We start from the raw sequence: 108,668 nt of genomic DNA on the forward strand, positions 1-108,668 counted from the left end.
GTTGGGGGAAGCTTGCCTTCTGATGGTCTCAGGCTGCTGTCCATTGCGGAATCTCCCCTCAGGGTGGTCTTCATGTGGTGGGACAGATTCTGCAGAAAGACCCCAGCACTAATGGATGAATCGGGTCCCAGGCCTCTTCATTACCTACATCATCATTAGCATTTCATAAGAGGCCATATGCCAGTTTGTGAATACAATTGTGGGGAAAAAACAAGACAACGTAAGTTAATAAAAAACCTCTCCATTTATTTGAATGGCTTTTAAGAAGCAGAAGCACATGTGGTAAAATAAAGTATAGGACATGCATGAGAAGTGACAGGGACCCACACTGGCAAGCACTCAGCACCCTTTATCATGTGACCAGGTAAATGCTACAAAGAGCCAGACAGGTCTGGATCGATAGGGTGTGCTACTAGCAGGCCAAAGAGGGCAAAGCTGGGAGAAGTACAAGCAGTCTTATCCCCAGACAAGGGGAGTCACAAAGATGAAGAAACACATGCTCTAACCAATTATGGAGGCACTTAGGTTTATCATAACAAGCAACCCAGAGAGGTTGGGTGATGAGGAAGACTGAGGCAGCAAATGCTATCAAAGCAAAGGGCTTCTGACAGGTAGATACAAGCACATTATGCATACAGGTTTCATTTTTCACCGTGTTCTATATTGCTCTTAAGTAGAAACCAGAAGTTAAGTGTATGTGCGCTATTACGTTAATAAAGAAGTTTGTAGGCCGAATGTGGTGGCTCACGCCTGTAATCCCAGCACTTTGGGAGGCAGAGGCTGGCGGATCACCTGAGGTCAGGAGTTCGAGACCAGCCTGGCCAATATGGTGAAATCCCATCTCTACTAAAAATACAAAAAGTTAGCTGGGCATGGTGGCGAGCACCTGTAATCCCAGCTACTCAGGAAGCTGAGGCAGGAGAATTGCTTGACCCCAGGAGGCGGAGGTTGCAGTGAGCCAAGATTGTGCCACTGTGCTCCAGACTGAGTGACAGAGCGAGACTCCATCTCAAAAAAAAAAAAAAAAGAAGTTTGCACATATGCAGTTTTGAACACACAAAGGCTGAGCTAGGTCATCTCTCAGGTCTCTTAAAGATCCAACACTGAGAATCTGAGTGTAATATCCTCAGACTCTCAGTGACTTGGGTCTTAAAAACCCAAGTCTCTGGGCCTGGGCCAGCGGATGCAAACTAGAGATTTGAGGGCCGGATCTCGGCTACAGAATATGTTTTATTTGGCCGGGATGGTGTTTTCTAAATTCAAAATAGTTGCCAACATTTAAAAGTCCAGATTCCCAGCTTCTCTTCAAAAGTGGGGTGGACTATCCGGCAACCTCAGGCCACATTCCCAGGTGGCAGCAACTGTGGCAGACCACAGTGTTCTCCATTCTCAATGAAGACCTGGCTTAATCCTCTCCACTCATTTATGTTTCCTGCCTCGCCCCTGTAGGCATTGGGGTTTGTGACCCTGGCCCCGGCATCCAGTCTAGGGTGACCTCAGTGATTTTCTTGGTTGGCTTCTTGGTGGCAGTTAGCTACAAGACTAGCCTTGAGGCCTTTACCCTAATTCCGTGGCAGATGGCCATGAAGGCATATATACACCCACAGGCCAGGAGTGTGGGAGTCAGTGACCCCAGTCTTCGCAGCTTTGGTTTGCCTTACAGAGGCTTTCACTTTGCAAAGATGAGTAACTGAAAAGTTCCCAGCCACATTTCACTTTTATAAATGGAATTCCAAAGGCCTCTAGGGGATGGCCCATCAGGGAGATACTTCCCAATTAAGGTCAATGGTAAGTTACTTCTGGGCCACATTAGAACACTCAAGCAGAGGCAGGAATCTTTGTCTAGGTTGGGCAGGGCTGGTGCGGGGGAAGGAAGGCAACTTTCCTAACCATGGCTATGAGATGACCAGGGCATGTGTATACAGTTGGCAGGTTATGCAGATGTCTAAGAGGTACCACCCATGTCACAGTACCAATGGCGCCCTCTAGATTTTTGCAGTGCACAATCGGCCCAACTGGACACGTTGGCCTTGGCACTATTAGGGGGAGGGAAGAAACAAATGGAGATGATGAGGCAGGTATAGTCAAAAGGGTTGTCCTTACACAGATTCTACCACTTCCTTCCCAAGGCTCAGGAGTAGGGGTAGGAGGCAGAGGGTTAGGAGCCCAGACTTTCTTGGCCAGAGGTTGGGGGCTGGTCTCGGTGGCCCCCAAGCTGCACATATGCAAATGCCCATGTTATGATGGAAATGGGTACAACTATCCTAGGGCTGGCCATCAGTGTGTGGGTCCCAGGACACTCAGTTAACAGAGATAACCATCTGTACACATAGTGAGTACACACACACACACACAGAGTCATTGCCTGAGATATCTGACCCATTACACACACCCACCTAAATACATGTACGTGTACGATTTTTATCCTGTTGCACAAACTTATATGTGTGCATCCATACACACAATCACAGTAATTGCTGGCAAGAGCAATCGGCTCGTCACTCGGGCATGTTTAGCAAACATTTCCAGAGCACCTGAAGTCCTTTTTGGCTGGCTAGAGCTAACCGTGGGGAGACTCCAGCGCAGCACTAAGTCAGAAGGAGAGAAAAGTAAATCAGTGGGTACAATCACTTGACTACTGCCAGCAGCTGCGTGCCGGCCTGCAGTGCCACCTACTGGCAGAAAGGAGGTGGTTTTGTGTTTTGCTTTAAGACTAGATAAAACCGCGGCCGGGCGCGGTGGCTCAAGCCTGTAATCCCAGCACTTTGGGAGGCCGAGGCGGGCGGATCACGAGGTCAGGAGATCGAGACCATCCTGGCTAACATGGTGAAACCCCGTCTCTACTAAAAATACAAAAAATTAGCCGGGCGTGTTGGCGGGCGCCTGTAGTCCCAGCTACTTGGGAGGCTGAGGCAAGAGAATGGCGTGAACCCGGGAGGCGGAGCTTGCAGTGAGCCAAGATCGCGCCACTGCACTCCAGCCTGGGGGACAGAGCGAGACTCCGTCTCAAAAAATAAAATAAAATAAAATAAAATAAAGACTAGATAAAACCCATGATCCGGGAAGCCGCCAGCCACACGATGCTATTCATCCACCTCCTTGTGTTCTACCTGAGTCAGGTGAGACTCTGATATCCTCAGAGTTGCGTCATATCCTCAGAGGATGAACATTCCGGGCCTCGCATGCCTCCTGGATAGCAAAACCCAACGCCAATAGGGATGGCAAAATAGGTTTCATCTTTCACACCAGCTCCAGCCCACTGGTAGTGGCTGCCTGGAATGCTGGGTAGAGAAAGATTCTGAGACCCAGTCTGGGCTTGGTGGAGAAGAGTATCACGATGGCATAGCGACAACAATGATGGCTATAGATGGGGCGTCTTCCATACTGTCTGTTCTTGCAGTGGATCCTGGAAGCCTGGTAAATCTCTAAATTTGCAGAGTCCTAGAATTCTCCTGATCCACGATTCCATTATGAGGGGTATTTGTGTTTATTGCTCACATGCCTTCATGCCACAAGAAACCGCCATTCCAGCTGTTACAGGAGTTTTCTCTCTCACTTGATCAGTAACTTCTGAGCCGGCTAAAGTCCTCACGGGACCCTCTTCACGACAGACTTGTTCTTGCTTTCACAGAAAGTACATGGATGACCTTGTTGGCTCGGAGCTGCTGAAATCAACACTGGGCACTTCAGTCTATCCAAAACTCATGTTTAGCTAATGCCCATCCACCTACTAGGCTCACCATTGCCTAAGAGGCGCCATGAGGAAATGAGTCGGGAATACAAAGCCATGCTGGACAGCCAGCTGGGCTCATCCCCAGCCAAGGGCCCTGCTCCTGCCCTCTCACTCATCAGCTTGGGAGAGCACACTCAAGTCAAATCAGTGCATCAACAAAACCGCAAATTACCATGAGCCATGGGTCGCTTGAAAATAGTCAAAACTTGGAATCTTCAGATGGGCATGGAGCCCCATGTCCCTTCCCTTTGGCAGTGGAGCCAACCTCCGCCCACAGATGCATAGGTGGATGTGACCTGGCTCATCCCACTGAGGCATCAGCCAGGCTGTCTGCCTTAGCCCAGGGGTCCGCACATTTTTCTGTAAAGGGCCAGATAATAAATATTTTTGGCTTGCAGCCTCTGTTGCAAAAATTCAACTCTGCTGTTGCAGTGTGAAATCAGCCATAAACATATGTAAACAAATGGGCATGGCTGTGTTCCAATCAAAGTTTCTTTTATCTTTTTTTTTTTTTCTTTGAGACAGAGTCTCACCCTGTTGCCAGGCTGGAGTGCAGTGGAGTGATCTCGGTTCACTGCAACCTCCGCCTCCCAGGTTCAAGCGATCCTCCTGCCTCAGCCTCCCGAGTAGCTGGGACTACAGGTGTGCACCACCACGCCCAGCTGATTTTTGTATTTTTAGTAGAGACGGGGTTTCATCATGTTGGGCAGGATGGTCTCGATCTCCTGATCTTGTGATCCACCCGCTTTGGCCTCCCAAAGTGCTGGGATTACAGGTATGAGCCACCGTGCCTGGCCCCAGTCAAAGTTTCTTTACAAAAACAGGTGATGGGTCAGATTTGGCCCGTGGGCCCAGAGTTTGCCAAACTCTGCATTAGCCCAAAACAGGGGTCTTCACAGAACTTGGGATTGTTTGGAAGTGCTTCCGGGGGTTCACAAATGTTTGGCTCTAATTTAAATTATTTGTAGCTGTTTAGGAAGCTATAATAAAAGCACCCACTCAAATGTATTCCAGCATTTCACCATGCAGGAAATCAACATGTCAACCGTCGGATAAGTAAACTCCTTTAGTGAAGACCTCAGAATGGAGCTTTTCTGGCTATCTCCATGCATATGTATGAGCAGTATGACAAAATGGTTGAAAACCTGGGTCCTAGAATCAGATGGACATGAGTTTGAGTCCCAGCACTGCCACTTACTAGCTCTATGGCTTTGGGCAAGTTACTTTACCTCCCTAAACCAGCATGGCCAGGACACCACAAAACAGAGTGGACACCACAAAACAGAGTAGACACCGGCCATAGTGCCGCTGCAGCCTCCTAGAGGCTGCATTGTGGGAAAATGGAGCGCTCACAGTGGAAAGGTCAGCTGAGGCCACGAAGAGACATTCAGAGGACTCAGCGCAGCATTATTTACCAACTGCTATGGAGGTATTTCAAGATTTTAGTCATCAGTTTGGCTGTACTGGTGCACACCAATTGAGTGTCATTATAATGCCAAATCCATCTTGGCTTTGAACTTCTTGCTAGTTTCTATTTTTTTCTGGCACATTCTGATATATCCCCACTACTCTGATTGGGCTCTCAGATAGGAGAGGGGGATGTTTTGCAACTGGCTGAGCAGTCTCAGTGCTTAGTAACAGGGCTTCCATTTTTCTGCTAAGCAGCAGTCCCATTGGCTCTGGGATTTTGCTGGCAGGCATCTCCTGGAACCAGTGTTCTGCAGGGCTTGTTGGGGAAGTTGTGCTCTCAGCTAAAGGGGTCCAGTGTTACAGAAGCCGTGGCTGCTCCGCCTCAGTACTGCATTCCCTGGTTAGGCCTGGGACTTTGGTGTTCACCTGGCTTTTTAATTTCCTGGTGAACAACACTCAATGTTCCTCATCCCTGGGCACCTCCTCACCTCTAAGACAATCAGAAGGCCCATGTAACTGCTGCCTAAGACTGCCCCTCAGATTTCTGGCTTTTTATTCCAGTGACTGAAAGCTTTTTTCCAGGCCTGAGATGCTCATTTGTGATTTCAATAATAGAATTTAGACTCTTAGTGTTTCTCCATTGCCCAGGGCTGTCTGTGTCTATTAATGATGGCTCCAGTGAAATCCATGGCTTTTACTGCACCTTATCTTTCTGCTTCCAGCATCATATTTTCCTGCTTCCTGAGAGACATGGAATCATCAGTGGTGTTCATCACCAGGCCCTGGGGGCAAGACCATACAGGTCCCAGAATCCCTGCAGTTTATCTTAATTAGGTGACAGCTGGTGTCATCCCCAGTGCACAGGTCCACCCCGGTTAGGCAGCCTGTTGCCACGCTGTGAGCCTGGACTGTGCCCGGCCTTGTAGGCTTCTTGCAGTCACTGGTTCTGTGAGCCTTGGAGGCTCTTCCACGGGGGTGATTCTGACCCCTGGGAGTGAGAAGGAGAGGGACTTTCTGTGGTTCAGCCAAGAATAAAGGAGACTCAGGGGCTGAGCTCCCTCCTTCACTTCTTTTTTGTTTCCTTGAGGTTGTTCTTGGCCCTCACAGTACCTCTGTCTAGGCTTGGAGCTCTGGAAGTAGAGACACAACCCGGGTCTTCCGCCCCAAGGCCTCCTCTGTTAGCCAGAAGGATCCTGGCTGTGCAGTGGAAATGACCTTGTGCAAAGACATTATCACATGCCCTTCTAGGGGCAATAATGCCAGTGTCCCCTGATAAAGCAGTCACTGTGGGTGTCTGTCCCAGTCACTCCACACAGCCATACCCTTCCTCCCTGGGACCAGCCTCATGGAGACCTCTGACAATGACAGCAAAAGCCCAGCCCAGCCTTTCTCTTCTGGCCCAAATCGTTGCTCATTTTGAGAACCACCTGTGCCTTCTCACTTTGTTCTCCTTCCTGAAATACCTTTCTGCATCTCTTACCCTGCCCCACACTGCACAGAACCTGTGCCCATTCAGACCCTGAGCTGAGTCCCCAGAAGGACAAAGATCAAAAACCCCAGGGTGCTCTCCTCCCCTATTTCCTGCCACCACACCTCCAGGCTTCTGCCCCTCTCATGATACTTGTGGTTTTCTTTACAAAGCGCTTGCTCATGACTAGGATTCCTCCTAGAAGCCTGGCAATCAGCCCACACACAGATGTCTGCTCACGCCTTCTGTCTTCCTAGGGACCAGCCATTGGTGCTTCCACCCTCCCTCCGGAGAGAGCCAGGGATGCTCAGCACAGGAGGAGGCTGACTCATCAAGCAGTGAGAGTTCTCCTCTAAAAGTGGTGAAGAAGGGGCCGCAGGGACTCCTGCAAATGTGGAGGATCCGCTGATGCATTTCATGGGGAGGTCATCTCATCCTGGAAGCCCTTGCTCAGCATCCACTGATGGAGAGCTCATTACCTCCAAAGGCAGCCTCTGACTGGCCTTCCACTCACAATGCCATAGCTGGAGAATTTTGCTAGTGCACATTTCAGCTCCTTCGTCTCCAAGCGTCACTGTCTCAGTACCTTCTGTCTCACACCAGACCTCCTGACACTTCCCACTTCACCCCAGGCAGCACCTCACCCTGGGGCTCAGCCTGGACAACCACCTACCTCAGCCACTGCACTTTCTTCCCCTAGAATTGGGGCCACAACAGTAGACACCCATGCTCTGTCCCGTTCCCCACCAGCAGAGCTGCTCAACAGGATGCAATAACTGGGGGATTGAGGGTGGTGGAAGTGAGGGTCTTGGCAGGCAAGAGCAACTGAACTTTGGCTCAAAGCAAGAGCAAAGGAAACACTGAGCAGGCAACTACTAATGCTCCTCCCCAGGAAGAGCCTGCAGTGCCCCCTGCTGGCTGGAGGAGAGTCTGTATGCATGTCCAATTCACTCCCCTTGCTTCCTGGGCTGAGCCCTGATGACCATTCACGTTAGAGAATCACAGGAGCAGATAGGTCATCTTGTCCAGTGGTTTCAAAATGTGTAAAATTATAGATAGAGTTGCTGGGGGCGATTCTGCATTTTGTTCATTTGACAAAGGCCTCTGAGCTGAGGGGACACATGGGGGCTGAAATCCAGCCTCTATCCTGCTAAACTGTGTACCCCAGCATGGGACTGGGTCAGGCCAGAGGAAGGGATGTCTTTTTGTTCTTCATTCACCTAGACAGTGTTCTTTTGTAATTTGCACAAAGGTGCCATACATACCAGCAGCAGCACTGACACAGAATGCTTCCTTCTAAGAGGGCGATCTTAAAGAACCAAGCTTCTTTGGCTAAAAACGAGCTTGAAAACCGCCCAAAAGGTGGGGAAACTGGGGCCCATGAAGGGGAGGGATTACTCAAAGTCATGCAGTTAATACCAGGACAGAGCTTAGAAGCCAGATCCACTCTCTCCCATAGCAGTGTTCTTTACACCACATTGAGCTAGTTTTCATCCTAAGTCACTTTTGAGAAATCCTGGCTTCTCTGACCCTCCCTCTCTCAGACCCATTAACTTCCCCCCTGAAATCCAGCTACTCTGCACAGTCCTACTGTCCTACTCAGGATCATGGCACAGAATTTGCCCCAAAGGAGAGATGTTGAGAATGCCAGTCCCGTCTGCATAATTTCCTACAAGTACATCACTCATAGGGATGCGGGCAGACAGGCAGAAGGACAGAACAGTGAGAAACTAGAGGGATCTACCAGAGGAGGTGTCGAAGTATGTCAGGGAGCCTGGAGCGATGTGGATCAGTAAAGCTGGTGGTTCAGCTACTGTGCAGATGGGGCCTGCTTTGCAGGTGCAGCCCGCCGGGGTGTCTGTGCCACGCCATAAGGCACATGGGCAGCCACAGTGCCCATCTCCTGAGCCCCAGCCACATGGAACATCTGGTCATCAAAGAAGATGTGTGGGCGGATCTTCTCGAGGAGGGGGCCCTTGGGCGCTCCAGCGAGGAACAAGGCTTCATCTGTCTCCAGGCCCCAGCTGCGCAGGGTCTTGAGAGCCCGGGCCCCGGAACTGGCTGCACTGCGTGCTGTCACCAAGTAGGTACGAATTGGGCACTCCAGCCGCAGGCCTTTGGAGTAGAACTTCTTCTGCAACCTACCCAGTGCCTCTAGAAAGCCCTTTAAGGGGCCCTATGAGAAGGCAAGGGGAACATTGTTAGCTCTACCACCTCCTAAATATTTGTCCCCTCCTCTCCCTAAAGCACTAGTGTCTTGTTTGGTGCGGAAAACTTCAGGATCCCTAAATCTTTCAGTTAGTTCTGCTTATGCCTGCTTAGGCTACTGTGTGCACCAGTGGGGCTCTAGTCAGGGGATCTGTGTTATTGTATATTGATGCTGGGTCAGGATAACTATCAGGGCAACTGTTGATATGTATCATCCATCCATATGCCCATCAAGGTATACAGATGTCTGTCCTGAAGGTCTGTAAGTGTAGCCTTCGATGCCCATCAACAGGGGGGATATTAAAACTATATAGTAACTATGGCATGGGCACCCTCCAATCAGAATGGACTCCAGCTATAAACAGCTGGAGAAGGTGGATCAATGTATAACTGTTGAGTATCAACCGTGCCCATCTGGCACCCAGGTGGCTCAGGGTGTCATCCTCAAGCTCTCTAGGGTCAGGGGAAGAATTTATTCTCTACAGTACCAGAACAATGAAGCTTCCTGAGGATGTGAGAATAAAAAAACAGACGACGATGAAGAGAACTGCTTATTTCCAAAGCAGCTAAAAATAAACAAAAGTGGGCTCCTCGTCTTGGAGACCTCTCTCTTGCTAGGTAAACTGGAATAAGCGTGGTCTCCTGGGCCTCTGCTTACCACTTAGTAGGAAAACTCTCCTGCTCTGGATTCCCAAGGATTTCATAGGCAACTCGCAAGAACAGACGTGAACTGAATATTTAGGAGCCACAACTGAAGCCTGCTGAGCTCTTGGAGAGAGGGGCTCTGAGATTGTTGAGCACCCAGGTTTTTGTTAAAAGCTCAAATAAGAGCTCCCAGCAGAGCTGGAGAATCCCAACAGCCCCAACTCCAGGGAATTTCCACCAAGCTCTAGGGTATATTCTGTTCTGAGAGACACTGAGCAGTTTGAGGGTGAGTGAGGGTCCCTGTGCCCCCAGCCAAGGGATGGATGGCAGGAGATGTCCCAAAGCAAGTGGTCTGCCCCAGATGCCACACTCAGCTGGATCTCCCTGCCCCAATGAGGCGCCCTAGTCCAGCAATTCCTTTCCTCCTGTTTCCAGTGAGGGGAAACAGGCTTCTTAAGAGGGTGGGCGTGCTCTCAGAGGGGTGGGGGATCTCAGGGAGGAAGTGAGGGTTCCAGAGAGAGGATGGGAGCTTCAGAGAGACAGGATGAGGCCTTCAGAGCAGGGCAGGGACTTCAGAGAAGAGGTAGGGACGTAGAGAATGAGGACGTCAGGGAGGGAAAGGAGACCTCAGAAATGGGGATTTGGACTGCGGAGTGGGTATGGGCTTAGAGAGAGGCTAGGTAGAGAATGGAGGCTTCAAAGGAGTATTGGGATTTCAGTGAGGGGATGTGGGCTCAACAAAGCAGATGGAAGCTCATTGATGGGGGGCCAGTGGTCAAGTGAGAGGGTCGAGGGGACCAAGCTGGAATCTGGGCTGAGCTTGGGGTTTGTTTGCTTCCGGGCTGGGAGTGCAGGCCAAGGGCAGGTCTGGGGAGCTGCCTTGTTCCTCTCAGAGGTTCTGGGTCTATGGGGAGCACCTGAGCCAGAGGTTTGTTCTCGTGGGCCTTCTCATGCTCGAAGAATCGGTCCAGCCCGTGGGCCTTGACGATGCGCTCCGACTCGTCCGAGAAGAGCACAGCGTCCCCATCGAAGGCCACGCGCAGCTGACTCTGGGACACAACCACATCCCTGCTGGGGCTGAAGATGGTGGCAGCTGCGATCCCTAGGCAGAGAGAGGCAAGCATTGTCTGCCTTCAGGCTGGGCAGTACGGCTGGAGTGGGCTATCTTAGGCTATCCTTGCCCCACCTGCCTCATACAGGACTCAGGGCAAGGCTGATGAAAACTAATATTTAAAACATGTAAAAACTGGTAGTGCATGGAACCTGGCCAAGAAGAGGGCAGTAGCAGTGGCTCTGAAGCAGATCTCTAGGGCCCTTGCCTTGCCAGGTTACCCTGTTGGTTATTGCTTTGTAGAAAAGTCTGGGAGGAGTCCCGGGGGGCAGGACGGCACTCAGGATTCAGGGCAGGAACTATTTACCAATGAGGGTGAAGGAATTTCAATACTTTAACACCTAGTAAGATCATGCTGCTGTGGACCAGCCAAACATGAGTCCCATCGGCCACTGCCTTCCTGCCAGGGGTGCCTCACAGCCCCTGATGTAGGCCTACAGTGGGGCTGGGAAGGGGCCCCAACTCTCACTTGGCCTCAGTCACTCTCTCACCATTGCTTCTAGCAAGTCACTCACCTTCTCTGGACCACTGTAAAATTAAGGGCCTCTCAGCTCTGGGGCTGAGACCACCGGCTGCAATCGGGTGAGTTGAGTACGTGCACCCTCAGTCTACAGCCACAATGACACCAAGGTATGCCCTGCTGGTGGCTGTTCAGGGTTCCAAAAAACAACCTAGGTGGCCCTGGGAGACAGCACAAGTGATGGCTAGTTGTGTGCACAGACTCTGCAACCCTGGGCTCCTCCAGGGATCCAAGGATGCCTCTCAGGGGTTCAGGCTCCAGGCTAGAGCTGCACTAGATGGCAGAGAGCCAGTGCTGGGAGGCTGGAGACCTGGGCAGCTGGCCGAGCTCATTCCCTAGTCTCCATCTCTTCAAAGACCACTTCAGCCCAACTCTTTGAGAACTGAGGATCACAGAGGCTGGGATTAGGTGAGCTTTGGGAGGAGTGAGCAGTGCTACCCGCACACAACTTCACTGGCCTGAGGATGCTGCAAGCAGGGCCAGTGCCAGGCTTCAAGCCAGGCACCTTCTCAGCTCTGCCAGCACTGGAATCAAGACGACCCAGAACCACCCCTACCCTCAGCAGGGCCTCCCTGTGGACCATTCTCCTGCTCCCTAGCCTGAGGTCAAGTTACAAACACACAGAGGCACACCTACATGCCAGTGCCAAGGCCCCAACCAGAGGGTGTGACATCTGTCTAGGGAAATAGCTCCTGGTTCCTGGTTAAAGAAAGCCTCTAGGGGCTCCCACGCAGCTCAGGAGAGTGAGTTATCAGGGGGAGAGAGGCCAGGCTTCCAGGCAGGGACAACATGAAAGACGAAGAGAAAAGTGAATATATTGTTGGTTGATAGAGAAACTTGCCACTAGTGTTCAGCCTAAGGAACCCTCTCAGGCACCTGGCCAGTCCTTGCTCCTGGGCCTGTTTTATCTCACGTGCAATAGGATACGCACCTCGTTGGGAGGACTGAGACTATGGATACTACCCAAAACTGCCCCTCGAAAGACACACATAGAGGGACATTGTCTTTGTCAGTACTCGCATCTGAGTCTCCTAAACTCCCCTAAGCACTGGCCAGTCCAGCTGCTGGAGATGCTGGCCATTCCCCAGACCCCACCACTCAGGCTTTCAGGCTGGACTAGATATGAATCCTCCTTCCCATTGGCCCAGGGCAGGGCAGAGGCTGCCTATGGTCCTACAGGAATCAGAACTCCTTCTGACTTGGAGGAATCATAGAAGAAAGTAGCTTTCTGGGCTGTAGAGAGGGTTTCCGTGGAAACAGAAGGCTGGGTGATGCTGAGAAGCAAAAGCATCCATGACACAGTAGGGCCAGAGGTAGGAAGATGGAATGGGTAGGGCCTTGCTTTCAGAATTTATAGGACAGATTATAAGAATTAAGGAAAGCATTAGTCAGCCTTGCCTTCTAGTTACCATGGCAACTCCCAGCACCTGCTCGGAACTTTAGGACCAGGCCTCCCGCCTCAGGGACCTCTTTGCTGCACTCCCCATATTCTCCCTCCTCACTTAGACTTACCCTCATCAATGGCTTCTCGCACTTTTTCCGCGTCGGCTGACAAGTAGAGGTTGGTGTGATAGGCCTTGAGGTAGCAGATCGGGCTGTTCCCACCTGTCATGCAGAACCTCTCGATGAACAGGTCTGGGAAGGAGGTAGAGGACCCAGGTGAGGCCAGGGTCAACCCTGGGCTTCAGGGCAGTCTCTCTGTGCCCTGTGGACGCCATCCTAGTTCTGGGTGTGGTAGGGCAGCACAGCATGTCTCTGTGGAATTTTCGGCCAGTGTTCCCCTCTGAGCCCCTCCATCCTTCATGAAATGAGGACGATCACATCTCTAGAGCAATTGCCCAGCTCACAGGGACATCCTCTTTTCAAGGATCACAGTGCTACATGCCTGTATGACCCCGCCTCCTGGCCATAGCTGATTGGATAAGAGCAGACACCTGACCCAAGCTGGGCCAATCTGATTACCTAGGTTGTCAACCGCTGGTCCCCATGACTGCAAAGGTTGTAAAGTATTTGTTGGTTGATAAACGGCTGCTGCTCTGAGCCCATTAAGTTACCCGTCACTCTCGCAGCCCCTTACCCAGGACCTCTGTCCTCTCCAGCGTCCACAGCAGAAGGCGGTAATGCCTGGTATGGCAGGGGTCCTTCAGGGCCCTGCTTCAGCACTATAGGGAGAGTCTGTCCTGATTACGCAGTGTGTATGTCACACAGGTGGTTAAATATTTTTACTATCAACCCTGCTCCCAAGAATTTGAAATTAGGATTTAAAAATGCCAACTAGACTCTCTTGGTTGCTAAAAACCAGGCCTGGTAAACCCATAAATATAGGTGTACTCTTTTTCTTTTTCTTTCTTTTTTTTTGAGACAGAGTCTCGCTCTGTCGCCCAGTGGCACGATCTCGGCTCACTGCAAGCTCCGCCTCCCGGGTTCACGTCATTCTCCTGCCTCCGCCTCCAGAGTAGCTGGGACCACAGGCCCCACCACCACGCCCAGCTAATTTTTTTTGTATTTTTAGTAGAGACGCGGTTTCATCGTGTTAGCCATCCGATCTCCTGACCTCGTGATCCCCCGCCTCGGCCTCCCAAAGTGCTGGGATCACAGGCGTGAGCCACCGTGCCCGGCCAGGTGTATTATTTTTCTGTCTCTCTCTCTCCCCAAAGTGGATTTCTCTTTCTCCTCCTCTCCTCTCCTCTCCCCTCCCCTCCCCTCCCCTCCCCTCCCCTCTCCTTTCCTTTCCATCTCACTCTGTCACCAGGCTGGAGTGCAGTGGGGTGATCTCAGTTCATTGCAACCTCTGCCTCCTGGGTTCAAGTGATTCTCATACCTCAGCCTCCCGAGTAGCTGGGATTACAGGTGTGCACCACCACGACAGGATAATTTTTGTATTTTTAGTAGAGACAGGGTTTTACAATGTTAGGCTGGTTTTGAACTCCTGACCTCAAGTGTTCCACCCGTCCTGGCCTCCCAAATTGCTGGGATTACAGGAGTGAGCCACCGCACCTGGCCCGCTTTTCTTGAGTACGGTTTTTATTTAGGAAAAGCAGAGAAATCCAATTTCAGGGGAGAGAGGAAAAAAAAAAAGAGCAAACTTGCTAGAGAAGCACAAATAAAGGTTCATGTGGCCTGAAGAAAAGAAGAGCTGGGAGAGATTTCTAGTACTTGGATTCAGGCCTTTGTAGGCCCAATTTTATTTCCTGCCCTCTGAAAGACACCCCTGTAACCTAATAAGAAATTCTCTTGGGCTTAAGCTAGCTCTGGAGGGTCTATTATTTTTAACCTTGAGTTTAGAATAAGACACAAAGCCCTTTCACTCTGACAGCTGCACCTGATTCTCCCAGCAGCCTTGTGAGGCCTGTTAGCCCCATCACAGTTAGAGAAACTGAGGCAGGGAGGCAGTAACTGTCCCACCTAATCACACTGAGAGTGGGGTGTGCTGGAGCTGGCTTGGACTGGCTTGCAAAAGCCCACAGTTAAACATTCAGAAATGTTGTGAGCCATTTGTGTTGTTCAACCACTGATAGCTTGAAACCAGTCCTGGTGGAAATATTTACACCCTGAAAACTAGCAACACTACAAGTCAGGGTTTTGTTTGTTTGTTTAAAGAGCGAATTTACCAGCACACAATGGGCTTGGGGTTCTGGTCAGTACAACTCCATCCTGCAGAGGTGTGGCCCCATCCCTGGGGGGTCTGGTAGGGGTGTCCCAGGGCAAACCCCCCATCCTCATGCTCGTGCTCACCATAGTGGTTGATACTGTTGATGAGGCGGACACCCACTTGAGCATGGTTGTTTGTCATGAGGACGATGTCGAAGACATCCTCACTATCGGGATACAGCTCCCGCAGCCGCCTGTTCACGGCCTCCAGAGCCTGGAAAGGAGAGGGCACCCCCCAGCTTAGACCCCCAAGGATTGATACCTGAAGTTGGTGGCCGAGGATCCAGTGAGAGGAGGTGAGGAGCCATGCTTGGGATGAGATAAGTGCGCATGAGCTACCTTCTCCTAATGCAAGTTGCTTACCGCTCAGGGGTACCTCGCTAGAGAGAGTCGGGGCTGAAATCCAGCCCGCATTCCACTCACCAAGCTGGTTACCAGGCGTGGGGCTGCATTCGTCCAGAGGGTGGACAAATTTGCTTCCCAAAAGGCTGTCACCTAGCCAAGCTGTGCACCTGTGTGGTTACATCTGCCCAGAGGGGCCCTTTTTCCTTACTCAAATACCCATGGGAGTGCCGTTTTCTAATCCCCACAAAGGCGCTGTATGAGCTAGCAGTGGAACTGCTCCCTCACCTTCACGAAAGGGAAGGCTGGCCCGGGACTGAAGGGCTCGTTCTCATGTTCCAGCTGGTAGCGCACGTACTCCTCCACGCCCTGCTCCGTATAGATCCGCTGCTCCTCGTCCATGCGAAACAAGGCTCGGGAGGACACAGCAATGGTGACTGCATTCTGAGGCTTGGGCTGCAGAGGTATGGGAGAAGGGGTCGTCACTCAGATGACTGCCCCTGAGGCAGGCTCACATGTGTGAGTCTCCCTGGGTAGTGAGGACATGGAGAAGACCCAGACCCAGTCTCTACCTAAAGAGGCCCAGCCTTGAGCAGATGTGGACTTAGGTCAGGACCCCATCTATGACGGACCCAGATGGGGGTTGAGAGAGGTGCTGGCTCCCTTGCTGGAAGCACAATCTGATGGGGGGAGGGCCATGCCCTTGGGAGTTTGCAATCTAGTCAGGCATCTGGACACAAGAAAAAAATGAAGCCAATATATGTGGCCAAAGTATGACTGATGCTGGAGATTATCTCAGATGGTTTCCATTGTAAAATAAGAGCTGCATGCCCTTAGGAAGAAATGATGCCCATAAATGTGACAATTTATATAAAAAATGTATCTCCAGCCCAGATCTGTCTCCTGAGCTCCAGATTCACACATCCATCTAACTGCCCCAGTTGACTAACAGCCTCTCAAACTTAACATTCCCAAGGCTGAATTCCCATCACCTTCTCCCCTCCCAAACCTGATCCCTTCTCCATGTAACTCATAGCAAGGCTTAGAACCACTATCCATTCATTACTGAAGCAGAAGCTGGGAAGTCAGCCTCAACTCCCTTCCTCATCAATCGATCACCAAAATGAGTCAACTCTACTAGTATCCACCCACTTCTTTCGTTCAGGCCATCATCATCTGTCACCTTCTCTAATTTGTCATTCATGCTGCTGTCAGGGGATTTTTCTAAAGTTCAGATCTGATCACAGCCCCCCCTCTTTAGTGGTGCACACTATTCTCAGAATATGGCTGGCAGCCTCTAGTGTGGAAATAGAAAGCCCTTCACAACAGACCCCTACTTCTCTTTCCATTCCCCTCTTCCCATCCCCCAGCTTTGCCCCATCTGACCTTTCTCACATCAGGGCATACTTTCCCCCTCTTTTTTTTTTTTTTTTTTTTTTTTTTTTCTGAGATGGAGTTTCACTCTTGTTGCCCAGGCTGGAGTGCAGTGGCGTGATCTTGGCTCACTGCAACCTCCGCCTCTCAGGTTCGAGCGATTGTCCTGCCTCAGCCTCCCAAGTAGCTGGGACTACAGGCACCCACGACCCCAGACAGCAGCTGGACCTTTATAGTCCCTAGGGAGGATCAGAATATGAGTGCCCAAGGGATCTACAGACACCTAGAGAATCCCACCACATCTCTGTGTCCTGAGAAGTCCTGGGGTCATGATTCCCACTTTACAAATTAAAAATGAGGGGCTCAAATTGAGGTCAAGGCTCATAAATGCACCTTGCATTCTCGCCTCTCCTGATCACCCGTGGGTCATGTACTCAACCCCATTGCATCTTCCTGGGGTCAGTCCTGGGCTCCAATCAGTTGACAACATTGAGTGGTTACCATCTGAGAGACACTGTGGTGGACATGGCAGGAAACAACACAAGTGTGATCCCTGTCCCCATGGAGCTCATGATCCACCCCCAAGACAGGCCAATGCCATCTTTTAAAAGAGCACTGTCCAATGGAACTTTCTATGATAATGGAAATATTCCATAATCTGTGCTGCCCCTGTGACTATGGAACAATTTGAAATGTGACTAATGAGACTGAGAAGCTGAATTTTAGATTTTATTTCATTTAAATGAACTTAAACAGCTATATGTGGCTAGTGGTTAATGCAGCTTTAGAACCTTACAATGGGAGTGGAAGACAAAAGAGTTCCCCAAGGTCATGTGGTAGACCTCAGTTTGCATTTGACTTTGAACCCCAACCAAGATGATGTATTGGGCCAGCAAGGTCTGTGTAAGGCAGTGGCAGGACAGGTACTTCTTCTTGGAGGTTCAACCCAAATACCTTTCTTAGTTGCTGACTACCACCATATGTGTGTCCTCAGGGTGGGGTCGGTGGTGGAGTGGGGAGACCCACTCTCATAAACCCTGGAAGGCCAGAGGCCTTTCGAACAGGAGCTGAGCTTGCTCCACCCACTGGGCTTACTGCCCCAGGGATAGGGCCATCACCCCTCTAAGGACAGAGAGTCAGCTGCCCTCCCAGCCCCATTAGGCAGGTTCCCAAGCCTGCCACTCCAGCCCTGGCAGCCAGCCAAGGTCTCACTTCTCACTTTCTGTCCCACAGTCCCTGCCAGACTGCCAAGTCCTGGGCTCCCTCTGGCTGAGCCACCCAAACAGACCCCAATCCATCCTGCCCCTGGTTGTTGCAAGAAAAACGTCCTGGTTGCATTGGCCCCAAGAGTCCTCTGCTTGTCTCTTTTCCAGATAGGGAAACAGGCCCAGAAAGGGGCAGAGTATTACCCTAGGTCAAGGCAGAGCAAGATGAGATCTCAAGTCTCCGGCCTCTACCCTGGCCTCTGTCCACACTGCAGTCCCCTTGCTATCCCCCTCCTCAACACTTCCCAGAAGATTCTGTCCCTTGCTACTTCCGCCTTCCCTGGAAACATCTCCCCATCTTTCACTTTCCAGATTTGGGAGAAATGATCAGGGCGTGCTCACAAACTGAGGTTTCTAATGGCAGGTCTCTGTTTCCCGTCAGAATGGGGGTCCCAAGGGCAGGACTCTGCATCCACACTTAGACTGCTGTGACACAGTACAAGTGAGGTGGAGTCTAACATCCCAGAGGCCATGGCTGTGTAAGAAATATGGATCCCAGCTGGGACTGATGAATGACCTGTCCAGGCTCCAGGTGGAGCTGAAGGAGCAGGTGAAATGGGCTGGCCAGAGATAGGGACAAGTTGTGGACGTAGAGACCCTCCTGGGCCTGGCCGCAGAGGTGGCCATGTGTTGGCAGGGGCATCTAGGAACAGTTCCTCCAGAGAGCAGAAAGAAGCCCTGATCTCAGACTGGGAATTGGGTCAGAGTGACTCAAGGGCTCAGTCTGGGAGCTCAGAGCTCCAGGAAACCAGGGTCCTGGCAGCTCTCTCTGCCTTCCAGGGTCAGGCTGATGGCTCCGGCTAGGGGATGGGAATGGAAGAATAACAGAGGGCAGCCCACTCCCACCTGGACTGCCTGAGGAGCTCCCATGTAGGCTAACGTAATTCTGCCTGTTGGGTCCAAGATAGAAACATAGGCAAAAAGCTGTTATTCCTAATAGGACTTAGAGAGGGAAGGGCTGCTGAAGGAGAGAGGGACAGGAGAGTTCTGGATTGAAGAAGTGCTCTGACCTCATGAGGTGAGGGCCTCCAACAGGCCTTCAGGCGTTAAATATTTTACTCAGGCCCCTGGGAATGAGAATTAGCCCAGGCCAGGCCATGATGGGGCCCATGAGGCCTAGAGCCCCCAAAATAGCCTGTGGGAAGAGGGGTTTCTGCAGGAAGGAATAGGAGCTGGGAAGCCTCCAGGCTTCTTGCCTCCCAGAGAACCATGAGAGTCAGGGGCTGACCCAGGGGTCATGACTGACAACTGGGCCTGAGCTCTCTGGTTCCTTGGTGCCTGGGGAGGAAATGGATTTTGAGCACTGATGCTTTCACTACTCCGGTCCCCAGTCTCCATCCCTTCTTCTGCATCACACAGGCCACAGCATTGACATTCATCCAGCTTCCTCTTCAGAGAGGCACCAGCCTTCTCACTGGTGGGTTTGCTGCCGGACCCACCCTTTCCAATCCATCCCAGAGTGATCTTTCTAAAATAAAAATGGGACCCAGTTAATCCCCTGATGAAAAATCCTGTAATAGCTCTATAATGGTATTCATATGTTTTTTTAAATGTAGGTTGACTTTTTATTTAAATGAATTCAAATAAACTTTGAATTCAATATGTAAGCCAGATATTACCATATATCTCATACCATATGGTAACAGATATAACATATATAATTGGTGTATATTTATTTTACAGATTCAAATGCATTACATTTATTTATTTATTATAAAGTCAATCAATGAAAACAACACAGTTGTTTGCATGACAACAAATTTGAAACTAGAGGTTAGAATGCCAGTGCAGACTTAAGCTTCAGCATCCGGCCAAGTTGTTGCTGTGTTTGTATTTGTACAGTATTGAGAAAGTCCTGATTCAGACCAATAAGTGGCTGGAAATGCTAAAAGGTTTTTTGTTTTGTTTTGTTTTAAACTACAGGCCTTGCAATCTCAAGATGCTCTTTGATGAAACAGATCACAGGGAAAGCCTTATTCTGAGGTTTGCTTTAAAAAAAAATCTGCAGCACAAGCTAGTGGCCTTCAGGCTGCTAAAATGTCCACCTAATACATTAGAGTGAGTTGGGTTTTATTACACATTTTTAATTGTTTAAAACATAGTCTGAAGAAGAAAGAAAATAAATTGGATTCACATGTGTGCAGACTCCCTGAAACATGGGGCTTGGGGAAGCTAGTTTGGAAATCCCTGACCCCCTTGAGTAAGGTCCAGACTCCTTAACATGATCCCCAAGGCCCTCTGTGGGCTCTTCCACATCCCTCCAGCTCTTCTTCCAACAATCCTGCATTCTTCATTCAGTACTTATTCAGGAACACAGTCCTGAGCTTCAGAGACATCTGCATGACTTTTGCCTGTCCTGTTTCCCTCTCTCTGGGAAACTCCACCTACTCAGGCTTTAAGATCAGGATAAGTGCCACTTCTACAAAGCTTTCCCCTGTGTGATGTCACTACTCCACTCCCCGCCAACTGCCCCAGGCTCTCATCTCCGGAGCCCCCATCAGTGTGCAGTGAGCTCCTGGGGCAGGGACTCAGTTAATTCTTCAATCCCCACTGTTGAGCAGAGCTTGGAGGTGCTAAGTGAATGATTGCCGATAGGGTGGACCTCTTGGGGAAGGGTTCTCAGAGGGAAGCAGCAAGTTGCTTTAAGATCAAGCTGGAGCCCTTCGGAGGACCGCTGTGGGCCAACCTCTATTCTCAGTTCTCTCCTCAAGCTCTGAGATCTGGGAAGCTGGAGAAAGCAAGGCCCAGGGGCAGACCAGGGCATCATCAACTTGTTTGATGGGGGAGAGGAGAGAGCTCCTCTGTGTGAGGCCCCAGACGGTTGACACCACCACAGGGTCGTGGGGATGTTAATGCCCACTGCAAGGGGAGCAGAACCCGAGCTGGTGGGCAGAGTCCAGCGCTGGGAGCCTGCAGCCAGGGGCGCCGATCGCCCCCCCGCGCAGAGTGTGGATCCCAGTGCCTGGAGAGAGCAGCTCCCTTTCCTTAGGACTCGGGGAGCGCACTGCCCCCAGCCCAGGGCCCAGGACCCACAGCCAGACCCCAAACGCAGAGTCTCAGGTCCGGAGCCCGATGCCCAGATGGCGGAGACCGGAGCGCACAGCCAGGAACCGGGTTCCCGAGTCTGGTTACCCGCGCCTGGGGCACTTCTGCAAGCGCTGCTGACCCGCTTCGCCAACAAGTGCAATCCGCGCTCCCCGGCGGCCCCAGTGGGGAGGGGCTGGGGCTGCGGGCCTCTAGCTGGGCCCTGATGACAGCATGGGGGAGGGGGATCCTGGCGTGGAACCCGAGTCCCGGTAAAAAATACACCAGAGCAGAGCTCCCAAAATAAACCCCAGCCCGCGCCAGCTGCCGGGCGCATTCTGGGGTTGAGGAGCTGCGTTCCCTCCCAGAGGGGCGCCACCGGTCCCTTCCCAAGAGACTTATGACCCCTCCTCCGGGGTAACCCTTCCCCCGTCCCCCGCATACCCGTGCATTGCTTTTACCGATTTGGGTTTCTTCTTGGGCGCGAGGTTGTCGTAGAAAATCTTGGCTTCCTCCCAGACCGGGGCCGCAGCGGTCTCAGCTCCTGGCCCGGGCTCGCGGGGCTCCTGGGGCTCCCGGGGCTCCCCAGGTTCCATGCTCCGTCTCTGACCTGGCCCGGCCAGAGCAGGCGGCGGCGTAGACGCGGAGCTGGCTGGGGCTGGGCTGCAGGAGGCAGGCGAGTCCCGGCGAGGGAAGGGGGCGGGCAGCGGCGGGGAGGCTGTGCGTGTGAGCTGGGCTCCCCGCCCGCCGGGCGGAGGGAGGTCACACTCGCCCTCTCGGTCGCCCGTGTGTCGCTGCCGTTGCTGCTGCTACTGCTGTACGGTATGAGGGATAGCTGGGCTCTCCTTCCCCGACCGACCCACGCCCGAGGCCGGTTGGGTAGTGAGGGGGGCTCTCTGGGTTTGTGGGCTGCAGCGGATTGGGGATTGCGAAATTGATGTTCTTCGCAGGCGCCGAAGGGCGCGGAGACAGGAGAGGCCTGACAACTTTTTTTTTTTCCCCAGGATAGTGATCCCCAAAGGAGAAAATGAAAAGCTAGCCGCCCCCCTCCCAAAAGCTAGCCGTCCATCTTTCCTTTAGGAGCCAGGACGCTGGGATCCTGGCGATGTCCCCTTCCCTACGAAGCCAGTCCATCCGGCAGACGGGCAGGAGGTGATGCATGGATAGCTCCAACTACTAGCAGAAGCCTGCTCCCAGCGGGAGCTCAGTGAAGGGCCCAACCCGGCAGCTCGTCCACACCGTGTAGGAGGGGTCCTTGAAGTCCATGTCGAGACCAGGCTCCCCTTGGCCTGGGGTGGGGACCCAGGCCAGAGAGACTCCCAGGGACTCTGAATCCGAATTCTTGCTGGCCCTTTGGTGGTCAGCAGGGGGCGCGCATTCCTAGGCCGCACCTGCCCAGCTTGGGGAGATTCGTTATAGGCCATGAAGGGGCTGGATAGAGGGAGGGCAGAAGAGGGTCCTCGGAACTACCATCCTGGAATTCCAGGGTGTTGTCCCTCTTGATGCAGAGCTCTGTACTAGTCTCAGGGTGCAGACACAAATGTCACCCATCCCAAGGCACAGGCCACGAAGCAGACTCTCAGAGGTGTGCATGGGTGGGTGGGAGAAGCAGGAGAAAACACTGGCTTAGCTAGGAGGGCCTCTGACTGGGGAGGTCAGGGGGCTACAGAATGGAGTGATCCCCTCAGCCTCCACCAGGTCCTGGAAGGAACAAACCAACCCTCGTGTGGGAGGAAGGGAAAAATCATAATAAAATGTTAGGATTGGGGAAGTGTGTTTAGACTTACTTCTAGGCTTAGAAGATTGTTTCCAGAGATGGCCCAAAAACCTCTTCCATCCTGCCTGTCCTTTGGCAATGGGACTTTGACACTCCTCCTGTTCAGAGGTGGAGTCCAGTCTGAGCTGGCCCTGTGACTTGCTTTGACCAATTGAACGGAGTAGAAGTGGTGCTGTGTGGTTTCCAAGCTTACGTCTTAAGAGGCCTTGCAGATTCCATTTTTGCCGTCTTGGGAGCCGGCTACTATGTGAAGAAGTCTGGACTATCCTGCTGGAAAGGCCACATAGTGAGACAGAGAGGACCTGGAGGATAAGAAGCTAGCGACAGCCTAGGTGACTATAGGCACAATTGGCCGACATGTGAATGAGGCCATCCTGGCTGTCCCAGCCCCAGCTCAGCTCCCAGTGGAGTGCAGCTATGTGGGTGACGCCAGCCAACACAACATGAAGCAGTAAAACCTTCCAGCTGAGCCCAGCCAACTCACAGAATCATCAAAAATAATAAATTGTTGTTTCAGGCACCAAGTTTTGGAGCAGCTCGTTACACTGCAATAAATAATTGAAACTCTAGGAATGAGGTCAATTATTCTCAGGTGCCTCAGGGAGGAGAACAATGAAGCCACTCAGAAAGAATGTATAGAGTGGTTACTTGGATGGAGGTGAGCACTTCACACAAAAGTGAGCCACCCCCATGCTGTCCAGTGGCCTTTAATATGTGTGATTGGCTTGAAAAGATGGCCTGGGCCAAGCAGATTTCTCTTTCTCAGGAATTTGGAATTGGGAAACGGGCTGTGCATTCAACCATTGGAATAGAAGCTGAGGATGCTATGAAATACAATTGGCTCCCAAGAGACCTGGGTGAGGCAGTTACATGCAATGTTATGCTCAGCGCAGGTGGAAACTCTCTGAGCAGAATGAGCTGAGCAGCAGATCAAGATGGGAAAGGATATGCAGAGAGCAGCATATGAGAGAAACCATGCTGCCCTGAGATGGAGCCGCCTCTGGTCCTGACAGCTTCCCAAGTTCTAGCTAAGGCCTGGCTCTGGTGCCCATCTCTACACTTTCATGAGATTCTCCACATTGTTTCAACAAATGCCCCCCAAAGGAAATTTGGTGGCTAGTGGTTTTGCTTGAGTAAACCACGTTTCCCCGCCTCTCTTTCTAATAAAAAGCCCTGCCTCACTGGTTCTCTGGTCAAGAAGTAGGCATGTAACTGAGACCTGACCAATGGCAGAGCCCTGTGTCCCTGGACACAGGGATGAGCATGACACCCCAGCTGAGACACTCTTCACTCTTATTTAGGGCTGCTGGGAGATTTGGCTCTTTTTCTCTGAGGTTGTTAATTTAGGGCAATGTGAGCTGGGAACCCATTTGGCAGGTGAAAGAATATGGAAGAAGCACATCTGGAAGAACAATGGTGCCACAGAGAGCGAAGCAGAAGGAGGGAGGGAGAGAGGATGCAACTCAGTTTTTGGACCCAGCCATGCCTGAACTTCCCAATTACATGAGCCAATAAGCTTCCCTTTTTGCTTAAGCTTGTGTGAGTTGGATTTTGTTCACTTGCAACCAAAAGTCCCAACTAATCCACTCCCCTTTACTCACCCTGCCGTGAGTAGGCACTGTTCCTTGCCATCAAGGAATCCTGCCCAGACTCCTGGTTCAGTCCCTTTGAGAACTTTCCTCGGGCCGGGCGCGGTGGCTCATGCCTGTAATCCCAGCACTTTGGGAGGCTGAGGTGGGTGGATCACGAGGTCAGGAGTTCAAGACCACCCTGACCAACATGGTGAAACCCCATCTCTACTAAAAATACAAAAATTAAAACTGGGTGTGGTGGGGTGCGCTTGTAATCCCAGCTACTCAGGAGGCTGAGGCAGGAGAATCACTTGAATCCAGGAGGCAGAGGTTGCAGTGAGCTGACATCATGCCACTGTGTGCCAGCCTGGGTGACAGAGTGAGACTCTGTCTTAAAAAAAAAAAAAGGAACTTTCTCCAGATCCTTCTTTGGAAGGATTAGAGAACTTGATCCTCAACTGTTCTTTCCACCCTTCCAGGCTTCTGGCCATGCTCCCTGGCTTGCCTGTCACTCGCTAATAGCTGGCTGGGTGCAGGGCTTCCCTGGCTCAGGGTTTTTGGACTCCAGCCAGGACTTGGACTCCAGGTCCAGCACTTCTTCAGACGAATAAGCTGGGAACAGACCCCGTAGGGCATGACTCCAGGAGCCCCACACCTGGCTGCTCCCTTGGAGAGCCCTGCTCCAGCATGCCTGGCCCTGTTGGCTAATGTTTAGTAAGACCCAGGGCAGATGCCACCTCCTCCATGAAGCCATGGCTGCCCTTTGCTCTTTACCTATTCCTCACCTCTCCCCAATCAGGTAAGACGCTTCCTCCTCTGAAGCTCAGAGCTCATGGGTTTTTTGTTTTTGTTTTTGTTTTTTGTTGAGACGGAGTCTCTCACTGTCACCTAGGCTGGAGTGCAGTGGCATGATCTCGGCTCACTGCAAGCTCTGCCTCCCGGGTTCACGCCATTCTCCTGCCTCAGCCTCCCGAGTAGCTGGGACTACAGGCGCCCGCCACCACGCCCAGCTAATTTTTTTGTATTTTTAGTAGAGATGGGGTTTCACCGTGTTAGCCAAGATGGTCTCGATCTCCTGACTTCATGATCCACCTGCCTCAGCCTCCCAAAGTGCTGGGATTACAGGCATGAGCCACCGCGCCCGGCCGGTTTTTTTTAAATCTCTTTTCACATTCTCACTTGGATTCACTCCCGTGACTGAGAAGGCACAACAAGCAGTGGCCTTGATGTTAGGAGACCTGAGATCAAGTCCCAGCTTTACCATTTTCTGGGCCTTTGCTTCCTTGTCTTAAAAAAAAAAAAAAAATGGCATGGCCGGGCACGGCGGCTCATGCCTGTAATCCCAGCACTTTGGGAGACCGAGGCGGGTGCATCACCTCAGGTCAGCAGTTCGCAACCAGCCTGACCAACATGGAAAAACCCCATCGCTACTAAAAATACAAAATTAGCCAGGCATGGTGGCGCATGCCTGTAATCCCAGCTACTTGGGAGGCTGAGACAGGAGAATCGCTTGAACCCGGGAGGCGGAGGTTGTGGTGAGCCGAGATCATGCCATTGCACTCCAGCCTGGGCAACAAGAGTGAACCTCCGTCTCAAAAAAAAAAGAAAAACAAAAATAAAAAAAGGAGACTTAAATGTGCGCTTGGCTCAGCCAACAGCAGAACACATGGGAAGTGTTTGTTGACTGTGAGGGACTATGTACATGTGAAGGGCCAATTGGAGAGTTGGGAGGGCTTCATAGAGGAGGAGATAATTGAGACAGGGGAATGGGTGACCCAGGGAGGAGCAATGGCTTGTGCACAACACAAAAGCATAAGAGACCCCTTAGGAAATGGGGGCCATTCAGGATGGCTTAGTGCAGGGTGCAGGATGAAAAGTGAGAGGAAGAAGAAACCTTCTGAGGTTGGCTGGTGCCAGATCATGCAGGACCTGGAGGGATATTGAAGGAGCAAATCATACAGAGGGCCAAGGGGAGCCTTTGAAGAGCTGACATGGTTAGATTTGTACTTTAGGAAGATCACTGTGGCTTCTTAGTGGCAGCTAGATGGGGCAGAGGGCAAGGCTGAAAGTAGAAGGTGGACTAATTTGGCTGGGTTATAGATTATGAGGGCCTGAGTGGGTAGTTTTTGGGAGAAGGCAACCCAGGACCTGTGTGCCCAAAGTAGACAGGGGACAGGACTTCCCATCCCCAGCGTGGCCTCAGCTGGGAATAGCAGCCCCAAGTTCTCAGGCTTCTGAGTCACCTCCTTAGTTAGGTTCATGGTTGCCCCGAGGCCAGGTCAGCCTCCTTCCTCTGTCCTAATTGCTTCCTGCCAAGGGAGCTGGCCTCCTCCAAGCGTCCTTGAGGCAACCCTTATAGAAGCAATTGAGCATTTCAGGAGAAGGCAGGCAGCTCCAGCCACCACTGCCCCCAACTCTCTGCAAGGAACAGTGCTTCTTGGGCTGTCAGGGGACATTCTGAGAGGAACACTTCACCACCAACTCCCACCCCAACCCTCGACCATATTTCAGGTCAATGACCCGTGACCAGCAGGAGAGGCAGGAGCTGAAATGCAGCCTGTGCTCCTCTTGCAAAGCTGTGCACCCTAATATGACAGGGCTGTATTCACCTGGAGGAAGGGAGATATTTTCCTAATTAGCCCAAAGGCGCTATCCACTGCCCAGCTGCATACTTATGGGGCTGCTTCCACTCAGAGGGGTGCCTTTTCCTAAGTCATACAAAGGGCGCCATATGGACTAATTGTAACCCTGGCTCCTGGCCTTTCTTTCCGCTGGCCACTGTCCTCTCATTTGGGCTCTTATGAGGCCTTTCACTGGGCAGAGGGGGAGACTAAGTCCCAATGTCTGCTGCCATTAGCTTCCTTCTGAGGGAATTGCTCACGGGTCCCACATATCAGTGTCCAGTCTGGCTACAGTTGGTTGGACCAAGGGAGGACACCTGACCTAAGGGATCCCGCCAAAAGCTAAGCCAAACCAATCAGATCCCTTTGCTTGTGAATTGGAACTAAGAGGCACAGAAGGGAGTTGTCAGTCACCGGTGAGTCTTGATACCGAGTTGGAGATTCAGCCACTGTGTGCAACAAAACCAAAGAACTCTGAAGAGAAGCCCAGGAAAAGAGCATGGAGGCAAATACTGCCCAGGGGACGACAGCCTGCAAGACCCAGAGATGGTGAGGAAGAGGCCCAGTTGCCAGTTCCAGTTCTCTTGAGGTTCAGCCTGTTTTTTTTGTTTTTTTGGTTTTTTTTGTTTGTTTGTTTGAGATGGAGTCTCACTCTGTCACCAGGCTGGAGTGCAGTGGCACGATCTCGGCTCACTGCAACCTCCGCTGCTCATTGCAACCTCCATCTCCTGGGTTCAAGCGATTCTCCTGCCTCAGCCTCCCGAGTAGCTGGGACTACAGGCGAGCGCCACCACGCCCAGCTAATTTTTGTATTTTTAGTATGTTGGCCAGGATGGTCTCGATCTCGACCTTGAGATCTGCCTGCCTTGGCCTCCCAAAGTACTGGGATTACAGGTGTGAGCCACCACACCCGGCCTGAGGTTCAGCCATTCTTGATTTTCCATCTTCAGAGTCCCTTATAATCTGCTCCCCCATTTCTTTGAACTAGCTCAAGTGAGTCTCACGCCATGTCCCCAGAGTCCTTGCTAGAACAAGGACCTTGGCCCTTCACTGAGTGAGCCTCTCCAGGCCTCTTCTGACTCTTTCTCCCCACCCCAATCTTGTCCCAGCTTAGGGAAGAGCAGGAGCCCTCAGCACAGTTGCACCTTTTATTCACTGTCAGTGGGGAAAGAAACACACCACACAGCACAGGGTTGAGTAGTGAGGGCAGTCACTGAGTGCACAGCCAGAAGCAGCACATCTGGAGGGGATAGGGGGCCACACTGGAACTGGCCTCCTTCCCCTGCCACCCAGACCCCCCTTTCCCCAAGCCTCCTCTCTACTGCTGCTTAGAAGGCCCTGGGCCTGACTGGCCTCCACCAAGCAGGAAGGGCTATACACCCTGGCAGGCCCAATCCTGCCCCCACACTCTGACAAAGGTGAAAAGAAAACCTCAAAAATTCCAGAAAGAAAATCCCATATTTTCCGAGACTTTTTAATTCCAAGGTTTGAATTATTTCTTTTTTCAAGAATGATGAATAAAACATGTAAGAAATTCTTGACCCTACAGTGATCTCTAAAGTCAGCTCAAAGCCTCACCCAGGGTGGATCTTCAGGAAATATTTGTTGCTTCAATACATTTTTGTGTAAAAAATATTTACAGTGTCAGCTTACTACCCTGCCTAGAGACCCCAGCTTCTTCTCTTCTTCTCTTTCTTTTCTTTCCCCCATCCCAGGCCATTCCTTCTCTCTCTGCAGCAAGGCAAATTTCTACTTCTAGAGACTCTGTCATTGTCAGGAAAGGATTTAGTGCCTTTACTTATGAACTAACTTTTTCTGAACTTTTGATATAAAGGTAAGTTAAATAATCCTGACTACAGCTGAAAGGACTAAAGTGGCCATCTGAAGTAGCCTTTGCTGGCAATTTTTAGAGATAAGAAATAAGATGCTCATCGATTAGCCCAAAAGGCTGAATGAGGGTGGAGTATGTGAGAAGGCAGATTCTGGGGCCTTGCAATTCACAGAGTTGTTGCAAGAAGATTGGAATTTCAAAGGAGAGTTTGGATATATCAATGTTTTGATTGTCTGTATATTTTTGCGTCTGTGCAAGTCATACATAAATCCCTGCTAGCCTTGTGCTTTGTGGCAAGTATCTCTCAGCTGCTGCAGGGACAGGAGACCTGTGTCTCTTCTCAAGGCAGGGCCCGTGCTCTACCACAGTGCTCCTGAGCACACAGTCCCCGGGACACCCAGGAGTATGTGGGAGCAAGTCCTGGCCCACCTGTGGCTCCTTCCATCAGCGAGATGGTGGTCCCAGTTCCTGGCCTGGCATTGTGTGTTCACACTGCTGGGCTGTCTGAGAATATTGGGCCTGACCAGCAAAAATCACCCATGGGTATGTGTGTCCAGAAGCCTGGAGTAATCAAATATACCTTCATGGGTAGGACTTGCCCACAAGCTTGGAAAAAACAAAAACAATTCTCTTAGTGAAGATGATGATGGGCAAAGACAATGCAGGATGCTTCGAGGATTCTGAGTCAGAGGCCTCCCAGGACAGCACTGAGCTGTTAGCACAGCTGCCAGAGGCAGAACACAGAGTGCTTGAAAATGTAGGGACTTCAACCAAGCTCCTGTTTTTTTTGGAAGACCACAATCTCAGAAACTTTTTAGCAGGAAGCCTATAAAGGGTGAAGATCAATGTAGCTTGCACTGCTGTCAACCTCTGCACAGCTCAGTCACAGAAATGGACAGGGAAGAGACTCTGACAAGAAGAAATCCTCTTAGAGCCTTGGGTTCAAGTCTTAGCACTGTGTCACCTCCTGACTATGTGATCTTGCACAAGGGACGCTTCCTCTCTGAATCTCAGCTTCCAAGTCTAGAGAAAAGAAATGAAAATCCTCACCTCCATGGGCTGTGAGTATAGAATGAGATGGGGCACATGGCAAGCCTTTGAAAGCCATGAAATTCTGTGTGGTTGCGAATTAGGCTAGATTCAACGTTTGCAGGGAAGGAACCTCACTTAGTGAAAAGCTCTTCACCAGAAGATTTAGGTCCCAGCTAAGCCAGGCTGGTGAGCATCTGTGCGTCTCTGATGCTGACTGACCGCAAAAGACACACCTAATAGCCAGCTTCTGGGAGCAATGCAACATCCCTGAGGCATTGCTGGATAAACAACTGCTAGTTCCTGCCTGAGGATGTGAACTCCCCAGCCTCACCATATGGCTGGTCATGAGCAAGAGGATAGCAGTAAGGTGGCAACCCAGTGGCCTTGCTACCTCCAAGGGCCCAGTAGAGCTTGGGACCAAGCTGTATTGATCAGCATCCCCCAGAGTTTTCACCTGCAGAGAAGCAGGACAGGTGGGCACTCAGGAGTGAGAAGCATGCTGCATCTCTTTCCTGCAGATGCAATTCCCCTGCCCCGGGCTCAACAATCATTTCCTACTCCCACCCTGGGCTGACAGCACCTGTGTACTAGACTGTTTTCACCGGCAGTTCAAGAGGAAGTCAACTGTCACTGCACGTCAAAGCTAATTTCTGATCACAAGTACAGGAGAAAGTCAAGTGAAAGACCTGATGAAGAAGCAAGATTAATTTTTCTGGCAGTCAAAGCATGCAGCTATATAGCTCATGGATCCAAAATTGGAAAGCAGGCATTGGAAAGCAGAACCAGTACACTTGGAAGATGATGAACTACCTGGCAGATCTAAGATTTGGGGTTAGAAAAAGCCTTTCGAACAGAGCATACCTGGCACATTTTTAGGCATTTGGTCCATAAATTATGTCTGGGTGCCTAAACAGTGGCCAGATGAGCCTTTTCTTCTAGCTCTTTCTGATTCTGTGGCAGTGAAGGAACAAGTCCAGTTCTGAAACTAAACCAAATCCAGAAACGAACTACCAAGATACGGAATATACACTTGTCTCGCTCTTTACAAACGTTTTTTCCTGTCTCTGAAGTCAGCACCCAATCCGAGTAAGTATGTAACAGAAAGTTGCTTATTGAATTGAAAAAGGTAATAAAAAGGAAGAGCTGAAGCAGCAAAAACTGCTGAGAGTGGCAGCTCAGGACTTAGTCTTAAAAAGTGTTATCTGGTAAATTTCATGGTCTTTTCTCCCTTTTTTCTCAGGTTTTTTCCCCTTGAAAATTAATATTTTCTCTATTCATTTAATCATTTTATAAGAAACCAAGTAATATAGAGTATATTTTAACCTCTTGAAATAATAAAATGACTGTAGCTCCTTTAAAGGGTACTAAAAAAATAAGTATTACATAAATTTCATTTTTCTTAAAACTTTCACTCACGTGGCTCTTAAACTTCCAAATGCTGTTCATTTCGTCCTTCTGCAGCTTTGTGTGGAGCTGAGCTGGAAGATGAAATAGCTCCTCCCAGACTAACCAGCCTTCCAGCACCCTCTGCTTAACTGAGACCCTGACGGCTGGAAGTTTACCTCACAACCCTATGAGCTTCCAGAGGGCACAAGATGTGTCTTGTAAATGACTATATCCTTAGCACCGAACAGGTGCTCAATAATCATTAGCTGAAGAAAGGACTGAATGAACGCTCCAAAGGCTGGGGCTGGAAGGGCCAGGTAGAGTAGAAGGGACGGGGAAGAGACCACCTTTATGGGATCTGGAGCCTCAGGGATGGACAGACCCAATTTGGCCCTGTGACAGGCCTGTGGGACCACATCCTATAAAGCATAATCCCAGGATCAAGAGAATTTAGAACCAGAACCCCAGGCCCCCAACTCCTCAACCTCACCTCCTGGGGCAAAAGCCAACTCATCTATGCCCAATGGACATTGGTTCTGTGCCAAGTGGGAGGTGGGGCTAGAAGACAGGATACTGGAGGACCTGTCTCTTTTGCAGGGTGAGGTGGTCCCTCAAAGATCTTGATGGAGGGGAGGAAGGGCTTGGGCAGAGGACTGGGTGGGCCAGAGAGGGGGACTGGAGCGTCCCTCCTCCTGGGAGGCCAGCTAGAGAGGTCATCAGGTTGGGAGGTGGCCATGCCCCTTCTGGCCAGGGACCCTGCCCCTCACCAGCTTCTACTTCTGCATGTCACACTGCAGCAGCAACACAATGGATGGGTCACTCTTGGCTGCCTCTTTGAACTCCTCCAATGTAATCTGGTCGTCCTTATCCTGGTCCATCTTCTTGAAGATCTTGTCCACACGCTGCTGGGGCGTGAGCCCGTCCTGGTTCATGCGCATCATGATCACGGTGCCCACCATCTTGTAGATTGCCTGGTGAGGGAAGGAGGAGGGAGGTGTGAACACCCACAAGGGGCCCTGAGAAGGAGGGAGGTGTGAACACCCACAAGGGGCCCCGAGAAGCAGCGGGTGAAGGAAAGGGATCTGGCAGGGAGAACATTGGGGGTTGGTGAGGATACTGGAAGGTATATGTGGTCATTAAGACTGGATATTTAATGAGCAACTTTTTTTTTTTTTTTTTTTTTTTGAGACAGAGTTTCGATCTTGTTGCCCAGGCTGGAGTGCAATGGCGAGATCTCGGCTCACTGCAACCTCTGCCTCCCGGGTTCAAGTGATTTTCCTGCCTCAGCCTCCCAAGTAGCTGGGATTACAGGCATGCACCAACACATCCTGCTAATTTTTGTATTTTTAGTAGAGACGAGGTTTCACCATGTTGACTGGGTTGGTCTCGAACTCATTACCTCAGGTAATCCACCAGCTTCAGCCTCCCAAAGTGCTAGGATTACAGGCGTGAGCCACCGCGCCTAGCCCGCAACTCATTTTTTAGTTAGACTAAATAATATCTATGTGGATGAAACATGCCAGAAGCCCAACTCCGTGGAAGTTTCCTAACTAGGAGACCTTACTGATGGGGCTCCTGGCTCCCCGTATGACCACCTTCCTATCACTCTCTCCCTCTCATGGCTCTCCCACCACCGGGCCTCGTGGCCCCTCCTTGAACTCTGCAGAGAAAGGCTGACCTGCCTTAATTGCCCCTCAGCACGGAACGCTCTCCCCCAGGCATCTAGCAGTAAAGGCCTCACCCCATTCAGGCTGCTGCTAACTTTCCACCTTACATAAACTCACTTCTCCATCACGCGCTCTTCCCGCACTTTGCTTAGTGTATCTTCCTCATAGCACCTACGGCCTGACCCCGCATGTCTTCGTTCATTTATTTTTTAAAAAATTTCTCACTAGAAGGAATGCCCCATGAAAGCAGGAACTGGCAGGCGCTCAATCCCTGCCTGTTGACAGAATGAGTTGAAAACATCAGCTATGAGGTCAGACTCCCCGGATTGGAATCAGGAACCGCCACCGGCGGCCGTTTCCTCCTCTGCTAAATGGGGTTTGGGACAGTAACCACCACCCCCCGTCGAGTGTCGGGTAAAGCATTTAGCCCGGGCCTGTAGCGGGGTGGTAGGAGGCGGGATCGCAGGCTGGGGAGCAGCGGGGAGGCCCCGAAGCCCGAGAGCAGCGCGGAGGCAGGGGCGGGGGCGGCGAAGCGCTGGCCTCGCGAACAGCAGCGCCAGCGCGGCCCCGCACCTCGATGATCTCCAGCATCTCCAGGCGCGTGATGCGCCCGTCGCCGTCCAGGTCGTACATCTCAAAAGCCCAGTTGAGCTTCTGCTCGAAGCTGCCGCGGGAGGTGACCGACAGGGCGCAGATGAACTCCCGGAAGTCGATGGTGCCGTCGCCGTTCTTGTCGAAGGTGCGGAAAGCGTGCTGCGCGAACTTGGAGGCGTCGCCGTAGGGGAAGAACTGAGGGGGGTGCGGCGGGTTGGGGCGCAGCGACAGCCCCGCCCAGCCCGCCCCCATCTCAGGGAACCTCCCCTGCACCCCGGGTGCCTCGCCTCCCCTCCCACCCCGGGTGCCTCGCCTCCTCCAACCCAGGTGCCTCACCTCACCCCCCACCCTGGGCGCCTCGCCCCCCTCCCACCCTGGGTGCCTCGCCTCCGCTCATCCCAGGGTGCCCTGCCTCCCTCACCCCCGGTGCCTCGCCTCCCCCAACCCGGGTACTTGCCTCCCCGACCCCAGGTGCCGGCCGCCCACCTTAATGTAGAGCTGCTGGAACTCCTCCAGGTTGAGGATGCCGCTGGGGCAGTCCTTCAGGAAGCCCTTGTACCACTGCTTCAGCTCCTGCTCGCTGAACTCAGTGTTCTGAACAAGGTCCTCCAGCACCTCGGGGGCCAGCTTGCTGTTGGTCTTCCCCATGGCGGGGCCTGTGGGACAGAGGGCTTCCTCCGACTGGGTCCAGGGAAAGGCCCTGCCGCAGCCACAGCTGCCGCCTCCCCTGCCACACACAGGGTGGGGTTGCAGGTTCCTTCCCCTCATGACACTCCCCCATAATGGGGCCTCCTCTCCCCTCACAACACCTGCATTCAGGTAGGTTTCTTCTCCTGGCCCCGGGGGTCTCCCGCCTTCCAGGTCTCAGCTCTCCTCCTCACTGACCGTGCAGCACTCCACAGTCTTCGTCCTCTCCCCTCCTGCTCACACCTTCCATGGCTCCCATGCCCACAGACTAAGGCCTTGACTCCTCTCCTTGCCATTTAGGGCTTTCTGAAGTCAGCCCCCACCTTCCTTGGCAGGCTTCTGTCCTGAGAAGGGACCCAAGGTAGGTTCCTTGTGTGTCCCCCTGGCACGGTCTCCCAATTTCTTCCTCAAGGCTTTCTTGGGCCACCCCAGAAGGGAGCTTCTCTCCCTCTTTCCTCTGTGCAAATAGAAATCCTCTACTGACATTTGGCTTCTCATTAATCCATTCATTCCCTGAGCATTTATTGAGACTGACTGTGTGCTAGGCCCTGTGCCAGTGATGGAGATGAAGCAGACATGAGCCAACCTTCAATAACTTGTAACTGGGTCAAAGAGGCAGATGGTTGGTTACAAAGGGCCTCCAACCCATGCCAAGAAATTTGGAGGGAACAGACGCTCCTGAGATTTTTTAAAACAAGGGCTGGGAAGATTGCATTCATTCCACAATATTTACAGAATGCTTATGATATACCCAGTCTTGAACGAGTCACTGGGGACCCAAGAAAAGGTATGTGTTTTAGAATTTTTCCAGGCCGGGCACTGTAGTTCATGCCTGTAATCCCAGTACTTTGGGAGGCCGAGATGAGAGGACAGCTTGAGGCCAGGAGTTTGAGACCAGCCTAGGCAATACAGTGAGACCTAGTCTCTACAAAAAATTAAAAAATTTGGCCGGGCGCGGTGGCTCACGCCTGTAATCCCAGCACTTTGGAAGGCCTAGGCGGGTGGATCATGAAGTCAGGAGATCGAGACCATCCTGGCTAACATGGTGAAACCCTGTCTCTACTAAAAATACGAAAAAATTAGCTGGGCGTGGTGGCGGGCGCCTGTTGTCCCAGCTACTTGGGAGGCTGAGGCAGGAGAATGGCATGAACCCGGGAGGCAGAGCATGCAGTGAGCCAAGATCGCGCCACTGCACTCCAACCTGGGTGACAGAGCGAGACTCCACCTCAAAAAAAAAAAAAAAATTGGCCGGGCGCAGTGGCTTGTGCCTATAATCCAAGAACTTTGGGAGGCTGAGGCGGGAGGATCATGAGGTCAGGAGATCAAGACCGTCCTGGCTAACACAGTAAAACCCCGTCTGTACTAAAAATACAAAAAATTAGCCGGGCGTGGTGGCGGGCACCAGTAGTCCCAGCTACTTGGGAGGCTGAGGCAGGAGAATGGCGTCAACCCCAGAGGCGGAGCTTGCAGTGAGCCGAGATCGCGCCACTGCACTCCAGCCTGGGCGACAGAGCAAGACTCCATCTCAAAAAAAAAAAAAAAATTCACTGAGTGTGGTGGTGCATGCCTGTAGTCCCAGCTACAAGGGAGGCTGAGATGGGAGGATCACTTGAGCCTGGGAGGCAGGGCTTGCAGTGAGCTGAGATGGCACCACTGTACTACAGCCTGGGGGATAAAGAAAGGCCCTGTCTCAAAAAAGAAAAAAAAGAAGTTTTCCTTTGGCCACAGCATGCAAGATGACCTTTGGAGGGGGCAGGTAGGTAGAGCAGGGAGGGGCCTGCTACACAGTTCAAGTGAGAGACAATGCTGCCAGAGTGAGGGCTGTGGAGAGATGTGGATGGGCTGGGACGTTAAGAAGGGCACTGGCAGGACTTTGCAATTGATTGGATGTGGGAGTAAGAGGGACAGAGGAGTTGAGGCAGAGGCTCAGATTTGAGCCCGAGTGGATAGAAGTGTTGTTGCTGAGAAGCAGGTTTGGGAAGGATCAAGAGTTATTCCCCAGTGGGAATGTGAGCCCGTAAGTGGGCTGTGCCAGGGGAAGTGTTTGAAGAGGTACAGGCCCTCCTCAGGAAGTGTGGCCAGGCCTTGAAGGCAGAGTGGACCCTCCTCTCTGACCTCCCTGGGAGGAATGTCCATGCAGAGTCTGGGTTTCCTGGCACATGGCTTGGGAGGTGCCTCTGACCTGCCTAAAGTCTCTTTGGAAGAGGGTCAGGCTCCCACCCCAGGGTAGCCTGTCCTCAAGATACTCTGGAAAAGGAAGCCCTTGGGCTGGCAGAAGGAATTCCACTCCCATAGCCCGATGTCTGCCAGTGGGCTTCTAATTCTTATAGCTGGGAAAACACCAAACAGCAAATCTGAGGTTGGTGCATTCCTTCCCACTCCCCTTTGCTGGGCTGACCTCAAGCTAGTTACAGATCCTCTCTGGGCCTCAGATTCCTCCACTGGGCCATAAGGAAGACCAAGGAGCAGTGTAGGTAGCAACATCCTTCCCCACTCCCAGAGGATGAGGAACTGTGTGCCCTCAGGAAAAGCCAGGGAGGGGGACCATGCCATCTTCAGGAACCTGAGGCTGGGTGGGAAATGGCTACAATGAGGCCAGAGCAAGGATGCCTCTGGAACACCCATAGGCAAAAGGAGGCAGCCCTCACCCTTCTCCTAAATCCAAAGGACTCTCAAGGCTCAGGGTACAGTCAAGGAAGCTGGAGAAGTCAGGCAGAGGTGTCTGATGGGGGGAGGCAGAGCCTCTCCTGCTGTCTTCCGTAGGATGTGCCTGAGAGTCAGCATGAGGGGCTGGGTCTGTGTGTGGGAGCATGTCAATGTCTGAGGCTGCAAATCTGTCAGAGTGCACACGTCTCTCTGTGTGTGTCACAGTGTCTGTGTGGCTCTCACCTTATACCCCTTTTCTCCTCCCTGCTCTGTGCTGCCTTCTCCACAATTCTCTGTCTCCTAGGGTCCTTCCTTTTCCCTGCTCTTATTGGGTCTCAGACCCAGACTATGCCTCCTCCCTTATTTCTCCTCATGCCCTCTAGACCATCAGAAGGTCAAAGCTGAGCCTGGGCAAGATAATGAAACCCTGTTTCTACATAAAATTTAAAAATTAGCCAGACATGGTGGCATGTGCCTGTAGTCCCAGCTGCTCAGAGGCTGAGGTGGGAGGATCACTTGAGCCCAGGAGGTTGAGGCTGCAGTGAGCCGTGATTGAGCCACTGCACTCGAGCCTGGGCAGCAGAGCAAGACCCTGTCTCAAAAAAAAAAAAATAAGTAAATAAAAAATTAAGAAAAGAAGGTCAAAACTGGCAGTGCCCTTTAAGATCATCCCCTTATTTCAGTGAAAATGGAAATTGAGAGATAGGAGAAAACTGGCTCAGGGTTACACAGCAGGTCAGTGGGAGGACCCAGATGAGCACTCAGGCTGAATCCGTGCTACCTGCCTGGGCCACCGTCTCCAAATCATGGCTACTCTTGTTCAGCACAGACCTTCTCCACCCACATCTGCCCTCTGGGAAAATCAGAGCTCTGATCTCCCTTTGGGCCGCAGTGGAAACATCTGGGGCCACAGTCTCTGACACCTAGGAGATAGTCACCCCTAGGGGTGTCCACCGGCACCTCTGAGCCAGCAAGTCTACAGCCAGACTCGCTCCCAACCAGAGATGGTCAGACTGTCTCTGTTGCCCCTTCCTTCTCTCCCTCATCCCGGGGGTGTGAGGAACACAATCTTAGTTACCTTCATTTTTTCCCTTCCCTTTGCCCTAGGTCCTGTTGTCTCTTATTTTGAAATGCTCTTGGTACCTTCATTATGTCCATAGCCAGGGACACAGCCGAGGGGGCTGAAATCAAGCTATGCTCATGCCCATGGGGCTTCCCTGCCTGGCAGGAAGTGCCTTTATTTTGATTCCTCTGTTAGGAGGAAATGGCTTTTTCCCCCCGAAAGGTACAATATAGGCTAGAAGTAGTCATGCCCATGGGCCCCCTGAAACTCCAGAATCCTCTAGAATCTGGTCTCAAAGTGCCCACCTGTGTCGCCTCAGCTCTCATTGCTCACCTCACCACCGCATACTCCTCTCAAGCCAGCCTTCTCACAGCCAGACACGCCTCACCTCTTTGCTAAGCTATTTTCCTCTCGCCTAATATCCTTTCTTCTCTCCTGGACTATAATCAGTCTTCAGGGCCTGGTTGAAGCCTGCTTCCTTATGATCAGCCTTTTCCAGTCTGGACAGTGGAGAGTCAGCAGCCCAGGCTCAGCACTTTGGGCATGAGTCAGTCCCCCACAGGCATGTAGGCTTCAGAGCCCTCTGACCCTCACCTGGTGCTGTAGAATTCCAGGATGCAGTCTGATTTGAGACAGGTCTTTGCATTAAACCCCTGCCTGAGTCAGAAAAAAAAATCCTCCAGACCTTTTTGCTCAATGGCAAGGAGTTGATCCCCTCCAATATGCCCCAGTCCACTTTTGAGCAGGTTGAAGGGTGAGAAAAGTTTATTTTTCCCATGCGGAAAATAAAAGTGCTTTTCCCTATGCACTCACTTCTCCCAGTGAGTGCTTAGTCCTCACTGGGTCTGGGACCCATAAGAGCAGGGGTTTTTCTATCTTATAGCTCCCCTACCCTGGTTCCCACCCTGCCTTCTGTGCCTGCACAGAACTGCCCTGTGGAGACGTAGTGGCAATGCCTAGGACACAGTGATGTTCAATGAATGTCTCTTGGTGGATTACATAAGAGGAGCAGAACCCCCTTCTTCCTCCCTGGATCTATGTCAGGCTGTTTTGTTTATCTGTGTTCTCCTGCTATCACACCCACTTCAGAGACAATGGAACCCAGACCTAGGGAAAGGAAGGGTTCACCCCAGGTCAACTATAGCCCATCAGCAGCAAAGTGAAGGCCAGAACCCAGCTGGGGACATGCTCTGCTGGAGCTGTGGCCCTGCTGAACATGGGCAGCTCCTCTGCTTACCTCTTGAGGGCTGTCCTCCAGCTATGAAGGAGCTGGGACTGCCCCATGCACAAAACCATTGTCCCAGTGTGCCCAGAGGTTCCTTCAAGAGGGCTAAGGGCTGTGGGCTTTGAATGGAGAGGTGGCTGAGGCTTTGAATGGGAGGGACTGAAGGAGGCAATAATCCCACACCCTCACCCAGCTTCAGAGGAGCTGGTGCTGAGGCGGTTGCCACGGTGACAATAGCTCCCTGGTCAGGAGATTTTCTCTCTTTCCTCTCCTCCCTTTGCTCTTCCCCAAGCAGCAGCAATAGCAGCAGCAACCAGGTCTTTTCCCTCTCCTTCTTAATGAGAGGCAGGGGATGACAAACAAAGAGTAAGCCCTGCTGGCCACCTACAGTTTGGAGCTGTCCATGTCAGGATGGGCTAGTGGTCGAGGAGGCACTCCTAATAGAAGGGGCCTAGAGAGTGTGTGGGAGGAGGTAGCCTGTACCTAGGCCTGGGTAAGAAGGAATGTGTCTTCAGTGAGTTCTAAACCAACCCCGCCCCCCCTCAGGCCTCCTCTCTTTAATGTCCTCTTGGTTCAGGATCCTGTTTTTCCATCATCAGCCATAGAACCAGAGTGTCTTAGTGCCGGAAGGCTGTTCAAGTTCATCTCACCCAGTCTACCCTCTCTCTTATACCCCTCCCCATTTTCATGAAGGATCAGAGAGGGGGGTGACTTCGCCAAAGTCAAACTTTGGCTGTGCAAGATTTGAACCCAGCTCATCTGCCCTCCAGGTACAGTTCACTTTAGGGCCAGGAGCAATACAGCCCACATGGCACTTTGGCAGGGTCCCCACGGAGCAGCAGGAAGATGGGAGAGAGGGAGCAAATAGTCATACAAATTAGGAAGACATTTGACAGGCAGAATGAGAGGACTTGGTGCCTGGCTGTGAGGGAGGAGGGAGGAGGTATGGAGGTAGGGGCCTTGGCAGCAACAGCACTGACAGGGTATGGGTGGTCTGCTGGGGGTGGTGTCCTTGGTTTGTCCACCTGCCAGGATGAGAGATGCCAAATATGGGGCCTCTGCCTAGCACTGGGGGCCACTGGGGAGGGCTGTCGAGACTGTCTGTGAGGAGAAAAACTGGGGAAGGGGGATTGTCCCCCCCTCAGGTATGCTGTGGGCGCTGTCAGCTTGAGGGGTGGGAAGTGGGGACAGTGTCTGGGGACAACGAGGAGGGAGCGCTCTGTGGAGGGGGAGGCTGTCTTTGGGGGCAGGGGCTCCCTGATGAGAAGTGGCTAGGGGCTATCTGTGAAGGTGGGAGTTTGCCATGGGGCTGGGCAGACAACCCATATCCAAACAGGAGGGAGTGTGACCAGCGCCTCCAGCTAGCACCAGCGCCACCACACCCCCAGATGTGTGTGTGTGCATCTGTGTGTGTATGTGTGTGTGCGCGCGTGTATGTTGGGGGCCAGAGCAATGATTGTTCTCACCTGAGCTGGGGATAAGTAGGCGGCTCTGCCTCCTTCTGTGCACCCATGGGCCCGGACTGAGGTGGGGGGTCTCCTGTCCAGGGGTGGGCTCTTCAGTTGCTGCCGCCTAAGGCGGAACCACGGGTCAGGGAGGTGAATCAGGGCAGGATATGAGGATGGGAAGGGAGAGTGGAGGGGGAGGGGGCCAGGGCCTCCGCCCGGTGGGTTTGTTGCCTTGAGGACCCGGTCCCACTCGCATTACCTGAGGCCGCTCACCGGGTCGCTGGATGGCTCCGAGCCTCGGCGGGCCGCGGGGACCGAGGCTAGCTCGCGGGCCGGCAACTGTGCTCTCCGAGGTCCGCGCCGGAGCCGCCTTCCAGCTCTTGTATCACTATGTGCCTCCAGAAGGCGACACTATTTGCATAAGCCCCGCCCCATCCCGGGCAGGTTGCACGGCTATTGGCTCCTCTGGAGCGGAGTGGCAGGCGGGATTTCAGGTGGGGACCGGGTGGCCAGCGAGGCCCCGCCGCAGGAGCGCACCCCGCCTGCCCGCGCTGACCTTCCCGGAGTCGCCGGGAAGCGGGAGGGCTGCACCCCCATCTGCACCCCTGCCCTGAGGCTCAGCCCCCGGCTTACAAGTCTGGGGTGAAAAGGGTCGACGATGAAAGTGGATTCTCAAAAACAACCTCACCGTTGCTATGGAAACGGGAGAACCACAGCCGAATCTCTAAGCTTCCTTTCCTGGGCCCCAGCATGGGTGGGGGCGGAAGAGGGGATGAGTCACAAGATGAGACCCCCCCCAATATCCCACCCGAAATTGGAGGGGGGGCAAAGAGGAGCTGCGGAGGAGCTGGGTGGGAGAGGGAGGAGGTGGCTGGTCAGCAGTCCACATCTCTGCGTCCCCCCTCCCCACGTACCCACTCCCCTCACGCCGTGGGGCAGAGAGGAGGGTGCTGGGTGCGTGCGGAGAGCGCGGTATGGCTGGCGAAGTCCCCAGCCTCTACCTAGCCCCGCGCTAGTCGTGGGTTCCCTCCAGCCACCCCTCTGGCCCTTCATTCCGATCCCTCCCCAGACGGGCCCTCCTCCTTTCTCACGGACCCCCAAGAGGCCTCTCGCGTTCTCCCCCAGAAGGACCCCTATGCCTACCCATGGATCCTCCATTCCCCACCCTCCCGTCTTCCCGTCCCGTAGACGGAGCCGGCCCCCAGCCGCCGCCAGTCTCCGGCCTCGGATGTTGACACAAACCCGAGGCGGTTTACACTGAGCGGGTCTGGAAGCTTTCAGAGCCCCGGCAACACCTCCTCCCCGCACTTGGGGGTCTCCCCAAAGCCCGGCCCGTCCGCCTGGACTGCACTGGCGTCTGAGAACTCCTGACACAAGGCTGCGGAAAGGAACCCTTTTAAGCCAAACTGGGGGCAAAAGGGGAGCAGACATCCCCGGGCTGGGCCACGTGCGGGGCAGGGACTTCTAAGGACCTGTCGAAAGTCGGGGCAGACGGCTGGGGATTGGCCTAATCGGAGCGCGGACGCTGAAGAGCAGCGGTGAGAGGCGGGGCTTCTGTCCGCGCCGCGAAGGTAGAGGTGGGCTGGGCGGGGCGATGGGGGATGGGGTCAGACCTGCTGCGAGTGGGGGCGAGGCTTCTGGAGCTGGTCCCAGAAATGCCTGGGCCAGGCTCGCTGGGGGAGGAACCCATGGACGTCCCTTTTCTTTAGGACCTGTCCCGTTGTCCCTTGAAACGGTTTTGCTCTACCATTCTCGCGGCTGTGGGCTATGCCTTCTCTCTGCGGCCTTAGCAGGGGCTGAGGGCTCCAAGGAACCTGCAGCTGTAGGAGAAGGCGCGTCCTTGGCACTATGGGTTGGTGACTCATGAAAGACAGGTGTTTGAAGCTCTAACTCTTTCACTTCCCTGATACCTTCTCAGCTCTGGGTCTTGGGGAACGAGAGATGAGCAAGAACCCCCCTTGCTCACAGTGAACCATAATCCAAGGCGTGAAGAAGTGGGGAGAAGCAGCACGGGTTACTAGAAGTGGTATCTGAAACCCTAACATTGACTGACCCAAGTTCATAGTGCTAACATTGAGTCTCATTTTTGCCAATGATTCCATTTATGACCATGGGCAAAACCCTTCTCATTCTGGGCCTCCCAGTCTGTGAAATGTGGGGGCTGGCTCAAGAGGTCCAGAGGAGCAGGGGGAAATTTTCAACCAGGGGGGTGAAGAAAGACTGTCCCTTGGACAGAAGTATGTGGACATGAATCTGACTGCTCCACTTAGAGTCCTGAGCCCCTTAACAATAGCTAATGTGTATCGAGAGCTTACTTTGTGTCAGGTGCTATTCTAGCATATTATATGTTACCATATAATATAAATTGGGAATAAGCTACCCAATTTATTCCTCATAAGAGCTCTGTGAGGCAGGTTCTATTATTACTCCTACTTAACAGATGAGGAAATCGAGGCACAGAGCAGTAAAGTGACTGACCCAAGTTCACATTGCTACTAAAGAGAGCTCCAGCACTAGGATTTGAACCCCAGCAGTCTAGCCTCAGAGCCCACACTCCTAATCAGTACACAATACTGCCTCTTCTTATGGTCCTTGAAGTCTTTAAGGGTAAGGACCTTAGATTGGAATATTTGTTTCTGATTCCCCAAGGTATTAGAAAGGCAAAATCCAGCCTCCTGGGCAACGCTTCTGTCTCAAGTGAACAAGACATGGGATTCCAGCAGTACAGTAAACTGGAAGTAGTGAAAACAAGAAGCCCTCCTGGGCTGGGTGTGATGGCCCAAGCCTGTAATCCTAGCACTTTGGGAGGCTGAGGCGGGTGGATCACTTGAGGTCAGGAGTTTGAGACAAGCCTGGCCAACATGGCAAAACCCTGCCCCCACTAAAAATACAAAAATAAGGAGGCTGAGGCAGGAGAATTGCTTGAACCCAGGAAGCAGAGGTTGCGGTGAGCTGAGATCACGCCACTGCACTCCAGCCTGGGCAACAGAGTGATACATAAAATAAAATTAAAAAAAAAAAAGCAGCCCTCCTGAACTGCAAGGGGGCCAGAGTGTGGCTTCTCCTGGCCATCCTATCCTCGAGGCATGACTACCCATGAAGCCTCGCCCATGAATCATCTTGGGGCCATGTGACAATTCCTGAACTGCCAGTCATAACCCAGCTTCACCTGTTCATCGTACTCAACTTTGAGGCCCTGATATTGGACCCTGCCTCTGTTCCCTTCAGTTTGATGTTTAAAGCAATAACAGCTGACATTGACTGAGTTGCCTCACTGTGTACCAGACTATCTGCCAAGTCCTTTATCTGCATCATCTTACTTAATCCAGAAGATGACCACTACTAGGGATGATATTAAAAATATCTAACACTCCATTCAGGCATGAGCGTTATCAATCAGAATGGATACTGGCCTTAGTGCTAGATCAAGGTCTTAGTAGCTCTCTGTTCTGCCAAGAGTTAACACTCAGGTTATTGGATCAGTGAGGCAGGCAGGGAGAAGCAAGCATAGTGAGGAGTCAAAGGCTATGGCTGTTTACCAATCAATTTGGAAGTACTTTTATGTTTTAATAACCAGTTTAGCCGTACCAGTGCACAGGGACAGAATTTCAGCCCTTGTTTCATTACTTTATTTCATGGCAGAGGATGGAGCCTCAGAAAGGTTAGACAACTTGTCCATTGTGACACAGCTCATTAGTCAAGGAGCTGGGATTCCCACCTAGGTCTGACTTCAGAGCCCACACTCTTAACCACTGGCTGACTTGTGTTCCTGAGAAGGGGTAGCATCCAGAATTGAGTTGGGATTTCCGCTATTATGAGCAGAGGAATGTGGCTTACGTTTTGGGGCTTTGTCATGGCCTTACTGTTCTCAGGCTTGGAGTCTTGGCAAACACCTGTTCCACGTTGTTGAAGGACCAGGCTCTGCAGAATGAGGAGGCAAGACCAAGCTGCACTGAAGGACAGGGTGGCTGTGCAGGAGGCCCCACAAAGGGGCTCGGAGGGAAGTGAGCCCAGCAGGGTTTGGGTGAGGACAGAGGTCTGCAGACAGTGGCCACTTCAATTTGTTTCATCTAAGTGCTAGCATTCCTCTCCTCCTTGGTCCTGAACAGTTCCTTTATGATGGATAGTGCCTTCCTGATTCCCTGGGTTTTCTCTGCCTTGGCTAGTGCAGGCTCGTGACAGCTGGAATTCCCCCAGGTCTTACATAGTTCACCGTCTTCTTTGTGGCTGGGAGAGAGTGAGATCACCAGAGTTGGGTTCCTTCCTTTTATGCTATTGGCTAAGCATGATTTTTTAAAGAAATCTCTCTATTATTTGGAAGGAGGAGAAGGAAAAGAAGAAGGAGAAGAGAAGAGAAGAGAAATAAAAGAAGGAAGAAAGAAGAAAGAAGACAACAACTACAGAGAGAGTGGAAGTTCCCTATAACTCCTTGCGTGATAACTGCAGGGGACCTTGTGGTTTTGCCTGTCCTGAATCTATTCCCTCTTATTCTACTGGAGAAGCCACATGTATAATGGGTTAAGTGCACAGACTTATAGCCAGGTTGCCTAGGTTTGCATCCCACAGTTGTCACTTACCAGCTGTGTGACTACAGGCACATTACTTTACCTCTCTGTGTCTCTGTCTGTTTATCTGTAAAATAGGGATAATAAAAATAGTATTGGCCAGTAGCGGTGGCTCATGCCTGTAATCCCAGCACTTTTGGAGGCCGAGGCGGGCGGATCACCTGAGGTCAGGAGTTCGAGACCAGCCTGGCCAGTATGGTGAAACCCTGTCTCTACTAAAATACAAAAACATTAGCCGGGCATGGTGGCACACACCTGTAATTCCAGCTACTCGGGAGGCTGAGGCAGGAGAATTGCTTGAACCCAGGAGGAGGAGGTTGCAGTGAGCCGAGATCACGCCACTGCACTCTAGCCTGGGCGACAGAGCGAGATTTCATCTCAAAAAACAAACAAACAAACAAAAAATAATAAAATAAATAAATTAGCTGGGCCTGGTGGTGCACACCTGTAATCCCAGCTACTTGGAGAGCTGAGGCAGGAGAATCCACTTGAACCTGGGAGCTGGAGGTTGCAGTAAGCTGAGATGGCACCACTGCACTCCAGACTGGGTGACAGAGGGAGACTCCATCTCAAAAACAAACAAACAAAAATAGTGTTTATTTTATAGGGCTACTCTGAGGGTTAAAATGAGTTAATATATGCAAAGTGCTTAGCACAGATTTTACTTTGAGGAATTACAGTGTACAGTAATAGCGCCCTATTATGTACAGTTGTGGTAGAAACTATCAGCTCAGATGTCTCTCCCTCTCTCTCTCTCCCCCCTTCTCTCTCTCTCTCCCCCAAGCAAATCTGAATCTTGAGTAAGGTGACTTAAGGATGTAGATGGTTAGCACTGCTTTATTCCAGAGCAGTGCCCTGATGACCCTGTCTATTCATTCCTGCTATCTGAATCCCCTTTTCTGCTTTTCATTTGAGTCAGTAAGCCATCCCACATCTCTTCCCCAGATTTATGTTTTAAACTTAGGTTATCTAGAGGTGATTTATGTTTGCTTGCAGGGAACACATATTAATTTGATATATTTCTTTGTCAGTTATGACTTGTTGCAAGGTACAGAAAATCCGCCCTATGAGGGTTAGGCAAAAAGAGAATGTAATGGCTTAAGTAAAGAAAAGAAAACAGAAATAGATTGGACTTTAGGGCTGGCTGGATTCTAGGGCTTAAACAACATAATTAATACCTGACCTCTTTCCAGGGCTCAGCTCTGCTCTCTTGAGTGTTGGCTTAATTCTCGAGATCCACGTAAAGACAAGATATCTGTGGGCATCTCCAGGCCAACATACTGTCAGGTTGGAGTCCCACAGAAAAGAGGAGAGCTTCTCTTTCCCACTGCAGCCAAAGTCCTGGGCTGGTTCTCATTGGCCTGATTTGGAGTCCATGCTAATTTCAGGGTCAATCGCTGAAGACAGGGGTATGCAGTACTCAGATTGGCCAGGATTGAGTCATTTTCCTACACCCAGAACTGGGAAGTCAAGTCAAGTCCTCCCAAAGCCTATGCCCCCGCCACCACAGTAGGGAAGGAAGGTGTTCCTTCCAAGAAAGGGGTGAATAGATGCTTGGTGGAGAAAAACAATAGAGGTGCCTAGAGTTTATAAGAACACATACAAGCTGTACTATCAAACAAGTGGCACTCAAAGGGATCATTAAAGAAAGGTCAATGAGGGAATTATTTACATAGGTATGGTACGGTATGGTTGAGAGAAATCAATGAGGTATTGCCAAGCACCGTGAAGCTAGCAACAGTGGAGATCCAGTACCACCCCCAGGCCTCAATGGGCAAGGGGAGGGGGCAGAGCTGTTTATTATAGGAGATAGCTTTTTAGTGAGAGCTGTGGCTTTTGGTATAGTAACACAGCCATTGCCAACACATGGCCTGGTATAGAGAGATTGAGGGTGGGTGGAAAAAATACCTTGACCTCCTTCAGTTCCCTTGTGCTGCTCTCCTACTATGTCTCCCATTGGCCAAACCCAACAGGAAGGCAGGGGGCAAAGAAGCCTAGTTAGTGCAGTAGTGCAGTTCATGTGCAGGCTCCTGGGGCACAGAGCAGGGTAGATTAGGGTAGAGAGAGGCAGCAAGCAGAAAACGAGATATATATATATATCTCCAAGTGCATAGGCTTTCAAGTCAGACAGATCTTGGACAAGTTCTGTCTGCATTTCAGTTACCTAGTCTGTAAAGGGGAATAATAATGGGAACTACTTGTGTGAGGACTCATGAGGATAGAGTGCTTAGCAGAGTTCCATGGCACGAGTAAGAAGGATACACAGATGAACATATAAATCATGGTTGTTACTGTGCTATATTAGTTGGGACAAAGACTAAGCTGCTATAACAAATAGATCGAAACATACAATGACTCACATGCAATAGAATTTTATTTTTTGTTTATATACAGTCTAGGGTCGGTATCAGGTTGATGGGTGGTTCTCTTCTTTGTGGGGATTTGGGGACTCAGGCTCCTTCTACCTTGAGATGCTACCATCCCTTAGGGCCTCCAGCCAGTGAAAAGGGAAAGACAGAGTGGAGGAGGCACATCTGCTTCTGAAGGCTTTGCTCTAGAAGTGGCACACATCACTTCTTACATTCCAGGGGGAAAAAAAACCATTCTATTAGATTGGAGAGGGAATTTTTAATAAGAGATTTGATACAAAAGTGTTAGAAGGGCTGGAGGAGCAAAATGCAGATGGCGAGGTTGCTCAGAGATTTCTAATTGCAGGAAGCCACTAAAAGTGTTACAAGGGCTGGAGGAGCAAAATGCAGATGGTGAGGTTGCCTAGATTTCTAATTGCAGGGGGGGCAAAAGGGAAAATGATGCTCTCTGGAGCCTGTGTTCATTGCACTGCTGCTAACTCCATTGGAGCACCTGCTGCCACCGCCACTAGAACCACCACCGCTACTGCCCTGAAGGAAGCCAGGAGCTCACACTCTCACTGATGCTGCAGTGCTGAAGTCTGAAGTCACCTGCTGCTGTGACTGTCATTGCCAGAGCTAGGGGTCATAAGAGCCATGCTGCCAAGGCAGCTGGGGTGCCTGCCACCACTGCCACTGGAAGAGGGCTAGGAGTCTGCCTCCACCCCATTGTTTTTGCTGCTGCTCCTTCCACTGTTGGAGAAAGAAAAACAGGCTTCTCCCTTCTTCTTTCCAAACTCCCATAAGAGCCACTCGCTGGCAGAACCTAATGGGAAGCCAGTTGATAAAGGAATCTGAGAAATGTAGTTTGCAGTCTTCTAGCCCCTTGCTATACAGAGGGAAGCATAGTAGGATGAGAATAGTGTTGAGAGCAAATAGACAAGTGACTGGTACTGTAAATTCAGATTGCTGAAGACTGTAGTTTCAGCCACCTTCTTGCAGTGTTTGTGGAGAGATGCCCGACTTCAGAACTAGCTCAACAATCTCTCTACGCCACCCTAGATTTCTATAGAGGGCTGAGACAGGGGTGCTATGATTGTAAAGGGAGACAGAGTGTAGTCTCCTCTCATTTCTTGTGGGTGTATGCAAATGGTTCCCTTCCCCAAATTTCTGGGAGGGGTAATCCTAAGAATTAGCTCATTAAGTTTTGGGGTATCATCAGGAAAGGAAGTCTTTTTTTTTCCAGGTTGTATCTCAGCTGACCCATACAATGCATCAGTCTGCCTCCGCACTGCCATGGCAAGGGTGGGATGAGGTGGGAAGAAGCATTGAGGAGAGAAGATGTGGTGGAAATGCCAGTTGGAGAGGGTAAGGACTGCGCCCTTAAGTGGTCAGTTCCTGAGAGTTATGGAAGGTAGATCCTATAACCCGGTGCTGACCGGTGGAACTTTTTGCAATGATGGAAGGATTTGGTACCCAACCTATCCAGTATGGTAGTTACTAGTCACATGGGGCTATTGAACATTTGAAGTGTAACTAGAGCAAATGAGAAACTAAGTTTAATTTTTTTTTTTTTTGAGACGGAGTCTCACTCTGTCGCCCAGGCTGGAGTGCAGTGGCACAATCTTGGCTCACTGCAACCTCTGCCTCCTGGGTTCAAGCAATTCTCCTTCCTCAGCCTCCTGAGTAGCTGCGACTACGGGCACGTGCCACCATGCCTTGCTAATTTTTTGTCTTTTTAGTAGAGACAGGGTTTTACCATGTTAGCCAGGATGGTCTTGATCTCCTGACCTTGTGATCTGCCCATCTCGGCCTCCCAAAGTGCTGGGATTACAGGTGTGAGCCACCGTGCCCAGCCTAAGTTTAATTTTTAAATTAATTTTAATTTAAATAATCCATGTAGGTTGTGGTTATTAGATTGGACAGCACAGCTGTAGACCCTGAAACTGGGGGTGAAGAGGCCAGACGAAATTGGGAGCTGAATGTTTTTTAAAACTCCTGCAGAGAAACATGGCATAGATCTCATGCCCGCTAGAGATCTACAGAAAAATGTAGGTATGTTTCAAGGGACCATCAATACCTAAAAGAATGGCTTAGGATTGAGTATCTCACCAGCAGGGCCTATAGAAACCTCACTGCCAGCTGAGTGTATAGACAGTGAATTGGATTCATGACGGCAAGGCTAAAATTCAACTGCCATACTAATTGTTAAAATATTGAAACGTTTCCATATCAGCTTGCAAATAGCCACTTCCCCAAGTGCTTCCTGCCACCCCAGCCACTCTGCCCCCACCCCTAGAGCGCCCAGGACTTTTGAAGTACCTAGTGGAGTCCCTGCTGTCCCCTACCTCTGACCTGGCACAGCAGGGAACTTTCAGGACCCTGCTCAGGGATTGGCAGGTGACTGTTCACCTGGGTTGGTGCCTGTGCCATTCTGGCTATTAAGTATTTAGAACATCACCCCTGCTCTTGGATACGAAAGCAACTGATGTGTGGTTATTCATGCAGGGGTTATTCATGCAGGCATTATGGCCCACAGAAAACGGCCTGCCCCAACTCACCATTGGCAGTCACATGAGAAATCCTTTTCTTCCTTTCTTCCTCCTCCTAAAACCCACAGCAGAGAAGCAATAACAAGGAAGGGGGTAGGTGTGGAAATGCTCCCTCCCTGCCCACAGCCGCTAGAGCCGTAAGTCTGCCCCTCATAGAACAGGGGCTGGGAGAGAGCTTTGGGTCAAAGGTGAAATTGAAAATTTAACTAATTTGGAAGAATTTCAGTAAACTAAAAGTGATTGAAATTTGGGCTCTGGATTAGGATGAGTGTTAGGTTTTTTAAAGGGAAGGCAAGGGTTAAAGACACACACACACACACACACACACACAGAGAGAGAGAGAGAGAAAGAGAGAGAGAGAGAGCAGCTCTACAGCAACACAGGTATATTGCAAAAACCTGTGGAGGTTGGGGATCAGCTTAATGCCAGAGCCCACCGCTGCTTACAGGCTGGGGTAATTATCAGCATGGGCGGGAGGGGTCTGGGCAGTATGGCTTGCTGCCCAGGAAGATGTTGATTACGTGTTCCCACGCTGAGGCGGTTTTGGCCCTTGTTCTGGCAGAATGTGGTGTTCTTTGCACTTTCTCCCAGCAGAATATGATAAGAGGCAGGCTGTTTCTCACAGCCCGTACCCCAAGGAATGTTTCACTTCCACCAAGGTCTGCGAAATGGCGGGGGGACTTACAAAATGGTGCGGTTTGGACTAACAGTGGGAAGGGGTGGGAGAGCAACAAGAATCAGCACTCTTGATCCAGGCGCTGGCTTCCTTACTGATCTCCTTCTGTCTGCCATCACCAGTCCCTGGCACAGAGCCCCCTCCTTCATCCTGGCCCTGGGATGCTCAGCCACTCAGACTAGTGCTTGCCCCATTGTTTGGCCACCTACACACACACACACACACACACACACACACACACACACACACACACACACACACACACACACACACACACACACACACACACACACACACACACGCCTGCAGCCTCAGTCTGTACTTGCGGAAAATGCCTGGCTCAAGCTGGGCCAATCAGATGTTGTCTCCTGGGAGTGTGGAATTTTGAATGGAGAAGCAAAGAAATCTCATTATCATCCCAGTGGAATCACATGCTCTGGGCAGTGTTCTAGGAAGAAAGCTCTATGATCTCTTGCTGTGGGATGCTCTAGGCCTGCCCTTCTGTGACAATTTCTTGGCCGTTCAACCCTTTCTGGGAGCCCCTGAGACACCCCCATGAACCTTCTAACATGTCATGCCAGCTCTCCCTCCAACTTCCCGCCATTTTTTCCCTTAAGTTAGCCAAAGCTGGTTTCTATGGCTCACAGCAAAACACCTCTCAACTAATAAAGGCCATGCAAGGTCAGAGATTGGAGGTGCGGTGAGAGGCAGCTGCCAGTAGAGGGGACTGTGGGCTCACTTTGAAGGGGCCTTTGAGTGGCCCTAGAGGCCTTTGAAGGGAGGGTGGGTGAGGGAGCCAGGCAGTGAGGAGAAGGCTCTTCCTTGTGGTGTTTTATCCCAGCAAGGGCAGGGAGGGCACACAAGGAGATAGTGAGATGGAAACTCGGGACTTTAATCCTATCACAGCTGCATCACCCACTTCACTCATGCTGTGACTTTGGGCAAGTCACTCCTCCCTCTAAGTTTGCTCACTTCGAAAACTGGGTTAAGACTAGAACCTCCCTTACGAGATCGCTGTGAAGATTAAATGTGATAATGTATCATCTTAAGTGCTTGGGACATTGTCTGGCACATACACTGTTATATATTTTTGCTGTTATTATTCTCATTTCACAAAGCACAGAACCAAAGGGCCAGAGATAGAGCCCCAGGAGAGCATATAGACATGCTTCAGACCATGGGGAGGACTCTTTCTGGTACCTTGAGATTTGCAGTTCTAAAGCTAGATAGGGAGGATAGCTGGGTGTCTTCCTGGGAGAGTCTGTGGTACTCCTGGGGATGAAAAGTTCTAGAGACCAGAACATGGGGATAGCCCAGAAAATGGAATCCCATTCCTGATGACCAGGTGGTGGGAGTAGGGCCAGGTCATGGCTGGGAATGTGATGCATCCTAGTGAGGGCATCCACATCTCAGCATTTGTGGCCTCTGGAGATGCCCAATTTGCTACTAGGACCCGTGACGGCCTGATTGACTCACAGGTGCTGGGGGCCAGACAGGGATCCTTAGGTACATGTGTTAGAAGCCAAGTGGACATTAAGAGATTATACCCAACCAGGGGAATCCAGTCTTTTTACCTGACCTTTTGGGTACTCAAGGCCATGAGTACAGTAGGGGTTGATGTGTTGTGGACTTGGGAGATTAGAATAGCAGTTAAGATCATGGACCCAGGATGCACAGAGAGCAGGCTCCATACTCACCAGCCATGGGACTTCGGGCAGGTCACTTAATCTCTTCGAGCTTCCATTTCATCTTTAAAACTAGTTCAATTACAGTAGTTTCTGTATATGGCTATGAGGGTTATTGTAGGATTTGATGATTTTTTTTTTTAGGATAGGGTTATTGTAATGATTTTAAAGCATTATCCATGTAAAGCAGTTAATATCTGGCATACTAACATTCGGTAAATGTTAGCTGCCACACTTACCATCATCAGGCTTGTCCAACTGCCGTTAGGACATGTGCACATTTTCAAGATGGAAAACTGGTCAGCAGGGGCAGCCAGGGTGGGGCTAGCCTTTCACATCTTGGCCCCTTTCCTTCCCATCCAACCAGAGCTGAGCTTTCCCGGCTTCCAAATGTCTACAGTTGTTCTAGCCCAGAAAGACGCCCAGACAGATCCCTTCATGTGCATGCAACCTGTGCAGCCACACAGGGCTCCACTTAATTTAATGCTCTGCTGGTGCCATTTTGAAATTCTTAATAATTCTTTAACCAGGGGCCCCACATTTTTATTTTGCACTGGGCCCCTGGAGTTAGGGAATTTTTTTCATACATTTCATACATATCATAGATATCAGTTGCACCTATGATACCTTTCTTGCTGATTAAGTTCCTTGAATGGTTTTCTGTGGAGGTTTCTCCTCTTTACAATCATGTTGGGGATTTATGTTTAATTTTTTCTTTTTTGAGACAGAGTCTCGCGTTGTTGCCCAGACTGGAGTGCAGTGGTGTGACCTTGGCTCACTTCAACCTCCGCCTCCTGGTTCAAGCAGTTCTCCTGCCTTAGCCTCCTAAGTAGCTGGGATTGCAGGCGCACACCACCATGCCCAGCTAATGTTTGTATTTTAGTAGAGACAGAGTTTCACCATGTTGGCCAGGCTGATCTCAAACTCCTGACCTCAAGGGCTGCCTTGGCCTCCCAAAGTGTTGGGATTACAGGCGTGAGCCACTGTGCCTGGCCTGTGTTTAATATTTTATCTTTAAAATACTTGAGTTTTTATATTAGTTTGGTAACTTTATCATTCCAATTGTTTTTCTTTAGAATTGTTCACTTTTGTTTTCTGTCTTTTGAATATTTAACTCTTGGTTGTGCTAGTTTATTTATTATGTTTCTTCTTTAATATTTTTGCCACTTAAAGAAAAACTCTTGAGTTTAATGATCTTAGAGCTTTTACTTTATTCATTTTGTCCTGAGAGTCTTCTTAACCTTTAAATTTTCATTTCTCACTAAGTTCAATTGTATTACTTTTTAAAATCTTCCATCTGACAGTCATTGCCTTATGAGGGCAGTTTCTCAGTTTTTGTCTAATATTAATAATGAAATAACTCTACTACTAAGACACAAAATGCTGTTAACATTGTGGTGTGGATCCTTTCAGATTATATATCTAGGTATTCATCTGTCCTTCTGCTGGCCTATCTAAATATATATACATTTACATGTACATATACATATAATTTTCAGTTTGTTCCTCTCAATATATTTTTGGCCATCTTTCTAAAACAACATACAATTTTTTTCTTTAAAAAATTGTTGTTGGCCGGGAGCGGTGGCTCACGCTTGTAATCCCAGCACTTTGGGAGGCTGAGGCGGGCAGATCACGAGGTCAGAAGATCGAGACCACGGTGAAACCCCGTCTCTACTGAAAATACAAAAAAATTAGCCGGGCGTGGTGGCGGGCGCCTGTAGTCCCAGCTACTCGGAGAGGCTGAGGCGGGAGAATGGCGTGAACCCGGGAGGCGGAGCTTGCAGTGAGCCGAGATTGCGCCACTGCACTCCAGCCTGGGCGACAGAGCGAGGCTCCGTCTCAAAAAAAAAAAAAATTGTTGTAATAACTATGTTTTCCACTTCATGTATGCATCATAGTTTATTTAATCAATCTACTCATGTTGGATTTTGAATTGTTAACAGTTCTTCATTATTATAAATTATGGCATGGAGAATATCCTTGTGGATAAGCCTTAGCTCAGATTTATGATTTACTCCTAGGATAAATTGTAGAAGGATAAACTGCTGGATTGGGGGATATGAACTGTTTATAAATTTTTAATCAAGTGTTTTAACATGAAGTATGTTCTCATGGTATAAAATTCAAAAGGTACAAAAGGGTGCATAGTGAGGTTTCTGTCCTTTCCCCCCACCTCCCCTCCCCATAAGTCCTCCAGCCATCCATTTCGCCTCCCCAAAGCTAACTCATATTACCAGGTATTAGGAACATCTTTAAGGTTATTGACATAAGCCATCTTATCAGATTGCACTCCAGAAAAGATGCAGTGTAGGGCAGTGCCTGTCTTACAACAGCTTTGCTACAGTTTCATATTTTTAATTTGATTAATACTTTTACATTTAAATTTTGATAATATTTTATTTTATTTTATTTTTTGTGAGATGGAGTCTCGCTCTGTCGCCCAGGCTGGAGTACAGTGGCTCGATCTCGGCTCACTGCAAGCTCTGCCTCCCGGATTCATGCCATTCTCCTATCTCAGCCTCCCAAGTAGCTGGGACTACAGGCACCCACCACCACACCTGGCTAATTTTTTTGCATTTTTAGTAGAGATGAGGTTTCACTGTGTTAGCCAGGATGGTCTTGATTTCCTGACCTCGTGATCCGCCTGCCTTGGCCTCCCAAAGTGCTGGGATTACAGGCGTGAGCCACCACGCCTGGCCGATAATATTTTAAATTTTAATTTTATGTTTTCATTTCCCTCTTTTCTAGTTACAAAATGCGTGTTCATTGTAGTAAATTTAAACAGTAAAAGAGAATATAGAATAAAAAGTAAAAGTCCTCCCCTCCCACTCAACCCAATCCTGCTGCCTTCCTCAAGGGCATCTCTAGTTAAGTTTGGAGTCTTTCCTTTCCTTCTTTCCAGACCATTTGTTTCCCTTGCAAACACATACACATCCCCCGAGCTTGCTCCTGATTCGTTTTATCATCCCCCTATTAATGGATATTTATAATTATCTTTCATTTCTCACTGTCAGAAACTTTGCTTTAGTGAACAATCACGTATACTGAATCTCTTCTGTAGGGTTGGTTCCTAATATTGCTATCAGCAAACACACCCACTGCAGAATATGAAATTGGTTATTTCCCATAACTTGGCTCAAATTGGGTACCATCTATCTTGAAAGTTTGCCAATTTGCTAAAAAATTATATCCTGTTTTGATTTAACTTATATCCCCTGGTAATTACTGAGGTTGAATATCTTTTCATTTGATTTGTGGCCTCTCTTATTTATTTGTGACTGGCCTTTGTATACCCTTGGGCCAGTTTCCAATTGGGCTATCTTTCAATAGATATGGAGGCCGAAGGAGAAGAAGTCAAAGCAAGGTAGTTAATGAAGTTGGGTGAGACCTGTGGGATGTGGTGTGAGGAGCATTGGGTGGGAAAGAAAAGGCCCCCAGGATAAAATAAACATGGAAAGGATGAGGACACAGAGTTTGACTGTGTAATGGAAATGTTTTTCCTGTTTGAAAAGAGCAAACAAAATACTTCTGTAATTTGTATTCTGAAAGGAGGATTTGTAGGTGGGAAGAGACCTCTAACTAAATAATCCAATTCTGCCTGCGCTCTGCAGCCCACAGGGACAGGCATTGTGCTAAACAGGGCTGCTAAATAGGTATGGATGGTGGAGATTGGGACAGTTGATAAAATATTAATAGTAACATGTTAGTTGGCAAATGGTAAATACTAACTGCAATAAATAGCAAAGTTAATTATTTATAAATCTAAGTTATAACATAAACTCATTAGGACACATTCATGAACATTGATAAATGGGCCTCCTAAAATAGCAACTTCTCAGAAACATTAGCTGCACTATCTGCCACTTCGCCCACGTCACGGCAAACAGCACACGCTACATTGCTCATTCTTTATGGGGCACTCTGTGCTTTAGAGAAATCACGAGTTTATCTTTATCCTCAAATTGCTCACTTATTAGTGCTTCTAAATAACTTAGCCTTGACTTTGGTTTTATTGTTGGTGCATTATATTAAGTTGGTGCAAAACTAATAGCCATTATGTTTAATGGCAAAAACCGCATTACTTTTGCTCCAAATAATATCTATAGTAAGTGTGCGGGGTTTTGTTTCCTTAAAAGATCCAGAACTTACAGGAAAATTGTAAAAAGAACACCCAGGATGAAGAGACAACGGTGTTTAGGTAAGTGTTCCTTTTAAATGTCATAAATAAAAATATTTTGGCTGGGCATAGTAGTTCACCCCTGTCATCACAGCACTTCAGGAGGATCCCTTGAGGCCAGAACGTTTGAGACCAGCCTGAGCAACATAGGGAGACCCCTGTCTCTCCAAAAAAAAAATAGAAAAATTCTCTGGGCACGGTGGTACGCGCCTGTGGTCATAGCTACTCAGAAGGCTGAGACAGGAGGATTGCTTGAGTCCAGGAGGTCAAGGCTGCAGTGAGCTATGATTGCACCACTGCACTCCAGCCGGGGTAACAGAATGAGACCCTATGTCTACAAAAAAATAAAAATAAAAATAAATAAAAATCTGAATCTGGGGGACAAATTTTTAAGAATATATTAATAAGGAAAATCAACACTATGTAAAAGTCACAACAGCCTGGAAATGACTTTGATGCTATAGATAATTCATTCAAAATAAACCAAATAACTTGTCTTTCTAGAAGGAAAACAGACTTATTATTTCAACAAAAATTATGAATAGATGATAAGTGCTAGTGAAGTAAATGTGGGATGAAAAGGTGCCCAAATGTGATTAAAAGTTGAAAGTTGCTCAACTTGTGTGGCACTTAAACCATTCAGAATGGCAATTACATTCTGTTAAAGCTCATGATTTGTATCAGTCAGGATTAAATCAGACAAGCAGAAACACAGAAAAGGGAATTTATTATAGAGATTAGTTCTTACACAATTGTGGGGATTTGTTTAGGACATAGGTGGATTATCTTTGCTCCCCCATGCCCAGGGCCTCGGCTGGGAAAATTTGACAGCTGAGGGCTAAAATCATCTGGGGACATTGTCACACACATCATCAGGTGTTTGACACTGGCTGTTGATGTTGACACTGGTGCTGTTGAGGTATGGAATGTAACTGAGATCTGACCAGTGGAATGTGAATGAAAGTGATGTGTGTCTCTTCCAGGCCTGGCCCATACAAACCTCCCATGCATCATGCTTTCTCCCCTCCATTTATCAGCTGAGTGAAGAGGACTTCCACAATAGATAGGAAGGCAAAATCCTAAGGTGGAAGAAGTCTGGGTCTCTGAATGACTGTGTAGACTAAAGCCCTCACCAACCTGCCTCAGGTTGTGACATGAATGAGAAACAACTTTCTATGCAGTTAAGCCATTTACCTTTTTGGAGTTGTTTGTTACAGCAGCTAATGCTGATTACCCTAATAACCATTTATCAAGGCAATCAACATTACCTGGTTATTTACTGAAGTTACACATGACCAGAGATTTTCACCTGGTGTGTGATCTGGAGCTGCAAACATCCCTGGTGATTCTCACCATGACAACTGTTTACATAAGCCCTTTTTATAGTTGCCATAGCAGGGGTGGGCCCTGTAACTCCTATTACCTAAAATGTGTGATATGGTTTGGCTGTGTCCCCACCCAAATCTTGTCTTGAACTGTAGTTCCCATAACCCCCACGTGCTGTGGGAGGGACCCAGTGGGAGGTAATTGAATCATCGGGGCGGTTACCTCCATGCTGTTCTTGTGATAGTGAGTCTCACGAGATCTGATAGTTTTATAAGGGACTTTCTCCCCCACCTCGCTCTGCCCTTCTCCTTCCTGCCTCCACGTGAAGAAGGACATGTTTGCTTCCCCTTCCACCATGATTGTAAGTTTCCTGAGGCTTCCCCAGCCCTGTGGAACTGTGAGTCAATTAAACCTCCCAGCGGCTCCAGGCCCACCACTGGCTCCCCACCCCACCTCACCTCTGTCCCCATTTCATCATCCTCGCCCCATCCTTCCCTCCCTTCTGCGACCCTGGCCTATATTAGAGCACTCTTGAGAAACAGAACCAATGGGATGCATTAGAGAGATATATATTTATTTTGTATTTATTTATTTATTTCGGACGGAGTCTTGCTCTACAGCCCAGGCTGGAGTACAGTGGTGTGATCTTGGCTCACTGCAACCTCCGCCTCCCGGGTTCAAGCAATTCTCCTGCCTCAGCCTCCCGAGTAGCTGGGATTACAGGTGTGCGCCACCATGCCCAGCTAATTTTTGTATTTTTTAGTAGAGTTGGGGTTTCACCGTATTGGCCAGGCTGGTCCTGAACTCCTGACCTTTTGATCCACCTGCCTCAGCCTCCCAAAGTGCTGGGATTACAGGCGTGAGCCACCGCACCAGGTTGAGATATTTATTTTAAGGAATTGGCTTGTGTGATATGGGGACAGGCAAGTCTGAAATCCATAGGGCAGGTTGGCAGCCTGGAAATTCAGGAAGAGTTGATGCTGCGTTCTCAAGTGCAAAAGCTGGAAACTTGAACAGAATTTCGATGTTGCAGTCTGGAGACAGAAATCCTTCTTCCTCGGTATACCTCAGTCTTTATTTATTTATTTTGGAGACAGGGTCTCACTCTGCCACCCAGGCTGGAGTGCAGTAGTGTCATCACAGCTCACTGCAGCCTCAACCTCCTGTATTCAAGCAATCCTCTCATCTCAGCCCCTTCAGTAGCTGGGACTACGGGCACGAGCCACCACGCCTGGCTAATTTTTGTATTTTTAGTAGAGACAGGGTTTCCTCATGTAGCCCAGGCTGGTCTCGAAGTCCTGAGCTCAAGCGATCCACCTGCCTCAGCCTCCCAAAGTGCTGGGATTACAGGCACTGATTACAGGCAGTGAGCCACTGCTCCCAGCCCCTCAGTGTTTATTTTTAATTGGCTAAATCGAACAATCTAAACAGGCTCCAAAGGAGCTGCCCTTAGGTGTCTGGTACCCTGCCGTGATTAGGGCAGGCGGATAGTGACCTGACCTCAGCTTGGGAGAGACCAATTGAGTAGATGGTTGTGTTTATGGGCTTTGAATGGGTTACTTTGCATAAGAAAAGTGTGCTCTAGGATGTTGTTTGCAATCTCTAGGAATTAGCTAGCAAGGGAGAGACAGTCCATGCAGGGTAAGACCCCAAGTTCAACTCATTGGCCCAACCACTTTATAGAGAGGAGTCTGCTTTACTAAAAGTTTACGAGTTTAAACGCTGACCACAGGTCAGACACAGCAGCTCATACCTGCAATCCCAGCTCAAGATGGGAGGATCACTTGAGCCCAAGACTTTGAGGTTACAGTAAGCCATGATTGTGCCACTGCACTCCAGCCTGGGCAACAGATCAAGACCTTCTCTTTAAAAAAAAAATGTGGATCACATGCAAAAAATTACCTTCATAGCAACAGCTAGACTGCTAGACTGCTAGACTGTTGTTTGTCCAAACAACTGGGCACCACAGCCTGGCCAAATTAACATAAAATTAACATCACATGGCCCCTTTGCCATTCCTTGAAGGCAGGCGTGGTCCTGTCTCAGAGAGTGATTCCCAAATATCTGCGTAGCTGGCTCCCTCTCCTCCTTTGGAATTTGCTGGATATTGCCTTAGTGCAGTCGCTTCTGATAGGCTCCTTTTACATGGCAAGCCCTCCTCCAGCCCCAGCACTCCCAGTCCCCCTCCGCTGGGCTTCTTTGTGTGGTGTCTCAGCTGAGTCATGCCTCAAAGGTGCAGTTTTCTACTCTGGTATGTTCTAGTCATGAATGCCTGGACTATAACCCATTTAACAGTCAGGACGTTATCTACCTTGCACACTGTGCTGGCGATTAAGCTGTCATCTCTCTGCTCCAAACCCTCCTTTCTACGACCTGCTTTGTGAAGCTGGGCTGGGTCTCTGAAAACCACATTTCTGCTTTGCTGGCTGTTAGGCTTTGTCAATAGGGGATGCTCCAGGGTGTTTTAATGGAACCTGGATTTGCATTTGTTTTAATCACGTATTGTAAGACAAGCAGACTTGGAAGGGAATGTCATGAAGGAAGAGGTTTACTCACAGTTCCCTAGAAATGGGAGACATGAGATACCATGGATGTGGGGGTAGGGGCACAGAGAAGCCCCGGGGTCGGTCAGGAGGCAGAAGGAACAAGGGGAAAATGTAGGCAAGAGTTTTTATTGTGATTTTCGTTGGAAAGAACAGCCAAGGTAGGGTAAGTAGGCCTAGAATTGGCTTGTTCGAATAATTTCAACAGGCTCCTAAGAAGCTGTCCTTAGGTGTCTGGTACCGGGGCCCGGGGTCATTAGGGCAGGCGGATAGTGACCTCAGCTGAGGAGAGGCTTGGTTAGCGTAGATAGTTGTGGTTATGGGCTCTGGATGGGTTACTTTGCATAAGAAAGGCGTGCTCTAGGTTAAGTTGTTTCCCATCTTTAGGAATTAGCTAGCGAGGGAGAGACAGTCCCTACAGGGTCAGTAAGGCCCCAAGTTGTCAAAACATCGAATAAAAGAAAATAAAAAGACATGATTAATACACAGGGAGAGAGCGCACGCAATGATGGAGATGGAAGAAGAAACTGACTCTTCTGTTGGTTCCCCGTGAATTTCCTGTGGGCTGTCTGATGGCCTGTATTTTCAGCGAGCATCACTCCAGCAAAGCTTCTATTCTACTCCCTGGCGGCAGCAGTGCCTTCCTGGAGCAGCAGCTGAGACCAGTTGCCCTGCAATTCTCTCCAGAATTGACTCTGCAATTTCCCACCACTTGCAGAGTCAGCCCCATTGTGGTCTTCTCAGAGACACCAGCACCAGCCAGACAATGCCCTGTCCCCAAGAGGCCTGGGCCTCAGCCCCATGGAACCCTCTTCCAGGTTCAAAGGCACCAGTATCATCCAAGCAGCAGCCACCCATCCTCAGAGATGAGTTTCAGCTCTGGAGTCCCCTTCTTCTAAACTTACAAATTTTAGTAATTCAAACCTCTTCTCCCAGTTCCCTCAGTCTTAGGAGTGGTAGCTACTCATCCATAATAGGTTGGTGTATTGTTATTTGAGAGACAGGGCCTTGCTTTGTTGACAAGGCTGGAGTGCAGTGGCATGAAAACAGCTCAGTACAGCCTCAACCTCCTGGGTCAAGCAATCCTCATGACGCAGCACCCTGACTGCAGGCATGCGCCGCCACGCTTAGCTTTTTTTTTTTTTTTTTAGAGACAGGGTCTCACTATGTTGTGCAGGCTGGTCTCAAACTCAGTGATTTTCCTTTTTCTTTTTTCTTTTTTTTTTTTTCTCTTTTAGTGACTTTATTCACAACTTTATATCTAGTTAGCAATTATTTATATTCAATTCTCTTTGTTCACATGGTGGTATTCTGTCTCATTGGACCATAGCTGCTTGAGAAATCGGTCTCAGGAGTGGTCCCAAGAAATAACTCCTCAAAAATGCGTTTGTGTGTGTGTGTGTGTGTTTGTTATTGTTGTTTTTGTTTGCTTGTTTTTTTTTGAGATGGAGTCTCGCTCTCTCGCCCAGGCTGGAGTGCAATGGTGTGATCTCAGCTCACTGCAACCTCCACCTCTCAGGTTCAAGCGATTCTCCTGCCTCAGCCTCCTGAGTAGCTGGGATTACAGGCATGTGCCACCATGCCTGGCTAATTTTGTATTTTTAGTAGAGACGGAGTTTCTCCATGTTGGCCAGGCTGGTCTCGAACTCCCGACCTCAGGTGATCCTCCCACCTTGGCCTCCCACAGTGCTGGGATTACAGGCGTGAGCCATGGCACCCTGCCGTGATATTACTTTAATGTGTTCTTGGGCTTGAACTCAGTGCTGAGCTCCACTGTCAATGGAAAATGGCATGCTAGCAATCCATGGCATACAGTGACATTATGATTAATCACATAATTGCCTGTGGTTGATTGTGAGAAGTGCCTATTACAAGTGCCTTGGGGGACAAGGTGGCTGTTTCACTTGGTCATTATGGCAGTGATGATGACTGCAAGAACTATTTGGGATGTGGGATGGATTCTTTTGAATGCACTGGAGTGCTTATAGAAAGAAATGACAAGCTCAACTGAATATTCACTTGGAACTGTGACTAAATTTGAGAAGTAATTAACATGTCTTAGAAGTGGATGATATGAATGTCTCCCAAAAATGGATACAGTAATTATTGCAACTTTGCATCTCTTCATTTTTGGGGAGAGGATTTGTTTATATGAAAGGTAGTTGTATCTTGTTAGACAGAAAGGCGGTTGTTTTTGTTGTCTTGAAAAGTTGACATATGGAGAAAGATGTAAAAATATGTGTACATGGATCTTGAATAGCTGAACCAATGGACTGTGCTGGTTATTAAGCTCTTGTCTATTGCTTCAACTCATCCTTCTATACTCTGCGCCATGACGCTGGGGCAGGGACTCTGCAAACTGCATTTCTGCATTGCCAAAAGCAGGCTCTCTGTTAGGCTGTGTTGATGGGTAGTACAAGAGGGAGACTGCAAGGCTGAAGGAGGAAGGAATTGGTTTCTTTCCTTGGTCTTCCTGAACTTGTGAGCATCACCTAGCAACACTTCCTCACCTGGGCCACAACGAGGTAGGCGGCAGGACTCAACTCCAGAAGTGGGGCTGAGACACTGGACCAGATGGAGGACTAGCTAAAACAGGGTAGGGGTGGAAGCCGCTTTCCAATCAAACACGCCCACCATGTACCATGTCAATTTATCATTGTCATGGCAACACCAGGGAGTCACTGCCTCTTTCCATGGCAATGACCCAGTGAGCCAAAATTACTATGCCTTGCCTAGAAATTTCTGCACAAACTGCCCCTTGATCTGCATGCAATTAAAAGCGGGTATAAATATGACTGCAAACCTGCCCTGAGCTGCTACTCTCCACCTGCAGGGTAGCCTTGCTCAGAAGGAGCAGTCACAGAGTTGCAACACTATAACACCACTAGAGCTGTAACACTACTTCTTCAATAAAGCTGTTTTCTTCTGTCTCTGGCTTACCCTTGAATTCTTTCCTGGGCAAAGCCAAGAACCCTCATGGGCTAAGCTCCACTTTGGGGCTCGCTTGCCTTGCATCAGCTGCAGTTCCTTCCTGTGGAGTTTGCTGAATCCAGTTTGCAATTTTCCCAACATTTGCAGAGCGGCCTTATTGTGCTTCATTCAGAAACTCCAACAGCTGAGTGGCACCACTTCTTCAGAGATCTGAGGTGCAGCTTTGCAGGGCCCCTTGGCTAAGCTTTTTTTTTTTTTTTTTTTTTACCGAGTCTCACTCTGTAGCCCAGGCTGGAGTACAGTGGTGTGATCTCGGCTCACTGCAACCTCCACCTCCTGGGTTCAAGCAATTCTCCTGCCTCAGCCTCCCTAGTAGCTGGGATTACAGGTGCGTGCCACCACACCTGGCTAATTTTTGTATTTTTTAGTAGAGACGGGGTTTCACCATATTGGCCAGGCTAGTCCTGAACTCCTGACTTTGTGATCCACCTGCCTCAGCCTCCCAAAGTGCTGGGATTATAGGCGTGAGCCACTGCACTGGACTGACAACGATTCTTTATATTAAATTTTCTCTGCTCAAATAACTGCTGTGGTTTCTGTCTTCTGATTAGACCCTTCTTGATGCAAACACCTTAATATCCTTTGGATGGAGAATTGTGTCTGATATAATAGATGCTATAAATATGTTTGTTGAATTAATGACAGTAACATTTAGTGAGTTCTTGCCACTTCAGGCTTTGTTCTACATGTGTCATTTCATTTCATCATCAAAGTAATCTTATGAGATAGGAACTATTTTCCCTAATAAAAGGCAAAATAAATACTGATATGTAGTGAGTATTAAACTGAGTGTACTGCTAGGCAAGGCAGAGGAAGCCTAATCCAACACAAAGTTAGGCCATGCACGATTGGGTCTTCAGATTAAATGTTAAAGAATAACTCAGGACAATTACCTAAGCATTGAGAGTTTCCCTTTTTTTTAACAATATTTTATTTTATTTTGCATTTTTGTGGGTACCTAGTAGGTGTATATATTTATGGGGTACATAAATTTTGATACAGGCATGCAACGTGTAATAATTACATCAGCGTAAATGGGGTATTCATCACCTCAAGCGTTTATCATTTGTGTTACAAACAATCCAATTATACTTTTTTTTTTGAGATGGAGTTTCACTCTCGTTGCCCAGGCTGGAGTGCAATGGCGTGTTCTAGGCTCACTGCAACCTTCGCCTCCCGGGTTCAGGCTGTTCTCCTACCTCAGCCTCTTGAGTAGCTGGGACTACAGGAGCGCGCCACCATGCCTGGCTAATTTTTTTTGTATTTTTAGTAGAGATGGGGTTTCACCACGTTGGCCAACCTGGTCTCGAACTCCTGACCTCAGGTGATCCAACCGCCTCGGCCTCCCAACGTGCTGGGATTACAGGCGTGAGCCACTGCACCCAGCCTGATTATACTCTTTTAGTTATTTTTAAATGTACGATTAAATTATTATTGACTATAGTCCCTCTGTTGTGCTATCAAATACTAGATCTTATTCATTATTTCTAACTATTTTTGTACCCATGAAGCTTCCCCATTTCCTCCCGCCACCTTCCCCACTACCTTTTGCAGCCTCTGCTAATCATCATCCTTCTACTCTATCACCATGAGTTCAATTGTTTTAATTTTTAGCTCCCACAAATGAGTGAGAACATGTGAAGTTTGTCTTTCTGTGCCTGGCTTATGTCACTTAACATAATAACCTCCAGTTTCATCCATGTGGTTGTAAATGACAGAATCTCCTTCTTTTTTATGGCTAAATAGTACTGAATTGTGTATGTACCACATTTTAAAAAATCCATTTGTTTGTTGATGGACACAGAAGTTGTTTCCAAATCTTGGCTATTACGAATAGTGCTACAATAAACATGGGAGTGCAGATACCTCTTCGAAATACTGATTTCCTTTCTTTTGGGTCTATTACCATAAGTGGGATTGCTGGGTCATGTAGTAGCTCTATTTAGATTTTTGAGGAACCTCCAAACTGTTCTCCATAGTGGTTGTACTAATTTACATTCCCACCAACAGTGTATGAGGGTTCCCCTTTTCTCCACATCCTCACCAGCATTTGTTATTGCCTGACTTTTGGATAAAAGCCATTTTAATTAACTGGAGAGAGATGACATCTCATTGTAGTTTTGATTTGAATTTCTATGATATCAGTGATGTTGACTACTCTTTCATATAAGCATTAGGGGTTTACTTTTAGGTGAGTAGTATACAAGGAAGAGCAGGTCTCATGAAGACTGACACCCAGTCCAAAGGCAAGGGTGGGCTTATAAGGGCAAAAGCCACACAGTTTCATAAGGAGAAGTGATTGGTTTAAATAAGTCTTTAGCTTGTCCTCTCAGGATTATTTGGCTGTGACGGAACTGAGCCCCAATTCCATTTGTGCTTTATTGAAATTTTATTGACCCAGTAAGTCCACGAAGTTGAATCCAAATAAACAGTTGAGGCACAAATCACAAACACAAAAAGTTCCTCATCAGGTTGGGGTTTTTGTTTGTTTGTTTGTTTGTTATGGGTTTTTTCTGATTCTGATCAATTTTCCCAGAAGCAGTTGCTTTGGTTCCTTCTTCTGGGACCCTAACTGATGGATTTTTGCATTTTGTTACTCATCCAGGCTCAGAGCCAAGCAAGGTGCAAGTCCATCTACACATGCTCAAGGCTTGGCAAAAATGTCCTTTATTAGCTCACTTTTACAGGTGGACCTGTGCCATAGAGGAATTACATAACCTTCCCGTGGTCACACAGCTGGTAAGTCATTGAGCCAGACTTTGGTAGGTATGGTAGGTAATTTATTTTTCATATGAATCAATTTCCTGCTGCCATTCTAACCTTTAGGTACCCATATGGGCCAATCCTTCCTAGTCAAGCAGGTTGACTTCAGAATTAGTGCATTTAACCACTTTGCTGGACTGCTTCGAGTAGAAAAAGAGATAGAGAGGGGAAAGGAGGGAAGAAGAGAGAAGGAGGGCGTTCCTCTGTGTGTATTAAGAGCATGTACTTTATTGGCAAATAGATGTAGGTTAAAATCCCAGACCTGGGTGAATTGAGTGCTGCTGCTGGGCGGTGGAGTCACCGCACTGCCGCCGGGACCATGGTGTTCTACTTCACCAGCAGCAGCATTAATTCATCCCCCTACACTATTTACATGGGAAAGGATAAATATGAAAATGAAGATCTGATCAAGCACGGCTGGCCTGAAGATATCTGGGAGATAATGTAGAAGGCATTCCAAAGGAAGTGCTGATGGACTGTGCCCACCTTGTGAAAGCCAGTAGCATTCAAGGCTGCAAGATGAACGTCAATGTGGTATATACACCATGGTCTAACCTGAAGAAAACAGCTGACATGGTTGTGGGGCACATAGGTTTTCACAGGCAGAAGGATGTAAAAATTGTGACATGGGAGAAAAAAGTAAATGAGATCCTGAACCGATTAGAAAAGACCAAAGTGGAGTGATTCCCAGACCTAGCAGCAGAGAAAGAATGCAGAGATCGTGAAGAGGGGAATGAGAAAAAAGCCCAAATTCAGGAAATGAAAAGGAGAGAAAAAGAAGAGATGAAGAAGAGGGAAATGGATGAACTTAGGAGCTATTTACCACTAATGAAAGTTGAAAATATGTCTTCAAATCAGGATGGCAATGATTCAACTGAATCCGTGTGAAAGGAGAAAAGGACCTTTGAAAGATGTGAATATAGAGACAATTGCAGACCTTTTGGTTTCATCTGTGTTCTGAAGTATAAAATACAACCAAAATTCTACCTTCATCCTACCTAGAAATTATCAATTTTGGAGTTTAAAAAAATTGTACCTTTTTTGCTGACAGAAAAGGATCAGATATGCATAAAATAGTTGAACGTGACAGCATATAACTTACAGCGAAAATGCTTTTGCCAGAATATGTCTTGGTAACTTGTGAAAGCTGGCTGCCCTTGTTCTTGAGATTGACTTTAAAATGAACCAACTCTGAAAAGTACTTCTGTTGCTGTGATCTATCCCTGAAAACAGATGTCTTGAAACACTTTTCATATTCTTAAAATAATCTTCACTTCTGTTAAGAAGAACATGTTGGTGGGTAATTATGCGAATGTTTCCCTGTCCCTGATTTCCCGATTAGAAAAAAAGGGCGTATGGGTTTTGAAAAAGAGATTTTCAGAAGATTGTCGGCGTTCCATCGTGTCATCTGGGTCTGTTAGTGTAGTGACCCTCAGCGCAGTCTGTCCCAGCTTTTACGTCCTTGCTTCCTCTGAGCAGGGCCTCCTCCATCTTAGTATCATCATATTTAAAGAAATTGATGGTGTTCATCAAGGTGGGGACTGTGGCAGTTGTTGCCTGAGCACCAAGTAACCCAAGCCACCTATGTAACAACTTCTGGGCTCTGGAGTAATTTCTCAGCATTGAGGGTAAAATAGGAAGGAATGCTGTGTTGATCATTTGGGAGATGTAGGTTACCTGATTTGTGCCTTGGGATGCAGCATGAAGCAGAAGTCCATATTGCAATTATGATTTTAGAAGGAAATAAGCCTTTCACTAGCCAGCCAAGTAATTATATTCTTTACCTTGAAATCATATTTGAGGTGTGGCCCCAGAGTTCAATTTCTCATTGTAGATTCAGTAACTTACTATATAACATTAGTTCTCACTTGAACCACTGACTATCTGTTGTGATTCTGAGCAGAAGCCGTCTTTTGATTGCAGTATGTAAGGCAACCCCTGTAGGAGACAAAACAAGAAGAAAGAGAACAAAGCCTGCAGGACCAGAGGCATACAGATGGACATTTTACTCACACCCACAGCAGCAAGAATGACCTCCTGCAGCAGATATTCCACCTGTAATAGCACTTTGGAACTCTGGACAAAACCAAAAGGCTAGTGTTTGCAATTATTCCATGTTGGTGTATGGGGTTGAACTGGAAAATTCCCTGAGGCATGATTCATTGGCCAAATTTTGAGAGGGTATAGAAGATGACTTTAGAGATGAGTGGTTTTGTGTACGGGTCTAATGATATTCACCTTGACATTCTGCAATTTTAAAAGTTATAATAAAGTATAATTTTTTATCTGAAAAAAAAATCCCCGATCTGCTTTTTGCTATTTAAAAGTTATGTGAACTAAGCAAATTATTTAGATTTTCTAAGGCTCAGTTTCTTCATCTGTAAAATGAAAAAAAAAAAAAAAAGTACATAACCTAAAAGGGCATTCAATTTATTCTAGATGGTTTTTTAAAACAGCGTACCAATTTATGATCCATGACTGCCCCCTAGAGGTAAAATTAAAATACTGCCCCATAATTATGCTAAATATAATCTCTGAAAGAAGGTACAGACTACAGCTGTGATTATAGGTTCAAGTTGACAGCAAGACTCATGAGACAGAAATAAATTGTAACCTAGAATACAAGGCAGAAGATATGGCAGATGCTGCATCTTTATCTCACCGGGTGGCCCAGCAACTACCCAAGTACACATGTCCTGTTGTCATTCATCCACAGGGCACTTACAGCTGCCATGGTGTGCAGCGATCACTTTGACTCATAGAACCTAAAGCCTTAGTCAGGCGCAGTGGCTCATACCTGTAATCCCAGCACTTTGGGAGGCTGAGGCAGGAGGATCTCCTGGGCCTAGTCTGAGACCAGCCTGGGTCTCAGGCAAGGCCCTGTCTCTTTAAATAAATAAATAAATAAGTAAGTAAATAAGTAAATAACCTGAAACCTCTATTTCCCACCAATATTTCCTACCATTCCCAGTTGCATACGCTCATGACCTGTATGCTCACTGACAATACCTCCAGACCCATGCGCAGTTCCACACAATTGTGTAGTCAGCATACACAACATCCCCTCTTTATGTTAACTCTGCAGTTTCCAAGGAAACAGTATTGTGGAAGACCAAGGTCAGTGTCAGGCAGGCTTGCATCAGCCCCAGCCTGATATTAATTTTCCCTTTACTCACAGAAGCATAATTTAACATTAAGAAATCTTTCCTTGTGATTTGCCAGTTAACTGATAAAGGAGAAAAATCATACAATCCTCTCAAAAATGCAAAAAACATCATTCGACAAAACTAAATGTGGATTCATAATTTTTTTTTAAAACCCTTAACAAATTAGGAATAGAAGGGTACTTTTTCAACCCGTTAAGGTGTATCTACCCCAAACATAAACTTTATGCTTGAAAGTTTGGAAGCATTTCCACTAAGTCAGGAACAAGATTGCTATCAGCACTATTATTCACCATTATACTGGAGCTCCTAGCCAATGTAATAAGAGAAATAAACAAGAAGTGTTAACACAGAAAAAGGGAACACTATCCATATTTGCAGGTGATATTACAGTCAATGAGAAAATCCAAAAGAATATAGAGAAAAACTATTTAAACTAATAAGAGAGTATTAGGCATAAAATATACCATTCCCAGGGTTGATAACAACTCTAAGGCATCTAGGACTATATCTCATAAAGGATATACTAGACCTTCATAGAGGACAATACAAAATGTTTTTAAATATATAAAAAGAATATAAATAAAATAATAAATGGAGAAATACTGATGGGAATACTTACTATTATAAAGGTATCACTTCTCTCCCAAAATAAACCTACAAATTAAATTCATTCCAATACAAACTCAGCAGGATTTTTTGTTGTAACTGGATTAATAGGTCCTAAAGTTCGTGTGAAAGAGTAAATGTCCATGAACATGCCAGATACTTCTGAAAAAAAAGAATAAAATACCAGATACAATGATTGAATGTTAAACTACAGAAATTAAATGGAGTACAGTTAATTCAGACCAACCTAAAGGGGTAGAGAGCCCAGATACAGCCCAAACACATTGGTCTTTTAATCACCTACAAAGCCTCACATGATCTGACCTCATCTCTCCAGCCACTTGCCTCAGCTCCTCCACTTCAGCCACACTGGCCTTGCTGTTCCTTGAACTTGCCAGGCCAGGCCAGTGTGGGCTCTTGGCACTGACTTTTCCCTCTGTCTGGAATACTGTTTATCCAGATAATTCCCTTGCCTACTTCTAGTCTGCATTTCCATATAACCTTCTCAATGAGACCTACCCTGACTTCTCCGTTTAGAATCATCACTCATGTCCCTAACTCAGATCCTTCTTGCCCTTCTCTACTTTTTCTCCACCCCTCACAGAACTTATCACCTTCTACACCCCAAATAATTTACTTATTGTGCTCATTGTTTTTAAAAATCCATCTGTCCCTGCTAGAATGTAAGCCCCACAAGGGTAGAGATCTCTGTTTTGTTAGATCTCAAGTACTTTAACAGTCCTTGGCATATAGTAGGCACTCAATAAATACCAGTGGAATAAATCAATGGAACAAGGGCCTTTCCAGTAGTAATAAATGCTATAAAGCAAATAACACAGGGGCATGTGACAGAATAACTGGGGCAGGCTTCTGTAAATTGATTAATCAGGGAAGAACTCTCTGACTGAGTGACTTGTAGTGGTAGGCTGGTAAATATTTAGCAACTGACTCCAAAACAAAAGCCCTGATTTATAGCTTTTGCCTATCTCCACAGTGTAAATATTCCCACCATGGCCAATTTGAAGTTACTAGCATAACATAACTGAATAGGGAGTTGGAAAGAGATGCACACACCTGGCTCTCACAAACCAATGCAAGCCAGCTCCAACACACCACTGCACTTATATGGAATGGGAGAGCTCCATACAGGATTCTTGAGTGAATCACTAGAATGTAAACTCGATGAGAATGGGATTTCCTGTATCCTCAGCACCTAGAATATTTCCTGGTGTATTACATTTGCTTAGTAAATACTTCTTGAATGACTGAATGACTGAATACATACATAAGTGTAGGAATTTCTTCATTCACTTTTACCCAAGTGAGTACCTAGCTTATTTGCCACCTGGAATGGATAATTTTTTTACTGTCCCTCTTTTTCATATGACAAAATCATTTTCAGTAAAATCATTAAATAAAATGAATAATAATAATAATAGGCTGGGTGTGGTGGCTCACACCTGTAATCCCAGCACTTTGGGAGGCCAAGGCGGGTGGATCACCTGAGGTCAGGGGTTCAAGACCAGCCTGGCAAACATGGTGAAACCCCATCTCTACTAAAAATACAAAAATTAGCTGAGGGTGGTGGCAGGTGCCTGTAATCCCAGCTACTCAGTAGGCTGAGGCAGGAGAATCACTTGAACCCGGGAGGCGGAGGTTGCAGTGAGCCGAGATCGCGCCATTGTACTCCAGCCTGGGTGACAAGAGCGAAACTGTGTCTCAAAAAAAAAAAAATAGTAATAATAAGTCCCAGAAATTAAAAAGCAGATAGTAAGAACTTTTGTCTATATAAATAAATAAATAAATGCCAATATAAATGAATATTACAATACAAAAAGGAAAAGAGTAATTAATGAATAGTTATAATTACCTTAATGTGTTTTTTTGAAAAAAGGAAAAAACCTTCTATTTATTTTGTCCTGTCATGGTAATTAATATTACAATTATGATTTTTGAGCCTTAACTTCTGCAAATTTGTCAATGACTGTCTCTAAATTTATCTTTTTTGCATCCTTATGTTCAATAGACAGTACAGACAGATTTTTCTTTTTCTTTTGGTGGGGGATTTCCTAGCAAAAAATGGAAAACCTGCTAGACAAATTCTTAAAAAGCTATAACAGATAAATTTTTCTATCTTCACTCAGAGTTGATTGAAAAACCCATTTTATTAATTTCAAATTTAAAAAGGTTCTTTCACATGAAGCAACTTACATACAAATACTTAGGAAGAGTCTTAAGCATAGGACGAATTTGTCAAAGACTCGTAAAAATCCCATCTCACAAATTCCAGAGATTAAAATTCTGTCCGTGTATTTATTCATTGGAACTTATTCAAGTAACTTTCAAATGTCTCCTAAGTTAAAAAATTTCCATTAAAATATATTTACCTGAAAATTTATCAAGTATTTATGTCATATTTGGTTCAAATAAAAGGGTTTCACTTCTCCTGCAAAAATCAGAAATTTGCTAAATCATGATGAACATTAGCATTATTTGATTCATTTGTTTAGAATGAGTGTCCAGTCCTCTGTGAAAACAGTTTAGTCGTAAAAGCATTATCATTTTTATTTCTTCTAGTAGTGTAAGACTGACATCTTTTTTTATTATTATTTTTGAGACAGAGTCTCGCTCTGCTGCCCAGGCTGGAGTGCAGTGGCATGATCTCAGCTCACTGCAACCTCTGCCTCCTGGGTTCAAGTGATTCTCCCACTTCAGCCTCCTGAGTAGCTGGTACTACAGGTGTGCGCCACCACGCCTGGCTAATTTTTGTATTTTCAGTAGAGATGGGGTTTCACCATGTTGGCTGGCTCTTCCTGAACTCCTGGCCTCAAGTGATCCATCCTCCTTGGCCTCCCATGGTGATGGGATTACAGGCGTGAGCAGCATCTTTTGTTGTTTCTCTCAGTATTCCTCTTTGGGCTTTTATTATCTATGCAAATATCCATTTCTTTGCATTTTATTGTTCCATAATTAATGCCTGCCTCCATAATTTTGTATAGCAGTTGAAAGTGATTAATTTTTAAACAGCTTTATTGAGTTGTAATTTACCTATCATGAAGAGCATCCATTGTAAATGTACAATTCAATGATCTTTAGTAACTCTATAAATCACAATCCAGCTTCAGAACATTTTCATCATCTCAAAAAGTTTACTTGATCCTATTTGTAGTCAGTCCCTGCTCCCACCTCCAGCCCCAGGCAACTATTGATCTGCTTTCACTGTCTATAGATTTTACTCTTTTTGGAAGTTTTGTAAAAATGGAATCACACAATATGTGGTCTTTTGTGATTAGCTTCTTTCACTCAGCAACGTGTTTTTGAAGTTCAGCCATGGTGTAGCATGTCCTTTTTACATTTGCTGAGTGGCATTTTCTTTATGCACTCACCACTTGATGGACATTGCATTATTATCAGATTTTAGCTATTTATGAACAATTGTGCTATGAACATTTCATGGACAAGTCTTTGTGTGGACATATACTTTTATCTGTCTTGGGTAGATATCTAGGAGAGGAATTGCTGGGTCATAGTTAAGGTTAAAATTTTAGTAGGTGTCAAACTCTTTTCAAAGTAGTTGCACCATTTTATATTCCCATCAGCAGTTTATTTTCTTTTTTTGCTGAAGTGCAGTGGCAGGATCATGGCTCACTGCAGCCTCACTCTCCTGGACTTAATCGATCCTCCCACCTCAGCCTCCCAAGTTGCTGGCCACAGAGCACGTGCCACCACGCCTGGCTAATTTGTGTGTGCGTGTGTGTGTGTGTGTGTGTGTGTGTGTGTGTGTGTGTTTTGCAGAGACATGTCTCGCCATGTTGCCCAGGCTGGTCTCTAACTGCTGGGCTCAAGTAATCCGCCTGCCTTGACCTCCCAAAGTACTAGGACTACAGACGTGAGTAGCATATTCGCTTCGGTTTTAATATGCATATACCGAATGATTAAAGATGTTGAGCGTCTTTTCATTTACTCATCAATTCTTTGTCCCTTCATCTCTCCTCTGGTGAAATGTCTACTCAAATTTTTTGACCATTTTTATTTTATTTTTATTTTTATTTATTTATTTTTGAAATGGAGTCTTGCTCTGTTGCCTAAGCTGGAGTGCAGTGGTGTGATCTTGGTTCACTGTAATGTCCGCCTCCCAGGTTCAATCAATTCTCCTGCCTCAACCTCCCAAGTAACTGGGATTCCAGGCACCCACAACCATGCCCAGCTAATTTTTGTGTTTTTGATAGAGATGGGATTTCACCATGCTGTCCAGGCTGGTCTCGAACTCCTGACCTCAGGTCAGTCACCCATCTTGGCCTCCCAAAGTGCTGACATTACAGGCGTGAGCCACCGCGCCCGGCCACCCATTTTTAAATTAGATCATTTGTCTTCTTATTACTCAGTTGTAGGAGTACTTTTTATACTTATCTCTAGTAATATTTCTTAAAGCCTATTTTGTCTGATATTAATACAGCCAATTTAGCTCTCTTAGGATTCCTGTTCATGTGATATATCTTTTATCATCCTTTTACTTTCAACCTACTTCTGTCTTTGAATTTGATGTGTCTCTGATAGACAATATATAATTAAATCCTGCTTTTTAAAACATTCAGTCTGACAGTCTGTTTTTCCTGTCTAGTCTGTTCACATTTAATGTATTTATTGGTATGGCTGGATTTATGACTGCCATTTTTCTATTTGTTTTCTATATTTATCCTGTCCTGTTTCTCTGCCCCTCCTTGACTGCCTTCTTTTGTGTTAAAACATTTTTAAGTGTACTATATTAATGTATCTATTGATTTTTTTTTTTTTTTTTGAGACAGATTCTCACTTTGTTGCCCAGGCTGGAGTGCTGTGGCACAATCTTGGCTCACTGCAACCTCCGCCTCCCAGGTTCAAGCGATTCTCGTGCCTTAGCCTTCCCAGTAGCTGAGATTACAGGTGTGGACCACTGTGCCCAGCTAATTTTTGTATTTTTAGTAGAGACAGGATTTCTCTATGTGGAACACTCCTGTAATTCCAGCCACTCGGGAGGCTGAGGCAGGAGAATTGCTTGAACCTGGGAGGTGGAGGTTGTAGTGAGCCAAGATCACACCACTGCGCTCCAGCCTGGGTGACAGAGCAAGACTCTGTCTCAAAAAAAAAAAAAAACCACACACACACACACACACACACACACACAAATAACAAAAAACACAGTTTGATGACTGTGGATTTCTTTATGTTTCTCTTACTTGGAGTTCCTTGGGTTTTTTAAATCTGTAGATGAATTTTCAAATTTGGAATTTTCAAATTTTCAAATTTGGAAAGTTTTTGTTCCTTATTTCCTCAAGTATGTTTTCTTCCCCTTTCTCTCTTTTATGTTTCTGAGACTTCCATAGACATCACACTTTGACATAGGTCTGTATGCTTCATGATATACCACAGATCTCTGAGGTTCTATTCCCTTTCTTTCATCTTTCTCTCTCTTCCTCAGATTAGATTATTTCTATTCTACTATCTTCAAGTTCACTGATACTTTCTTCTGACATCTCAGGTCTGCTGCTGAGTTCATTTTGTGAATTTTTCATTTGTTATTGTACTTTTTGGCTCTAGAATTTCCATTTAATTCTTGTTTATAGCTTCTAGTTCTTTATTGAGTTTACTATTTGTTGAGTCTTTGACATTAAATTTTTTTATTTCTCTAAACATAGTTACTATAAATTTTGCAACGTATTTATAATAGCTGTTTTGATGTCTTTGTTTGCTGAATGCAACACCTGGTCTTGAAAAGTGACAATTTTCTGTCGATGGGTTTTTTTTTCTGAGTATGAGTCACATCTTCCTGTTTCTTTGCATGTCTCATTATTTTTGTCGAAAACTGGATTTTAAAATAATATGCTGTAGTGATTCTGGATTCTAATTTTTCCCCTGAGGGTTGTTTTTATTCCTGGTTAGTTTTTTGTTTCGTTTTGAGACAGGGTCTCCTCTGTCAGCCAGGCTGGAGTGCATTGACAGAATCACTATTCACTGCAGCCTTCACCCCCCTACCCCCAGGCTTCAAACAATCCTCTCACCTCAGCCTCCTGAAAACCTGGGACTATAGGTGCATGCCACCATGCCTGACTAATTTAATTATTGTTTTGTAAAGATGGGGTTCCCACTGAAACGGAAAAACTTCCCTTGTCCCCCTTCACAGGGCGTGTGATGGGGGTGTGGCTCACTTCTTCAACGCCCTGCTGTTCAAACCTCTAGGGGAGCGTACAGATGGGGAGGCTGTGGGGATCTGACACCACAGCAGTGTCTAGGGGTGAATGTTTACAGCTGAAGCCCCAATGGGTGTGTGTTATAGGGTGCTCTTTTAGTTTGCCGTCTACAGGTGGCTTGCGTTATAGGGTAACCCGTATCCTGGGGTTCTTGCCTTGGTGTACCGGAAGAATCTGATCACACGTGGGCTTGGAGAATGAGTGCAAGGTTTTATTGAGTGGAACTAGCTCTCAGCAGATGGGGGACCTAGAAGAGAGATGGCTTTCCCCCGGAGTCGGGCACTCAGCGACCCAGGCTCTCCTCAGAGAGCCACACTCTGCATTGTTCTGCCAGTCGGTGGACTGCGGGCATGCCGGTCCCTGTCGGTGCAGCCTCTTGACATCCAGCCACCCATGTGTTCCTCCGCTGATGTGCCCCTCTCTACCTTCAGCAGCCTCTGTGTTCTTCCACCGATCTGCTCCTCTCCATATCCAGCGGCTTGTGTGTTTGCCGGCTAGGGTCTCAGGGTTTTTATAGGCACAGGATGGGGGCGTGGCAGGTCAGGGTGGTCTTCGGAAATACAGCATTTGGGCAGGAAAACAAAAATGCTTGTCCTCACCCTCGTTCATGGGGGTGGAGCCCTAGCCAGGGACCACACCCTCCTCTACCCAGCACTTCCCTCCCCCCATTCCGTGTCATTTAAAAGTGACTATGCTTGGGCAGGGTGCGGTGGCTCACGCCTGTAATCCCAGCACTTTGGGAGGCCGAGGCGGGTGGATCATGAGGTCAGGAATTTGAGACCAGCCTGGCCAACATGGTGAAACCCCATCTCTACTAAAAATGCAAAAACTTAGCTGGGCATGGTGGCGGGCGCCCGTAACCCCAGCTACTCGGGAGGCTGAGGCAGGAGAATTGCTTGAACCCAGGAGGCGGAGGTTGCAGTGAGCAGAGATCGCGCCATTGCACTCCAGCCTGGGTGACAGAGCAAGACTCTATCTCATAAATAAATAAATAAATAAATAGGACTATGCCCTTCCTTTACCAGCATTTCCCTATCACCACTATGTTGCCCAGGCTGGTCTCAAACTTTTGGACTCAAGTGATCCTCCCACCTCAGCCTCCTTACGTGCTGGAATTACAGGCACGAGCCACTACACCTGGCTGATTTCGTTTGTTTGTTTATTATTTGTTTCGCCTTTTAGAAACTTGCCTAGATTAAATTTGCAGAACCTGTCTCTCTTAGTGGTGTTTTAGAGTTGTGTTTCTCAAGTGTTTTTTGTTGTTGTTGTTGTTGTTGTTTGTTTGTTTTCTAATTCTTATTTTTTTTTTAAATCTTGGCTTTCTAGGGGGCACCCTTGTGCCTGAATATCTCAGTGGTAAACCAATGATTAGTCAGAGGTTTTACTCAAACACTTTGTGCCAGCAAGCCTTCCACTCTTTGCCTATGAATCTGTGTGTGGGTTGAGGAGTGCTTTCAAAGTCTGGGCACTTTTCAAGTTTTCCCCAGGTTTTCCTTTCCAGTGAGCTTTCCTAGTACTTCCTTTGTGTGGATAGTCTCCAGTCTGCCAGGAATGTATGCAGAGCTAGAGCCCTCTTGGGCCTTGCCTGTACATGTGTGGTGCAGCCTTCCAACCAGCCAGGGATGTGGGGAGAGCTCATCCAGTCCCTCTTCAGTTTTTTTGTTTCCAGGATCTCCTTGTTAAATTTCTGGCTTGGCTGCCTAGTAGGACTGCAGCCTCAGGCTAGCAGAGCTATGGGGTTTCCCAGTTCAATTCCCACTGAGCTTGATATTCTTACTGAGAATATTGCTTGGCATATGTTTTTTGTTCTCTATTCTAAATCAAGTCAGCCCTTTCCAGCAGCAGCAAAGCTGCTGTTTTTGACAACCAGCTCTGCCCTGGTAGCATGGCTGTGCTATCCATACTGGACAGGGAGGGAAGAGGTGAGAGTACCCGGCAAGAACACCACAGATTCCCACTGTTCTTACCTGAAGTTCAGCAGTTTTTCATGAATAAACACTTCTCAATTTGTGTGCATTGTCAATTTCTGGAGGCCTGAGATGTCTGTCTTTGACAATTCTGTCCAGTTTTATAGTTGTTTTTCATGAGAGAGTTTGTGAACTCTTCATTCCACCATCACCAGAAGTCCTGCCCAATGGACAATTCTTTTTATTGTGGCAAAATACACACAACACAAAACTTGCCATTGTAACCATTTTAAAGTGTGCAATTCAGTGGCATTTTGTACTTTCACAATGTTGTGCAACCCTCATCACTATCTGGTTCTGGAACCGACCCATTAGTCCCATAGATAGTTTTATTGCATAAATAGGAATTGACCCTTCTGGTCTTAAGACTTGAAACTTACATTTGTTTTATCTGAGTTTCTTCATCAGGAAATAACTTTCAGCCCTCTCAAAAAAAAAAAAGTATCAAAGAATAGAAACTCACCAAATCACCACATTCCAACAATGAGATGCCAGACCCCTCATTCATCATGTTTGCTTCCTTGCCCCTCCCCAGTTTCTGTTTTCTTTTTTTTTTTTGAGACGGAGTCTCGCTCTGTCACCCTGGCTGGAGTGCAGTGGCGCAATCTCGGCTTACTGCAAGCTCCGCTTCCCAGGTTCACGCCATTCTCCTGCCTCAGCCTCTCCGAGTAGCTGGGACTACAGGCGCCCGCCACCACGCCCGGCTAATTTTTTGTATTTTTAGTAGAGACGGGGTTTCACCGTGGTCTCGATCTCCTGACCTCGTGATCCGCCCGCCTCGGCCTCCCAAAGTGCTGGGATTACAAGCGTGAGCCACCGCACCCAGTGACAATCTTATTAATATACAGGCAAAGGACTTGAATAAACATTTCTCCAAAGAAGATAAACAAATGGCCAGCAAGTTACATGACGAGATCAACATTGGTCGTTAGGGAAATGCAAATCAAAATATTATTTAACATTCTCACTAGCCATGTATAAGGGTTCCAATTTCTCCACATCCTTGCTAACATTTGCTATTTTAAACTTTTTAGGATAGCCAATCTAATGGATGTGAAGTGGCATCTCACTGTGGTTTTGATTTGCATTTCCCTAACGACCAATGTTGATCTTGTCATGTAACTTGCTGGCCATTTGTTTATCTTCTTTGGAGAAATGTTTATTCAAGTCCTTTGCGTGTATATTAATAAGATTGTCTTTCTATTGTTGAGTTGAAAAAGTTCTTTACATATTCTGGATACTAGATTCTTATCAGACACATTAGTTGCCAATGTTTTCTCCCATTCTGTGGGTTATCTTTTCACTTTCTTAATAGTGTTGTCTGATGTATAACAGCTTTTAATTTTGATAATCTCTAATTTACCTATTTTTTTCTTTTGTTGCTGTGTTTTTGATGTCTTGTCTAGGAGACAATTGCCAAATCCATGTGACAATTGTAAAGCTTACTATTTTACTGTACATTTTTCAAGGCCAATTCCCACTGTTTGCAAATATTTTGTCTTAGAAACTTCATCTAAAACTTTACCCTGGAAAAAAGATGACTTGGAAAAGAAAAATCACATACAACCGTATTCTCTTTCATTTTAAATCTGTTGTTTAAATGCAATCTGTAGTAACACAAGGCTTAGAGATGCAAACTGTGACCACAGTGATCTTGAAGGAACTCAAACTGTTCTGAATCAGTAAGAACTTGCCCTCGGCCGGGCGCGGTGGCTCACGCTTGTAATCCCAGCACTTTGGGAGGCCGAGGCGGGTGGATCACGAGGTCAGGAGATCGAGACCACGGTGAAACCCCGTCTCTACTAAAAATACAAAAAAATTAGCCGGGCGTGGTGGCGGGCGCCTGTAGTCCCAGCTACTCGGAGAGGCTGAGGCAGGAGAATGGCGTGAACCTGGGAAGCGGAGCTTGCAGTGAGCCGAGATTGCGCCACTGCACTCCAGCCTGGGCGACAGAGCGAGACTCCGTCTCAAAAAAAAAAAGAACTTGCCCTCTAAATAAGCATATGTAGCTCAGCCCAAGTGTCTTAGAGACCAACTGTATAGTAAGGTTCCCAAATTAATTTTTATATAGAATACAGTGTTTATTAAGGATAAGTAATAAAATGTGCTAACGTGATTTATATTTAAGAGCATCCATAGCAATTATTTCAACTTAGAAACAATTGAAAGATTTTTTTTCAGGAGTGTTTTGTGACTGATATTGTTCAGAGTTGCATGAGCATGATGATAATAAAAAGTGATTGACTTTTTTTTTTTTTTTTTTTTTTTGAGACAGAGTCTCCCTCTGTTGCCCAGGCTGGAGTGCAGTGGTGCAATCTTGGCTCACTGCAACCTCCACCTCCCAGGCTCAAGCGATTCTCGTGCCTCAGCCTCCCGAGTAGTTGGGATTACAGTCATGCACCACCATGCCTGGCTAATTTTTGTATTTTTAGTAGAGACAGAGTTTCATCATGTTGGCCAGGCTGGTCTCAAACTCTTGGCTTCAAGTGATCCACCTGCCTCAGCCTCCCAAAGTGCTGGGATTACAGGCATAAGCCACTGCACCCGGCTTTTTTTTTTTTTTTTTTTTTTCTGAGACAGGGTTTCACTCTATCGCCCAGGCTGGAGTGATATGTTCATGGCTCACTGCAGCCTTGACCTCCTGAGCTCAGGTGATCCTCCTATCTCAGCCTCCCAAGTAGCTGGGACTAAAGGTGTATGCCACCATGCCAAGTTAATTTTTTTATATTTTTTGTAGAAACAGGATTTTCAACCTTGCCCACGCTGGTCTTGAACTCCTGAGCTCAAGTGATCCACCCACCTTGGCTTCCAAAGTGCTGGGATTACAGGCGTGAGCCACCGCACCCGGTCAAAAGTGACTGACCTTTTAGTTGTTTTATTATTGTTTTAAAATTCTCTCCAGACAACACACCTCCATGTTGTTTGCACCCAGAATGGGCTGCTTCCACTGCCTCTTAACATGTCATTACTTTCTTGGAAAAAGTGGTTCTTAAAGTATAGTCCCCAGACCAGCTTCTTCCACATCACCTGGGAACTTGTTAGAAGCGAGCATTCTTGGCTTCACTCAAGACTGACCGAATCAGCAACCCTGGAAGTAGAGCTTAGCAACCTGTGTTGTAATGAGCCCTCCAATGATTCTGATGCAGTTTCATATTTTAGGACCACTGTCTTAGAATATGGAACCTGCCAGACCTAAGGGACTAGAGTTTAGGGCACTGGTAAATGCAGCCCTATGAGGTTGTGGTGTAAGGCAGAACAGCAGCCCTAGGTTTTGGCAGACTTGGACATCTGTCCCTCCTGCTGTCAGTGAAGAAAAGTGTCACTGAGTGGCAGATAGAATGTTTTAGCTTCTAGTCCCTCAAACAATCTCCATGATACAAACGCTGACTCAGTTAAGAATCAAGGAAGACTCTTGGAGACTGTGGTTGCTAAGAGTGACGAACTTGAACTGGGTTTGTTCTTTTCTTTGGGAATCCTGCAGCTGTACGGCATATAGCACCTGTGCCACCACACTCACGCTCACTGCTCCTCCTTGTGCTGTTGCTCTGTATAAATACACCTCCGATGTTGGCAGCCCACGGCCTGTGATTCAGCCTCTGTAGCGGAGCCCAGGCACCCAATGTGCTAAGAATAGAATTTTCCATTTCAACTTTATTTGCAAGAAAGTTTTCTCTATTTCATTCATCAGGTATTAAAAGTCTACTAAATACCAAGGCATTGTGCAGTGGTATGGGATTACAGTGGTAAGCAAACTGACATGGTCCCAGCTTTCAAAATGCTCTTTCTTTGGTTGGAGAGAAGGGGTTTTAAAAAGTAAATGCATCCTCTATTTTTGAATATTTTTAAAAATGTAAATGCAGCCAGGCACTGTGGCTCATGCCTGTAATCCCAGCACTCTGGGAGGCTGAGGTGGGAGGATCGCTTGAGCCCAGGAGTTCGAGACCAGCCTGGGCAATGTGGCAAAACCCCGTCTCTACAAAAAAATAGAAAAATTAGCCAGGTGTGGTGGTGCACGCTAGGCAGTAGTCCCAGCTACTCAGGAGGCTGAGGCAGGAGGTTGGGTCCAGGAGGTTGAGGCTTGAGGCTGCTGCCGTGAGCCGTGATCACACCACTGCACTCCAGCCTAGGTAACAGAGTGAGACTCTGTCTCAAAAAAATAAAAAGTAAATGCAAATACAAATTGTGCTAAGTGTGACTATGATGTCTAACGGCTCCCCTCAGAAATACAGGAGAATGATGCTTCCCACACTCCCATTCATTTCACCTACTTAAAGCTTTCTAAAGCGATTTCCAAAACTTAATGCCATGTGAAAAGATACGAAGCCTTTCTGCTGCCTTCAGGGACCTGCTTCTAGACTGGAGCTCATCACTAACATCACATGCGAATGTTTCTAGAGCATTTAATGAAAGAGGCATTATGGCATACAATAATTATAACTGTTTTGGTATTTACACCTTTTGATCCAGTCACTTCTGGGCATCCCTCCAAAGGGGATAATATGGTCCTTAGAAAAAAGCTGTACTGCTAAAGATAGTTACTGGAGCTTTATATATTCAATCAACAAATTAAATACTCAGTTATTACTTTGCTAATGTGAGTAAATTGCTTGACCTCCCTGGGTGGCCTGGGTAAAATGGGGAGATAATCTCTATCTCAAGTTTGTGACAACTAAATGTCTGTGGAAATATCTCCCTAGCACTAGGCCCAACACAGAGTAGGTGTGCCCTGGATGGGCTCTTTTCACCTTCCCTTTCTAATTATGTTGCATGTTATTATACATATGATGAGAATCTATGCAGTTTTTCTGTTTGTTTGGTTATTTTTTGAGATGGAGTCTTACTCTATCACCCAGGCTGGAGTGCAGTAGTGCCATCTTGGCTTGCTGCAACCTCTGGCTCCCGAGTTCAAGTGATTCTCCTGCCTCAGCCTCCCGAGTAGCTGGGACTACAGGTGCGCACCACCACGTCCAGCTAATTTTCTCGTTTTTAGTAGAGACAGGGTTTCACCATGTTGGCCAGGCTGGTCTTGAACTCCTGACCTCAGGCAATCCGCCCACCTCGGCCTCCCAAATTGCTTGGATTATAGGTGTGAGCCACCACACTCAGCCTCATAGTTAGTTTTTTGAGTCGGAATTTCACTCTGCCACCCAGGCTGGAGTGCAGTGGTACAATTTTGGCTCACTGCAACCTCGGCCTCCTGAGTTCAAGCGATTCTCCTGCCTCAGCCTCCTGAGTAGCTAAGGCTACAGACAGCCACCACCACACCTGGCTAATTTTTGTGTTTTTAGTAGAGGCAGGGTTTTGCCATATTGGCCAGGCTGGTCTCGCACTCCTGAGCTCAAGAAATTCACCCGCCTCAGTCTTCCAAAGTGCTGGAATGACAGGCGTGAGGCACTGTGTGTGATGGAGAATCTGTATAGTTTTATATCACCACCACTCCCCTCAAAATGGGCTGAATTTGGTCAAAAACCATTACTTCTCCCCTTCCCCTGGATTCTGAATGGTAGCATTCAGGTGTCGAGTGGTTGGAGTGTCCCAACTTTGACCACCATAGAGTGTTGTCCTTTCCTTGGGTGCTAACCCACTGCCTCTCCTGATTCCCAGGCACCCCAGCCTGCTGTCCATGTGCAGCCCAGGAACCCCTGACTGCCTTCATGCTGCAACAGCACTTTCCCAAGAACAGAAGCAGGTGCTGAGTGAGTGACCGACGCGCCTACAAAACAAGAGAGGGCCAGAAGCTGGTGCTGGCCCAGACACCAAGGTTACTGAGATTCCATTTGGTTTTTCATGAACTATCCTCCCCACAGGAGAAGTTTGTTCCTGCTTATCCAAACAATGCATTCAAACCTGGCTGTAAAGATTATAGGAAGAGATGCACAGGGCAAGGTGGGAATGGAGAGGAGCCGGAGAGCTTCCATTTCCTCTCTAGGCATACTGTGTTCCAAGCACATCAATGTGTTCACCAACCTGGAAACTCCCCAAACCGCATTGAGAGTGTTTATATGAGGTTTCATTACCTAGGCATGGCTGATTAAACCACTGGGTGTTGGTGATTGAACCCAATTTCCAACCCCCTTCTCTCCTCAGGGATTGGAGGCGGGAGCTGGAAGTCCCAACCCTCTAATCACGTGGTTGGTTTCTCTGGTGACCAACCCCCATCCTGAAGCGAGCTAGGGGTTCTACCTTGAGTCATCTGCTTAGCATAAACTTAGGTACGGTCAAAATGGGCTCATTATGAATAACAAGACACAGCACTCAGGATATTCCAATGGTTTTAGAAGCTCTGTGCCAGGAACTAGGACAAAGACCAAGTATTTATTTTTTATTATACCACACCACATAAAGGACGCCTGGTCAGATTCTTCTTGAGAGTGACCTTTTGGTTTGGAATAGTGACGGGTACACAAAGAACTATCCTAATCAGATCCCATAGCCTCATTCCTATAAGCATCAACTCCCTGGTTTGGCATGAGGTTGGTAAGGTCAGCTGTGTGCACAGCCACTGCTTAGCTCTGGGAATACAATGGGTACAGGCCGTGGTGTCAAATATCTTCATCTACTGGGAGAGAGAGACATACCTGACTATAGCTATAGGGTGTATTCCAATTGACTTCTGAACTTGGGGACTATGGACTCTGTCTATAGGGATTTGGGTGAGTGAAGCTTAACTAGGACCTCTGACAAGGACTGGTGGGTGCCTCCAGATGGAGAAAAGAAAGAACTCAATGAGCAAAAGCAGAGGGAAGGAAAAAGAGCCCATGGTAAGTAGGTGAGGAGCTGATGTGGAGGTCAGGGTTGACCTGAGGTAGGCATGGACCCCTTGTCAAGGACCTTGTTAGCAGCATCCGTGATTTAGGTAGGGAGTTCTAGAGAATTTAGGTTTATTTTGAAGAAAGATCACCCCAGGCTGGGTGTAGTGGCTCACACTTGTAATCCCAGCAATTTGGGAGGCCGAGGCAGGAGGATTGCTTGAGTCCAGGAATTTGAGACCAGCCTGGGCAACTGGCAAGACCCTGTCTCTAAAAAAAAAAAAAAAAAATTAACTGGGCATGGTGACGTACACCTGTACTCCCAGCTGCTACTCAGGAGGCTAAGGTGGGAGGATCATTTGAGGCTGGGAGGTTGAGGCTGCAGTGAACCATGATCATGTCACCGCCTTCCAGCCTGGGTAAGAGAGCAAGACCCTGTCTCAAAAAAAAAAAAAAAAAAACCACCCTGGACAAGTGGATTGGAGGAACAGAGCCGCTATCAACTCTTCCATAGTCTGCTACATTAACTTCCTGGTCTCCTGGGTTCCAATCAATCCCTCCTGGGCCTAGTGTCAGAGCACTATCTAAAATGATGTGACCATGTAACTCTCCTGTTGTAACTTCAGCAGCTTCTCAAAGCTCCCAAATCTTCCAGATGGCTTACAGTGCCCTCATGATGTGGCCCTCTGCCTACCTTTCCCACCTGATATCATGCCCTCCACCCCACCATCCCAGGCTCTGGTCTTTTAGTTCCTTGAGTGTGCAGAAGCTGCCTCCTCCTCTCTCTGGCTCCTTTTCCTTCAGAATTCAGCTTAAATGTCACCTTGGGAAGGTCTTAACCCTCTGCTCCATATAAAATAGATGGTCCCATTATTTCCTACCACTATGTCAACCTGTAATTTATGTATTAGTGGGTTTAGTCCAAGATGTTAGTCTAAACTGCACCATTTTGTAAGCTCCCTGCTATTCTGCAGACCTTGGTCAAAGTGAAACATTTCACAGGGGTTTGGGCTGTGAGAAACATCCTGCCTAACCGCCTGACCACAAGGCAGACAAAGGCCCAACTAAAGAAACATCCCTCTCATATCTTGCTGGGCAAAGGTCCAAGGGACACCATGGTGACGTCCCCCTGGAACAAGGGCCGAACCGCCTCATCATGAGAACATCTTTTTATCAATATCCTGCTAGGCAGCAAGCCACACTGCCCAGACCCCTACCGCCCATACCTATAAATTGCCCAGTCTGTAAGCAGTGGTGGGCACTGGCATTAGGCTGGTTCCCCACTTCTGTAGGTTATTATGCTGGACATAAAGCCTGTGTTTGCTGTCGAGTCACCCTATTTCTGTGTGTGTATGTGTGTGTGTCTTTCTTTAACCCTTGCCTTCTTTTCAAAACCTAACACGAGTCGACAAACGTTCTTCCTGAAGAGCCAGATGGTAAATATTATTGTAGGCTTTGCAGGCTATACCTCTTCTGCCCTTGTAGTAGGAAAGCAACCACAGTCATACTTAAAGGAATGAGCGTGGCTGTGTCCCCATAAAGCTTTCTTTATGGACACTGAAATTTTAATTTCACATAATTTTCATGTGCTAAGAAAAAAAAAAATATATATATATATATATATATATGTTTTGAGATGGTATTTCGCTATCGTCACCCTGGCTGGAGTGCAACGGCGCGATCTCTGCTCACTGCAACCTCCGCCACCTGGGTTCAAGCGATTCTCCAGCCTCAGCCTCCTGAGTACCTGAGATTACAGACGCCCGCTACCACGCCCAGCTAATTTTTGCATTTTTAGTAGAGATGGGGTTTCACCATGTTGGCCACGCTGCTCTGGAACTCCTGACTTCAGGTGATCCGCCCGCCTCAGCCTCCCAAAGTGCTGGGGCTACAGGCATGAGCCACCATGCCCGGCCAAGAAAATATTTTTGTTTTAAGTTTTTCCAACTATTTCAAAAGGTAAAACTCATTCTTAGTTCCCAGGTTGTCCAAAAACAGACGCGCAGGATGGCCAAGCAACATAGTTTATCGTTTGCCCATAATAAGCGGGTTGATTCGACCAAGGTTTCCCTCCTCCAACACCGTGAGCACTGGAAAGCGCGAGGACCAAGTCCCTTGGTTTACCACTGCGCACCGCACAAGCCGCCCGGTGCATCCGGGTAGCGGGATGCGGGTTGGACCAACGAGAGGGTGGGCGGGGCGGGGCCAGAGTGGGCGGGACAGTGGGGAAGAGGGCGGGCCGAGTGCTGGCTTCCGGCGGAAAAGCGCGCGAGCAAGATGGCCACCACCAAGCGCGTCTTGTACGTGGGTGAGCAGGCGGGGTTGCTAGGCGGAGTCTGAGTGAACGCGACCCCCAGAGGGTCGGGGCGTGGGGTGGGACGTATCTCTGAACCAAGAGGACGGCGTGCTGCTGTCAAGGCCAGGTCTCTGGCGGTAGTGCTGGCGGTAGCTCTGGCTCTGCTTAAAGTCCTTCAAAGGTTTCCCACTGTCCTCAGGAAAAAGTGCAGACTCCTTAGCAGTAGCCACCTCTCCAGCTTCTTTGCTTTGCTTCCCAATTCGCTGGGTCTCCCGAAAAATGACCCACTTGCCCCCAAGGGTCAGGTTATTTCACACCTTTGGGCCTCTGCTTTTGCGACTCCCTTGCAGTGAACAGCCTTGCCACACACCTCAGGTGCGTGAACCCGAGACGGAATGATTATTCTGACTTCCTTCCTAGCCCGCTGAGCTCCAACGAGCCCCGAGGAGCGGTAAAGGAATATTATGGCCCTCCAGATCCTCTCGTTCATTTGTTTTACAAACATTCAGTGCAGCGACGGCTCAGCCCCAGCCCCTGCCATAAAGGAAGACGTTCCCAGACTAGCCAGAAAAAAAGTGGAATTACCTCAGTAGCACACTTTTGATGAGCGTTGTATTGAGGATGGATCATGATGATATGGGCCTGGCTATGGGACAAATGACCCATCCATCTGGAGAAGTGAGGGCACATTCTGGATGCGGCGATGCCAGAGCTGATGAGCAGGAGTTAGCTACGTAACCGAAGCAGAGGCAAGGCTGTTCACTGCAAGGGAGTCGCAAAGGTGTGAAATAGCCTGACACTTGGGGGCAAGTGGGTCATTATTCGGGAGACTCAGGAAATTAGGAAGCAAAGCAAAAAAGCTAGAGAGATGGGTACTGCCAAGGAGTTTGCACTTTATCCTGAGGACAGTGGGAAGCCTTTGAAGGAGTTTAAGCAGAAAAGTTACGGGTTCAAATCTGCATTTTCCTAAGATCGTTCTAGTTGGCTTTGTGGAGTTGGTGGAATGGAGGCAAGGAGGTCAGTTGTGAAGCTATTGCAGTAATCCCAGGACTAGATGAGAGTCTGAAAGAAGGGCGAAGAGAGGAATATTTTTCAAAGTATGGGTGGGCAGAGATGAGAGGGGGATGTTTGTGTTCCCAAAGAACTGAATGGAAGGATCCTGTCCCCTGGCTAGCATGCTAACTGGGCTGCAAGGACTTCTGCAAGAGTATGGAGATCAGTGGCTCAGAAGGCCCTTGGCTTATTTGCAGGTGGACTGGCAGAGGAGGTGGACGACAAAGTTCTTCATGCTGCATTCATTCCTTTTGGAGACATCACAGATATTCAGATTCCTCTGGATTATGAAACAGGTGAGTTAGTGTCTCTCACATTCAGAATCCTCTTACTGGGAAAATACCTTAAAAAAATTAAAGTCACATCACAATTCTAAATATGCATTCTAAATATGGTTAGTATACGCTACAGGAAAGTTCAGGAAGGTGACTGGTGACAGTGATCTCGATGGAGAAGGAATGTTCTGAGGCCATGTGGTTGTGAGCTCTGAATGCTTTTCAGAGTCTTCAGCTATTGGGTTGAGATAAGACAGATTTTTCAATAGACCAGTAGGGAGATAGGTTTGAACTACATTGAGATTTGAATGTTGTTTTAATCTACCTAATGGGTACCCCATACCATCTGCTCCTTCTTGGCAGCTGTGCTATTAAATGAGGCAGCAGGAAAGCCTAGCCCCATAATGGGGGCGGCCAGGGCGGGGGTTCTTGGCCTCTGCACCCCTGGGTGGGTTTCCCATCGATTGGTATCACAATCACAGTTCAGTTTTCTGTTTTACCTTTGTTGTCATTTTTAAGATTATAGTTTTAGGCCTAGTTTTATCATCAACCTTACATATGATTGTTAGCAAGGTCTTTAAACTCTCTGGGCCTGGGGAATCTTTATTTGCAAAATGATAAGGTTATATTGGCTTTCTAAGGGCCCTTCTAGTCTCTGAGTTCTATGATTAACATTATTGTGCTTGGTCTTTCTAGTTAGTTCAGCATTTTCCTGAAGATAAAGACTGAGCATCTTTATCAGGTTTTAGGAGTCATGCTTTATGCACAGTTGATGCGCAAAATATTTATTTAGGTAGATAATTGATAGGTCAGATGACTTTATTTTTCTAATTGCCTTGCATGCAATGGTTAAGGTTTTAAGTTTGGCTTTCGTCAAATAATTGAATACTTATTAATTAAAAATACAGTTTATTATTCAGCTATGTCCATTAAAAAAACAAAGTTTATTATTGCTTAAGATGTTGTATAAGAAGAATCAAAGAATGAGATTCCTTCTTCCTAAATAGTGATTGGATAGAACTTCTGGTGTTTGGATACGACATGTAACTGACTTCACTTTGTGACCATCCTGTTTCTTCCCACTACCCCACATAGTAATTACTTGTTTTTGTTTTTCCATTTTGTAGAAAAGCACCGAGGATTTGCTTTTGTTGAATTTGAGCTGGCAGAGGTGAGAGTCTGTGTTACTAGTGTCTAGTCCTTGGTTTGTGATGTCGTTACTGATTACAAAGGAAGCTTTTCACCGTTTGGTTAGGTTGTTGGGCCTTAGGCTGATGCTGCCAGAGAGATCAGAAGTAAGCGCTGTTCTAAGGAAAGCGTCTCTCACATAATCAGACTGGACTGTGAATAACATGTCAGACCTTCTGCCAGGCCCTCCCATTCTTGCCCTGCAGAGGAGCTACCTCCTGCACCCCTGTTCATTGAGCATTCTTGCCTGGCAGTAGTGATGATTTCTTGTGCCTTCAACTAGATGGCAAGTTGTTTCACCACCAGCTCTAAAATCAGCCAGGAAGTGCTCTTTGTTGGAAACACACACAACCTAGGCAAGAAATGTAGAGGTGGCATTTTTCTGGATTTTTGCTACCGAGCATGTGTTTAGACACCATAAGAAGCATTTGGCTGCAAGCCTAAACTTGTATCTTTGTCTTTCCTTGGCAGGATGCTGCAGCAGCTATCGACAACATGGTATGGCTGGGAATCTTAAATCTAACTAAAGTTGCTTTTTGGTGGTACAGAGTCATATATCAGTGTTCTGGACTTCCAAAGTTACGAGGTTGCATGGGGAGGTAAAAATTCTCACGTGAAAATATTCACTGTGAATTGATCACTTATAAAATTAGTTCTTACTCAGACTCCTTCCCCATTTAACAATAATTGTAAGTCCTCATCATCCTTGTTGACCAGTTTCTCACTGGCTGTCCCATGTTTAGGATAATTTGCAGACACAGTGCAAGTTGATTGCACAGTGTAACTGCATATTTTGCAAAACAGCAGGATTTCATGAAGTATTAGACCAATTTACAATTTAGAAGAGAAATTTAATTATGGCAGGTGCAAATCACTGATACAAATGACTTGGATATTCTGGAAAGGTCCTTGGGAAAAATGATGATGCTCTTTAGTATTTGTGCCCTCCTTGAGATCCTTTTAGTTTTCATGTCTGATAATAAGTGCAAAGATACCATACTGTTGATAGAATTTTGTTGGAAAAATAATACTTCAGTGCCTGTTACTTTTCTTTCTTTCTTTCTTTCTTTCTTTCTTTCTTTCTTTCTTTCTTTCTTTCTTTCTTTCTTTTCTTTCTTTCTTTCTTTCTCTGTCTTGAACTTCTGAGTTCAAGACTTCTCAGCTTCCCAAGTAGCTGGAATTACAGGCTCAAGCCAACAGGGCTACCTGGGCTGCCTGTTACATTTTTTTCTACCAAGTTACATTTCTTTCTACCAATTAGTGCATAGTTAATCCTGAATATTAATTGTAAGAAACTTGTTTTTATTATTTTTAGTTTCATCACAGTAATTTCCCAGTCAACCTTTTAAGATTTTTCACTTTACCATGAAATCTTCATCACCACTTCAAGTGGAGTCACCTTAAATGACCTTTCCTGGTACCGATTATCTTTGGATAATGAGATGTTCTTTTATTCGTTGTTCTGTTAATCCATTCACCAGACATATTCCTCAGCTGTCAGAGATCATTTTTCTTTCATTTCAAAGTTTATCTTGACTTTTGAAGGTGAACTCAGATACTGGGAAACTGCATTTATTTTTGTAATTTTGGAGTGTTCTGAACCCAGAGTTACTTTTGGTAATACAGGTCTTTGTGTGCTGCTGTGAAAGAAAGGGGTGTGTATGATGGTTCTAGAGTTCCCTGAAACCCACAGGTGGCTTTGGGGTGGCTGCATAGCTTACTGGTAGGAGCCCAGGGATTAAGGGAGGACAAATCATGAGTGTATCTCAGAAGTAAATGGAAAGCTGGCTGGCCCTCTTTTAACCTAAGAGAGTTTAAGCAGCTGGATTTTCAATCTTTTCAGAATGAATCTGAGCTTTTTGGACGTACAATTCGTGTCAATTTGGCCAAACCAATGAGAATTAAGGAAGGCTCTTCCAGGCCAGGTGAGTAGGAGCAACTTCCAGATTCCCTGTGATGTTCTGCAGTTTGGCCTTAGTTGCATTTTTTGTCTCTATTTACTTGGAAGTAGATGCTAAATGCTGGTTCCTGGTAGACAGGAGTAGATGATGGTTCACATTGGGAAGGGCATGCACCACCTTTGCAGAGAAACAAGTGAGTTTGAGCTTCCCAGCAAAGCCAGAGTGATTGTTTCTGTTACGAGAGAAATTCCTGCTTGAGCTCATCTTTCCCAGTTTTCTTGATATTCCATTCCTGGGGTCTCCATCAAGGGCTGAAACCAGCAAAGGCTACACCTTTGCTTTCGGCAGAGCTGTTTTCCTTAGCCCTACTGAGAGCTGGACTTCAGGGCCGACATTCTGTATGAGAACTTTCCTTACCCCTGGGAGTTCTCAGTGGGGAACTGTCTGGCATACAGGCCACATAGCATTTTCCACTTTGCTGACCAAAGCAGCTACTTTTCAGTTCAATCTGATTGCTTGAATGAACATTTGTTTGATTCTTTCCTTTCAGTTTGGTCAGATGATGACTGGTTGAAGAAGTTTTCTGGGAAGACGCTTGAAGAGAATAAAGAGGAAGAAGGGTCAGAGCCTCCCAAAGCAGAGACCCAGGAGGTGAGCTTCATTCGAAGCTCCTGCTTCCAGAGGACAGGCCGGCACTGTCCACAGGAGACTTTTTTTTGTTAAGTTTTAATGGAAATTTGCCAATATGTATATCAAAGCGGAGGGAATGAATGATGAATTCTTAGTACTTTGGTAAAGTCAATGTTGAGTTCTTAGTACTTTGGTAAAGTCAATATCAAATGAATTCAAGGGCAAAGCTTTGGGTCCCTCATCCATGTTGTGTTCTATGTGATGAGTGTCTCAGCTCTGCTCAGGTATGGATTTGTGATTGTCAGCTGACAGGGAGGAAGCTGAGGTGCCCCTCTTCACCCCTCCTGATCAGTCCCTCTCCTTCACTGAAGAGTTTGCCACGAGGGTCATGGTCTTCCTATTCCTGTGCTAATGGAGGGGAGACAGAATAGGGTAGTGGTCCCTTCCTTCAACCTGTACGTGGGTTCAGGATTCTCCAGTCCTACGAGAACCTGCCGGGGCACTTCCCCCTGATTCTCAGCATAGTCTCTGACAGTTGCTTCCTGGGCATCCCCTCCTCTGGGTACTTTGTGAATGTTGACATTCTTATGTATTTCTTTCTTGGCTCATGGTTTCTCTTTCTTCTCTCAGCTGAAACAGTAGCAGTCTATCTCTAATTTTATGCAGCCTCTCTTATGCTGTTGACCTTCATGGTCTCTTTCTAGTCCTGAGCTTCAGATATTTCTGCCTGCAAGTCTCATAGGCAGCTTAAGTTTGCCTAAAATGGATTCCCCTGCTTCTCTAATCCTGTCTTCCTGTGTTCTCACTCTTGGCTAATTTGCCACCATTCATCCACACATTGACCCACGCCAGAAATTCGAATGCAAATCAGAACTCATAAAGTGGCCATCACAGTCAGTGGAGTCCCCCTGGATCATCCTGTATCCTCTGCTTAGTCTTATCTACTTGGAGCACAAAGCAAGGCCCAACATCTTCCACTGTCTTCTGAGCACTTAGGCCTGAGCAAGAGGCTTCCCCCGTGCTTCCATGTAGCCAGCCATTGTATATGCAGGGCCAAGCACAGAGGGAGGAGGTGGTGGTACATGGAGGGGTCTGCCTAACTAGAGGACAGTGGGTGGGCTGGAACTGGCATTTGAAGATACTGAGAGTTGTGGATCATGGACCAGAAAAGTGCTGTTCTGTGACTGTGAAGCAAGAGGAGGAAGCAGATGCATCTGAGGGTGAGCATGATGAGATAACACGCCCGTGTGTGGGGCTCAGGTTAGCCAGTGCTGAGACGTCCTGTTGCTGGGCGTCCAGCTGGGTGCTACGGCCGTGGCTCCTGCCTCCTGCAGCCCTGTCAGGGCCCAAGGCCTTCCCCATCAGCACTTGCTCCAGCCTACTCACTGGAGTTGTGTTCTGGGTGGGTGTGTAGAATACTCGCACTCCTACTTAGGGTGTCAGGGAGTTCTCTCTAACTAGCGATTTCTTCTGCACCTAGGGAGAGCCTGCTGCTAAAAAGGCCCGGTCAAATCCTCAGGTGTACATGGACATCAAGATTGGGAACAAGCCGGCCGGCCGCATCCAGATGCTCCTGCGTTCCGATGTCGTGCCCATGACAGCAGGTGAGCAGGACGCTGTGGTCAGAACGGCGGGGTGCTGGTGGCTGAGCAGTGAGCCTTTCCCAGGTTCTTGCCGCTTCACTTCTTGTGTCCTTGATATTGCTTCTGACCTAAGTTGATTTGAGGCATCTCAGATCCTGGGATCTAGTAACAGATAAGTCAGAGCAGGTGTTTTTGAAGCTTTATAAGTGCTGGCTTACTGTTTTTTAATCATTTTTTAAAAACACAAGTAAATAATGTATTCTTTTTTTTAAAGAATACCATATACATATATTCGAATAATATTTAAGACAATAAATTGAAAATTCATTTTCCCCTCTATATCCAGTCCTGAATTCTAGAAGTAACTAGTGCTTTTATTGAGTATTCTTTGTAATTTATTAAATATTGACTTCTCTTTTTAATCTAAATTTTATTATCTAGACATACAAAGAGTCAATTCAGTTTCACAAAGCTTGTTTTGAAAAAACAGTCATCCCCTGGTGCTGTCCCTATGCCCTGCTGCCAACACCATTTGCTGCTGCTCAGAGGAGCGGATTTCAACTCTTAGGTGTTTTGATTTTTATTTCCATGTTGATAACAGTTTTATATTTCTACTTCTTGTTTTCCATTTTAAATATTATCTTCTGATTTTCTACTTCAGAGGACAAAGAATTAGTTTTTTAAAATCCCCTTCCCTGCCCCCTCATCTTCCCTGTATAGGTACCATAATTTTGGTTAGGTCCTAAGTTATTTTAACAATGTAAGCATCATGTGATAACTTCCTTTCATGCACAGCATTTTGTTTTGCCTGGAATTGATAATTGCCTTGTTTTTGCATAGTTTTCTATGTAATCATTCCTGATTTTCTCCCAGACTCTCCTGCTGGGGGCTTTGCATCCAGGTGTCTGCATCTTGTTAAGGGGAGATGAGGGCAAGGCTGAATGCCTCAATATTCAGTATATAAACTTTCACATAGTCTCCATTTGTCATTATGGTACCTCAGCCCTCACTATGTGTAGGATGTCCTAGTCCAGAGACCCTCTGCTTTAACCTACCAAAGACTAGACCCCCAGCTGGCTACCAGGTTGGGGAGGGGTAGCCCCCAGCTGCAGAGTCAGGGAGAGGATCCCAAAGATTAACCACTTTCTTAAACGGGCTTTCAGCCAAACTTACTGTCTCCAGGATTACCTGCACCCTTTCCTCTGAGCTTTTGGAGTGCAAATTGAGTTGCTTCTTGGCTATTACCAGCTTAAGATTCAGCTTTCTCAGGTCTGCTGTATCATTTAGGACTCATCTATTTGTTTTCTAACTTCAGAAATTTTGTTGCTGTTGTCTCTTCCTCCCCGCTTTTTAAGTTTATTTTTTGGCTATTTTAGCCATTTTAAAGTGTACAGTTTGTTAGCAGTTATTACCCTGTTCAAAATTTTTGAATCATCCTAAACAAAACCACTTATTAAAGGTACCTATTAAATAATAACTCCCCATTTTCTCCTCCCCTTAGCTTCTGATAACCTCCAATCTTTGTGTCTATGAATCGGCCTATCCTAGATTTTTCATGTAAGTGGAATCATACAGTAGTTGTCCTTTTCCACGCCTTGCTGATGTTGCATAGCATAATGCCTTCAAGGTTCATCCTTGTACCATGTATCAATGCCTCATTCCTTTTAGTGCCTGATAATACTCTGTTGTATTTGGATAAATATCTTATTCATTTGTTGATGGGCACTTGCACATTGTTTTCACCTTTTGACTGTTGTAAATAATGCCTGTGTGAATATCCACATATAAGTACATGTTTAAATCCCTGTTTTCAATTCTTTTGGATATATATGCCTAGGAGTGGAAATGCGTAGTCACATGGTAACTCTGTATTTAACTTTTTGAGGAAATGCCAAGCTATTTTCCACAGTGGCTGGACCATTTTACATTTCTACCAGCAAGGTACGAGTTTCAGTTTTTCCACATCTTCTCTTTTTTTTTTTTTTTTTTTTGAGACAGAGTCTCACACTGTTGCGTGGGCTGGAGTACAGTGGCGCGATATTGGCTCACCGCAACCTCCGTCTCTGGGGTTCAAGTGATTCTCGTGCCTCAGCCTCCCGAGTAGCTGGGATTACAGGCGTCTGCCACCACGCCCAGCCAATTTTTTGTATTTTTAGTAGAGACGAGGTTTCACCATGTTGGCCAGGCTGGTCTCAAACTCCTGACCTTGTGATTCGACCGCCTTGGCTTCCCGTAGTGCTGGGATTACAGGCATGAGCCACCATGCCTGGCCCACATCTTCTCTTAACAGGTGTGAAATGGCATCTCACTGTGGTTTTTATTTTTATTCCCGACTAATGATGTTGAACATCTTTTCATGTGCTTGTTGACCATTTGTATATCTTCTCTGGAGAAATATCTCTTCAAATCTTTGGCTTATTTATTAACTGGATTGTTTGTTTTGTGTTTTTAAGAGACAGGGTCTTGCTCTGTCTCCCAGGCTGGAGTGTAGTGGTGAGATCATGGCTTACTGTAGCTTTGAACCCTTGACCTCCAGTGATCCTCCTGCCTTGACCTCCCAAATCACTGGGATTACACCATGCCTGGCCATTTTGTTGTTGAATTATAGCAGTTCATTATATATTCTGAATATTAAACCCATGTTAAATATGATTTGCAAATAAGCATTCTCCCATTCTGTGGGTTGCTTTGCCCTCTATTGGTACGGTTCTTTGATGCACATCTTAAATTTTGATAAAATCTAATTATTTTTTCTTTTACCTTTGCTTTTGGTGTGACATTTAAGAAACCGTCACCAAATCCAGAGTCATGAAGATTTGCCCTTATGTTTTCTTCTAAGATCCTTTGGTTTTTCTTTTAAAAAATCAGTTTCCTGATTTTTAGTGTGGTTTGGAAGGGAACAGAGCTAGAACATGTATATTCAATCCCCTTTCATCAGAATCTCCTATAGTCCTGGCCGGGTGTGGTGGCTCACACCTGTAATCCCAGCACTTTGGGAAGCCACGGTGGGCGGATCATCTGAGGTAGGAGTTCCAGACCAGCTTGGCCAACAGAGTAAAACCCCATCTCTACTAAAAATACAAAATTAGCCAGGTCATTGTATGGCACATGCCTGTAGTCCCAGCTACTAGGGAGGCTGAGGCAGGGGAATGACTTGAACCCAGGAGGTGGAGGTTGCAGTGAACTGAGATTGTGCCATTGCACTCCAGCCTGGGCGACAAGAGTGAAACTGTCTCAAAGAAAAAGAGTCCCTTATAGTCCTTACAAGGTTAGTATCACAAAGGTTTATAATGATTATCTCTTATTTTAAAACAAAAATACGAACATTAAACAAAAGTTTTTTCGAGGTTTTGTTTTATTTTGTTCTGTTTTTTAACCCCCAGAGCTTTTTCCTTTCTCAATTCCAGAGAATTTCCGCTGCCTGTGCACCCATGAAAAGGGCTTTGGCTTTAAGGGAAGCAGCTTCCACCGCATCATCCCCCAGTTCATGTGCCAGGGCGGTGATTTCACAAACCACAACGGCACTGGGGGCAAGTCCATTTATGGGAAGAAGTTCGACGATGAAAACTTTATCCTCAAGCACACGGGACCAGGTAGGAGCCAGTTGTCATGTGGTGATGAGGGAGGCTGGGCAAGGGTGGGATGGCCAGGCAGGATGGAAGGACAGGTTGTGGTTCTGGCTGACGGACTAAGAGTCTGGAGGAGACCCAGCCACCAGACACAGGAGAACCATGCAGCCTTGCTAGGGTGGAGTTGGCTTGTTTACATGCAGGTACTGTCCATCCCCCAACTGTGTCCACACTTCCTATTAGCCCAGCTTGGATTCTGTGGTCTGCTGTTGCAAGCTCTTATGCCCTCAACCCCACCGCTGTCCCTGCCCTCACCATCAGATTTACTCAGTAAAATCTCGGTGGTTAGTCCCCCAGCAACTAGAGAAAAAACACAGAATTGTACTGAACGATCCCACTTGAAATTTATAACTATAGTTCTTAAGGGGGCCCTTGCCAACCTGACCAGATTTCCCTACTTGATGCCCAGTCCCAACCAGAGATGATGTGTCCATGCCTGTCTTCACTTCTGAAGCCCTCATATCATCATCACCTTCCCACCTCATCTAATGCTTCACCTCCTGCATCTCTCCACTCGTGCATGCCCTTTCTTCCAATTACAGGGGATGAGCTGTCTCCTAGGCCAGCCCCTCCACCTGTGGACTGGATCCTGTCCCTCTCCTCTACTTAGGAACATGGCTTCTAAAGTTGTCCTCTTCTTGTAATCCGTTTCCCCTGCTCTGTTAGATCAGTCTATTAGCATGAAAGCATGCCGTTATCAATCTTTAAAAAAAATCTTCATCCAGTTGCTGGGTGCGGTGGCTTACTCCTGTAATCCCAGCATTTTGGGAGGCAGAGGCAGGCGGATCACCTGAGGTCAGGAGTTGGAGACCAGCCTGACTAACATGGAGAAACCCCGTCTCTACTAAAAATACAAAATTAGCCAGGCGTGGTGGTGCATGCCTGTAATCCCTGCTACTCGGAAGGCTGAGGCAGGAGAATCACTTGAACCTGGGAGGCGGAGATTGTGATGAGCCAAGATCGCGCCATTGCGCTCCAGCCTAGGCAACAAGAGCGAAACTCCGTCTCAAAAAAAAAAAAAAAAAAATCTTCATCCTTGTACTCTTGTTCCCTCTCCAGCTATCACCCATGCCCCTGGTCCCCCGTCTTTTTTCAAGCAGTAAAAGCATAACTTCTTGAAAACATGGTACAGACTTGCTGCCTTTGCGTTTTCTCTAATCCCTTCTAGGCAGACATCTAGTCCCATCTCGCCATTGAAACCACTCTTGCCAAAAATACCAGTAGCCAGTTCTTGGCGATCATCTTATCCCACCTCCCAGATGTTATCCCACCTCCCAGGAGCATTTCATACCGCAGGTTGAGTGTCCCTTTCCTGAAATGCTTGGGACCAGAAGTATTTTGTATTTTGGAATATTTGCATTATACTTACCAGTTGAGCATCCCAAATCTGAATATCTCAAATCTGAAATGCTCCAGTGAGCAGTTCCTTTGAGTATCATGTCAGTGCTCATGAAGTTTCAGATTTTGGAGCATTTTGGATTTTGGATTTTCACATTTGGGATGCTCAGCCTGTACTAACTCTGTTCTCCTTGACTCCTTCTTCACTTGGCTGGCAGGACTCCTGCCGCTTCTTGTCTCCGTTTACCTAGATGGCTGCTTTTTCTGTCTTTGCTGTCTCCTTTTCCTGACCCTTAAACACTGAAGTGGCTCAGAGCCCATTCTTTTGTTCTCCAGAAGCCTGTTACCCTGTGCTCCCTTTTTCTAACTGGTGGTTTGTAGGGCCCCTCTTTACTATACTGAACTGACATGTGTAGGTGATATAGCCCACTGACCTACATCGTTATTTTAAAAATCAGTATTCATCTGTAACTATAATAGGGAAGAACATCAGAGGAAATAAACGAATTTGTATAATAATTGAATATGTTTCCAGATGTACATGCTTAAGTACAGCTGTGTCAGAACACAAAGTAAATTATTCAGGCGTCTGCCCCTGTACTCAAATGCAGCAGTTAGAAATGCAGACGGGAGTGTCAACTGGCAACTTGGATACCACTAGCAGTGATGCTATTGGGGATACGGCTTTGTGAAATGGTAGATAAAGTTGATTAGAGTCCAAAGTAAAGAATAATCTGTTTATTTACATAGCAGTTACATTCCTAGAAGAGTCCATGCAAAATCAAAAGCACTTCCAAAACTTTGGGCTTATATGTATAATGGAATTATGGTTTAGGTGCAGATAACTGTAAACACATTTTTTACCTACATCAATATCTGGCAGGATATTTGTTGTCTTGTTGTTTGGTTTTTGTTTTTTTTGAGACAGGGTCTCTTGCTGTTGCTCAGGCTGGAGTGCAGTGGTGCAAGATGGCTCACTGCAGCCTCAACCTCTCCAGCTCAAGCAGTCCTCCTGCCTCAGCCTCCCAAATAGCTGGGATTACAGGTGCATGCCATCCATAATGCCCGGCTAATTTTTAAATTTTTTGTAGAGACGGGGTTTCATTATATTGCTCAGGCTAGTCTGGAACTCTTAGCTTCAAGTGATCCTCCCACTTCAGCCTCCCAAAGTGCTGGGATTACAGGCATTAGCCACTGCGCCCAGCTTCTAGCAGGATGTTTTTAAGGGCCAAGAGGATATGAGACAATTCATTGTGCCAGACATTGCAGAACATCTAGCGTTCCAGACCCCACCTGCTAAATGCCAGTAGCACCCCCACAATATTTCAGACAGTCAAAAACACTTTCAAGCCAGGCATGGCAGCTCACGCCTGTAATCTCAACACTTTGGGAGTCTGAAGTGGCAGCCCAAAGCCAGAGGATCACTTGAGTTCAGGAGTTCGAGACCAGCCTCGGCAACATAGTGAGACCCTGTACCTACCGAAAAAAGAATAAAAAAATTATTCAGGTGTGGTGGTGCACGCCTGTAGTCTCAGCTGCTTGGGAGCTGAGAGGATTGCTTGCGCCCCAGAGATTGAGTCTGCAGTGAGCTGTGATTGCACCACTGTCCTCCAGCCTGGGTGACAGAGTGATCCCCATCTCAAAAAAAAAAAAAATTCAGATTTCCAAAGGTTTCCTAGGGACAGGACACCAACCCCACTGAGAAGCAGTGCCCTAGGCAGTCACACCCGGTCCCAGAGCTTTCAGCAGTATCTCTGAGTTAAGCTTGTGCACATTGGCGTCTGCATGCTGATGACTCCCTGAGCTCCAGACTCCTGTCCAACCAACTGCCTGCCTGTTGTCTTCACTGGATATCCCGCGAGCATCTCACACTTCACATACCTAAAACAGCTCTTGGCCTTCTCCCCTAAACTCTTCCTCCCCCCTTCCCTGTTTCAACAAATGACTCCACCATCCATTGTGGACACACATACATACATGTACACATACACAGACACACACGTATACATGTACATTCTCTTATGTGACGAATGTCCATGTTACCAGGCCTCACTGTGTCATAGCTGTCATTTTGAATGGCTCTTTTCCACTGATTGTGAGCTCCACCAGAGCTTGGACTATGTTCTGCTCATCAGTGTTCCCAGGGCTTAACAGGGACCTTAACAGCAGACACTTAATTGTTAAATAAATGAATTAATGAAAGAACAGACCAGTATAAAGTGATTGAGACACCTCACTTACCATTTCACTGACTATTAACTGAATCAAAGATAAGGCGGCCACATTTGCATGTGATCTGTGCATCCCCGAGTCTGAGCCTGACTGGCTCAAGGGCTGTCGACAGCCTGCACAGACGTCCTTTAATGGCTGGTAGCCAGGGTTGGGGGAGTTGATGGTTGTTCTCTCCCTCAGGTCTACTCTCCATGGCCAACTCTGGCCCAAACACCAATGGCTCTCAGTTCTTCCTGACATGTGACAAGACAGACTGGCTGGATGGCAAGCACGTGGTGTTTGGAGAGGTCACCGAAGGCCTAGATGTCTTGCGGCAAATTGAGGTATGTGGCCAGGAATGGGCCTCCTCCTCACCCAGGCCACTGGAGCGCGGCCCTGTGGGAGGGCTGGAGAGTCTCTGTGGCCTGAGAGAGATGGCCGGGGGCTGTGTCCAGGGGGAGGGGCTGCTGCTGCCCAGGTTCCGGGGTGGAAGTGGGCAAATGGGCAGGCAGGAGTTGGTATCCCTAAACCACTGTTAGTCTCCGGCCTTACTCCCTCACTTCTATTCTGCCACAAAGGCCCAGGGCAGCAAGGACGGGAAGCCAAAGCAAAAGGTGATCATCGCCGACTGTGGGGAGTACGTGTGAGGCGGCACTCTCTCTGCTTCCCCGTCCGCTCTTGTCCCGGCACATCCAGGAAGGAACTGCCAGCCTCAGAGGACGCAGCACCGAGGGTGCCTGTTTGAAGCAAGCAGCATTTGGGATATGAGCCCTTCCTCAGGGTCCGCTTGGAGCAGCTCCTCTGCAGGCACAGCCTGGACTATTCCCAAGCGCGGCTGTGGGCCCAGGAGCCAGCGCAGGTGCTCCCCTCCACCATGGGCAGGCTGTGCAAAAAGCCACTGGCTTTTCTCAGCATTTGCTGCTGGGCCTCTCCTGGGACTACCAGTGTGGCTGTTACGTGTTTTCTTTGCTAAAATAAACCCTAGTTCTTATACTGCTCCTGCTGCTAGTTCTTGGGAGTTGTCAGAGATTGTGTCTGTGGCTAAGCTGGACCTCTGAGGCAGGCTGGTGAGTGAGGAGAGCAGAGCATCTTTTCCACAGCTTTCATTTCCTCCCTTGGGCTGATCCCCTTAGATGTCAGGTGATGTATCTTCACACCAGGCATCCTTGTCAGGGCAATGGAAATTAAAAACAGTGGAAAGTTCTGGTCTTCTGCTGCCTCTGCTCCTAAACCCAGCTGCCGGTCTTACAGCCAGCAAGTGTACTCTCAGTGGTTCATTTGTTTATTTGTTCACTTTCACCCTACAGATTTTAAAAAATGAAATTTTTATAACTCAAAGTGCCTTCTCTGTGCCAAGTACTATGCCTATTTGTCAGGAGACAGGAGGCCAACAAACTACATGTGCCTAATCCAGCCCACTGCCTGTTTTTATGAATCAGGTTTTATGGGAACACAGCCACATCCATTTGTTTACATATTGTCCATGGTGGTTTCTTACTGCAGTGGCAGAGTTGAGTAGGGGGATATAGACACAATACAGGCTATGGTCCCTGTATTAGGGTTTTCTAGAGAAGCAGAACCAATAGGATGTGTATATATGGAGAGAGAGAGAGATTTATTTTAAGGAACTGGCTCAGGCAGTGGTGGGAGCTGGCAAGTCTGGAATCTGCACAACAGACCAGCAGGCTGGAGACTCAGGAAAAAAACTGATGTTGCAGTTCAAGTCTGAGGCAGTTTGGAAGCAGAATTCTTCCTCCAGTGATCTCAGTCTTTTTTCTCTTAAGAATTTCAACTGATTGGATGAGGCCTATCCACATTATGGAGGGTAATCTCCTTTACTCTCTACTGACTTAAATATTAATCCATCTAAAAAATAGGCCAGGCATGGTAGCTCATGCCTATAATTCCAGCACTATTGGGAGGCTGAGGCAGGAGGATCACTCGAGCCCAGGAGTTCAAGACCAGCCTGGGCAATGTAGAGACCCCTATCTCTAGGGGGAAAAAAAAGCCAGGTATGGTGGTGCACACCTATAGTCCCAGCTACTCAGAAGGCTGAGGTGGGAGGATCGCTTGATCCTGGGAGGTTGAGGCTGCAGTCAGCCATGGTCATGCCACTGTACTCCAGCCTGGGTGACAGAGTGAGACCCTGTCTCTAAAAAAAGAAACCATCATCACAGCGACATCTAGACTAGTGTTTGACTAAAAACTGGATACCATGGCCTAGCCAAATTGACACACAAAATAGACCATCACAGTCCCAAGGCCTAAAATACTTACTATCTGCGCCTTTACAAGACAGGATTGCCGGCCACTGAAGAGAACAAATGGTCCCAACCCCTGCTGAGCTCACAGTCTGGTTCTCCTGTGTGCAGCCACTTCTTGGAGCTGGCTTCTCTCCACTCCCCCTCCAGATGCTGGTCAGCCAGGCAGTTGTAAAGAATCTTATCTGCTGAAGGCTCTTAGCAGGGACTGAGCCCTGTAGCTGCTGGACACCTCCTGTGGGTTGGGCCACTCAGACCATTCAGAATCCACTGAGCTGAGCTTTTGCATCTTGGATTGAGATCTGGATGAGCCAGGAGGCAGGAGAGGCTGCGTGGTCCTCATGACCCTAGGATAGCTCTTGCTGAGGGATGGTGGCATTCTGCCCTACCTCTGGCTCCCGTGTGCTGACTGGACTTTCTGAGCTCCAGCTGCTACAGTTGGCTGAGTTTCAGGCTCCATGTAGCTGGGATGGACAACATGGTTACCCCTCACCCCTATGGAGCTTCCAAAAGAGACCCTCCCTCAAAGCACAGCCCCTTCTCTGAGTGCAAATAATGGCCATCAGAGGTCAGTCACAGGTGTTAGGCAGGCATCTATGAAGCTGGGGATGATAGCACTGACTTCAGTGCTTGGACGAGAACCAAGTGAGTGTGTGTAGAAAAAGCACAGCCAGCCTCCCATAAAAGGACAGACTTCTGTTACAACCTTGTCACTCTGTTCCTCCCTGATACTCTGGGGAGGTGGAGGCCAGTGGGCAGTTCTGGAAGCTCAGCAGGTTTGGAGCCATTGGGTATGGACTCCTCTCCCAGTGTTCCACCTGGGTGTCTACAGATGTTATTGAATGCACACTGGAACCCTGCACAGGTAAACTGAGGCTTTAGTGGCGTGACTGCCAAAGGTCACACAGGGTGGTTTGCCAGAGCTGGGATTAGAAGCCCAGCCTGTCTCTCTTCAGTAGTAATGGAGTCCTGGGAGGTTTACTAGGCTTTAGCCTCAATCTGTGGTGGCAGGGTCCACAGCCCTGGGGAGTGACACAGTCATGGTCCCCATGATTGGCCAGGACCTTTGTGGAGAGACACAGGAGACAAGACCCTGCTCTTCCAGGCCAGAAGGGAGGGGAGCCCCAGAGCTGGGCAGTGGCATGCCCCACAGCCTGGCCACCTGCTTCGGCTACGCACCATGCAGCAGCTGCGCCTGGCTGCCTTGGGAAAACTCTGACCTCTCTGGGAAGTGGACCCAGTGGCTCTGTGGGCGTCCTTTCCTGTAGCCTGGAGAGCAAAGCGGCTTTCCCTGGGACTGTGTGGCTCCTGTCCCAACTGGCCTCCCCATTCCACATTCCCATTGCTGGACCAGCACCAGGACTGGGCACAGGGCTTCCTTTTGCTGATTCATTTCCCCCCTAACTCATTCAAGAGTTGAGCCCCATCTGGGTCCCCACATGCTGGCCCTGAAACAGTTACAAAGGCTGAAACCAGGGATGGCAGGCCCAGGATCAGTGCTGTGGCTGTTGGAGTGTCCTCTCCAACAGCATGACAGCCGCCTTCAGGTGCTCCCAGCATCTGCTGCAGTCATGGCAGCCTCACAGCAACCTCTGAAGAAGGAATTATAGAACCAACTTTTTATTGTTGAGAATGGAGTCTTGTAGAGTTCAGTGATGGGAAACTAAAGTAGAAAAAGCACATCACAAAGAAACATATATAGTACAGTGTGATCCCAATTTTGTAAAAATATCTGTAATATGTAAGCATAGGTATTTGTATATCTTAAGAAAAAAAGCCTAGAAATAAAGTCACAAAAATATTAATAGTGTGTTAATTGTGGGACTGTGGTGATTTGAATTGTATTTTATTTTTTATATATCCCACTTTCCTCCAAAACTGTATTTTTTTTTTTGAGAAGTGAAAGACTTTTTTGAAAAGGGGGTCAAGTGCCCATCCAGTGTTCCTTTCAAAAAGGGGGCCAAGCAGTTGACCTGGATGGGCAGTTCCCCCATGCAAATTGCCGCCCAAGACACCTGGTGGGTACAGACCTCTCAGCAGGACATGGGATCCCGGTGTCTGAGAACACAAGAGCAAAGTTTCACAGCCACTGCCACAAGTGACACTTCCTAGGCCTTTAAAGGCTATAAGAATACAAGTCCTGCCCTCCGAGGGATGTCATGTGTAGATTGTTTAGGAAAAAGCACAGCTCTGAAATAAATACATCATCACCTGCAGAACACATTTTGGTTTAATGGACAGACATAGAAGTGGCTCAAAAATAAGCAAATTCATTTGTAATAATACCAGCAAGTACCTATTGTTAAGCATTTATATGTCAGACATCCCAAAGATTTGTGTACATATTTAATTTTTATAAGAGCTTTGGGAAGAAAGAACCAATATCGTACTCTACAAACGAAGAAGCAGAACTAGGACTCAAATCTATTTGGCACCAAAAATCTGCCTCTTGCTACACTGCCTCTATTCCTGTTTCTTTGGACCTTTTCCAGAACATGTCACTTCCCTGCCTCAGTTAGAAGTTAGTGACTATGAACCCCCTGCTGACTTGGCCTCAAGGCCAGTATTGAACTGCAAGAACCAAGACTGCTGGGCATTCCTCCTTCGCCGGTTGTATGTGTCCTCTCTTCCTGTCAACTGTCATTGGTTTCTCATTGCTGTCAGTAGATCTAAAACAACCACCACTGTCATCCTTCCAACCCTCATCTGGTGCAACGAGATAAACAGGCCATGCCCTAAGCAAAGAAAAGGGAAATGGTGGTATCTGGGCTGCCAGCCTGGGCCACCCGCTGCAGATGCACACGCTTGGCTCAGCAAACAGATAAGGATTAAATTCATGGACTTTGTGTTCATTCACAATTGTTTCATTGCTCAAGGGATTTTTCTATTTTATTTCATTTGGTGACTATCTGGATGATAAAAGTTGCTGAAAGTCTGATGGCCAACTAGGTAGACAAAGCCTTATGTTTTTCCATTGTTCTGTATGAACCAGGAGGATCACGGCTCGTATTGGTTCCTGCTATGCACAACTTGATTAATGGGTAAGGTGTACTCCATATCTACAAACCTTCAGGTAGTTTACAGACATTCTTGGTGCACCCCTAACTATGCCAGATCATTGGCTGGGCACTAAAGATACAGGTGGAGTAAAAAATTAGTTGTCAAAATAACTGGCTAATTTAAAATTTACAATTGCCTAGAAGACCATCTTTGATGTTAAGAAGGAACTGTTAAGTAAATACTAGGATGGCAAACAGGTTCCATAATTTCGTTTTGTTGAGACAACAGTTTTGCTCTTGTCACCCAGGCTGGAGTGCAATGTTGTGATCTCTGCTCACTGCAATCTCCACCTCCCAGGTTCAAGCAATTCTTCCTCAGCCTCCTGAGTAGCTGGGATTACAGGCATGCACCACCAGGCCCAGGTAATCTTGTATTTTTAGTACAGACGGGGTTTCACTGTGTTGGCCAGGATGGTCTTGAACTCCTGACTTCAGGTGATCTGCCTGCCTTGGCCTCCCAAAGTGCTGGGATTACACGTGTGAGCCACCGTGCCTGGCCAGGTTCCATGTTATGTGCCAACTCTGCTTCATGACAGCCACCAGAGCCCCACATTCAGGGTTATGAGGCTGCTTCTGGCTCACTGTGAGGAGTTGGTAGACAGGTTCTTTGGAGATCAAAAAGTGCAGATAGAAAATGGAGGCCCAGATAAGGAAGCCACCTACAAGGCAGGTCTCCTCACATCCAGGCCAGAGCTGAGATCCCTGTGCTGATAGGGAACTCTCCAACTTCCAGACAGCCTGGGGCCGCCCTTTGTGTACATGAGAAGGTCTCTTCCTCTGCGCTTGCACATGGAGGCCCTCCCTGGTCCAGGTGGAGGGGCTGCTGTCCCCCAGCGTGGCCCCAGCCTCCACCCCTGCTGTGGGACCAGCTCTCCCCAGGCCCCTCCCTCGGGGTGCAGCATGTGAACTCCAGAGAGGCGCATCCTTGGGCCCATGGGTAGGTGGAAACACCCTGCTGGGCTGTGCCTGTGGATGGGGCGGGCCCAGGATCTGCTTTTAATGACACGGTTTGGGCAGCTGGATTCTGTCTGTTCCAGCAGGTAAATTACAGGCTTAGCAAGTCAGAAATCAAATAAACACTCCAACTCCCAGTGGCTGCTCCAAGGAGAACAGCAGTTTCCGAGAACAGCAGAGGCTGAGACAAACCTCCCCACCCAACTCAGACTAATTACTACTTGTCACTCCCTGAAAAGGACCTTTTCTTTGACTCACAGGCCCAAGACACAGGACAGGGCTGCTGGGCACCCAGGGTGACAGTGACTTTGGTGATCAGCCTGTTTTTGATGGCCCCTGGCCTCACCCCAGACCTGGCCACAGGCTGCCCATGTTGCCGATACATGCTCAGGCAGGGATGGACTGCTCCTCAGCATGGCAGAAGATGGCAACCAGGTTTCACTTTACATCATATCTGTTGGCAGTGGCTGTGCTGATCATTTGAAAATTCCATTCAGATTTGGAAGAAAAACATTCCAGATTGATTACTGATGTCTGCCATGCAGAGGGGAAAGGGAAATGATGGCATCTGTGCTGTGCGTTGTCATCCTGGGCCACCCAATGCAACTGCATGCTTGTTCAGCAAAGGGAAAACTCCACAGAGCTGAGCTCCTGATGGGGCAACATAGTGGCAGATAGATGGGTCAATTGGAAGCCCCAAGACTTTTCTGTTTCTCCAAAGCAAAATGTCCATGCACTTATATGTCTTTCCTAGATGGCAGAGGCAAATGCAAAGCAGGAAGACAAGGGAAGATAAATGCCATTGGCTTTAGCCCTAAATCATGCTGTTCACTCAGCTTTTTCTTGAGTTGACTCCACATGTCTACCTGTGGCCAGTGGATCGGTGCTTCAGATCCATGAATATACAATACTTTAGGGGGTGTCCAGTTTTATACCCCACCTTGCACCTCGGAAGGGCAGGCAATGGGGAGCCAACCAGACCCTGACCACACATACCACACCCTGCGATGGATGGTGAAGAGCTCAAGGTGGCCAACAGTGGGCTCCAGGTGCCTCTCAGGTCATTCCACATCTATCTCACGACCTGGGCCAGTAAGGGTCATGGATAGGACCTCAGACAGGACTTCCGTGCCAACCCCAAAGAACCGGCCAGGACATGCCTCCAGGGGAGGGGTTTGGGTTTGGGTAGAACACTGCCTGATGATTGAGACCACCTGGGCTGGAAACAGGACAGTCACACAAATGCCTGGCAGGGCAAGGGGAGCATAGGAGCCTGGCATGAAGGAGAAAGGATCATCTACATGGTTGTGAGGGTCCTCCCTGGCAATGCCCCGGCCTGGGGTCTGGCTGGGTTTGAGGGTTTCCTGCTTCTGAGGGGCCCGATCCAGATGAGAAGGGCGGCTGCAATAGGGCTGGGCGGGTGGGCTCAGTGGCAGCCACAGGCCTTGACCACCATGTTGCGGTGCTTGCGCAGGATGACGTTGTTGCTGCTGTCATAGTAGAGCACAGAGGTGGCGCTCAGCTTGGTGGGTGCACAGCACGCCTTGGGGACTGCGTCTGGCGTCATCAGGTGCACCTGGCCAGGAAGGGGGCACAGGCAGGGGCATGAGGCCAGTGGCCTCCTCCAAGGACTCACCCAGCGCCCC

General features: G+C 47.8%; 3 protein-coding genes, 1 non-coding gene and 1 pseudogene across 10 annotated transcripts; 2 read left to right on the forward strand and 3 right to left on the reverse strand.

Moving 5' to 3' along the window:
- Positions 1-7,192: 7,192 nt before the first annotated feature.
- On the reverse strand, positions 7,193-21,358 carry NT5C1A (5'-nucleotidase, cytosolic IA). The gene is made up of 6 exons (XM_032160375.2): positions 21,213-21,358; positions 15,377-15,544; positions 14,831-14,960; positions 12,608-12,730; positions 10,382-10,566; positions 7,193-8,787 (listed from the first exon to the last, which is right to left on the reverse strand). Exons 1-6 carry the CDS (start codon positions 21,345-21,347, stop codon positions 8,422-8,424), a joined length of 1,107 nt encoding a protein of 368 aa, XP_032016266.1. The 5' UTR covers positions 21,348-21,358; the 3' UTR covers positions 7,193-8,421.
- Positions 21,359-22,655: 1,297 nt separating this feature from the next.
- HPCAL4 (hippocalcin like 4) lies at positions 22,656-40,910 on the reverse strand. Of its 6 annotated transcripts, none has more exons than XM_032160378.2 (5): positions 40,559-40,900; positions 33,717-33,886; positions 33,210-33,425; positions 31,737-31,940; positions 22,656-22,795 (listed from the first exon to the last, which is right to left on the reverse strand). In XM_032160378.2, the coding sequence occupies exons 2-4, from the start codon at positions 33,876-33,878 to the stop codon at positions 31,743-31,745; spliced, it is 576 nt and encodes a 191-aa protein (XP_032016269.1). In that variant the 5' UTR covers positions 33,879-33,886; positions 40,559-40,900; the 3' UTR covers positions 22,656-22,795; positions 31,737-31,742. The 6 variants fall into 6 exon arrangements, with proteins under 6 accessions (XP_032016269.1, XP_032016268.1, XP_058298440.1 ...); XM_032160377.2 differs by having other exon boundaries at positions 22,656-22,798; XM_058442457.1 differs by lacking the exon at positions 22,656-22,795 and adding an exon at positions 40,318-40,423 and having other exon boundaries at positions 27,855-31,940; positions 40,559-40,901.
- Positions 40,911-66,176: 25,266 nt separating this feature from the next.
- LOC116472996 (coiled-coil domain-containing protein 25-like) lies at positions 66,177-66,866 on the forward strand (annotated as a pseudogene).
- A 4,894-nt stretch (positions 66,867-71,760) lies between these two features.
- On the reverse strand, positions 71,761-71,823 carry LOC116473980 (U7 small nuclear RNA). Its single transcript, XR_004249529.1, has one exon. It is a non-coding gene; the product is annotated as a U7 small nuclear RNA (small nuclear RNA).
- A 15,057-nt stretch (positions 71,824-86,880) lies between these two features.
- On the forward strand, positions 86,881-105,698 carry PPIE (peptidylprolyl isomerase E). Of its 2 annotated transcripts, none has more exons than XM_032160380.2 (10): positions 86,881-86,952; positions 88,191-88,289; positions 89,396-89,439; positions 89,928-89,954; positions 91,300-91,381; positions 91,908-92,008; positions 93,468-93,591; positions 96,978-97,163; positions 100,950-101,092; positions 101,327-105,698. In XM_032160380.2, the coding sequence occupies exons 1-10, from the start codon at positions 86,922-86,924 to the stop codon at positions 101,393-101,395; spliced, it is 906 nt and encodes a 301-aa protein (XP_032016271.1). In that variant the 5' UTR covers positions 86,881-86,921; the 3' UTR covers positions 101,396-105,698. The 2 variants fall into 2 exon arrangements, with proteins under 2 accessions (XP_032016271.1, XP_032016272.1); XM_032160381.2 differs by having other exon boundaries at positions 86,884-86,944.
- The last annotated feature ends 2,970 nt before the right edge of the window (positions 105,699-108,668 follow it).

This window comes from Hylobates moloch, unplaced genomic scaffold, assembly GCF_009828535.3.
Source record: "Hylobates moloch isolate HMO894 unplaced genomic scaffold, HMol_V3 SCAFFOLD_8, whole genome shotgun sequence".
Lineage (NCBI taxonomy): Eukaryota > Metazoa > Chordata > Mammalia > Primates > Hylobatidae > Hylobates > Hylobates moloch.

Coding starts and splice junctions, on each gene's coding strand:
- PPIE (XM_032160380.2), top strand. CDS start 86,922: ATGGCCACCACCAAGCGCGTCTTGTACGTGG. Junction 97,164..100,949: donor CCTCAAGCACACGGGACCAG/GTAGGAGCCAGT, acceptor TCTCTCCCTCAG/GTCTACTCTCCATGGCCAAC. Junction 101,093..101,326: donor ATGTCTTGCGGCAAATTGAG/GTATGTGGCCAG, acceptor TCTGCCACAAAG/GCCCAGGGCAGCAAGGACGG.
- NT5C1A (XM_032160375.2), bottom strand. CDS start 21,347: ATGGAACCTGGGGAGCCCCGGGAGCCCCAGGAGCCCCGCGAGCCCGGG. Junction 12,731..14,830: donor CAACAGTATCAACCACTATG/GTGAGCACGAGC, acceptor CCTCCTTCCCAG/ACCTGTTCATCGAGAGGTTC. Junction 8,788..10,381: donor AGAACAAACCTCTGGCTCAG/GTGCTCCCCATA, acceptor GCCTTCTCATAG/GGCCCCTTAAAGGGCTTTCT.
- HPCAL4 (XM_032160378.2), bottom strand. CDS start 33,878: ATGGGGAAGACCAACAGCAAGCTGGCCCCCGAGGTGCTGGAGGACCTT. Junction 33,426..33,716: donor TCCAGCAGCTCTACATTAAG/GTGGGCGGCCGG, acceptor CACCCCCCTCAG/TTCTTCCCCTACGGCGACGC. Junction 31,941..33,209: donor AGATGCTGGAGATCATCGAG/GTGCGGGGCCGC, acceptor TTCCCTCACCAG/GCAATCTACAAGATGGTGGG.